This window comes from Malus domestica, chromosome 08 (genome assembly GCF_042453785.1).
Source record: "Malus domestica chromosome 08, GDT2T_hap1".
NCBI classification, from domain to species: Eukaryota; Viridiplantae; Streptophyta; class Magnoliopsida; order Rosales; family Rosaceae; genus Malus; species Malus domestica.
In genome coordinates this window covers 10633837-10778015 of record NC_091668.1, presented here as the reverse complement: position 1 = coordinate 10778015, position 144179 = coordinate 10633837, and the positions used below count along the sequence as shown (strand labels likewise).

At 36.6% G+C, this 144179-nt stretch overlaps 10 protein-coding genes and 2 long non-coding RNA genes across 19 annotated transcripts; 5 read left to right on the top strand and 7 right to left on the bottom strand.

The window, feature by feature from the left end:
* Positions 1–14067: 14067 nt before the first annotated feature.
* Positions 14068–15765, bottom strand: LOC139198324 (uncharacterized). 2 transcript variants are annotated; one of them, XM_070826856.1, is made up of 4 exons: positions 15617–15765; positions 15427–15480; positions 14550–14696; positions 14068–14455 (listed from the first exon to the last, which is right to left on the bottom strand). In XM_070826856.1, the coding sequence occupies exons 1-4, from the start codon at positions 15700–15702 to the stop codon at positions 14446–14448; spliced, it is 297 nt and encodes a 98-aa protein (XP_070682957.1). In that variant the 5' UTR covers positions 15703–15765; the 3' UTR covers positions 14068–14445. The 2 variants fall into 2 exon arrangements, with proteins under 2 accessions (XP_070682957.1, XP_070682956.1); XM_070826855.1 differs by lacking the exons at positions 15427–15480; positions 15617–15765 and adding an exon at positions 14817–14911.
* A 729-nt stretch (positions 15766–16494) lies between these two features.
* LOC103441199 (glycosyltransferase family protein 64 C3-like) lies at positions 16495–18831 on the top strand. Its single transcript, XM_008379902.4, has 2 exons — positions 16495–16658; positions 16868–18831. Exon 2 carries the CDS (start codon positions 16965–16967, stop codon positions 17988–17990), a length of 1026 nt encoding a protein of 341 aa, XP_008378124.3. The 5' UTR covers positions 16495–16658; positions 16868–16964; the 3' UTR covers positions 17991–18831.
* A 6382-nt stretch (positions 18832–25213) lies between these two features.
* Positions 25214–27269, top strand: LOC108173912 (uncharacterized). The gene is made up of 2 exons (XR_001790676.3): positions 25214–26736; positions 26876–27269. It is a non-coding gene; the product is annotated as an uncharacterized lncRNA (long non-coding RNA).
* A 5737-nt stretch (positions 27270–33006) lies between these two features.
* On the bottom strand, positions 33007–33477 carry LOC139198025 (uncharacterized). Its single transcript, XM_070826262.1, has one exon. The coding sequence runs from the start codon at positions 33475–33477 to the stop codon at positions 33007–33009; it is 471 nt and encodes a 156-aa protein (XP_070682363.1).
* A 6628-nt stretch (positions 33478–40105) lies between these two features.
* On the top strand, positions 40106–43316 carry LOC103424166 (basic leucine zipper 9-like). Its single transcript, XM_029106980.2, has 6 exons — positions 40106–40485; positions 41499–41619; positions 41769–41931; positions 42069–42144; positions 42333–42458; positions 42828–43316. The coding sequence occupies exons 1-6, from the start codon at positions 40222–40224 to the stop codon at positions 43116–43118; spliced, it is 1041 nt and encodes a 346-aa protein (XP_028962813.2). The 5' UTR covers positions 40106–40221; the 3' UTR covers positions 43119–43316.
* Positions 43317–46610: 3294 nt separating this feature from the next.
* Positions 46611–47330, bottom strand: LOC103453648 (calmodulin-like protein 3). The gene has a single exon (XM_008393204.4). The coding sequence runs from the start codon at positions 47291–47293 to the stop codon at positions 46733–46735; it is 561 nt and encodes a 186-aa protein (XP_008391426.3). The 5' UTR covers positions 47294–47330; the 3' UTR covers positions 46611–46732.
* Positions 47331–49360: 2030 nt separating this feature from the next.
* On the bottom strand, positions 49361–94346 carry LOC103453649 (uncharacterized). The gene is made up of 20 exons (XM_070826827.1): positions 94343–94346; positions 55975–56053; positions 55392–55508; positions 55072–55299; positions 54896–54982; positions 54667–54756; positions 54453–54579; positions 54200–54300; positions 53771–53939; positions 53517–53638; positions 52873–53001; positions 52634–52732; positions 52449–52506; positions 52294–52369; positions 52087–52216; positions 51505–51662; positions 51107–51179; positions 50830–51024; positions 50586–50679; positions 49361–50414 (listed from the first exon to the last, which is right to left on the bottom strand). Exons 3-20 carry the CDS (start codon positions 55464–55466, stop codon positions 49534–49536), a joined length of 2892 nt encoding a protein of 963 aa, XP_070682928.1. The 5' UTR covers positions 55467–55508; positions 55975–56053; positions 94343–94346; the 3' UTR covers positions 49361–49533.
* LOC139198024 (uncharacterized) lies at positions 87520–88794 on the top strand. Its single transcript, XM_070826260.1, has 2 exons — positions 87520–87982; positions 88322–88794. The coding sequence occupies exons 1-2, from the start codon at positions 87520–87522 to the stop codon at positions 88792–88794; spliced, it is 936 nt and encodes a 311-aa protein (XP_070682361.1).
* Positions 90005–121436, bottom strand: LOC139198314 (cyclic phosphodiesterase-like). 6 transcript variants are annotated; one of them, XM_070826833.1, is made up of 7 exons: positions 119755–121390; positions 119566–119614; positions 119270–119477; positions 119027–119176; positions 118766–118930; positions 118327–118539; positions 116481–118141 (listed from the first exon to the last, which is right to left on the bottom strand). In XM_070826833.1, exons 1-4 carry the CDS (start codon positions 119764–119766, stop codon positions 119161–119163), a joined length of 285 nt encoding a protein of 94 aa, XP_070682934.1. In that variant the 5' UTR covers positions 119767–121390; the 3' UTR covers positions 116481–118141; positions 118327–118539; positions 118766–118930; positions 119027–119160. The 6 variants fall into 6 exon arrangements, with proteins under 6 accessions (XP_070682932.1, XP_070682934.1, XP_070682933.1 ...); XM_070826832.1 differs by lacking the exon at positions 118766–118930 and having other exon boundaries at positions 119755–121436; XM_070826829.1 differs by lacking the exons at positions 119566–119614; positions 119755–121390 and having other exon boundaries at positions 119270–119470.
* LOC103400352 (uncharacterized) lies at positions 90450–92025 on the bottom strand. Its single transcript, XM_070826840.1, has 6 exons — positions 91724–92025; positions 91544–91611; positions 91368–91429; positions 91101–91250; positions 90842–91016; positions 90450–90615 (listed from the first exon to the last, which is right to left on the bottom strand). The coding sequence occupies exons 1-5, from the start codon at positions 91930–91932 to the stop codon at positions 90942–90944; spliced, it is 564 nt and encodes a 187-aa protein (XP_070682941.1). The 5' UTR covers positions 91933–92025; the 3' UTR covers positions 90450–90615; positions 90842–90941.
* LOC103414774 (uncharacterized) lies at positions 93608–96085 on the top strand. The gene is made up of 4 exons (XM_029095199.2): positions 93608–93704; positions 93923–95621; positions 95748–95796; positions 95885–96085. The coding sequence occupies exons 2-4, from the start codon at positions 94035–94037 to the stop codon at positions 96079–96081; spliced, it is 1833 nt and encodes a 610-aa protein (XP_028951032.2). The 5' UTR covers positions 93608–93704; positions 93923–94034; the 3' UTR covers positions 96082–96085.
* Positions 121437–125221: 3785 nt separating the features above from the next.
* Positions 125222–127488, bottom strand: LOC139198448 (uncharacterized). 2 transcript variants are annotated; one of them, XR_011583977.1, is made up of 5 exons: positions 127347–127488; positions 126238–126306; positions 125804–125894; positions 125609–125663; positions 125222–125275 (listed from the first exon to the last, which is right to left on the bottom strand). It is a non-coding gene; the product is annotated as an uncharacterized lncRNA (long non-coding RNA). The 2 variants fall into 2 exon arrangements; XR_011583976.1 differs by lacking the exon at positions 125222–125275 and having other exon boundaries at positions 125543–125663.
* Between the last annotated feature and the right edge of the window lie 16691 nt (positions 127489–144179).

The following is a 144179-nucleotide window of genomic DNA, read 5'->3' as shown; positions in this document are numbered from 1 at the left end:
CTACAAAGCTTCAACACAAAAGGTTCACCTAGAAAAGCTTCACACTATCTTGATCAAGATAGTGTGAAGCAAAATCAATTCATGGTACCCAACAAAAGCTTCAACTCCAAAGCTTAACCTACAAAGCTTCAACTCCGAAGCTTCACCTACAAAAGCTTCACCCACAATAGCTTCACCCACAATAGCTTCACCTACGAAAGCTTCACCTACGAAAACTTCACCCATAAAAGCTTCATCCACAAAAGCTTCACCCACCACAAAAGCTTCACCAACAAAGCTTCAACTCCAAAGCTTCACCTACAAAAGCTTCACCTACAAAGCTTCAACACAAAAGCTTCACCTACAAAAGCTTCACACTATCTTGATCGAGATAGTGTGAAGCAAAATCAATTCATGGTACCCAACAAAGTTTCAACCTTAAAGCTTCAACACCAAAGCTTCACCTATAGAGCTTTAAAATATATATATATATATTTTTTTTTTTTTTTTTTTTCAGAAATTCAAAAATTCAAAAATTCAAAAATTCGAAAATTAAAAAACAAATTTCAAAAAAAAAATGCCTAGACCTCCTCTTCTTTGGGTCTAACAACTTTCATAACAAATATATATGACGAAGGAGTTTTAGGCTACCACATAGAAAGAAAATGCCTCATTTGTCAACTCCCTCGACCGGAGACTTGGGGGACTCCTACCATATGCTACTGCACCTTGATACTCGGAAATCTCACGACCACTCAGTGACTTGAATTTTCAAGTCTCCAAACGAGAAGTTTTCCTCACTCGGGAAATTAAGGGAGCACTACCTCAACCTATATGCTTCACTCACAAAACTTCAACATACAAGCTTCAACAAAAGGAAAAATTCAAAGAACTTAGTGAAGAAGGCCTTGGTGTATTTAACACAATACGTTGAAATGAAGCAAAGCTTGTTTATTGATATCTCCGATAAGTTACAAATATGTACATATACATGAATCAAAATAAACAAACAAGAGGGAGCTTTCACAAAGGTTGCTCAGGAGAAGTCTTAGCAGTCAGCAGAGCCCCAGAAAGAGAAGGCACCAGAGGATGATTATTCGGAGCCTCAGTACTAGGCAGAACCCCAGAAGGAGGAGGCACCGAAGTTTGATCATTTGGAGTTTAATTACGTAATACAGCCCCAAAAGACGAAAGCAATAAATGCCTTTGGAACAAACCCACAAACCTCTGATGATCAAGTAAAATCTGACCATCAGATTCCTGCAGCTGGTCGAGCTTCCTCTTCATGTTTATAGCATAGTCATGTGCAAGCTTGTGCAATTGTTTATTCTTATGCTTGATCCCTCTAATCTCCTGTTTGAGACTTATCACTTCAGCCGCCAATGATTCAACTTGGCGAGTTCGAGCAAATAGGCGTTGGGACATATTAGACACATAACCTGCACACTGAACACTGAGAGCCAGAGAATCCTTAACAGTCAACTCATCAGACCGTTTGGAAAGTAGTCTGTTATCTTTGGGAGTGAGAAAGTTCCTGGCCACCACCGCAGTGGTCATATCATTCTTCATCACAAAGTCCCCAACGATAAGAGGACCAGTAGGGGATAAGAAGGATGGGCGCCATATGTTGTCTTGAGAAGGCATGACTGCCTCTTCACCAAAGTTCAAGTCAAAACGACGGTCGGATGGGCTAGACATTCTCAGAAATGATGAAAGAGAAATGAGGTGGAATAAATCTCTGAAGTAAGGGAAAAATTCCTACAAGCAATAACTCTCTGAATGTACTTCTTACACACAATTGGTGCCCTTATAAAAGAAAGGGCAACAGGGTCATTGGTTCAAAAATCGAAGAGGCACCACTCTCCGGATTCCGAAGAGGCACCACTTTCCACACGCAACATCAGCTTCTCGGGTACCACAGATAACTTTACCAAAGATCTCTGACAAAGTTTAGACACATAAATTTTGAAGGTCCAGCTACCATACTATTACCCACAAAGGTAAAGGAACAGCACCACTGCTTGATAACTAGAAAGTCTCAATGTGTGTCAACCTCCATGCTCCATGGCAAGGCAGATTGACAAAAACGCTCAACCTTTACTCACATTTGAGAAAACACTCCTAACAAGATTGCTTGCTTAAAAATCGAAGAGGCGCCGCTCTCCGAATCTCGATAGCCAGACTCCCAACAGGATTACGTGCTTAAAAACCAAAGAGGCACCGCCCTCCGAATCTCGAGAGCCAGACTCCCAACAGGATTACTTTCTTAAAAATCGAAGAGACACTGCTCTCCGAATCTCAAGAGTCAGACTCCCAACAGGATTACTTTCTCAAAAATCGAAAAGACACTGCTCTCCGAATCTCAAGAGTCAGACTCCCAACATGATTGCTTTCTCAAAAATCGAAGAAGCACCATTCTCTGAATCTCGAGAGCCAGATCCCCGACAAGATTGCTTGTTCGAAAACGGAAGAGGCACCGCTCTCTGAACTTCGAAAGCCAGATTTCCTTGGATAAAGCTTATCTGCAATCTTCACATGCAACATCAACTTTCCAGATACCACAGACCACTTTTTCAAAGTGCTCTGACAAAGTTAAAACACGTGAAGCTTGCAGCTCTCACTACATTGCTATGACCAAGAAGGGTAAAGGACTAGCACTACTACTTGTTGTTAGGGAGACTCCTATATATGTCTACCTCCATCCTCAACAACCAGGCAAACCTATAAATAAAAAAAATGCTCAACTTTTCTTCACATCCGAGAGGGCACTCTCAGCAGAGTCTCTCGAAATACTTAGCTTTTTTTCCTCCCGATAATACCTCTGCAAACAAGCCACACCAGAGCAAGAGTATCTCATATCATCAGGGTTAAAAGCAAGAGTATCCAATATCATGCTTTTTCCTTATCTTTTCCTTTGGCCTTTTTCATTTGTACTAAATCATTCACTTATACTCACTAAAGGAGAGCTTGAACCTATGTACATGTATAAACCCTTCACAATTAATGAGAACTCCTCTACTCCGTGGATGTAGCCAATCTGGGTGAACCACGTACATCTTGCGTTTGCTTCCCTGTCTCTATCCATTTACATACTTATCCACACTAATGACCGGAGCAATCTAGCGAAGGTCACAAATTTAACACTTTCTGTTGTACCAAAGTCCCCTCCGGTTTTGTGCATCAACAAAATTTATTATACAACATATAATGTCTACATATACTAAAAAAATTTGTATTAGAAAACATAAATTGTAAAATAGAATGATATATACATCATTAAATACTAGAACATGTAGGAACATGTAGGAACATGAAGAACATGCATATAATGAGTGTTCATCTAAGTATCTAACAAGTATTTTACAAATTATTGAAAACATAAAAGCAAAATGAATTATCTATTCTCTATCAAGGTGAGAGTCTTAAACCTAGAAATTTCCTTAAATAAAAAATGGTTTTTATCACAAATGATCCCTAAAATTGACTCACCTCATCAAGATGATCTCTGAAATTGAAAATCAATCAATGTAGTCTCTTAAAATAGGTGTCGCAAATCAACATTGTCCTTCCTTCACAATTTCGTAAAAAAATTATGTTATGTGCTGATGTGGCATATAACTAAGTCCCACAATCTAATTAAATATTGTCTATATGGATTTAAAATATTTAAAAATAAAAAACATATGTTTTTTATATAATTAAAAACTTAAAAAAAAAAGGAAAAAGAGAAAAGAAAAATAACTTAAAAACCATGTACTTCATCTACTCAGCTTCTTCCCCTCCCACCGCAACTGAACATACCAATCGCTTTGCAATCCCTCCATCTCCATTTTTCTCAACAACGAGTTTCCATTCACCACCTTCATCGACACCGTCGTCGTAATTTCAGCACCATTGTACAACCAAAATTTTCAATTCTCCAAAAAAGACAAAATTTGACCTCTGAAACCCAAAAAAAATTCAAAGAAACCCCATTTCATAAACCAAAAAAATTCAAAGATTAAAACTATCCAAATATACAAAGGGTAAATTCCCAAATCCAAAGTTGTTATGACAACTCTAGACCAGAGCAGCAAAGCCCCATTACTCAAAATCTTATTGTAATCGCACTCCCAATCACCTTCTGCATATCTGCCCCAATCAGCACCCCCATCACCACCATCACTCACAACACATCCTCACTCTCGGCTACTCCTCCCTACAAAGTTCCGCCTACTCGCCACCCTGAGTCGATCCAATAGCCCCATCGCCGACGCCCAAATCAGTAGCCACAACAACAAGTTCTAGGTCATCACCCACTTCTTTATCATTTTTTTTTCCAAGTTTTTAATTTTACAAAATAAAAATCTTTTTTTCAATATTTTAAATCCACATGGAAAATATTTAATTAAATTGTGGGATCCAGTTATGTGCCACATCAGCACGTAACAGAGTTGTTGACGGAATTGTGACGGAATGACCACATGATTCGTAACATCCATTTTCAGGGACTACATTGATCGATTTTCAATTTCAGGAACCATCTTGATGAGGTGAGTCAATTTCAAGAACCATTGATGATAAAAATCCATAAAAAAAATATAAGAAACTAAAGTTACAAAACCATCCATCTAGCCCGAAGATGTAAGGCCTTAGAACACTGAATTTGTAGTGCTTAACAATATTCTTATAATGCATTTTTAACAAATGGGTCTAAAATTCCTCATCCAAACATAGCTAAATAGAACAAATACAAGTAATTGAACATAATATCAATATAAAGTCCAAGTAGAAATGTACATTTTGATAGATTGGTCATCAATACGAAAAGAGAATGTAACATGTTAAAAACTTTTGAATTAAGTTAAAACTTTCAGGTCCTTAGAGTTTCCAACATATCATAAGCTATACCTAATAAGTGTTGAGAATGAATCCCACATTAATGAGTGAAGGGATTTTGCATGGACATATAAGGATTTGGGTTATTTCATATTGACAATTAGTTTTATAGTAGAATCTCAACTTTCTTCATGGTATTAGAGTATGTTGTCTCACGTTTGAAGTTCAATGCTCACACGTGTTCCACATTACCTCGTTTGTGTTGTTTACGTGTTTGGCTTGAAAATTTGTTACACGTGAGAACACTTGTTGAGAATGAATCACACATTAATAGAAGAATAAACTTTAAATGGGCTCATATAATTAAAGGAAAACTAATGAAAAGAGTTTGAAAATTTTGAGTTTTAACGATACAGACAAAATAAAGGGTAAAATGAATAGTATCAGATTTGACTTTTTAGTGTACAAAAATGGTTTTTCATTAAATGAATACTATTACGGGCTTGTCGTTAAAACTCCCTATAATTAAAAGATCAGATTACTATTTATATTATCAATTGTTTTATGATGATACAATAACTTTCTTCACTAAAAAGTGATGCATCATGCGCGAGAGTCACAGTGCGATGGGAGAAAACAAAGCCTGATTAATTAAAAAAAAAGCATGTATGAAGTGATGCATCATGCACGAGAGAACAACTCATGTGGAAGAAGACAGAGAATCTTCAGCTTGTTTATATGAGAAATCCTTTGGCTACTTAGTTCCTCTTTTAAAATATTTTGTCGCGATTTACAGAAGTTTGTGGATTATAATCGAAATCAGTTATAGTATAAATCATTCTCTAAAGATATTTCTATAAACAATCAATTAAAAATAAAGTTATTTAGTCAATCAAATTCTCGCAAATAGATGGACAATTTGTAATACTTTTATCGAATCCAATCATCCTTTTTTATACAATCCGATCACTAAACAATCTCATATTTTATTGATTTTTGTAGAGATTTGCTAAGTATTCTATAATATAAACAAGGAAAAATTAGTATCCAGTCCCTAGTTCTTACTCTTCATTGACTAAGACCTTATTAGTTCTCAAATTTTGATTCAAGTCTCTAGCATTAATGTGATAATGAATTTACATGTTTATTATATAATTTTTTAATATAAAAATTAGTAATTAATTTAGGGTTTAATACTCACACCTCTAGTAAACTTCTCATTAATTTTCAATTCAAACATTTCCCAAATAATAAAAAATTAAATTAAATTAAGTTTGTACCTATTAGTTTTTTTTTATATATAAAAAGATTCTCAATTTTTTAATCTTAAATGTACCCATTCATATAATTTTTCAATTTTTTTAATCTTAAATGTACCCATTCTTCTCAAATATATCAATTTGTTATATGTAAAATGTACCCTTTTTTTTAATATAAAATCCATTCAATTTTTTTAATCCATGTTTAAACTTATATGGGTACATTCTTTTTCGTCGATTTGAGAATGTATCCATGTTTTGGTACAATAACTTTTTTTGTTAATTTTGGTTAATGTACCCATACATGTATGTACACACACACACACACAATATAATAGAGATTATAATTTATATTTTATTATTTTTAATCCCATAAATTATGGGTTTTATTTAAAATCTCATTAATATAAACAATTACAAATTTCAAATTTTAATTTTTAATTTAAAAAATATAGTAACTTACATTATTACATTAATGTTAGGGATCTCAATCAAAAACTAAAAACTAACAAGGTTTCAATCAAAGAATATTGATAGCTAAGGACCGCATCCAAAGTGTTCCTATAAACAATTGCAAACATAAACACGAAATTTCGTCAATCGGTTATAAAGAATTTTGAGGAGGAACTCCTCGTCTATTGAGAAGCCAAGTTATTGGGCGAGTGATATGACATTTCAAATTAGCTATTGGATTTGCCCCTCTCTCTCTCTATCTCTTTTCCCATTTCTGGCCTCTTAGGCCATTTCCAACCGAAGGGTCTAGAGGGTTAGAGTGCAGAAAATAGCACGAAAACCGTCTCCAACCGAGGGCTAGGCCAAAGGGCTTATGGGCCCACGGAATCTGAAAGGGCCAAAGGGCCAACCGGCTGGCCCAATCCAACCAGCCTCGAGTTAGGTTAAAATTTTTAGCATTTCTGTTGGATATAACCGACAGGCCAAATTTCAAATGCAACAGCTAGCTGACGTCAGTTAGCCCTTTTTTTTTATTTTTTATTTTTTACAGTTTAATTTTTTTTATTATTTACTCAATTTTTTTCCTATAACTTCTATTTTTTTTCTATAACTTCCTATAACTTCTATTTTACAAAATTTGTTTTATATTTTTTCTAAATTATTTTTTTTCCTACAACTTCTATTTTACAAAATTTGTTTTATATTTTTTCTAAATTATTTTTTTTCCTATAACTTCTATTTTACAAAATTTGTTTCATATCTTTTTTAAATTCTATTTTTTTTCCTATAACTTCTATTTTACAAAATTCGTTTCATATATTTTTTAAATTCTATTTTTTTCCTATAACTTCCTATGCCATTATACAACATTAAATTAAATTAAGTAACATGAAACAACATTAAACATAGGCCTGGCAAACGGGTCGTGTCAGTCATGTTCGTGTCGTTTTCATGTAACACCTGTTATCTTAACGGGTTGTGTCGTGTCACACCTGTTATCTTAACAAGTCCTTAACAAGTCGGGTCACTTTACCCAACTGGTAAAGTGACCCGACCCATTATGACCCGTTAAGAAAAATATATTCAAATTAGCCAAAATACTATAATTTCAATTTCATACCATATCCATTTCAAATTCACATATCCATTTCTATTTCAATTTCGCATATATAATTGCACTGGAAAACAGTAAGCAAATTTCCCATATCCATATCAATTGCACTGGCAAATAGTAAGCATCTTCATATATAACATACTGCTACAAAAGGTACACTATATTCAAATTAGCCAAAATACTATAATTTGCAAAAACGTACACTATTCAAATTAGCAAAAAGGTATACTATAATTTGCAGAACTTCACAAAAACAATTACGTTTTTACTCTAAAGTTCAATATTTGGCCAAGGGATTCTTCGCAAGTTTAGACCAACAATTGTCTAGACCAAATACTTGATCCGGTTACGTAGGTAGCTTGCAAGTTGCAATATGTAACCAAACAGTTGTGATTATTATTTATAGCAAATAGATCAGCACAACATTTGCTCTAATGACTATTCAAAATCCCGTCGATTCAAAATCCCTAATTCAGAGTGCCTGTTCAAAAACCTTAATTTCAGAAATTCCTCATTCCAAAAGCCCTAATTTAGAAACCCTAATTTCAGAAATTCGTAATTCCAAAAGCCCTAATTCAGAAACCTTTGAGTTTATTGCAGGAATTTCTTACCTTGTGTGGTGAAGAGGAGTGCGGACTGAGACCGAGAGCTCAATTCAGGAGCTGGATTTGGGTGGTACTGGTATGGACAGTGGGTGAATCGGTGAAGTCGCAATTTAGGTGAAGAGTGAGGACTGACAGAGTGACTGAGTGAGGGTGATAATCTGGGTGAGGTCGAGGACAACGAGGAAGGTGAGCCGGTGAGGTCACTGAGACTGAGGTAAGGGTGAGGCACCGCGTGAGGTCGATCGAGAGAGACAAAGAGAATGATTTGAGTCTCTAAGTTAATGAGAGAGAAGAGAATGATAGCCCACAATGGACGGCTGAGATTAAATCTCAGCCGATCTAATGGTCATTAATTTTTTAAATTTAATTATTATAGTTTTTAGGGGTATAAAATTGTTAAATTAATATATATATATATATATAATTATTATAGTTTATTCATACTTTCATTAAGTATAACATAAGATTTTGTGGTATCCACTAGTGTAAATATTTTAAATTGAAGATCGAATTCATTCATTGTATTCATATAGGGTTAAGGAGTGTAGCAATAAAAAATCATCAAAATCGGAGTTAAAATAACCTTAAAATCATGATTTTTTGTTTTATAACCGTCGAAAAGTTTTATCCCGTTACTTGATCTTGATCTCTGAATGTTTGTTTTTTGCAATTTTTGGCGTATACGATCTCGAAGTATATATAAACATGTTTGATGGTTGGATCATTGAAATTAGTTTCGTAGAATGCGTATCCCATAAAAACAATAGATTCACTAACATTTAAGAGTTTATTCACACTTTCATTAAGTATAACATAAGATTTTGTGGTATCCACTAGTGTAAACATTTTAAATTGAAGATCGAATTCATTCATTGTATTCATATAGGGTCAAGGAGTGTAGCTATAAAAAATCATCAAAATCGGAGTTAAAATAACCGTTAAATCGTGATTTTTCTTTTTATAACCGTCGAAAAGTTTTGTCCTGTTACTTGATCTCTGAATGTTTCTTTTTTGCAATTTTTGGCGTATACAATCTCGAAGTATATACAAACATGTTTGACGGTTGGATCGTTGAAACTAGTTTCGTATAATGCGTATCCCATCAAAACAATAGATTCACTAACACTCAAGAGTTTATTCATACTTTCATTATGTATAACATAAGACTTTGTTGTATCCACTCGTGTAAATATTTTAATTGAAGATTGAATTCATTCATTGAATTCATATAGGGTTAAGGAGTGTAACTGTAAAAAATCATCAAAATCGGAGTTAAAATAACCGTTAAATCGTGATTTTTCTTTTTATAACCGTCGAAAAGTTTTGTCCTGTTACTTGATCTCTGAATGTTTGTTTTTTGCAATTTTTGGCGTATACAATCTCGAAGTATATACAAACATGTTTGACGGTTGTATCGTTGAAACTAGTTTCGTATAATGCGTATCACATCAAAACAATAGATTCACTAACACTAGTGTAAATATTTTAAATTGAAGATCAAATTCATTCATTGTATTCATATAGGGTCAAGGAGTATAGCTGTAAAAACTCATCAAAATCGAAGTTAAAATAACCGTTAAATCGTGATTTTTCATTTTATAACCGTCAAAGAGTTGTGTCATGTTACTTGATCTCTGAATGTTTATTTTTTTGTAATTTTTGGCGTATGCGATCTCGAAGTATATACAAACATGTTTGACGGTTGGATCGTTGAAACTAGTTTCGTAGAATGCGTATCCCATATAAACAATAGATTCACTAACACTTAAGAGTTTATTCATACTTTCATTAAGTATAACATAAGATTTTGTCGTATCCACTAGTGTAAATATTTTAAATTGAAGATCGAATTCATTCATTGTATTCATATAGGGTCAAGGAGTGTAGCTGTAAAAAAATCATCAAAATCGGAGTTAAAATAACCGTTAAATCATGATTTTTCATTTTATAACCATCGAAAAGTTTTGTCACGTTACTTGATCTCTGAATATTTGTTTTTTTGCAATTTTTGTTGTATACAATCTCGAAGTATATACAACATGTTGGACGGTTGGATCGTTGAAACTAGTTTCGTAGAATGTGTGTACCACATCAAAACAATAGATTCACTAACACTTAAGAGTTTATTCATACTTTCATTAAGTATAGCATAAGATTTTGTGGTATTCACTAGTGTAAATATTTTAAATTGAAGATCGAATTCATTTATTGTATTCATATAGGGTCAAGGAGTGTAGCTGTAAAAAAGCATCAAAATCGGAGTTAAAATAACTATTATATCGTGATTTTTTGTTTTATAACCGTCGAAAAGTTTTGTCCCGTTACTTGATCTCTAAATGTTTGTTTTTTGCGATTTTTTGCTGATGCGATCTCAAAGCATATACAAACAAGTTTGACTATTGGATCGTTGAAATTAGTTTTGTATAATTCGTATCTCATCAAGTTCAATGATATATATAGGGCGTGTTTGGCATGCCGGATAACACACCAGATAGTACTATTTAATATTATATGGTGTTTGGTGTCATTCCCTATTTAATAAGCACCGGATTATTTATGCAGTCCGGCCTATTTTATATGACGTACGCCGGATAACTTATACACTCCAAATCGTCGGTATTAATTAGTCGGGTCGCTGAAAACAAAATCAAGCTGGCTCTTTTTCCATCTCTCTTGCTAGTTTTAAATTGTGAAACTCAATGCCCTAAATGTTCTTCAATCCTTTCGAGGAAGTAAATGAACATGATAATTTTTTATGAATTGAGTTTTTAATCCGGTACTGCACCAAACGCCCGATTAAATAATCAGTACGCTCGACTAAATAGTCAGTACTATCCGATGACAAATTATCCTATTCGACTGAAATAGTCAATACAGTCCGAGCTGTCAAACGAGGCCATATATATTTATTATGTAGATATATATATATATATATATATATATATATATATATATATATATATATATATATATATATATATATATATAGATTTTAGGGATATAAAATTGTTAAATTAATATATATATATATATAATTATTATAGTATTTTTTAGGGTTATAAAATTATTAAATTAATATTTTGTTTATTGTGTATTGTGTTACCCACGTGTATACGCGAACCAACCCGTTATCTTAACATGTGCTTATCGAGTTACTTGATAACACCCGATTCGTTATCGTGTCAACTCGAACACCTGTTAATTTCGTGTCATGTCGTGTCGTGTCAAGAATTACCAGGCCTAATTAAACAATATGAAACAACATTAAATAACATTAATCAACATAAAAATTATACAACATAAAACTTAAACGCCCACTCCATGCTATTTTTGGCCCAAAAATGTGCAACAAGATCCTAATGTAGGTACTTGTTTATGGCACTAGAACATATCATTCTATTGCGCCTCATGTAGTCATTTATAGAGATACTACCAGTTCTTGGATTGAAAGGCAAATTAGGCCTATCATATATTTTTGCACGAGCCCTTCTTGACCTATTTGGATCTTCTTGGTCATCATCGAACTCTCCATCAATATACCCATCTCGCTCATCCTCCACTATCATATTGTGTAATATAATGCAAGACATCATGATGGAGTCCAAATTTTCTTGACTCCACCCTCTTGCCGGTTTGCTGATGATCTTCCATCGTATTTGTAGAATATCAAAAGCTCTCTCAACATCTTTCCAGTATGCCTCTTGGTGTAAGGTAAAAAACTTTTCCACATCATTCCTAGGGTTTGGAATTGCTTGGACAAGTGTCACCCACTTTGGGTAGATGTCATCTGCCAAGTAATACCCCATATTATATTAACGATCGTTGATGTAGTAGTCAAGTTAAGGTGTTTTACCTTCTGTCAAGCGATTGAAGAGTGAACGCCCAAGAACTGTAATGTAATTTTGGGATCCAAGGACTCCAAAGAAAGCATGCCAAATCCATGTGTCATATGAGGCAACCGTCTCTAACACAACAATTGGCTTTCTCGACCTTCCGCAGAAGTCTCATTGCCATCCGGTGGAACAGTTCTTCCAATCCCAATGCATGCAGTCTAATGATCCTATCATGCCCAGAAACCCACGATCTTCAGCTTTGCGAATGAGCCGATTAAGATCTTCTTGATTTGGCTCGGGAGGTACTCTTCTTTGTAAGCTTGAACAATTGTGTCATAGAATTGTTCAAGAGTATCAAGGCATGTATACTCAGACATACCATGGGTTTTATCCATCGAATCAGCTAGGGAGCCATAGGCCATCATTCGGAGTGCAATAGTAACTTTATGATGAGGTGAGAAGCCAGGGCGGCCTGCTCTGTCTCATTTTTGTCAAAAGTATGGATTGACTTGCTAGACATCATGAAGTAAATGCTCGAAGACATGACGCCTCATCTGGAAGCGACCCCTGAAATCCTCTTCTATGTACACCGAGTTGGGGTTGAAGTAGTTGTTCATCAGATTGGCATGCGTCATTGCTCTGTTTCGTGGTTTGTAAGAGTGACCAACAACATAGCCACCCCATTGAGGTTGTTCCTCAGTTGGCTGACACACCATGGCTGCTACTCTGTTTTGTTTGTTGCGCCTTGCTTGAACTTCTTCATCAGGCTCCTTATCTTCTCATCTCATTTGCGCCCATTTTTCTTCCAATTTGGAATTGGATGAGGACCTCTAGTTGGAATTCAAAGAAGATCCAAAGTTGGAATTCATTGCAAACTTGAAGTGAAAGAGATTGAATTGAAATAGATTGAATTTAAAGTTGTGTGAATTATAGCCCAATATCCATCCTATTTATAGCCAAAAAAAAAATTCAAATCCAACAGCTAGCTGACATCACTTAGCTGTTGGATTTGAATTTAAGTTGTAGTAAAAAAAAATTAATAATAAATTATGTTTGGCCCTCGGTTGGAGACGATTTTTTGTGATAGGGCTAAAACGAGCCCTATTGCCCTTTGGCCCTCGGTTGAAGATGGAGACAAATATGGTCCTGTACTGTTCTTTAAAATATTAATTTCTTGGAGAGCCAGAAGGTTAAAACGTGTCCTCTGGCCAGCCTTCGATTGAAGATGGCTTTAGTCTTTGAGCACCCCACTTCTCCACTTCTCCTTCTGCAAGTAGTTTTTCATTTTTATTGTTTGGTTTCATTGTCAAGCTTTTAGCTTTGCAATTGAAGCATTTATGTAATGTCTTTTTTTTTAAGTTTGATTTCATCACAATTCTTGATTTTGTTTATATGAGTTTATAGCTTGTTTTGTTAATGTTTTAATATTTATTAACCTTTTTCCTTTTCATTTGGTCTCAGGGAAGAGATCAAGTCAGTCCTCTGCCCCCAGCCTATCGTCACTCTTTCCCCAACGTTGCTTTGCCGCCATGACTTTTATCATTGAAACAGAAGCCTCAACTGAATCGGACGACGAAAGTACAGAGTGTCTATTGGGAATAAATCTCACATTGATGAAACAAGGGACCTTGCATGAACGGCCTTGCCAGCACCAGTCACGTAATGAGCCTATCCTACCAGGGTTCCATTGGAGTCCAGCCAATGGTAACCCCCGACAAGAACATCCAAGGCTCCCATGCAACCATATGGTTGGGGTACCATCTAAGTTGTTCTCGCCTGAACAAGTTGACAACTACAAGTAACTGTTAAAAACAGCTCAAAACAAAAGGATGGGACACACATCAGATCTTTCCCGCCGTATAATGCCTCATGTCTTCCATTACTTCTCAATCCTTATGGCGACAGAGGAGTCCATTGCAGGACGAGGCTAGGTACTAGCTGGGACGATTTTATTTGTAATCATAAAAAACTGTGATCCACACAGGTACGATATATGCAGAACCAACTTGAAAGGAAAACATAATTCACCATTAATTAAACTATGTAGCATCCTGAGAAGTCATTACACAGCAGACTAACAAACACAATTATCATTTTCATTCATGGAATGTATAATTCCTGATATATAGTGGCCCAGACGAGGACGAAAAAGGCTTTCAAGCCGAAACAACAGCGAAACAGCACAACATTACGACCGGCGTGTTTCCACTTTTGAAGAGTTGCGAACTTTTCATCTTCATCTTCATCTTCACCAGCCTCCAAATTCATTCCATGTAGGGCCGCCTTAATCCTTCGGAGCTGTCTTTTTAGCTTCTTCAAATCATACAGGGTCCGATCATATTTCGGTTTGGTGTTATCGTAGGCGAACCCCTTCTTATAAATCATCACCAGAACCTGTACCGATAGCAAAAGATCAATAGTTAGCATGAGCTTAAAGTTCACTATAAACTTGCTAATGAACCCACGCAAAATTAACAGTTGCACCCACATGTAAAAAAGGTTCAAATTCATAGCGGATGCTAGAAGACGGGTGAGATCCAAATCTTGGCTGCCAGTCTCCATTTCCACCTCCCTGATTTTGTTCTTGAAACGCTTCTTTAACTCCCTGAGGATGATGTTCGGATCCATGGTGTTCCTAAAAATACAAAAAAAGATTGAAACGTTTAACCAAAAAATCCATATTGGCATAGAACAGTTAATTAACAACAGTTGCGATGCATGCACCTATAAAAACAACAACAAAGTATTATCCTACCAAGTGGTGTCGGATTGATGCATGCATTGACATTGATGTTTATAGTCCAAAGCAATCACATTCTCAATGCTTTACAAATCGAAAGCTGCGTACATATGATTCACAACAGGGGAAGTTGAAATAATAAGATCAAAGAAGTGCTGTTGAAATTCTTGATTTGATGGGTAGAAATAGAATCCTTGGTTGAAATACAGCAATGGCGATTTCGATTTGGTTTTTTTCTAGAGTTTTAAACTATAGGTATACGAAAAACCCATCAAGTAAAAAAGTCGTACAACATTAAGATGCAACTCTAAAAGATTATGGTCACAAAACTCGAACAAAAGTCATACAAATTTACATAACATAATGCACAGCCAAAAACACTTAAACATCAATAAAATAGACAATTTACAAAATAAAAACGTTAAGCGCCTCACGGCTATGTTATGATAGATTCGAACATTTGCCTCGGATCAACTTCCATATCATAATTGCTCTAGTGAACAACTAAAGAAAATGGATAGATGGGAGATGGAAGAGAAAAAAAAAACAAATCTAAACATCTCTGGGTGCAACTATTCACCCAAAAAAAAAGTTAAAAAAAATTGAAGCTTGGCGGGAGCTTTACCAGTGTCGACTCGCCACCGTGAGCGGCGGAGACCACCTCAGCCGCCAATAACAACTGAAATGGGAAAATCAGTAAAAGAAATCAACTTACAAGTCGAATTATGCCAACAAATTCAAAAAATTCAAAACCCAAAACAAAATTTAGAAGGTAAAAAATCACAGATTTGAATAACCCAAATAAAAATAAATACCTGGAGTGGGTTGGGGAGAAGTGGGTTTGCTCTGCTAGGGCAAATGGGGGATTATCAGTAGTCGCAAATCGCAATGGTCTCTTCATTTCCCGCTGAAATAAGCACACTTCCACCAAAATAGGGCCTCTTTTCCTTATTTCTCCTGTTTTTGTCGCATTCCTCTCTTATGAATTATGATCGGCTCTCTTCTACTTATTACACGCGAACACTCTACTATCCCCCGTATTACACTACAAAATCCCTATTGACAACTGATTTACACAAAATCTTATATTGAGAATTGAAATTACTTATATGACATGAATATACTGCTACAGTAATGTTTTGCATTAAAATAAATATGTGTAAATTTTTATCCATACGTCTTTATTTTATTGGTATGGGATCCCAATGTGACAATGTACCTGTGTCATTTAAGTGGACGTCACTAAGAACTGATTTACACATAAAGTGAGGTGAGTTTTAGTTTTCCTTTATTTTTGATCATCCAATTGAAAAAATTAATCAAAAACGGCAAGCATGATTAAACATTTAGGGCTATCAAAAAATTTTCCCATGGGCCCAACTATAATAATTTCCATTTTAATCGCTTCTCAAACCCTAATTAGTTACTAGCTTAGGATGATTTAATGTTGATTTTCCCAAAACCGGCACTTTTGAGTTACGCGCGCCCTTTTCGAAAGAGGTATACTCAAAACGACAACGTCCAGCTGTAGTTTTAGGAACCGGATCCCCAAAAACTGAGCAGCTTGAGAAATCAATCAGGACCCTTGAAATTTAATCCAACGGTTACAATTAAGGAACTCCTTTTTTTAACCGTTGGATTAAATTTCAACGGTCCAGAATCATTTCTCAGGCTGCTCAGGTTTTTTGGGATCCGAAAAGGATCTGGTTCGTAGTTTTAAACATTATAATTTTTTTTTAATAATAATAAAACTGTGCATTTCAAATCTGACGGAACTGATGCCCAAATCGATATTCCCTTCTCCATCGCAAACCTTGATTCCTCTGCGTCGATTCAATTCTCCACCTTCGATTCCAGGTACCGCCATCTCCAATCTCATATTTTGATTTGTTAGCTTGATTACAATTTGCGAGTATAAATTTAAATTTAATTTTATGTTTTCTTCGATTTGTTTGTTGCTGTTGAGATGAAATTTATTGGAAAGAATAAGAATGCGATTTGTTTCGGTGAATTTTGTTTGTGCGTGTGACTGATAATCTTGTTTTTTTTAATCTTTTCACAAACAGGGAGTTTTTGTATTCGAGAATGTTCCGAAATCGAAAGGGTTAGGGTTTTGTTAATGCATAAGTTCTTATGAGTTAGAAAAACAAGGAGGCACTAGAGATGATGAATTCATGTCCAACTATCTTTGTAATTCTCATGTTTTTAGTCATCTTGAGCTCTGGGGGTGTTCATGTGCTATCTGTTCGTACACTTTCGACTGATCCTTGCAACCCCAAAGCCCAACAGGACCCGCAAAATCTCATTTCTGACCAGCTAACCGTACTCATCAATGGCTACTCCGAGTCTCGCATCCCTCTCCTTCAATCCATCGTCTCCACGTATGCGGCCTCGTCTTTGGTTTCATACATTCTTGTGCTTTGGGGAAACCCTTCCACCCCATCCCAGACCTTGTCCCAACTGGCTCGCAATCTCACAGACTCCTCCTTTGGATTCGGTGGCATCTCTGTAATCCGCCAAGCATCTGACAGCCTCAATAATCGGTTCCTCCCCAGGCCCGAAATTAAGACCCGAGCAGTCTTGGTCTGTGATGATGATGTTGAAGTTGACCCGAAATCCTTCGAATTTGCATTTAAAATGTGGGGATCAAACCCGGATCGGCTGGTTGGGTTCTTTGTCAGGTCACATGACATAGATTTGTCAAGGAAAGAGTGGATCTACACTGTTCATCCAGACAAGTACTCTATCATGCTCACCAAGTTTATGCTTTTGAAAAGCGAGTATTTGTTTCGGTACAGCTGTGCAGGAGGACCGGTGATGGCCAGCATGAGGAAGATCGTGGATAGGATGCAAAACTGCGAGGACATATTGATGAATTTTGTGGCAGCGGATGAGGTTAATGCAGGGCCTATATTGGTCGGAGCCGAAAGGGTTAGGGATTGGGGGGATGCGCGCAATGATCATGATGATGGTGATGCACGACGAGGATTGATTGGGGAGGTTGCACAGGTGGGATTGAGTAGTAGGAAAACAAAGCATAGGAAGAGGAGAGGGGAGTGTATAGGTGAGTTTCATAGGGTGCTGGGGAGAATGCCTTTGAGGTTCAGTTATGGGAAGGTTGTCAACTCCGTTGGCGAACAAGGGCTGTGTCAAAAAGGAGGGAAATTGGTGTTTTGTGATCAATCATAGTTGTTTTTCTGGAAGAACAGAAATTTTCAAATATTAGAAGGATTGAAATCTCATAGTCTTAAGTTTTATGGTGTAGCACCCTGGACCCATTTCAGAATCGGTGGACTTTTGAAAGAAGGCGCTCCAGCTGGTAAAAAGATGCTGCCATAGCACTCTTCAGTCTTGCAGTTTACAATGCTAACAAGGTCAGGTTGTGTTTGTCGAGGAAATTCCTCTACTTATTGCGCTGTTGATGGATAACAAGGCAGGCGTTATCGACAATGCCTTGCCGGTGCTTGCTCGAAGAGTTGGAGGAGATTGAAAAGAGCAGTATTTTAGTGCCTATTCTTTTTCATCTTTTCTCGAAGAGGGCAGGAAAATTCGATCACTCTTCCGTGGAGACTGCAAAGCTTGGCTGCTGATGGATCCTTTGAAACTCGAAGAAAAGCTGATGCACTGCTTAGATTACTCAACCGGTGCTGCTTTCAATGTCAGAATCAGATTGGTTGACAGTGCAAGAATGTTCTTAGTTTGTTTGATTCAGCACAGAAATGAAAGTGGGGTTGATTTATTAGAAAGCAATTCCATAAATGGAAGTTGATATTCTTTTCCGTATGCGGTGGGCTTGGGCCTGGAAGAGTAAAGCTACTTTTGCAACTTCGGTGCTGTTTGATCCAATTGAATGGATTGGGCTGCCTCGTTAAAAAGGATCATCCTAGCCATGTATATGCCAATTGTTTCACCGATTTACGTGACATAAGTAACCAACTAGCTCTTTTGTCTAATCATGTTTTCAGTTTTAATACTGAAATAAGTCTCAAGTTCGGTAACCTGGTTACCGGCTGCCGGCATTTTTGTTTCATCTCGACCTTTAAATTTTCAAAGCTTAATTTTGATTCTCATTTTAATTAACGATCTAACCGCTAAAAATCTCAGAGTATAAGATATCTCGGAGCATACTAAAAAATCCTCAAAATGCAAACCTAATGCATGAATCAAAACTAGGATTGGCTATGAATTGTTGGTAGAACGCAATCAGCAAATCGCACGATTCCAGGAATATGCTTGCCAGGAAGCAACCAAATTCGGAGTCAATCAAACACCTTGCGCCAACTAGCCTTTCTACTTCACGAAACCCTACTGGTTGGGCTTCGGCGGCTCGGCTTCCGGTGGAGCACCCGTTAAGTCATGCATCAACATTTGAAACCCTATATGTTTAAGGAACGAGAAAAAACTGTTGTGTCGTAGGGGTATATCTCTTGTATCTAGTAATACTCAATTAGGTGAGTTGAGTATTGTAGAGATAGTGGGATATTGTTGGCCGCCTGCAATTTATGCATGCATGCTCTTTTCTCTATGAACTTGTTTGACGACTCTTTAAATTTGAGTATGGCAGTTTAACCAGTTAGCTAGCTTGTAAGGGCACTCTCATAAAGGGTAAGGCTTTGTGCATTGGTAGTTGCACTTATGTGAGTTCTAATAGTAACCAAAATATAGTTTTAGCTAGTCAGACTGCAGTACTCAAGTTTCTCTTCCTTCAAACACCTATAGAAATGGATGGTAATGATGGGCTAAGTGCACACTTACTCAGAAAAAAGGAATACATTAAAGGATAATGAAATGGAGCTGTAAATAATTGAAGGGCCATTACTATTAATGTGAAGAAAGTAGAAATCAAGAAACCCTAGGACTCGAACGATTCAAACAAACAAAAAAGGTGCCCTGCCCCTAAGCCCTAAGGGAATCCAATGATAAGAACTCAAAAGAAACCTTGTAGTGTGAGAAAGACATTACTACCACAAGTAGAGTGTAGAAATTAAGTCCATTTTTGGTATAGAAAATTTAGTCCAACATTTCACTGTCATGAAATCGAAAAGGATTAATTGTGGTAGTGGTCTTTGAACTTTACCCTTAGTTTAATTTTAGACCATGAACTCTTATATTTGTTTCTTTTGTTCTCGAACTTAACAATGTGTTGAACCATTGGTCATTTTTATTAATGTTGTCTATTTTTTGGTTGAATTTAGGGATATAATAGGAATTTCATCCCACATCACTAAAATTGAATTAAAAAATGAGAAATGAGAAAGAAAAAAAAAACCTAAATTTTTTTGTGTTAGAATATTGAATACATACGAATTCTTTTTGGTAGTTTAATATGTGATTTCTTAGTTGTTTGAGTTCAGTCACAGTTTGATCTCCTACCAACTTTGAAATCACATTGCCTAATATTTACAAGTTGCTAAATTCTAACAATTTTAATTCTGTAATTTTATAGTTCAAATTTAATTTTGTTATAAGTTTTTTGAACAAACAATATTATCTACATTAAGGGGGTGAGAGAATGGGCTAAGCCTCATAATGGGCCCAATATGTAAACACGAATTTTCTGCAACAAATGAGACAAGAACACGTGTACAAAATAAATGTATTTTATTAATGTAGGTTTAAGGTTACATTAAGGTTACAATCTGTGTGTACAATTTGAATCCTCTGATTCGATCACCAAAATACAAAGTGTGTATGTAGGAGGTTGTTGATCCAAGGGTCGTGATGTCTTGATCTCGAATGAACGGATGCCGCAAGAGTTTGTCTTGTGGCGATGGAAGAATCGGCGCATGTAGTGATGCTTGATGATTCTTAACGACTTTGATGAAGAATGCAGAGAATTTTCTGAGTGTTCTTGAATGTTAGAGTATTTAGAAATTTGGGAGTTTCATAGGCTTGAGAGCTTCAGTGTATGGGTGTGAGAAGCTAGCAATAATGTGGTTCAAATTCGTTGATGAGAATCGAATATAAGACCTCTCACTTACCAGTGAAGTGAAATACCACTAGACTGTAGTATTAAGTAGCTATTGCTAGCTTCTCACACCTAGACATTGAACTATAAATAAAATTCATGGAATATTGCTACAATTAAACCAACGAAAAACTTGTGATGTTTTCCTTTCGGCCACTTGGTCATTTTTATGCAAGAAATTAGACTACTTTTTCATGGTGGTTCAGACGTGGGGGCTTTTCTGATAGTTCCCCTTCGAAAAAAGTTAGGCATTACCTGGTCTTAAATAAGAGTAATAAGGCCATGAAAACGAAAAATCCAAAGCTAATTGCTTTTAAAGGAAAAAAAAAACTCAAAAGAAAGTGAAGGAGAAAACCCTCCTTTTAAGCAAGGCATGCAAAGCATCCATCAGCATCTTTGTTTTTGGAAAGTGCTATCCATAAACTCACTTTTATGTCTTGCACTAAATTTTTTATCATTGATTTTTTTTCAATTCATTTAATCTGATTGTTGAAAATTAAAAAGAGTGTTTGAGAAATAAAAATTAATGTGTGGATATCACTACCCTTATTTTTATGTTGGCGCTTTTCCAAATCAAGCTTCCCTCATTGCTTTGCCGCACTTAAAAAAAAAAACTTAGAGATCCACTCTATTTACCTAAACAAGCCACTAACCCTAGCTATATGCTTTGCCTATCAAGGCATTAATTTAATTTATAGCTTTTGCATATAAGATGGAAGACTACATAGTGTGATCTTTTGTTGGTTTTTGACTGCATTTCATTGGTGACCACCTTAGTTTAAAGCTTATCCAAATTGATTGAAGAACATAGAGAGTCCTTGCTTGATTATACTCTATAATTCAAACTTTAGATCGATGAAATTACAAGGAAACTTTATGAAATATGATAAGGGCATATGCCACTATCATTTCCATATTGGCTCCAACGCCAAGGGCATAAAGAAACACTTGGTCCATCTATAATAATTGTCTTCAATAGACTTGTCTTTAATAAATTAGTCGCTTACACATCCGTAAATAATTGTAGCTTATTTGTAGTGCATTGACAACTTACAATCTTACAGTCGTTACAACTTACAACTACATGAATGACTTATGCTAGTATTGCTTAAAGCAACATCAAACTTCTAATGATATGCACTAGCTAGTGTTGTGATTAAAGAGGATGATGTAAAAGGCTAGGCTGTGTAGACTTAGCAACACCGTTAAAAAAAAAATTAATTATTCATATAGTTCTAGTTCCTCAATACTTGAAAGCATGTCAAATTCCTATGGACGAGGACATATCAAATAAGAAGAGCCAAGTCTCTAGAAGGATATCATCAAATATAGCCTCATAGTGAAAATGGTTGAATAAAAAAAATTAGACCTTCCATTACACATAAGGACCAATAAGTCACTATAACAATTCTATTGGGTAACCTATTTAAATATTTGGCCCCAAATAATCTTGCATCTAATTTCATCTTTGATTTTATAATTGGTCATGTTCAATTAAAAAATAAACTGTATTGTTATTGGTCTTGGGAAGATTAGTATAACCTTACTACTGAAGTGCTCAGTTGCATCAACTATACTATTGATGAAATATCATATTTACATGTCATTTTATACTTATGAATATTAAACGGTTTAATCACATACCACATTTAGTACGTGTGCATTCGAATTGACTAATCGTTTCATGTTTGCGTCGACATGAAGATATTGATAATCTCATTTTTGGATTTAACATGTTATTGCGTTTTGATTTGTTAGTTTAACAAACTTTATAAATCAAGGCCATATCCTAAAACATGATTTCACATAAACAATAACTTTAAGTAATGTAAAAACATAACATAGAAGTTTGAATAAACTACTTTGAGTATTCTAACAACGTAATATATTAAAATTGTAAAACATTTTGAACTAGCTTCAAGGCCAGTCTTGAGTTTTCAATTGCCTGGGGCGAAATTCAAATGATGTCTTTTGTAGATTAATTAATAGACATCTTTTACACACTAATTAATTTTATTAACAATCATAAATATCAGGATTATAAAATAATATATGTGGACTACAGCCGAAGAGAAGGACAACTATGTGATCAAGAGAACACAACTAGTTTTTTTTTTCAATTTGAATATATGTAGGGACAAATAATAATTGGGAAATTCTTATAAAAAATAATTAAGAAATAGTTTGGTGCCCATAGAAAAACAAAAATGCTCATGTGTATTAAATAATTTAAAAAGTAAAGAAATAAGACATTACAAAGGATCGAAACGCAATCTCATAGAAACACTTTAATAAGTAATCAAACTATTTGCTATTTATACGAATATAACGCAAACTCATACTAAATACCTTAATATTTTTGTCCCTCCGATTTTTTTGGGCTCCAGACGGTCGCCCTGCTGACACAATGCTAGCCCTAACTAGCTTTTAATATAAATATTTGAAAAAGTCTCAAGTTCAAATTACACCGTTGAAAAAAATAATCAAACATAACTACTAACTAGGCAATTACCTAATCGATGTTTTCATTAACTTTCATTGAAGCAAATTTTTCGTCTTCTAAACAAAGAACCCAAAACCCTAACAACCACTGTTTTAAAAATATCCGTCTAGACGCTAGGCGGCTGGCCACCGTCCCAATTAATGTTTAGACGTTTGAAAATTAAGAAAGAGCGCCTAGACTTGCTGAGGCATCTGCTTAGACCGCCTAAGCACCCACCTGGCTTGCCTATGCCTAGATTGCGACTCACTTAGACAGAAAATAAATAACTTTTCATTTTCATTTTGTTTTTTTTTTAATAAATTGTAAGAGAATTGTTGAATACTTAAATGAGCACACATTATATGTTTATTCCCCATGTTTTCATTATGTTCCAATACTTCATAATATATATGTCACTCTATTTTGTAGTTTATGATGAAATTATATATATTTTAAGTATAAAAAAAACACTTATTTACACAAAATATAATAAATTTACTTAAATCCGCATAGTCTGCTAGCTAGCGTTTGTCAAAACCCTTCCAGATTCAGGTGGCCACACACAATCAACTTGTTTCGTGTCAGCATCATGATTCATTCCAGATTCTAGGAATCAACGGTCTAGATCTTCATAAAATAAATAAAATATTGCATTACTTGCACAGGAAGATCCCGTCATGTGCAATTACCACAAAACCCACATCTCGCGCCATTTCGTACAATTACTAAGGGTATTCCCGTACAAAAATAGACACTTTACTTTATGTGCTCCTCACTTTTCTTTACGTACTTTCCTGCACCCCACTTTGCTATTTACATCCACTCTCATTATTGAATTATGAGAAAGACGGCCGAGTGTCTACTTCCAACAACATCAATAATGTCTTCAACTTAATAATTATCACATGCATAATCCGTCAAGTATGATGTTTTATCATAAAATACATCGGTATTAGTTAGAGTTGATTTATGATATTTAAACTATTTGTCGATTAGGGTATTTAAACTACTATTTTGTCATTGATACGGTCGATATAAGACATTTTAACATACCATCTCACATGAGACTCAATTAGTGGGTCTCACGTGGAAGATCCACATATCGACAATCACATGGAGTCAAAGAGACTCACCCTACACGCGAGGCCAAGGGACCCACCCATCACATAGTAGTACGGTACAGGCCGGCTCCATAGCTCTGATATCATGTAGAATTATTAAAGAGATGGACCGAAGACCACTTCCAACAACACCGATATTATCCTCAACTTAGTAATTATTATCTGCATAATTCGTCAGAGTTAAGGTTTTATCATAAAAGACCTTCAAATTAGTTGGAGTAGGATTATGGTATTTAAACATTCTTTTGTCATCGATATGGTTGATACGAGACATTTCAACACGCACTGCTTCTATTCCTCACACTTCCCTCTCCCTCTCTCTCTGCTAATCCCACCAGAGGTAACATGGAGATCCCAAATGGAGCAAAAGCCGTCTTGCCACGCAGAGGTTTACTCGCAGACGGTGTCGTCCCCTTTCCAATTACAGCGGAGCCCGTCGGAGTTTTCTCTTGGTGAGGCCTTGGAGTACTTACTGGAGAAGTCCATGAGGTCAGAAGGCCGCCGATACTCAAGGGTACCAGGATGGAAAAGTCGGCGAGTTTCGGGCGAAGTACCGGAATTTCGCCAGTACGGATGTATTTTTCGGCGCCGTTTGCGCCAGTGACCTCAGCTCCGCTTTCAAAAATCGGGCTAGTCACACACACACACACAAAATCTCTCTCTCTCTCTCTCTCTCTCTCTCACTTTACGCAGCTTTCCGGACACCTTGGTCCAGTGCCACGTCGATGCAATTTGACATGTTAATTTTTTTTAGTAAATCATTATTTTTAGGAGTAATTAGGTTTTCATCCTTATTTTTACTATTCTATTGATTAAAACCTTATTACTTTTCAATTTTTGATCAAGGTCCTTTGTATTAATAATATCATTAATTATTTCAATAATAAAATATTTTTTATTTATAAATATATTCATTTAATATTAAAAATGTTACAATTAGTATATTTATATTTATGGCTAAATTTTTTATCATATATTTTTATTTTTAGTTTGTACCCATTTTTAATTTGCAACCCTTTTTTAATTTGTACCAATTTTCCTTTCAATTTTAATTTGTACCCATATATTAATTTCTTTTTGTGCCCATATTTTTTAAAGTTTTATTTGTATTGTACCCATATTTTTTTATTTATTTGTACCCATTTTTATTTTTGCTAAATGTACCCATTTTGAAGAATGTACCCATGTTTTGATACAATAATTTTTTGGTTATTTTTTATGAATGTACCCATGTTTACACACACACACACACACAATAGTATATTTATATTTTAATATTTTTAATCCCACAAATTATGTTTTTATTTAAAATCTCATTAATATAAACAACTATAAATTTTAATTTTTAATTTAAAAAATATAGTAACGTACATAGAAATAAATTATCAATTAATTTTAGGGACTTGGATCAAAAATTGAAAACCAACAAAGTTTCAGTCAAAGATTGTTCATAACTAGGGACCGCATCCAAAGTCTCCCTTATTTTTATATTAGGAGAAGAAGAAATTAGGTTAAACTACATAATGGACAATCTAATTTGGTATCGAATTCGTTATGCACGAGATTCGAACCTAAGACTTTTTACTTCTAAAGAAAGAGAAATATCACTAAACCATAGTACTTAATAGCGACCTAATATGTGTGGTCTTAATATTTTGACCAAAACGTCGTCCGTTTGGGATGAAAATGAAGCTTAATACATTAATCATTTTAAGAAGGTGATGGTAGATTGATAAATTAATTAATTTTTCTTGGGCAATTAATTCATACTTAATTCAAAACATGTATGGCATTGGCAAGCCAGTAAAATCATCCTAGAGATGTTTTCTTTTTTGAACAATGTATGAATTTATTTGAAGTCCGTATCAGTTCTAGTGTATTTAGACGTTCAAAACTGACACGTGTAAGGATAATTTCTTACTTTATATTATTAGTATATTGTTAGAATTTATAGACGACATCAACGTATATAAAAAAAAAGTTAGGTGGATATGTGTTGTCCATAATCAACGTAGATAAAAAAAGTTAGGTGGATGTGTCTTATCTTATTTGCCTTATACTATTTTGTAATCTTAAATAGTTATCCATAATTAAGTTAGTGTTTTAGTGGCTGGCTTTTTGAGACTACCAAAACCTCATAGCAGCCATTACAATACAAGTATAAATGAAGTATATCAAATTTTGAGTTCTAGCTGCAATCACATGATTCACAAAGTGTATGTATATATATTCCATATATGCAGGATATAATGAATGGTTTTTCAAGCATTGGTGAACTGACAGAAACCCTAGTCTGCACTCAAAATCTCACTCCAAAAAACTCCTGCATCTCAGCAACCATGGATTCCCAGTCATCGATTTGTGGTATGGTTTCAGAAAACACGTCAAGCTTACACCTTTACACTTGCTTGTCTTTGTTTTCATAGCTTTTTCTGCGTGTTGTGTTTGTGTTTCTGGCGCCATTTGTTGTGTGATTTAGTGGTTTTGATAAATGGTTTTTCAGTTGGCAATCCAATATCGGCTGCTAAACCAATTGGCAGAGATAACCAAGCAAGAGGAGCCTACAGTGGTTCCGGAGAACAATCGGATGAGGATGGTTTCGAGATAGAAGTTGGTCCGTGTGGAGACAGTACAGACTCCCTCTATATAAAACGCTTTAGAAGGTATCCCATATAGGAAATGATTCAGGCCATGGTGCATCAACATGGGAAACCCAGCATGTTTAAGGAACGAGAAAAAACTGTTGTGTCGTAGGGGTATATCTCTTGTATCTAGTACGCTGAATTAGGTGAGTGAGTTGAGTCGAGTGTTGTAGACACAGTGGGATATTGTTGGGCATTTTCTCAAGTAAAGTAATCAAGGGTCCTCATGTCCTCAAATGTTACATGTTTCTCATGGCCGCTTGCAATTTATGCATGCATGCTCTGGTCTCTATGATCTCGATTGACGACTTTTCAAAATTGAATATGGCAGTTTAATCAGCTAGCCAGTAAGGGCACTCTCACAAAGATTGAGGTTGTGTGCAGTAGGAGTTGCACTTACGTGAGTTATGATGGTACTTAAAATATAGCTTCAGCTTGTCAGGCTACCGTACTCAAAATTTTCTTCTTCATTCAAACACCTATAGAAATAGATGGTAAGGATAGGTTAAGCGCTCACTTGTTCAGAAAAAAGAATACATTAAAAGATAATGAAATGGAGTTGTAAATAATTGAAGGGCCATTTATTATTAATGTGAAGAAAGTAGAAACCAAGAAACCCTACGACTCGAACGATTCAAACTAACAAAACAGGTGCCCCCCCCCCCCCCCCCCCCAAAGCCCCAAGGGAATCCAATGATAAGAACTCAAAAGAAACATTGTAGTGTAAGAAAGACATCACAACCAGAAGTAGAATGTAGAGAAGTCCATTTTTTGACACACCCCGACCTAGATCGAGGCATGTTGGCCATCACATGAGGGTGACGTAGCCATGTGCACAATGCAGAAGCAATAAAGATATAAAGAAATGTGAATAAATAAAAACCAAACTAACTAGAGCACTAGATAAGATAAGATGCAAGTGCGATATTAAGTGTGAGTTCACAATCAAAGCATAAGTAGCCTAAGTGCAGTCCAGCAGGACGAATACTAATTATACAACACCAAAGGTAATCCTACATGAGTGATAATCTGTCAGAGCTGCCGTGAATTCCTCGTAAGCCACCAACAAGCACTCCTAACTAGAACCTGGAGGGGCGCAAAGCAGAAAGTGTGAGTGGGCAAAAACAAAGCTTTTCAAAACCATTTCATTTATCAAAAGTTCTAACCCCTCGCCGTAAAACTTATATAATTTCCCAGAAAATAGAATATATATATATATATATACACACATATCTCAAAACCATGCTCAGAAAACGATATTCATAAGTATGTCATGCCAAATATCTCAAAATAACATAATAAGTAACTCAGGTGAAATAACATATCAGCCGGATCCACCTAAAGTGGGCTATACGGCTGAATCTATAACTCAACAAGTACGCCTGCACACGAGTCGGAACCACCTAAAATGGTTTGTATGACATGATTCGGTGTAAATAAATACGCTATAGTACTACGATCACGTGAAGACCGTGCGAATAATCGCGGGTCACCTACAAGTCGAAACCACCTATAGTTGTCTGTACGACAGGACTGTGCACCTAACTTGGATCCAAGGTGAGCGTGCGGTGCAGGAGGTGAACATCACGGGCAGGAGCACTAACACCGGGGTCCAGGTTTATGAACTCTCAACACATCTCACATAATCATCAATTCACATATAAACAGTCTACAACTTACCTGGTACTTACCTGAGCGTCCACAACATCAAATCACATTTATGCATGCTATACTAATTCATAATCTAAGCATAAATCAATAGGCATGGCATTTCAAAACATAATTTCATTTAAACACATTTTCTGGGAAAAATACCAAGTATATAAATATATACTGAAAACCAAAAGCTCACTCACTGATATGTGGAAGGGTCGTAAACCCTGAGCCTTTCTTGACTGCGCTCATCCTCAGGATAGGTCTCACCTATACGCGAAACAACTATATAAATGTTATTTTAAAGCACATACACAAAACTAGGTAATAACTTCTCATACATAGCTCAATTGGGGTATTTGAATATACCACAATGACCTACTCCACCTCAGGAACAACCCCATATTTTTGGAAAAATTTTCCAAGCACCCACGCGCCGGCCAAGGCACTGCCAGACGCTCGGCACACATGTAGGCACGTGTTTGGCACACTGACGGATTCCCTAATGGCATTAGGGAATATTTCGTTAAAAATCAGCATATACCATTAAAGATACCTGACGCCGTTAGCATATTCCGTCAACTTTGATGGAATATTCTCATCCTTCCTTGGTTCGCCGGAGTCCGACACCGGTGCCGCTGTTATCGCCGGAAACTGGAAAAATCTTTAAACTTCAATATCTCATCCAATACTCAACCAAATTCAATGAAATTTGTACCAAACTGAAGCTTACAACGAGTAGAACACATTCTCACCACTTTGGGGACCTAAATTCAATGGAAACTCACCGGAAAAAACTCGAGGAAACCGACCAAACCCTGCACCTATATAAACCCTAGTGTTCTTACGTCAAAACCACTCCAAAATTGATCCAACGTGCTAGAAAAGTAAGAATAATACCTTCTTAGGTGTCAAAACAACTTAAAACCTTCGCGATCACATTGGAGGAAAAATTACCCCTCGCCAGAGTTCGGATATCTCGATTTCTACAGGTCCCTTCCTCAAACAAAAGGTACGACTCTGCTCCTAAGCTTGCAAGGAGTTAAAAAACGTCATCATCTAGCTCGATCCATTAGTGATTAAGCTAGTTGGGAGGTTGACCATATGTATTGTACGAACAATGGAAGGAAATCGAGAGGGAGAGAGGGAGAGAAAGTCAACGAGATATGTTGGTGTGTGTGGTCCAAATTTGTCACCCCACAAACCACAAAACACTAAAACAAATTTTAAGTTTCCTATTGGGTCCCAAAAACTTAGGAAATGGATTTAATTGGTCCAAATACTAAGCTCATTCCACGCAACACAACTTAACATTTAAGGGTAATTTCGTCAATTCACACCATCGTTAAAATATATTTCGGGATTGGCTGTCACAACCTACCTCTCTTAAAAAAATTTCATCCCTGAAATTCAATACAATAATGTACAACCACTAATAACCATAAAATAAGTGTGGATACATTTCTTTCATACGCTCCTTAGTCTCCTAGGTGGCTTCCTCCACAAAACTTTCACCAAGCGCACGATCTTATTCCTCAAAGCTTTATCTTTCCAATCCAAAATTGTCACTGGTTCCTCATCATAAGTCAAATTCGGATTAATTTCCAATGGTTGAGGAGGTATCACATGTGATGGATGAGAAACATAATGACGAAGCATGGAAACATGAAAAACATCGTGCACTTTAGACAACTCTAGAGGCAACTCAAGCCTGTAAGCAACTTCATTTAATACGGTCCGATGTACCTAGGACTTAGCTTACCTTTCTTCCCGAACTGTACCACACCTCTCAATGGTGATAGCTTCAAAAACACCCAATCACCAACTTTATACACTCGGTCTGTGGCATGCTTGTCTGCTAAACTTTTCTGTCGATCCTGAGCCGCTTTCAAGTTAGACTTAATTACCTGAATATTCTGAGTAGTTTCATCTACAATCTCAGGGCGCACCAAAACTCTTTCACTAAGTTTTGACCAACATAAGGGTGTACGACAAGATTTGCCATAAAGTGCCTCAAAATGTGACATACCGATGCTCGAATGGTAGCTATTATTATATGCAAAATCCATATAATCTAACCGCTGATGCCAGGTGTCGCCAAACTGTAAGACAGAAGATCTTAGCATATATTCCAGTGTTTGAATAGTCCTCTCAGATTGTCCGTCTGTCTAGGGATGATATGCCGTACTATAAAGTAATCTCGAACTAAGAGCCTCCTGAAATGCCACCCAGAATTTAGAAGTAAACCTAGGATCCCGGTCCGAGATAATACTAATTGGAATCCCATGGTATTTCACAATCTTTGATATGAACAATTCAGCTAATCGGCTTAAAGAATATTTCTCCCTCACTGGAATAAAATGCGCTGACTTAGTAAGCCGATCAACTATCACCCAAATTCCATCATAACCATTTCATGTATGAGGAAGCTTGTACACAAAGTCCATGGTAATGTTTTCCCATTTCCACTGTGGAACGAGAAGTGGCTGCATTAATCTAAGTGGCTTTTTCCTTTCAGCTTTGACCTGCTGACAAATAGCACACCTACTTACATACTCAACAATTTCTCTTTTCATACCCGGCCAATAATAAAATGGTCGAATGGTATGATACATTTTAGTACCTCCAGGATGCATTGCATAAGCCGAACAGTGCGCTTCATCCAAAATTTCTTTCTTTAATTCCACATTATTCGGCACGTACATTCTGTTCTCCTGCATAAGCATGTCGTCAATCTCCCGAATTCTGAGATCTTTCTTTTTCCCATCATTCCTTGCCTAAATTAATTCCTGGGTTTCTTCATTATTCATCTGAGCTTCTAGCACTCGATCAATTAATATTGGCTTGACTTGAAAATTAGCAATTAAGGCTTCCTCTCGATTTTCCACTCCTAACTTTACTCCAGTGGACCTTAAATCCGCAAGAAGAGGAACATGACAAGCGTACAAAGCATTAACTCTCCCTTAAGGCTTCCTACTAATTGCATCCGCCACTACATTCGCACGACCAGGGTGATACTCAATCCTACAATCATAATCACTGAGCAATTCAATCCACCTTCGTTGTCGAATATTAAGATCCCTTTGAGTAAAAAGATACTGAAGACTTTTATAATCCTTAAAGTTCTTACATTTTTTGCCATAAAGATAATGTCTCCAAATCTTCAAGCAAAGACGATAGCTGCTAGCTCAAGATCATGAGTAGGATAATTCATCTCATGAGGTTTCAACTGTCTCGACGCATAAGCAATCACCCTACTATGTTGCATCAACACACATCTCAGACCATTCAAGGAAGCATCACTGTAGATCTTAACATTACCACTATCATCTAGAAGCGCCAAAACAGGTGCATAAGTGAGACAATATTTCAACTGTTGAAAACTTTGCTCACAATTATCATCCCACTCAAACCTAACATCTTTTCTAGTTAACCTCGTCAGCGATAATGCAATAACTGAAAAATCTTTAACAAACCGTCGATAATAACCTGCTAAACCAAGAAAACTTCTCACCTTAGTGACGGTTCGTGGTTGCTCCCAATTCTCAACAGCTGCCACTTTTCTGAGAATCCACCTGAATACCTTGAGCATATATGACATGTCCCAAAAATGCCACTTGATCCAGCCAAAATTGGCATTTGCTAAATTTAGCGTACAACTGATGTTCCCTTAATTTCTTCAACACCAAAGTAAGATGTCGAACATGCTCTGATTTGGACTTAGAGTATACCAGAATATTGTCAATGAAAACAATAACAAACCTGTCTAGATATTGCTGGAATACTCGATTTATCAAATTCATAAAAGCTACAGGTGCATTAGTTAACCCAAATGGCATCACAAGAAACTCATAATGACCATATCGAGTCCTAAAAGCTGTCTTAGGAACATTTTCACTTTTAATCTTCAATTGATAGTAACCAGACCTCAAATCAATCTTAGAAAACACACAGGCACCTTGAAGTTGATCAAATAAATCGTTTATACGTAGCAATGGATAACGGTTTTTAATCGTTACCCGATTCAATTGCCTATAATCAATACATAGCCTCAAAGTCCCGGAGCTCCCCAGGGTGAAGTACTAAGCTGAATAAAACCCTTATCAACTAATTCCTGCAATTGAATCTTCAATTCCCTCAATTCAGCAGGAGCCATTCAATAAGGAGTTAAAGATATAGGATTTGTACCTGGAAGCAAATCAATAATGAACTCCACGTCTCGGTTTTGCGGCAATCCAGGTAAATCATCAGGGAACACATTAGGAAAATTCCTGACCACTCGAACATCCTCCACACTACTAGGAACATTATCATTCAACACTACATGAGCCAAATATCCCTAACAACCTTTCTCTAACAACTTCTTAGCTCTTATGGTCGAAATAACACCATGCCTCACCCCACTACGCTCGCCAACAAAAGTAACCTCAGGTACTCCAGGACGATGAAAAGTAACTGTTTTCCCGTAGCAATCTATATTGGCACGATTGTAATGCAACCAATCTGTGCCCAAAATCACATCAAAATCCACAATATCTAATGGGATGAGATTAGCTGGCATAACTACATCCTCCACTAACACGGGACATCCTGGAAATACACAACTAACATAACATCTCTCCCCTCTAGGCATCGCAAACTCTAAATCATACCCAAAAGGTGTAGGATGAGGTTGCGTCAACTGAGCAAACATATGAGAAATAACAGAATGCGTAGCACCACAATCAATTAATACTATAGCAAAATGACCAAGAATATTCAACGTACCCATGATCAAATCAGGATTATTCTGAGCATCCTGCAATGTCATTTGATGAATAAGTCTCTCAGCCTGCTGTCGACCTCAACGACCTCTGCTAGCTTGATTACTTCACCCCTGCATACCTTGCCCCTAACTCGGCTGACCAGGCTACCTCGAAGATCCCGCACTACTGGAAGCAACCTCTACGTTCTGGGACTATCCTCCAGGATACCATTGAGATCCACCAACTGAATAGGGAGGATATGATGTATAACCTCCAGCATACTGAGGATACCCACTCTGCTGATATCGGGTCATGTGGGTGCTGATACTACCCTGCAGAATAAGGAACTACATCCCCTGGTAATGATAAGCACATCCACGACCCGTCTGGCCATAGTTACTAGATCCTTGAACTTGCTGAATCGGCACTGGTGGTGGTAAAGAAGGTTGTTGGGGCCTCTGCTGATTCTGGGGACAATGCATAGCCCTATGCCCCATTTGACCACAAGTATAGCATCCGCTACTGCCTCGCCTACACTCTCCAAAGTGCCGATTATTACACCTACAACATAAAAGGTGCACATGTGCCACCAGAATCTCTCTGCCTCTGAAAACGAGGACCCCCAGAAAATCTACCACCTCTCTTCTGACCAGTGGAGCTCATACCTCCACTAGAAGAACTGGAACTAGTTCCACATCTTTTAAAACTCTGAGTCTTGTGAGGTCCCAAAGATGATTGACCTTTCCCTTTATCATTTTTCTTCTGATTTGCATCATTTTCTTCCTCCTCACTATCACTAGGCATATTTTCTGAATCTTCAATTCACAGCAGAACCTCATAAAACTCTTGGTAAGTAGCACAGGAAATTGTGGTCGCAATCGAACGCCACTTCTTTTTAGTACCCAATCTAAAGCGATGAAACATCTCAACCGGATTAGCAGCAACCTCCGGGTGATAGCGAGATAAGTTAGTAAACCTCATGTAGTACTCATTAGCCGGCATCTTCCCTTGCTTCAAATTTGTAAACTCTTGTTTCTTGCGATCTATATACTTTGCAGGAATGAATCTATTCTGAAATAACTGCTTAAAATTTTCCCAATCAGCAGCTTCCTTTGGTGACAACTGATAAGACTCTTGTCTCCACCAGGATGCAGGCTACTTACCTAAAAACTAGGTAGTCGTCTCAATCTACCTATCCTCTGGAAGATTCCCCTGCCTATGCATCAAATGGAAATTCTTCTCAAGATGATTAAGCCATTTCTCTGCTTCTTCAGACCCTTCATTACCCATGAAATGATTCAACTTCAAATTATATACAGTGTCTAGAGGAGTCCTTTGGGGAGGACGAAGCGAAGACTGAATAGCATTAGCTATAGCTTAACCTAACTGAGCAATATCAGGGAAACTAGGCTCAACTGAAGGATGTGGCTCTCTACGAGGCGGCATAATTCTGATAGAAGAAACCAAAATAATTATAATATTCACAAAATATGCAGGACTGCCAAACCTAAGCTCTGATACCAAAATGATACACCTTGACCTAGATCGAGGCATGCTGGCCGTCACGTGAGGGTGACATAGTCATGTGCACAGTGCGGAAGCAATAAAGATATAAAGAAATGCGAATAAATAAAAACCAAACTAACTAGAGCACTAGATAAGATAAAATGCAAGTGCGATATTAAGTGTGAGTTCACAATCAGAGCATAAGTAGCCTAAGTGCAATCCAGTAGGACGAATACTAATTATACAACACCAAGGTAATCCTACATGAGTGATAATCTGTCAGAGATGCTGTGAATTCCTCGTAAGCCACCAATAAGCACTCCTAACTAGAACCTGGAGGGGCGCAAAACAGAAAGTGTGAGTGGGCAAAAACAAAGCTTTTCAAAACCATTTCATTTATTAAAAGTTCTAACCCTTCGCCGTAAAACCTGTATAATTTCCCAGCAAATAGAATATATATATATACACATATCTCAAAACCATTCTCAGAAAACGATATTCATAAGTAGGCCATGCCAAATATCTCAAAATAACAGAATAAGTAACTCAAGTGAAATAACATATCAGCCGGATCTACCTAAAGTGGCATGTATGGCTGAATTTATAACTCAACAAGTACGTTTGCACATGAGTCGGAACCACCTAAAGTGTTCTGTACGACAGGACTGGGTGTAAATAAATACGCTCTAATGCTACAATCACGTAAAGACTGTGCGAATAATCGCGGGTCATCTATGAGTCGGAACCACCTATAGTGGTCTGTACGACATGATTGTGCACCTAACTTGGATCCAAGGTGAGTGTGCGGTGCGGGAGGTGAACATCACGTGAAGGTCTGTGCCCTGGCCACGGGCGGGAACACTAACACCGGGGTGCAGGTTTATGAACTCTCAACACATTTCACATAATCATCAATTCACATATAAACAGTCTACAACTTACCTGGTACTTACATGAGTGTCCACAGCGTCAAATCACATTTATGCATGCTATACTAATTCATAATCTAAGTATAAATCAATAGGCATAGCATTTCAAAACATAATTTCATTTAAACACATTTTCTAGGAAAAATACCAAGTATATAAGTATATACTGAAAACCAAAAGCCCACTCACTGATATGTGGAAGGGTTGTAACCCCCGAGCCTTGCTTGACTGCGCTCATCCTCAAGATAGGTCTCACCTATATGCGAAACAACTATATAAACGTTATTTTAAAGAGCATACACAAAACAATGTAATAACTTCTCATACATAGCTCAATTGAGGTATTTGAATATTCCACCATGACCTACTCCACCTCAGGAACAACCTCATATTTTTAGAAAAAATTTCCAAGCACCCACGCGCCCTCACGCATAGGCACGTGCTTGGCACACTGACGAATTCCCTAACGGCATTAAGGAATATTCTGTTAAAAATCGGCATATACCGTTAAAGATACCTGACGCCGTTAGCATATTCCGTCAACTTTGACGGAATATTCTCCTCCTTCTTCCTTGGCTCGCCGGAGTCCGTCGTCGGTGCGGCTATTATCGCTGGAAACTGGAAAAATCTTTAAACTTCAATATCTCATCCAATACTTAACCAAATTCGATGAAATTTGTACCAAACTAAAGCTTACAACGAGTAGAACACATTCTTACCACTTTGGGGGACCTAAATTCAACAAAAACTCGCCGGAAAAACTCGAGGAAACCGGCAAAACCTTGCAACTATATAAACCCGAGTGTTCTTACGTCAAAACCACTCCAAAATTGATCCAACGTGCTAGAAAAGCAAGAATAATACCTTCTTAGGTCTCAAAACAACTTAAAACCTTCGCAATCACGTCGGAGGAAAAATCACCCCTCGCCGGAGTTCGGATATATCGATTTCTACAGGTCCCTTCCTCAAACAAAAGGTATGACTCTGCTCCTAAGCTTGCAAGGAGTTCAAAAACGTCCTCATCTAGCTCGATCTATTAGTGATTAAGCTAGTTGGGAGGTTGACCGTACGTATTGTACGGACAATGGAAGGAAATCGAGAAGGGGAGAGAAAGAGAGAGTCAACGGGATTGGTTGGTGTGTGTGGTCCAGATTTGTCACCCCACAAACCACAAAACACTAAAACAAATTTTAAGTTTCCTATTGGGTCCCAAAAACTCAGGAAATGGATTTAATTGGTCCAAATACTAAGCTCATTCCACGCAACACAACTCAACATTTAAGGGTAGTTTAGTCAATTCACACCATCGATAAAATATATTTCGGGAGGGGCTGTCACATTTTTGGTATAGAAAATTTAGTCTAATATTTCACTTTCATTAAAGAAATTAATTGTAGCAATGGTCTCTGAATTTTACCCTTAGTTTAATTTTAGTCCCTAAATTCTCATATTAATTTCTTTAGTCCTTGAACTTAACAATGTGACAATTTGTCATTTTCACTAACGTCATCTATCTTTTGGTTAAATTTACGAGTATATTAGTAACTTCATCCCACATCACAAAAAATAAATTAAAAAATGAGAAATGAGAAAGGAAAAAGAAAAAAAAAAACCTAAATGAACCAGATTTTTTTCCATAGTCTAATTTGTGATTTTTTTTAATTGTTTAAGTTCAGCCACAGTTCGATCTCCTACCAACTTCGAAATCACATTGTCTAATATTTACAAGTTGCTAAAATCTAACCATTTTAATTCTTTATTTTATAGTTCTAATGTCATTTTGTTTTAACTTTTAGATATTAATGTATAAATTTTCATTTTTTAGCCTTCTTTTTTTTTTGTGAAGTTTTAAGTTGAAGTTCCTTTTATATCCCTAGATTTAATGGGAAAAAAAGAGCATTCGTGAAAATCACCAAAGGTACAAAACATTGTTAAATTCGAAAAACTAGAGAAACTAACATAAAAATTCAAAAACTAAGTTAAACTGGAGATAAAATTCACAGACTATTGCTACAATTAAACCATTCGAAAACTTGTGATGTTTTTCTTTTTGGCCACTTGGTCATTTTCATATTTGCAAGAATTTAGACTACTTTTTCGTGGTGATTCTGACGTGGGGGCTTTTCTGATTCGCCTTGAAAAAAAGTTAGGTATTACCTGGTCTTAAATAAGAGTAAATAAAGCCATGAAAAAGCAAAATCCAAAGCTAATTTCTTTAAAAAAAAGGAAAACTCAAAAGAAAGTGGAGGAGAAAACCCTCCTTTTAAGCAAGGCATTTAAGCAAGGCATGCAAAGCATCCATGTCTTTAGAAAGTGATATTCACACACTTACTTTTACGTTGTACACATACTTAATAATTTTTTGGCATTGATCTTTTTCAATTTATTCATTACGACGGTTGAAAATTGAGAGAAACTTGTGAGAAATAAAAGAGGTTTGTGGATATTACTACACTTATTCTTTAGGTCGGTGCTTGCCCAAATCAAGCTTCCCTCATTGCTTTTCCACACTTAAAAAAAGTCCTTAGAGATCCACTCTATTTACCTAAACAAACCATTCAACCCTAGCTGTATGCTTTGCCTTCAAGGCATTAATTTAATTTAATTTATATGTTTTGCACATAAAGATGGAAGATTACATAGTGTGATCTTTTGTTGGTTTTTTGACTGCATTACACTTAGCCCATCTATAAGAATATCTTTAACACACTTGTCTTTAATATATTAGTCACTTACACATCCGTAAAAAATTGTGGCCCATTCATAATGCATTGATGACTTACAGCCGTTACAAACATATGAATGACCGATGCTAGTATCGTTTAAAGCAATATCATACTACTAATGATATGCACTAGCTAGTGTTGTGATTAAAGAGTATGATGTAAGGTCCGGTTTGGTGGGCCAGATGAGATATGTTGTGATCAATTAAAATGGACTTGAGTTTCGTCTATTGTTTGGTGTGTCAAAATGTGAGATAGACATGACTGAACATGATGAGTTATAAATCCAAAATAAAGTGGGTTATATAACCTATCCTTGTATTTGAGTTACAAGTTTTGTTTTACAAGCGTCTGCCAATCTAATCCTATCTCTAAGGCTCAATCTCATTCAGCTCACCTAAGGAACTCTAAAAGGCTAGGTTGTGTGGACTTCGCATCACCATTTAAAAAAATTATTATTATTATTCATAGTTCTAGCTCCTCACTACTTGAAAGCATGTCAAATTACTATTGACAAGGACCTATCAAATAAGAAGAGCCAAGTCTATAGAAGGACATCATCAAATATAGCCTTATAGTGAAAATGGTTGAATAAATTAATTAGACCTTCCATTACACATATAAGGACCAATAATTCACTATAACAATTCTATTAGGTAACCTATATAAATATGTGGCCCCAAATAATCTTGCATCTAATTTCATCTTTGATTTTACATGCCATTTTGTACTTATGAGTATTAAACAGTTTAATCATGTCACACATTAAGTACGTATGCGTTCGGATTGACTGATCGTTTCGTGTTCGTGTCAAAACGAACATATTGATAATCTCATTTTAGAATTTAACATGTCATTCTGTTTTGATATGCTATTTTGACAAACTTTATTTATCAAGGCCATACCCTAAAACATAGTTTGACATAAACAATAACTTTAAGTAATCTGAAAACATAACATAGAAACGTAAATAAACAATAAATTTGAGCAATTTGACAGCATAATATATGAAAATTGTAAAACATTTTGAACTAGCTCTTAGTATAAATATTTTGAGAAGTCTTAAGCTCAAATTACACTATTGAATAAAAGAAAAGAATCAGACATAACTACTAAGTAAGCAATTGCCTTTGCCTAATCGATGTTTTCGTAAGCTTCATTCTAACAAATTTTTCGTCTTCTAACCAAAGAACCCAAAACCCTAACAATTAACAATTTAACCCATTAACATTATTGTTTGTCAAAAAAAAAAAAAGAAAAAAAACTGAAAACCCTTCCAGATTCAGGTGGCCACCAAACAACCAACTTGTTTCGTGTCAGCATGATGATTCTTTTCAGATTCTAGAAATCAACGGTCCAGATCTTCATAAAATAAATAAAGTATTGCATTACTTGCACACGAAGATCCCGTCATGTGCAATTACCACAAAACCTACATCTCGCGCCATTTCCCACAATTCCCAAGGTCATTTCCGTAATCTAACCTACCACTAAACTTTAACTTCATCTGCCGCCCACTTTTTCCTTACGTACTTTCCCGCATCCCATTTTTGCTATTTATACCCACTCCCTTCGCTCTTATTCCCTCCCCCTTCTCTCTCCCCCCTCTCTCTCTCCGCTAATCTCACCGGAGGTAGCACGGAGATCCCAAATGGAGCAAAATCCGGCTTGCGATGTGTCGGTGCACTCCCAAACGGCGTCGTCTCCCTTCGAATTGAAGCGGGAGTTTTCTCTTGGCGAGGCCTTGGAGTACTTAATGGACAAGTCCATGATCGGTCAGGAGGGCGCTGATACTCAAGGGCACCAGAATGAAAAAATGGACGAATATTGGGCGAAGTACCGGAATTTCGCCAGTGCAGATGTATTTCCCGGCGATGTTTGCGCCGGCGACCTCAGCTTCGCTTTCAAAAATGAGGTTAGTCACGCTCGCTCTTTCTCACCTTCCGGGACTTTCGGACGCCGTAGTCCAGTGCCACGTCATCCAATGCAATTTGACATGTAAATTTTTTTGGAACAAATTTGACATGTTTATATATGTGGTTTTAATATTTTGACTCAAACGTCGTCGTAGTGGGGTCGAAAATGAAAGCATAATTATTTTGTTTAATTATTTCAAGAAAAAGGTGATGGTAGATTTGGTTAATTAATTAATTTTTCTTGGGTAATTAATCATACTTCAACTGGTAATTAATCATGCTTGAGGGGTTCCAGTTTAACAAGTCATTGGTGATGGGGAGGCTTATGTCAATTGTTTGTGAAACACCTAGAATTCTAAATCCTAGAGATGTTTTATTTTTGGAAAAAAAAAATTATGGATTTACTTTCAGCACATAACAAAATATTTTCTATGGATAAGTTGATATTGTAATGCTATTTAGACGCTCAAAACTGATACACATATGAATGCACTATCTAATACAAGTTGGGTGTGAAAAAAATTACCGATCTTATATTTGGACAATCGAGTTAGGTTAAGGTATGGAATAGTTAGTTGTCCATTCGCGTGAATAATTTCTGATTATATTATTAATACTCTATTTTGTAATCTTATTTAGTTTTCCATAATTAAGTTGGTTTCTTTGTGAGTGACTTTTTGAGACTCTACCTAAAGCTCATAGCAGCCATTACAAGACAAGCATAAAATGAAGTATCAAATTTTGATTTCTAGCGGCAGTCACTTGATTCACAAAGTGTATACATATGTATTGAATGAACGGTAGAGATTTAATCAGTTGGAATGAATGGTCCGGGTCGGGTACCCCTTTTATCTAATTTTTAGAACTGGCCCGCCCCGTTATTTACAAGGAACCGGCCCTGCCCGTCCCGTTTTGTATTTATAATTTTTGGACCCGTCCCAACCACAGGATCCGCCCCGACCCGCGGATCCATGACCCATTTGCCCACCCCTGATGTATTCCATATATGCAGGATATAATGGATGGGTTTTCAAGCTTTGGTGAACTGACAGAGACCCTACTCTGCACTCAAAATCTCACTCCAAAAAACTCCTGCATCTCGGCAACCATGGATTCCCAGTCATCGATTTGTGGTATGGTTTCAGAAAAACACGTCAAGCTTACACCTTTACGCTTGCTTGTCTTTGTTTTCATCACTTTTTTTATTCGTGCTATGTTTGTGTTTCGGGTGCCATTTGTTGCTTGTTGTGTGATTTAGTGGTTTTGATATATGGTTTATCAGTTGGCTGTCCAACATCGGCTGCTAAACCGATTGGCAGAGATAACCAAGCAAGAGGAGCCTACAGTGGCTCATCCGGAGAACAATCCGATGAGGATGATTTTGAGATGGAATTTGGTCCATGTGGAGACAGCACAGACCCCCTCGATATAAAACGCATTAGAAGGTATTCCATATGGGAAACGATTCACGCCCCTTTTCTCCTCATGCATACTTTTGCTTATTGGCTTTTAGATTGAATATATCAAAAGGAAAATCGAGGGACAAAAAAACGAGGCTAAATTGCATATTATCGATATGCAGGATGGTCTCAAACAGGGAGTCTGCTAGGCGATCAAGAAGAAGAAAGCAAGCACATCTGGCGGAGCTCGAGTTGCAGGTATCAAATATTTTTGGTGGAGTCTTGACCAGAACAATGTTTAGTGTGCAGTGACTAGTGATTAATTGTTTTCCGCGTCAAGTTTGTGATAATCCATTGAGTAACTTGAACTTGTCAAGTTTGTAATTATCCACTGAGTAATTTGAACAAAGTCTGATGCATAAGCTCTCTTCATGATTTTATTTCAGGCTGAACAACTGAGACGAGAAAATTCAACCCTATGTACGCAGCTTACGGATGCTTCTCAACAGTTCCGTGACGCTGATACAAATAATAGAGTATTGAAATCGGACGTGGAAGCCTTGAAAGCCAAGGTATAAAATAACATCGGAGAGTGTTTAAACGTGAAACTATCAAAATGTTAGGCAAAGCAATCGTGACGGTGAACAAGATGATAAAAAGAAAACAGAAAAGAAGCAAACTTATAGGGGTTTAAAGAGGGTGAATGGACTCTGGAACAGAGCCCCTAATTTGCCTTGTGCTTGCAAGTGAGTGTAGTAGTACATATATAGCCAAACCATGAAAATTTACTGACACGGCTATCAGCGATTAACGAATTCTATATCAAATTATAATACACAGAAAAAAAAGTACTAATCATGGGTATGTATGCGTATTTAAAGACAACGTAACAGTTGTAAAACGTTAAGGGATGTCACTAAGGAATGATGATTTAATTTTAGGTGAAGCTAGCTGAAGATCTGGTTGCTCGGGTCTCGATAACCTCTAGTTTGAATCAAATTCTTCAAGGTCATCTAGGCACGCCGCAACCACTCAACCCTCACAATGTGCGCGGGGTAGCAGCACACGTCTCACCAACCATTACGGTTCACGGACAGGATGCTCCGTATGCTGGAATTGCAGTCTCTGGACAGAACGCAGGCCTTGGACTCGGAAATGCTGGTATGGCTAATAGCAATCTGAGTAACCTGAGGATGAGCGATACTGTTAGCTGTGTCTCGGATATGTGGTGATAAAGTAAAACGATTGTAACGCCCGTAGCCCTGTCAATTGGATGGAATATGTCTTATAATATGCTTTAGGCAGATCTCTAAGTAGTTCTAAGTGTCTCCTTTTCTTTCACTTTTCTTCTTTCATTTTTATGGTTTCCTAGCTTGTTCTCATGTAAAGTGTTGCATTTTAGTGAAGAAATTGGAATGTTTTAATTGTAACACGCAAATCTAACCATCCATTACATTGACGAACCTCATACACCAGTACATTATAGAATTTTCAATTATTTTCGATTTTGACGCACAAACTCCATAAGTCCACAGATTCTATCTTTCTTTTTGTTTCTGTATAATAATTGAGGTTGCAAAGAGGGAAGATCATGGTGCCAACTGTGTTATATAATTAAGGAAAATGCTTTTCCTTTTACTTGAGGAAGTGCCCACATGAAAAGCACAGAAACCGCGTTTTGTAGTTGAAACGTTTGGATCCATCCACATATGCTTGTCACCTCCTTAGTTAGCAAAGCACGCACATCCAGAGTTGCACGCTGCACTCAACTTAATGTCAAAGATTTTATATTCAAGCCCTGCTATGCTACAGGCATTCGTCTACGAGTCTGCAGGTGGTGATTTTTGACCGTGGATCACCAAATAATCCATATTTGATCAATAGTTAGAAATCGCATTTGATCTCATATTTGATCAACGGTCAAAAATCTCACGAATGATCAACCTCATTTATATTATTCAGGCATTTGATCTCACATTTAATAAATGGTAAAAATCGCGCAAATGATCAACCTCGTTTATACTATTCGGGCATTTGATCCGACATTTAATTAATGGTAAAAAATCGCCTCCATGATCAACCTCATTTTTATTATTTAGGCATGATCCCACATCTAGTGGCGCTGACTTAAGTTAATTAGTCCAACTGATGAAGTTTGATGTCATTTACAAAAATGTCAGACAATTCACTCTCTTTTTTTGGGTGTGCCTGCACTAAGAGCAACGATTTATGGATAATTTAGTATTTTTATTTTCGATTATATAGTGTTCTATCATCACTGCTAATAACACTCAATCTTATCGTAATCATAATTTGTTTGTGTAAAATTAATTGTTCACGCAAAATTGTGTAAGGGCACTTGTAGATTCAGTGCTTCGATTCTCAACATTCCCTCTATATAAACCTCATGCCTTTGTTAGACAAAAGAAAGAAAAAAAAAATGATTTCTTTATTTGAGGTTGAATGATTGAGATCACATTTGGTGGATTGGTTCACAAGACTGGCTAGTGATTTATCAAGAGAAAGCTTTGATTTGTTACTTGTGATTATTTGGAGCATTTGGAAGGAACATAACTCGTTTTTATGGCAGGGAAAGGCGCTTCAACCGTTGGAGTTGGTTTCCAAAGCACAAAGTTGGTTACAGGAATTCCAGCGATGGCATGGGAAGAATCAAACACGTAGCAGCAACAAACCAAAGAAATGGAAGAAACCGGAATTGGGCTGGGTAAAATGTAACTTTGATGCGACCTGGGATGAATAACACAAGGTAGGTGGTGTTGGGGTGGTGATTCGAAATGAGAAGGGGGAGTTTATAGCAGCAAAGGGACATAACACACTGCCATTTGTTCCCCGCAGCTGGCTGAGATGATGGCAGCAAGGGACCCGGCTATGTTTGTCAAGGAGTGGCAATTCCCAGCTTTGGTTCTTGAAGGTGATGCTTTGTTTGTGATGGTAGGACTAAAAAAATGAAGGAAGTGATGTCACCTCACATCTAGAAACATTCTAAATGACATGCGGTCAATTGTTCATTCATTGCCAAAGTGGAAGGGAGACGAACAAGGTGGCACACAGGCTAGCGCGTATGAGCTTGAGTTATGGTAATATTGTGACTGGGTTTGAGGAACCCCCTGATGTAATTTTTGATCTTCTCTTTGTGAGGATAGTAATTCCTAATTAAAAAATTATGTTGGTGCTGGACACTCTTTTTCCCTTCGACCGAGTTGAAAACCCCGGCAAAGTTTTTATCGAGGCCCTTTGTTAGCACCCTATCCTCATTGATGTATGTATCCATTTCTTATTAATGAATATCGTATCTTTTAAAAAAAAAAATAAAGAAAAATTAGGCTCCCATCCCTTATTTTCATATTACATTTATTGAAACCATATTGTTTTTCTATTTTAGATCAAGGTCCTTTGACTTATTCCATGTCATCATTTTAGTGTTTAAAATATTACATGTCATCATAAATGAAATCTCATTTCTTTCTACATTTAAGGAAAAATAAATTATATGAGTAAGTTTAAAACAAGGAAAATCCATTTGAACTCCTCCATTCTTCTTCTTCCCTTGTGCACATCCGGAATCTACAACACCCCAAACCCAATTTTCTCCATTTTCTCCATTCCTGAATTGATCCAATGCATATATGTTGAATAAACCTATTGTGATTAAAATACAAATTAGCATCAATGATTTTATTGGCTTGTGAGATTTGTGTGGCATAGGCAAGGCAATGCAGGCATCACTTTCTTAAGGAATTTGGTTGATTCAAACATGTAGAGACTGTAAAGTGAGCGGGCTATGTTAAAACTGTACCATTCTGAAGTTGTCTTCTTTTGTTCTTTTATTTTTTCTTCCTTTTATTATTATATATTAGTCTTGATTATTCAATGTCTGGTTGGCTACACTTATATCCATGGGTACATTTTTAATCTACATGTTTTGTTTTAATATATCTATTGCTATAATATGTTTTGGTTGTTTCAAATTCGTTTTACATAAATATGTGGGTACAAAATTTTTGGAGAATATTATGTAAAATGGTTTTTAAGGTTGCTGCATTTTATGTACCCACATGTGCATGTCTATAAAACAATGTGGTATGATGTACATTCTTTTCCTTGAGTTTTCAAATGTACCCATGAGTTTTCTTGTAAATTCGGTATGTACCCATATGCTATTAATGTATGGGTACATACATTATTTTTGGTCTAAGTTCGTGGGGACATTGCTTTTGTATGTATGAATTCATGGGGTACATTATTTCCCTTAATACTAATCAATATAATTCACAAAAAATACGTGCAGTGTGCATGAATTTTTATTGTAGAAATAGTTTTTTTTTAAGTCTCATAATTCTTGAGATTTGTACATATATGATCCCACAAATTTTTGAATTTTTAAAATTTTAAATCTCTTTTAGACTTGATCGATAGATTGAATCTCATAATACTAGGATTTTGAATTACATAAATTCTTGGATTTTAATCCCTTAAATGTTGGACTGCAATCAATATTTTAAATTACAGTTTTTTATTTAAGATATCAAAAAGATGACATGAAAATATAGTAATACTAAAATGCTGAGATGTACAAAGTCAAAGGACTTTAATAAAAAATTAAAAAAACAATAAGATTTCAATCTAACAATTAAGTTAACTAGGAAGCGAAACCAAAATGACCCTTAAAATAAAGGAAAAGAAGAAACAACAAAAATTGCACATTGCTGAGGAAAAAAGGTTATGAATCCATTGAATTTACAATTAGGACAACATTTGTTTGAAGAAAATAAAAGAATAATAATTAAGCATCTTGATCTTAATCAAAAAGCTAATTACAATTCAATTACCCCATCATTAACTCAAACTCTCCAAAATCAACCTTACCATCCAAATTCAAATCCACAACCTTGACCATCTTCTCAACCTGATCCATCTCCCACCCACTACCCAACCCCAAGCACTCTAAAACCCTTTTCAACTCCACAGCCTCTATGAACCCGTTGCCATCCTCGTCGAAAATCTTGAATGCTTCACGCAGGAGCTCGCTGCGCTCGGACTCGTTATCCTCCAATCCACCAAGGACTTCCTCCACTGGCACTTCATGATCATCCCCAGGCAAATCGAAGCCCGTCTGGTCTTCCTCATTACGTATTAGTCCAAGATTTTCAACGACGCGCCGCACTTTTTCCTTCTTGATTCTTCCATTTGTTTCCATCCCAAACACGGTGATCAGTGCCCTTGCCATGGACTCATCAACTTTGGTTGCAATGCTTTGTGGTTTGCAATTGGAGTACTGATCACACTGATCAATGTGAGCTCCTTTGCTTGCTGAACTGGATGGGACTCCTCCAATGGCTTGAACCAGGTCACCAAGTAACCTAGAGCAAACTCCTGTAATTCCCATAATGCCACTGCACAGAAACCCTAATGAAGTGTGCAAATATGGAGAAATATGAAATGTGTGTGATTTCCTTCAAAAGTGTCCACAGTTTTTATAGTGTTTGCCATGGCGAAATGCCCGAGTTTTTTTTGGTAAATTACACGAGTACCATTGCAACAATACTTAATCATGATAATTGTGACAATTATTGTTTGATAAATCTTTAAGATTCCTAAGAAGCTGGCAAATGGTATAGAATATGAACTTTTATGTGGAACTGGTGCAATACACAAGGGATGCTGTCATACTTGTTTTAGGGTTGGTCGGTTTAAATAAATCTGGATCAAAATAAATTAGTTGTATTTTAATCGACACTTGAGATTAATGTTTGTACTATACTTGACTAAGCCCGAAACTACTGAGCACCGGTCAATGTTATACCGTCAAGGACCCAGAAGAGTTTCCCTCCAACTAGGAGGCCAATCACAGTGCGACACGTGTCGACATCAGAAGCCAATCACAACACGACACGTGTCAATGTCAGAACAAAGCTAGAAACTCCTCTATAAAAGGAGATCATTCTCCCACAATATTGCCTAATGTCATTTATACTAAATCATTCACTAGTACTCATTAAAGGAGAGCTTGAACCTATGTACTTGTGTAAACCCTTCACAATTAATGAAAACTCATCTACTCCGTGGATGTAGCCAATTTGGGTGAACCACGTATATCTTGTGTTTGCTTATCTGTTTCTATCCATTTACATACTTATCCACACTAGTGACCGGAGCAATCTAGCGAAGGTCACAAACTTGACATTTTCTGTTATACCAAAGTCCTCACTAATTTTGTACATCAACAAATGTTGTTATAACAATTAGCTTGTCATTTGCTATGAAAAATCAAGCAAATATGTCAAATAATTTTTGATACATTTATTTGGAACTTTAATCTAAATGGTCGATTAGAAATCTAAAGTTTGGTTCAACATGTCGAATCAACAATTTTTTTTTTTCTTTCAATATAGTGAAATAAGTGAAAAGCCACTGTGATAGATGATGGTTAGTATATAGCATAGTCCAGTGGTTTTGATCTAATGACTTGTTTTAGCAGTGATATTGAACTCTTGTTGTGAGTGTCAGATCGATCACACAACCATTTCGTTTCCTTGTATATGGTATTGCATCTACTTCCAATTTGAAGCCAAAAAAAAAACAAAAAAACAAAAACAACGATATATGGCACTTGGTGGAAGCATGGAGCCATGAAGCACACTGATAAAATGTTTCTTTATAAACGAAGAAGCTCAAAGAAATCATATTTGTTATTGCAGATATGATTTTCCTTTTTCTTCCACCTATTGTAGAGTGCACATGAAGGAACAGAAATGCCAGAAACCGCGTTTTGTAGTTATTTAATCGTACTTGCAACATTAATTTGTTCACTTATTTCCTAATTAAATTAAACAATGTTCTCGGTCTAATGCATGCACTGCTCACCATCTCACGTGGGATCTGCAACACACTATTTTAAACTTCTAATCTTTCATGTGGATGCAAATTCTTTCAAGAATAATATTTACAAAATGAGAAAAAAATATTTTGGATCGTCCAGCTTTTAAATCGTTTTATACGAGAGATTCTGAAGTGTAACAGATTGTATATATTTATATGTTTATTTCTCATATTATATCTCCAACTTTTTAAGTTTTTATGGACAAAAAAGTTCTTTAATGTGATAAGAGAAATGCATTAAATTATATATGTCGGAATTTTTTTTTATGTTGGGTTGCTTTTAAATGGTAGTTTATACAATTGTATGTCCATCTCTGTAATCATATAGTCAACTTCATGTCGGAATTTTTTTTTATGTTGGGTTGCTTTTAAATGGTAGTTTATACAATTGTATGTCCATCTCTGTAATCATATAGTCAACTTTCAAACTCTCACGAGATACACACATTTGTATAAAACTAGTCATATGACAGATTTTCTCGTTGTGATGGAATTTCAGAGTCCAGTTTATTAAGTAATTTTTCAAATGCTAAAATACTGGACAAGAAAATTGACAGAAAATGAACCATCTCAATTGTGTTCAAAGTTTCACTTTTAAATAATTGTTGTATAAAATTGAAATCAACATAACTGCTTACACTCATTCATCTGGGGTAAAAACCAGAAGAATATAATCGAATCAAAATGTGTAATACAAGGTTGTAATGATGATGAAGGGTAAAAAGGCTTAATTACCATTTACCAGCCTCAATTGATAAGAGGTTTTCCATCACTAGGTCCTGTTTCGGCGTATCTCAGATAATCCTCTGGCACCGGGATATTTAACTCCGAACAAACTAACTGGATTATCTTTGCGGTCTCTAAACCAATCGACATTTTATTCAATGTTACAGCAATGGAGAACCGATTCTTTATGTCACAGAAACCAGTTGAGCCACCCATGCCCGAGTGGCCAAAGCCGATAAGGGACCTGTCCTTTGAATAATACCTCTTAAATCCCAGTCCGAAACTCCCATCTGGTTTAGCCAAGTTTGAATACTCGCCGATGCCCATGAAGGCATCATGAATTCTGGGGTTGTTAAATATCTTAACGACGTCCTTTTGAGGATTAGGATTCACAATGATCTCATCCAACACAGTGTCACTTCCGTTGCAAGTGTTACTGTCGCCGCTCGTGTTTCTTCTATGACTACCAATGTCCTGGTCCTTGCTATCTTGCGGGGTCTTCTCATACTTATTAGTTCTCTTGTTCCTAAAAGCAGCAGCTATCTTCTTGCTTCTGTTACCCTTCTGTTTTTTCAGTGACGGTTGATCAGCAAATTTGGGAATGTGAGGGTGGCTACCAAGAGCTGGCTTTGAGGAAGAGGAATGAGGCGGCGGAACAACACCACCATCAACTAAGGTTGCATAGTAACGTGCAAGTGCACGTGCTGAGAAATGTCCATTAGCTGCAGGTATCATGGCACGGCGAATATTTAGCATGTTAAATAGAGCGGGCAATGCAGTTGCAACTTGCATAATTTTGTCTGGCTGGAAAGTGGAGGGCAGATCAGTACGACCGCTAATCCCTGAAAGCTTCTTCAGGTCTTCTGTATTGGGTGTAAGGGTTGCAAGTCGAGATTCCACACCTAGTATAGGAGGAAAAAGGCATGGTAATTATGAAATCCCAGATTCACGATTACCAGAATACATTCTGATATATAGCCGAAGCAATACTTTCACATTAACAGAAAACAACAGAAAGTAAAATAGACATGTATTGCTCGCGTTTAATGAAGCAAAAAACATAGTAAACTTGCCTGGAGGTATTCCAATATAAAACTCCCCTTCAATTTGGAGGGGGTGAACAAATGCTTCTTCAAGAATTTCCTTGAATTTCCTCTTCGATGCATGCTGTTCCACCCGAATAGATAATTAGAAAAATGATCAAAGCAAGTTTTGAACATTAGATTCTCGGTCACACAAACAGTGATTCCACCACATATTTAAAAGCACTGAAAATAATAGGTGCCAATAACTGTTCTGAATAGTAGGCAATTGTACCTCGATAATCCCACCGCATATCCAACCAAAAGATAGATAGTGATACAGCTGCTCCTGGCCAGGTTCAGTCTCAGGTTCTGAAAGGGCAACACGGTTTAAACACTCCTCCCAGTCGGCCATAAGCAAAGGGTTCTCTGTGCCAAGCTCTCCCAAAGCATTGTGCAGTCCAGAGGTATGGTTTAGGACGTGATGGACCTAAAATTAAAATAAAAAAACAAACAAAACTTATAGCTTTATTGGATTAAGAATATCAGGAATTGAATCACAAAGTTTATACCTTTATCTGATGTTTTCTAAATGATCCAAATTCTGGCCATATATTTGCCACATCTTCCTCAAGGCTCAATTTTCTGAAAAGGCAAAATAGTTAAAACAATTTACCCGTATTTACCAACAATGCAGAAATTAACATACATGATTGTTATTTTATCAAACTACTACTGAAGCCATGCAGGTAATCTAAAATATCAATCATTTGTCGTTATGGATCACATGATCGAAGTTTCCATACTATGATAGAATCCCTTGTTGTGCAGAAAGGAATGGGCATCCCAGACAACCTCGGACAATTAGATATAAACTACATGCTACGAGAGCTTATTTTGAATCAGGTATAATGCCTCAGCCGCAGATTTAATACAGCAAAAAGAAACATGGAAACATACTAATACGCACCCAGTGTCAACCAGCCAATGTAACATTCCAGCTGTTAAACCCTTTGTAGCAGAAAAAACTGGGAAAAGGCTGTCGGGTTGAACTGGACGAGGATCATATCTACCAAGCACTCCAGCAGCAGTGTCAATAATTACTTCCCCATCTTTGTAGGCACATACCTTCATCCAAAATCATGAAAGCTTGATTAAACTATAATTTGAAAGAACAACAGAAAAAAAAAAAAACTAAAAACAAACAAGCAACACTTTGGAAGTAAAAAATAAGTAACAATATGAAGAACCTTGTGTACCTCTTCATTTAATACAAAAAAACAGAGGTTTAAATAAATAGAAAATTTCAAGGGCATCTACAAGCTCAAATCCTTCTAACATAAAACTAGCTCTTCGAACTATTAACTTAAAACTTTAACAAGAAAAGATCAGCATTCAAAGAACACGCAACATCATTGTAACGAAACTGAGACTTGCACTGGAATATAAGAGAGCACAAAAATATCCTACAATGTCAAGCTTTATGTATGTGAATGGAAAAGGACTAATCAAATTTTCATGGCATCATTTCAACAGATAAATTGGTGCACACCTGGATTCCAAGTATTTTATTTTCATTCCCCAGCTCAACTAGGAATTGCCTCAGCTTGGCCTCCACATTAGAGTGGGCAGGTGTGTCATAGACCCACTGATCATTTTCCATTGGTCCCCTATTAATGTTTCTGAAAATTTGGGTCGATCAGAAAAGAACCAGATATGACAACAGACCAATGCAAAACAATATTCAAGATACACTTACCCTTGTAAAACGGATTCAGCAAATGGTCTCATGATCTCTTGATATACAATCCGGACATTCATTGTGGAAGAAAGCCCTACAACCAAGTCAAATGTAAAATTAAAAAGGTATAGTTATTTAACACCAAACAGCAGAGAAAATTTTCGTATACTGACCTCTGAGAAGATTGAGGACTCGTGCAAAAATTACAATATCACCAGGAAATGCATCAACCTGTTAAAGGGATTCTTACTAAATTTAGCACAGATGAAATAATCAATAAACATAGCAGAGAAGCACGACGGTAGGAGGACATTATGCATGAAACACGACGGTAGGAGGACATTATGCATGAACTTACAGGATTAAAGCGTTTAGCCTCCTTCTGGTTAAGTTGCATCTTGTCCTGTATAACCTTCATGTTTTTTGCTCTTTGATCCACCATAGATTTCATTGTTTCCTATGGAAAATAATAAGCTAACTAATTAAACTGAACAGGGTAGGAAGACAAACTGAATAGAATAGGATTATGACATTGGAAAAATAGAAACAATCTAACAAGTCCAAAGTGATTAAAGACAAACATTATTGCATACTTACACTAGACTCTTTGGCAGGCGTTGTACTTCGGAAGAATACAGTTGTTATCTCCATTGCCTGCTCTGGAATATCTAGGCGCAACTTAAGTCCCATTTCTGCAAAGGCAGACAATAGAGCAACATGGTCCCCCTGTGACAAGCATTGCAAAGTAAAAAATTAATATTTAAAAAGTACTGTTTAGCAATATTCCTAAAAAAGAAAAAGGGAAAATGGATAACTAAAGTATACGCAGAGAGGAGCTATAATCTACAAACAGTACTATTCATCAATGAGTAATTTAAGGTGAATGCAGATTGATCCCTATTTACATTTACAGTGCACTTAACTTAGTCTTACAAACAGTGTTACCGTCATCACTTAAAAAAGCATTGCTATTACTCATTATAGTGCTCTTATATGTTTGACAAAGATGATCCTCAGCATCTAAAAGGAAAGGCAAGAAAGTAAAAATTTTCATTGTGTTCTAGTCGTTGTTACATTCCATGGAGAAGAATTCATAAGGGCTCTGAGACCTCAAAATATTACAAGGTCAATCTTTTCAATCAATGAGCCTACTCACCTAAAATTCTTAACATCAAGTAACCACATGATATCAAATAACAGTTCGTTTTAAAGAAGAAAAATTGATAACAGTTTGCACAAACCTCGGTAGATGCCAAGAACATCTTTGCTAGTGCTTTTTTAAATGAGCTTGATAATTTCTTTGTAAGCCCAAAGTCAAGCAAAATAGGACGATATGGAGGTTCCTTGCTCACAAGAAAGTTCCCTGCAAAAAAGACTCCAGGATCAGTAAACCATGTAATATCTCACAAACTTGTTGACTTGTGAACTGACTTGTTCTAATAAAAAAAATTAAGTAAAAAATAATAAATAACGGAAGGGGTGAGAAGAGGGATACCAGGATGAGGATCTCCATTAAAAAACCCGTCAACATACATTTGATGGGCATAAGCACGTGTGATTTCTTCAACAACTTTTTGTTTGTCAACACCAAATTCTTCCAGCGCTTCTATGTCATTTATCCGAATACCATCCATAAACTCTGAAATGAGGACTTTCTCTGTTGACTGTAAACAAAAGCAGCAGGATGGTAAATAACAAATACGTATGAAATAGGAAAGACAGCACCTATAGTTGAAAGAAATGAATTCGATCAACCACCAGTACAGATCAGCAATAAAGGAGGCACTCCCTACTCTATTCCACCATATATCATCTTCAGATTTTTTTTTTTTTTTTTTTTATGAACAATTGCTCACACTGTTCTCAGTTAAATGAAACTGTGCTTGCAGAATCATATATATTAGGAGAATGGAACAGATAGTACCTGAATAACCTCTGGAATCAAAACATCCACTCGATCGGCGCGTGTGTTATCATCACATTTTGTATTGCAGCCAAGATTTTTAGCCACTGTTCTGGTGTTCTCTACAGAAACAGAGAGTACATAAACAAAATCAATAAAGTAGACAAATTAAACAAGCCTGTAATACAAATAGTCGTCAAGGTTGCCAAACTAAAACATACAAGATCTCAGCAGTAAGAGAAAATTCAGGAGTAAGAATGACAGTTAATTGTACCAGCTTCATGATTGAAGTCAAGTTCTTTGGGAGATTCTTTGCACCATTCATCTATCATAGGATTAAAATTGTACTGAGGTTCTGCCCATGCTATCCAGTCAACAATTGACTTTGCATTCTTCAAGTCCTGCAAACAAAAGCATGTCCGACAATAATTTAGTGACCCCTTCTTAATTTTATTTAACCTGAATCTTCAAAGCCAAGCATGACAAACCTCCAATATAATTGTCTTGATGCCCTCATGTTGAACTTTAACAACTACTTCCCGCCCATTGAGCAGGGTGGCACGGTGGACTTGTGCTATCTACATAAATTAGAATGGGAAACCAATCAGATAAACATTTTTAAAATTAAAAAATCAGAGTATAATTAACAATGAATCTGAGCTAAGTGGTTATATTTGTTCACTCTACTTCCAAGACCCAAGAGTCTGAAAATCTTACTGATGCTGTTGCCAAAGGAACATTTACAAAATCTAAGAACAACTCGTTCATTGATTTCCCCAACTCTTTCTGTATAGTTCGACAAACCTGTGTAAATGAAATTGTCAGTTAGCAATTGACGCAGCAGATGATAATTGTATATTGATATTATAACTTTCAAAACCTATAGAGACAACCTCTTCTAAAGGACGAGGAGGAAGAGAGTCCTGCAATTGCTTGAGAAGGCGTATGTATGCCTCAGGAAGTACATCTGCCCGTGTAGACAGATACTGCCCAAGTTTCACCCACAAACCTTCCAACTCCACCATCAAACTGAGAACACGTTTAGCATTTCGCTTATGCGCATTTTCCCATAAAGCATCTGTTTTAGTTTTGTTAGCCCATTTCTCTCTTTGCTGCAAAGCCTTCAATGATTTCAAAAATAAAAAAAAAAGTTTAAACGGTATTTTATACAAAATAGGCAACCTATAAGTGAAAGGAAATGAATGAAAATTACCTTGTAATCTAGGTATATCAGAAAAGCAACTGTGCATACTTTCATGCGTCTTTTGTAGATGTTTCCCCATCCCATCGGTGTAAATGGACTCAAGTAGTTTAATTTACAAATCTTTGCCTGAGGGAAGAGAAGGAAAAATATTTTAAAACCAAAATTAGAGAACCCTAGATATAACTAAATAAGGAAAATTTGAACAGTTCATGCAAAACCACAAATTTGAAACTAAGTGAGCTCAAACTCCAAGCACCTCTCAAGCAATCATTGTATAAATTTGTACACAAAAACCATTCTGAGATCTTTCAAATTTGTAATTCCTGTTTTACACTTGTTGCTAATAAAACCATGAAATGAAAGCCCTTCTACGTTAAAGGTATACAGCTTCATATTAAAAGAATATGCCAAATAAATATTGGAGCAAAAGCGACAGGTATGTCAGCAATCAAAATTGACATAAAATTCATCATCCAAAACTTAATCAGCAAACTACACCACAATTAATCAGCAAATTCCAATCAATAATTTTAAGAAAAAACCGAAGTTAACAAAAATAATTAGATAAATTAATCAGAGAAATGCAACCCACCTGAAGTCCCAGAAAGCTCCGGAAGCGAAAGCAGAGGGAGAAGAAAAGCTCAGAACAATTTGGAACTGAAAATTGCTGAGGAGACGAAGAGACTCATAGGTAACTTCGTCGAAACGACGAGATTGGGCGTCGTTTTAATGACACGCGACTTTCCTTTTTTGTTTTGGCGTAGGCCTTCCCCAACTTCAACTACACGACCAACATGATTCCCCACCGCCTGTGACTTTTAGATCGCGAGCTCGTCCAATTGGCAAAAAGAACACGTGGGAAAATAAAAATAAGGGATTACGCTTCGCGAGGTGATTGGTTAGGCAAGTGCGCGTGTGGGTGAGGTTAGTGTGGTCGAATTCTAATTAACGGTTAGTCGCGCGAAATAAAGGAATGTGGGTGGCCGTTGGATTGAGTGTGAGGGAGATTCGTAGCCGTGGAATTTCTGGAAAGGCGTGGCGCATAGCTAACCGCCTTTGTATTTTGTAATCTGAACTATCTGTGGTCGGTCCACAACAAAAATGGGGTTATAGCCGGCTGGGGCGGTGTTGAATTCTTTTCATTTTCCGGTTCATAGTGGTTGAATTTTCCATTGGTTGGTCCTCTACTCAAAATGGGAATGTTGACGAGACTCTTAAAATGAGTTTTTTTTTTTTTAAGGAAAACTAACGAAAAGTTCAAAAAAAACTTTCCTTTTAATGAAAAGCTCTTTTTAAAGGTATAGTGAATAGTGACAGTTAAAGGTAAAAATGTGGTTTTTCATTAAAAGTGAACATTACCATGAGTGTTTTGTTAAAACTTCATTTTTTTTATAGAGTCTTCAACATCTCTTTTTTTTTTTGCTCAATATTTTAAGTTATTATTTTTAACATAAGTATCACACCCACTTGTATAGTGATATGTGAGTTTTGTTTGGCAGCACAAACTGTATTGACTATTTCAGTCGAATAGGATAAATAGTTGTCAGATATTACTGACTAAATTAGTCGGGCGTTTGATATTGTATCGGATTAATTTGTACATCAATAATACATTGGAGTGTAATTTTTTTTTTAAATTCACAGAATAATTGTTGAATATATATATATATATATATATATATATATATATATAAACTTCATTACACATACAAAATTTAAAAAATAAAAATTAAAGAGGAAGGAGAAAAAACCTAAGTCTTTCTACCCAGGTCTCTACCCATTCTTCACCATTTTCCCCCACTCATCAAATCCCACCCTGCATACGAACCCACTCATCGATTCACCAACCAAAAGCTGCAAGCTTTTTACTTGGGACGAAAACCAGATAATCACACCCTCCATTTCTTCATCTGTTTGGTCGAATTGAAAAGTCAGCGTTTTGCAGCTCAAGTTCTGAGAATTCTGTAGAAAGAAAAAGTTGGGTTGCTGGGAGCGGCGAAGGAGATGTGGGGATTCGGGGGTCGGTGTTATTAGGGAATAATGAGCGGCAGAGCAATGGGGTTGAAGAGATAATGGTGTTGTTTGCGTGGAGGTCGAGCCAGGAGAGTGTTGCGAGAGAAGGAGAGGGAGGAAGTGAGCGAGAGAAAGAGGGACGGAGTTAGCGAGGCTGCGAGAGACTTTCTACCCGACTAATTATACAAAGGTTTCGGTTGGGATAACTAAACGGGTGAGAGGTGTATAAAATGAGGCCTGGATTATATAATATGGTGCTTATTTAATACGAAGCTCATCAAACATTCGTTTCGTATTATTAATATTATCCGGTGGTCTTATACGGAGTGCCAAAGGAGACCGTGATGTATAACCTGTTACATCCTAATCTCGACTCCGCCGTAGCACAATATTATCCGCTTTGGGCTTACCATTCCCTCACGATTTTGTTTCTGGGAACTCATAAGCAACTTCTCAGTGGGTCACCTATCCTAGGATTGCTCTAGCCCAAACTCCCTTAACTTCGGAGTTCCGATGGAATCTGAAGACAGTGAGGTCCCAAAATGCCTCGTGCTATAAGGAGGGGAGTATGTACATATAAGGCATATCACCCCTATTCGTTGGTCGATGTGGGATCTCACAATCCACCCCACTTAAGGGGAACCCGGTGTCCTCGCCGACACATCCATACCGAACGGTATAATGGCTCTGATACCATTATGTCACATCCCAATCTCAGCTTCGCCGTAGCACGATATTGTCAGCTTTGGGCTTACCATTCCCTCACGGTTTTGTTTCTGGGAACTCACGAGCAACTTCCCAATGGGTCATCCATCATAGGAATGCTCTAGCCCAAATTTACTTAACTTTGGAGTTCCGATGGAATCCGAAGCCAGTGAGTTCCCAAAAGATCTCGTGCTATAGGGAGGGGGAGTATGTACATATAAGGCATATCACCCCATATCTGTTGGTCAATGTGGGATCTCACAATAATTATGTCACATCCGAGTCTCGGCTTCGCCGTAGCATGATATTGTCCTCTTTGGGCCCCGACCACGCTCTCACGGTTTTGTTTTTGGGAACTCACACGAGAACTTCCCAGTGGGTCATTCATCCTAGGAATGTTCTCGCCCAAACTCGCTTAACTTTAGAGTTCCGATGGAACCCGAAGCCAGTGAGTTCCCAAAAGGTCTCGTGCTATATGGAGGTGGGCATGTACATATAAGGCACATCACCCCCTTTCCATTGGTCGAAGTGGGATGTTACAATCCACCTCCTTTAGGGGTCCGACGTCCTCGTCGGCACACTCGCAGCATACGGCAGAGTGGCTCTGATACCATTCTGTCACATCCCAATCTCGGCTTTGCCGTAGCACGATATTGTTCGTTTTGGGCCCCGACCACACCCTCACATTTTTGTTTCTAGGAACTCACATGAGAACTTACCAGTGGGTCACCCATCTTAGAAATGCTCTCGCCCGAACTCGCTTAACTTTGGAGTTCCTATGAAACTCGAAGCCAGTGAGTTCCCAAAAGACCTCATGCTATATGGAGGTGTGTTGGTTAAACTTCTGATGCTGTAAACTTAAACTTGCTGCTAAAGAGATGGCTAAGAAGCTTTGAATTCTATTAACCAACTTGAATGAGAAAATTACAATTTAAATAAGAAAACAAGTATACTGTCGCAAGCAACATAATGTCCACTTTGCAGATTTTGTGGAACTACATACCACGACTCCTACAACTTAGGGATTCTCCTGTAGGCTAGGTAAAACAAGTCTCCTAACTACATGCAACCACTTTATTGAAAAATAAATAACCTAAAGATAAATCTTAACACCCTCCCTTAAATTGATTTCTACAGAAAAACAGTTTATGATTGATCTTCATCTTCACTTCACTCTTGTGCGAGTCCCTCCCTTGAACAAACTTCAAGCATACTTCTGAGCTTCTCGAACGCTGGTTGTTTGAGAGGTTTTGTCATGAGATCAGCAACTTGATCTTCACTCTTACAAAACTGCAACTCAATCACACCATCTTTGCATAGATCACGCAATAAATGGTATCTAACATCAATATGTTTGCTTCTTCCATGCATAACTGGATTCCTAGAAAGCTTGATTACTGAAACATTATCACAATAAATTGTTGTTGAATCTTATTGCTGGTTACCAAGAACTTCTAGCATTATTCTTAACCAAATGGCTTGGCAGGAACATGAAGCAGCTGCCTCGAACTCAGCTTTAGTAGTGGATAATGTCACAATTTGCTGCTTCTTTGAGGACCATGAAATTGCACTTGAACTCATTAAAAACACATTTCTAGAAGTGCTTTTACGATCATCAATATCACCTGCGTAATCACTGTCAGTAAAACCAAGGAAACTTGACTTTCTTCATTTCTTATAAGAAAATCCCAAAATCTGTTGTGCCTTTCAAATAATGAAAGATTCTCTTGGCTACCCTGAGATGCATCTCAATGGGATTCTCCATATACCGACTTATCACGCTTACAGAATGCATGATATCAGGCCTTGTAGAAGTTAGATACATCAAACTTCCAATTATTTGTTTGAAATAAATGTTGTCAGCCATTTCCCTATCAGGATCTTTACTCAACTTTAATCCTACCTCTGCTGGAGTTCCAACTGGATTGCAGTTCAACATCTGAAACCTTTCCAATATTTCAAGGATATATTTCTTTTGACAAAGAAAAATACCAGTTGCCGATTGTACTACTTCTATGCCAAGAAAGTAGTGCATCAGTCCTAAGTCACTCATATCAAATTCTTTGATCATAGACTTCTTAAAATCATCATACATATCAACACCACTTCTAGAATAAATTAGATCATCAACATAAAGGCATATAATGAGCATCTTACGTTCATCACAAACCTTAACGTTCAAAGTATGCTCATATGGACACTTTTGGAAGCCTTGTTTGATAAAGTATGCTATGCGGCTGTCCCAAGCTCGTGGTGCTTGTTTCAGCCCATAGAGTGCCTTCTTCAACCTCAAAACCTTCTTCTCTTCACCTTGCTGCACATAGCCTGGAGGTTGATCGACAAACACTTGTTCTTGCAATTCACCATGTAAAAAGGCAGATTTCACATCTAATTGAAAAATAGGCCAGGAGTTTTGAGCAGCTAGAGAGATTACCAAACGAATTGTGTCTTGCCTTGCAACTGGGGCAAAAACTTCTTTGTAATCGACACTATATTCTTGCTTGTATCCCTTTGCTACCAAACAGGCATTGTGCTTGTCTACCTCGCCTTTCTTATTCAGTTTGGTTTTGAAAACCCACTTCAAAACAATGGTCTTCTGACCTTTAGGCAAATCAGTAAGCTCCCATGTATCATTTTTCTCAATGGACTTAATTTCAGCATCCATTGCGTTTTGCCATTTTAAGTCCTCAACTGCTTCCTCAAAAGTAAGAGGGGTAGAATCTGCAAACAAAGCAAAGTGTGCAGTAGTATCATCATCAGAGAGTTCATCTCCACTTTCATGATCAATCATCCAAGATGGTCTCTTCCTTGGACGTTGAATTTGAGGTGGTTGATCATCTGCAGGTTGAGCATTTTCTGGTGGGATTTTGTCAGGCTCAGGAGACTGCTAAATCCTATCTTCTGTTGCATCAAAGTTACCTGGAATTTGTTGCTACTACTTGCCTATTCTAGACCAAACCCAAGTCTTTTCTTCGTCAAAAAACACATCTTTGATGGTAATCACTTTCTCAGTTGTTGGGTTGTACAATTTATAGGCTTTGGAGTGTTCACTAACTCCAAGAAAGATACACTTTGCACCCTTGTCGTCGAGCTTCTTCCTCTTTTCGTATGGAATGTGTGCATATGCTATGCACCCAAACACTTTAAAGTTATCCACTGAGGGTTTCCATCCACTCCAAGCTTCCTCGGGTATCATGTTTTTTACAGAAAAGGTAGGGCACTTGTTCAAAACATGAATGGACCACAAAACTGTTTCAGGCAAAAAACTTTTAAGAACTCCTCCCTTTACTAGCAAGCTTCTGACCATGTTGAGAATTGTTCGGTTTTTTCCTCTCGGATACACCATTTTGCTGAGGTGTATATGAGGCAGTGAGTTGCCTTCGAATCCCTTGCTCATCACAAAAGACTTCAAACTCTTTTGAGCAATATTCACCACCACGATCAGTTCGCAAGGTTTTGATCCTTCTTCCACTTTTGTTCTCAACTAGTGCATTGAAGCTTTTAAACGCATTAAAAGCCTCTGATTTTTCCTGCAAAAAATACACCCAAGCCTTTCTACTGAAGTCATCAATAAAAGAAATAAAATATTTCTTTTTACCATTCGATATTGGAGTGATTGGACCACAAATGTCTGAATGCACTAGCTCCAATAGGTTTTGTGCTCTCCATGTCTTTCCTTTTGAAAATTGATCACGATGTTGCTTGCTAACAACACATTCTTCGCAAACTTCAGATGGAGGTATGATCATGGGAAGGCCAGTCACCATTTGCTTCTGATGCAGTGTCCTCAAGTCATTGAAATTCAAATGGCCATATCGAAGGTGCCACAACCACGATTAATCATCTTCCTTAGCCAGCAAACAAGTTTGGACAATTTTGATCTTTAGCGGAAACAATCTGTTTTGGCTCATTTGAACAATAGCAATGGCACCCTTTACTGGATCATATATCTCACATGCATCTTTCTGAAGAGTGATTATATAACCCTTCTCTTGTAACTATCCAACACTCAACAAATTTGTTTTCAAACTAGGCACATAAAACATATTCGAAATTGTTTCAATAAAATCATTCTTAGTCCTAATTTGAATATCACCTTTTCCCATCACATTAACACTTGACCAATCCCCAAAGCTCACGGTAGGTCGAAAGGTTTCATCCAGAAATAAGAAAGATGACTTACAACCACTCATATGATTGCTGCAACCTGTGTCAACATACCATACTTTGAAATCAATTTCCTCCCTGACGTGGAAAGCCATCAACAGTGTCATATCATCCTTCTTTTGAGCAAAGTTGGACTTCTCTCCCTTCTCTTTCTCTTTTGGCAGCTTCGTGTAGCATTCATTGCGTAAGGCCCAAGATTTCCACACCTATAACACTCGATGTTGGACTTGTCAACTTGGCCTTTGCCTCTATTTTTAGGGTGTTCATCATGTCTCTTGGAACTTTGGTGTTGTCTGTCTCCATCTCGGTTGCCTCGACCACCTCGACCTCATCCTTTACCTTTACCTCGGCCTCTTCCTCTTGAGCTTGAGGATTCAGAAAAAGTAGAAACTTTCAGAGCTTATTCTTCTAAGTGGGCACGTTCTGTGGTCCCACGGTTCAGCTGCTGCTCATGGACCAACAAGGAGCTTTGAAGCTCATCAATCGACATCTCTGCAGTGTCATTTGACTGCTCAATAGAGCAAACGATGTAGTTGAACTTTGGAGCTATAGATCTCAGGATCTTCTCTACAATGGAGCCATCATCAAGCATGTCACCATGGATTTGCATTTTGTTAGCAATCCCTATGGTCCTTGCAAAATACTCGGTGACAGACTCTCCATTCTTCATTTGGAGAGTCTTAAAGTCTCGTCTTAGGGCCTGAAGATGTGCATGCTTCACTCTTGCTGACCCTTGGTACTTTCTCTTCATAGAATCCCAAATGTGCTTGGAAGTATCCTTCTGGAGAATAGTCTCCAAAATAGCACGATCAATTGATTGTAATAGGTAATTCTTGACCTTTAAATCCTTCAACTTCAGTTCTTCAAGCTTATGTTGCTGCGCAACCGTAATCGTACTTTCTTCGGGTACAGTATATCCCGTTTCCACAAGATCCCAGTACTCTTTGGACCTTAGGAAATTCTCCATCAGCATGCTTCAATGATCGTAGTGACCATTAAAGCGAGGAATGGCTGGTTGAACGAAATTCTCTGCTGGCTTGTTAGATGCCATGGATGCTTGCTACTACAAGGATGAAAAACTGCTGCTTCTATGAGAGATTCTTGACACAGGCCCAGTGGGGGCTCTGGCACCAAATGTTGGTTAAACTTCTGATGCTGTAAATTTAAACTTGCTGCTAAAGAGATGGCTAAGAAGCTTTGAATTCCATTAACCAACTTGAATTAGAAAATTACAACTTAAATAAGAAAACAAGTCTACTGCTGCAAGCAACATAACGTCCACTTTGCAGATTTTGTGGAACTACATACCACGACTCCTACAACTTAGGGATTCTCATGTAGACTAGGTAAAACAAGTCTCCTAACTACATGCAACCACTTTATTGAAAAATAAATAACCTAAAGATAAATCTTAATAAGGTGGACATGTACATATAAGGAACATCACCCCCTCTCCGTTGGTCGATGTGGGATGTTACATAACCCATGTTCCTGGCAAACTGAAAAATCTCTAGTCATTTTGAATTTTTTTCACGTATAATTAAATTGAGCATTAATGTAAGTAAGATATTTAGTAGTAGTTATCTTCACTTGTAAATCGAAAATCTTAAGTTTGATTTTTATAAATAACATGTTCGTAACCACATTCCTTTATATATTAAAGTTAAGTATCAATATGTCCTCAATGTGTAGATATGTCGCCTACAAATGTGGCACATCATAGTAGTTTAACGTGGTGTTGAGCAAAAGAGACCAAGATTTTGATGCGGTAAAAAACACATGGATCAAGAATTGTCCACCTTCAAAACACAGGAACAACATTAAGAATTTGAGCAAAAACAATACACCTTTATATATAGTCAATGACAAATGTGTTTAGAAAAGAAAAGTTGATGGACCATATTTGACTAATTACAAAGCGTTCTTAAGAAAAGTAAGCGTGTGTTTTTTCTAGGCACCAAGTTGGAATTGAACATGTCCTCGATCACAGGAACTACAAAGAAATTTCCGCTAAGCATACTTAAGGGAGAAGAGAATATCGTTCAATTTTGTTCGTCTCTTGTAAGATTATTGCCAAACTAATGCAGTGATAACTTATTGTAGAAGATAAAAGTATTCTTAACATACTAAATAACGCTAATACACACCAAAATACCCAAACATAAAAATAAACCAAATTACTAATTAATGTCAGATTTTCTAACCATTGGAGATGCTGTAATGGTTTTGGCTTAAAATTTCATCCCGAAATTATTAAAGAATGATTTTAACCTACTTTTTTTAGTAACTTTTTAAAAAAAATTATGTAAATTAGGATAATTTATTTTTATGAATATTTTAACCTAAATATATTTAAATTAGGATAAATAATGAAAAATCAGTAAACTACCTCATTTTTACACATATGCACAACAGAAAGAACATGGGACACCGCACAACCCACCCCATTCTTAATTAAACACAAATACATAGATGGGTAGAAAGGAAAAAAATGAAGAATTGTTTGACAAAATGAATTTTGTGTGGATGTTTAAATAAATATAGAGGTATTTATAGAGGTTTTGAGTGAACTTCAATTTAAATAAAAATTTTAATTGTTTTAGCCGTTGAATTTAATTTTGGGTTGTTAGATCTTCTTTTTATGGTTAAGTTTACTCATATTCGATCCCAACGGTTAGATTTAATATATTTATAAATTTGATTTTTTAAAAAAAAATCGAATCTAAATTATTGGTTCAATCAACTGTTCAACAACATGGGCTGTCCAATAAAAAAATAGTCGTGGGTCATTGCCCAACTGTCCAACAACATCAACAACTAGGTCCCAACAATTAACCTTAATGCATTTTGTGGCCTAAATTTAGCCCAAAAATAAGTTTTAACCCAAAATCTTTTTTTTAGCCCAATAATTCGAAAAGTACGGGCGAGTTTAAAACTTAAAATTTGAATTTTAACCCAATCATTTGAGTTGATCTTAGACTCGAGTGCACACCCATATTCCCACAATAATTGCATTCCTTTATATTAACATGTCCTTCCGATTCCACACCATACATACCAAAGTGGGCATCTCAAAGCCCAAATAACATATAAATTGAGCTGAGTTTTTCTTGCTAAACATGTATATGCTAGAGAGTTGTAAAGAACATGTATATAATACTGATTGAGACAATTACTTGAATTTTCGGAGGTCATTTGCTGAACAACTACTTGATATTTAGACCTCAAGAGTTGAACGCATAAGGACAAGTTCAGTCAACCAAGACCGCACTCAACTCGATCATTTTGTCCATGAATTTTCGTCATCCAATTACAAACACATATTTATACACCCAAATTCTAACTTAGATCTCACTTTTTGTTTCAAAGATTTTAAAGAACGTTGAGGCATGTGGGTTGTATGAGGGTGTTTGTTGTAGGGGTATTTGTCGGAAGGATTAGATCAGAAATAGCCTTTTCAACTTCTGTTCCAAAATTTTGGAATCGGGTTGGATTGGATCATAATTTTCAAATTTGGAATTTTCAGAACCGGAGTAATTTCAGTAATCTTGAAACTTAATTTAGAAATTCATATAATTTATAAGTTTTTTTAATACTTTCTAACTTTTTCAGTCATGCAATTTATTGTTCTTTATATGTATAAATTCAATTAATTTTGTGTTATACTAGTATGCTTGTCCTTTTCAATATATATAAGTATACATTTAATATAAAAACAATGAACACTACGTATCCAAAACTAACAATAAAGACAAAAGATATGATTTGAGTAAATAACTATAAAAAGTCGGAATGTCTCGAAAGTCCTTTTATCAGAATAAGTTCAAAACACTTAAGAGTTGAATAGCAATGGGTTTCAATAAGAGTATTTGTGGAAAGTGCTGGGTGCACTTATAGAATTTTATAAGTTTTACTAAAGGTGGTTGGGTGAAAAGATTGGATAGGGTGAACTTAACTAAAAGTTGGGTACCGATAAAAAGGCACTGTAAAATAAAGTTAGATTAATTGTCGATTTGGTCTGGAACAAGTACCCGAGTGAAAAAATTAAGTTTCTAAACTATATTTTGTTTGGGAGACTAAGCTAGCTAGTCTTAAAAGGTGACAATTAAAAATTTATTTTAAATTAAGCCATGGAATTTCATGAAGGGCTCTAGAACAACATGCATGCAAAGATTCAACAAGATCAACATACATGCAAATAGATAAAAGCGGAAGCATGAATATCGAACTTCCTAGATCCCCTTCCATGAATCATGGCTTAGTAGAAATATATACATGCATGCTTCAAACAAACACATAAAGAAGGTTTCGAAGCTTCCCTTTGTTTCTTTCTAAGCCCTCGTTGTTTGTCCAAGCTCCTTCCTACAAAGTCCACGCCACAAGCCTCCTTCTCCAAGCTCCAATCTTCTTGCTCTTGATCTTCCTTGCATGTGTACTTCTCCAAGGTTCCAAGTTACGAACCCTCTTAACTTTCGACACCTACAGAAGACTAAGATGGTAGTGGATGATAGAAAAGAGAGATGATAGTATACTCTCTTGTTCTCTTGGGAAGGTAGAATGGTGCACATGCGTTGATACTAAAAATGAGAGTTTTTCTTATTTTGGGTTAATTCTTATTTTGGGTTAACAAATGGCAAGTTTTGAGTGGGTTGTAGTGCTGTTCAACGTGGTCCAATAGTAATTCAAGTCCACACAAAAGTTTTCTCGTATACCAAATCATTATTGAGACAATGGATTAGTAAAGCAGCTAACAATGTGCAATGATAGAGCTTCAAAAGATTAGGCAAACCAAGTAGGCAAAATTATATTTTATTATTTTTTTCGTCTATAACATCCACTTTCACCTTTAAGTTTTGTCATCTTGTTCCACATAAAATAGTACGATAAAAATAGATATGGGGCTCCATTTGCCACTCATAGTCTTGTAGGCAACATTACCTACTTAAAAGAGTAGGCAAAATTTGCAAACCCAAACACCCATACCATTGAAGCTAATTTTTGCCTATGGCTATGTAGCTAATCAAAATGAATTTTCCTACTCAATTGTCTACACCATTGGAGATGCTTTTATATGACAGCCGATTTGCCCACGGATTGCCAAGAAATGCCAAAAAATCAAAGAGTCATGATTAGATTAATTATAGTAATTGAGTTTGAGAGCATCATAATGTCATCATACCAACCATTTAATTTACTAGCACAAAAATTCATAAGCAATGATAAGGGCAATGAAACAAGTTAAAAAAAAGGTAGGGTTGCCTTCTTTATGGTACTGTTTGGTATGCAGATGGGACGGGACGGAACAGGACGGGACGAGACGGGACGGAACAGATGATGTAAATATTGAAAAAGATAAGGAGAAATTTTGTCATAAAATGTTATAAATTTGTGTACCACGGATGTGGAACGGGTCGTTCCAGGGCGAAGAGGTGGAACGAAAAATCAGCCAAATTTCGTCTCATGGGACAACCCGTTCCACAGTTTTTAGGCGCACCAAACGTGGGACAGAGCGGCTCGTCCCGTTCCGTCCCGTCCCGTCCCATCCCACGTACCAAACGGTACCTATATATACAGAATCATCTGCTACAAATAACACCATATCATTAGATTCATTACACCCAAAGTGATGCGCTTACAAGACTTGTAAACATAACAACTACAGGGACTTGATCTTCCTCCGACTACGAGAACCAGTCATCTTTATCCAGCAGCACCTCAGTCCCAACAAACTTACCACTAGTTACTCACCAAGAAAAAGTCCTGACCAATTCACTATTTTGGCATGGACTCGCATTCTTCAGTCCAGTGGCTATGGTAATCCTCACAACAATCACAGTACTTCAAAATAGCATGTCCTTCAGGGTGCGTTTGGTACGTGGGACGGGACGGGACGAAACGGGACGAGGCGTTCCGTCCCGCGTTTGGTGCGCCAAAAATGGGTGGAACGGGCTGTTCCACGGGACAGATTTTGGGTGTTTTTGCGTCCCACCTCCCCCCTGGAACGGGTTTGTTCCACGTCTGTGGAACACAATGTTTTACCATTTTAAGACAAATATACCCCATGTCTTTTTCAAAAATTACACCTTCGTTCCGTCCCGTCCCGTCCCGTTCCGTCCCGTCTGCGTACCAAACGCACCCTCATAGTCCACGTTAAGCTCCCCTTTGTGCTCAGAAACTTGCTCACCATATTCTGTGCAAATATATTATAGTGTTCGCCCACACGAGCGCCCTTTGGGACCAAAACAAAGCATGGGTAATCGTTACTCTTGTGGTCCTCAACTACCTCACATTAAACTTCACAGTAATTACGCTTTTTTTGGAGTTGGAGTCGAGCGATTGGGTCTCCAATCGCCTTTCGTACACCTTCCTCTTCATCTGTTTGTTTAAAGTTTCATTGTTAGAATACAAAATAAGAAAATATTAATAACAATAGTACCATATCATCTCAAGGCCTTTAAGAATTTTTCTTGCTACAAAAACATGAATACATGTATAAACTAAATTGAGTTATAAATATGAATATATGTCGATAAGTTTTCCAGTCCCTTCTAAAACCTTAGTTAGTTTTGATTGTGCGCCTCAAGGCCTACACCAAAGGCCCCACAAAGGCACCTTTCAAACTAACTACTAACTTACCTTGCAGCACACCAAGCAGCAAGAGCCTGCCCGACAACAAACAAAATGCCACACCCCTGGGGAGATGTGCGAGGGAAATCTTGCCCGAACATAGTTTTGGCACGCCCGGTGGGACCACAATAATCTTGTATGCCAAGAAGAAGGAAAGAACAAACTTTCAAGTGGAAAACAGAGTTTGGGCAACCTCATTGTCCGATAGAAGTAAACATGACAGGCCACCTAGAAGATTTCCCCTCCCTATGAGGTTCTGCGATCCTAGAAAGCACAACTTCTTCTAAGAAGTCGGGTGGAAAAGTTACTAATGAAGATCTACAAGCTACTATGGTACAAGTGTTGAGAAGTATGGAGAATATCACTCTGGAGACCAGAGGAGATGTGAGCAGATTTTGTTCCTTAACAGGAATTCTGCAGAGAAGGCTGAAGTTAGAGTACTCCACACCAAGAGATGGTTATGCTAGAGAGGTGATCAGAGAAGAAAACCCTGAGAAAGAACTAGTGATTCCCCTATTTCCTTTACTTGAAGAAAAGAATGATAAGGGGAAGAAGAATGAGGAACCTAGAACCAGTTGACCAGAGGAAGAATGGATCCTGGAAACAAGTTTGCCCAATCCCTTACTACTCTCACTAGATGGTAGGAGTCAAATCGGCCTAGAAGGAATAAAGTTTGGAATGACTCAGCAAGTTAGGGAGTCCAGTGGAAAATGTTTGCACATAACTGCGAGCCAACGTCCCCTTAGGCCATCACCGTTGGCTAATAAGGGAGGGGAAGTTAGGTAAAGGCAGCCAGAGCCACAGAGGGAAGCTTTCTCAGGCAATGAACGTAGCCCAAAGTGGGGACCTTCGTATACCCTGCATAACAATGTAGCTAACCAACAGGTCAGAAATGAGTTAGTAGAACTGAGAAGGATGGTGGTCCAAAATGCTCAACCTCATGCTTGCCCACTGTTCAGAATAACATATCAAAAAACCTACCCTGAGTATATTAATGAGCATAACCCTTTTTCCCCTCAACTTCAAGATACCCGCATTCCCAACCTTCAGTGGGGAAAACTGTAATGTGTCTTCTAAAGACCACATTTTCAAGTTTTCCAACTACTGTGTAGCATTTGAAGACAATCCCAACTACAAGTTGAGGTTGTTTGGAAATTCGTTGGTTAGCTTAGCATCTCAGTGGTACTCTCTATTACCCCCTAATTTTATTGCCAATTGGGGGCAAATGAAGATGGCTTTCCACAATAAGTTTTATAGGGTGGAGCCCGAGATGACCATCAATGACTTAGTGGAGGTGAAACAGTATGAGCATGAGTCTACTAAGGACTTCATGATGAGGTTTAGTAGGACAAGGATGAGATGTCAGTTCCCTATCAATCATGGCCAGTTCTTAGCCATCGCTCAGAAGGCTCTAAGGCTACATTTGAGGAAAAAGTTTTATGATGTATATTTTAATTAACTTCAAGAGTTGGTGATTGCTGTTACCAAGTTTGAAAAGTTGTTGACCGAGGAACAACAACTGAAGCACTCATCCAAAGTGCCTCTTTTCTACAAGAACAAAGCCTCAATACACTAATTAGAGTTTGAAAGTTTAGAACCAGGAGAGAATGACAGCAGTGTAAGAAAAGGAATTGAATTATGCTCAGCCGAGATGACTACTCCTTTCAAACCTTTGATGGTGAAAGGGTTGGTCCAGCCTGTCTTAGACCAGAAGGTTGTTTTAAATGATGAGGGTTTTGTGCCTATGAAGCCCCCAAAGTACTAGACTTATTCTTTTAATTTGACCAAGGCAACTGACATCTATGAAAAGTTAGTGATGACTAGGGTGATTGTGCTCTACACCAGAAGAGTTAAGAGGAAAAAAGTATTGCAAACTTCACTTTACCTTTAACCATTCCATAGCCAATTGTGTGCAGTTCAGGGATTGGATCCACGATCTCATAGTCAAGAGGAATCTGTTGTTAGAAAAACCCCAAGCTAACATGATGATTGACATAGACCCCTTCCCAGAAGCCTCCATTAACATGATCAACCTTAACTGGGTTGAGAAAGGAAAGGGAAAAACTACTTGGGAAGAGAAGGGTGAGAGAAGGCAAGTTGTTAGACCTTCTGAAGGTGTTAGAAGATTGCCCAATAGATCACAAAAGGCTGTAATTAATGGAGTGGTCTTATGCAGTAAATGTCAATGTGAATGTGAATTAGCAGTGCCAGCATTAGGTGCCATTATTGATCAAAAGTTAGTTAGAAGAAGAGAGATAAAAGAACAAGATACCCGCATAGGTGTTATTTGGGCAGCCAAGAATGAAACCAAGATGCCAAAGTGCGTAGAAGTGAAACATCCCCAGCCAAGTTATCATGGTAGTGCAAGGTAATAATGGAGAGAGAGAATACCATAAAACCAGTTCCCCTAGTTACCAAGAAAGATTCAGCCCGACTTGGCTGAAAGTGGTACATAGTTGGGAAAGATGGAAGACCTGTTTGAAACATGGGGGCATATATGATCAGCAGAGTCTAAATACAACATAAGGCTCACATGAACTCAATGAAAATCCCCACCATTTCAAAAGCTTATAGGAATGTTAAGTTTGAGGATGCCACAAAAGGTGGAAGAAGATAACTCCAATGGAGGAGCAAAAAAAAAGATAAAAAGAGCCAATAGTAAAATAAAGGGTCAAGGAGATCATGTACCTCAGAATCTCCATCCAAGAAAGTACAGAGTCTTGAGAAGAGCTCAAAAGAGTGTAGTGATGATGCCTACACCAGGCTGGAGACCAGAACCTCTCTGTTTTGGGACCATTTCCCCTGAGAGGGGGATACCCCACCTATACTGGAAGATGCACCATGTGAAACCCCAAGGCAGTTGCTTAACTTTGACATAGTAGTAGAGGATGAGGTGCCCGAATTGATGCTAACCAAGGATGCTCAGGGTTAGATGGACGAGTTTGTGTATCAAATTGGAGGAAAGAAATAAGAGGTACCTGAACCCAGCAACTTCCATGTAAACATGACTTACGTTTTATCAGCCATGTTTTGCACCGAACCAGATCAACCAGCCATAATGAAGGGTGATTACTTGGCACTAGAACCAATGATGGCACTTGTTAACATTGAAAAAGCTGGAAAAGAAGGATCAAGCGTGGCAGACTTGCCCGAACCTGCACGAAAGGAGCCCGAGAGGGTATATTCTGACCAAATGGTGTTCAGCAATCCAAGTTTGGCCCTAGCTAACCATCTCAATCCCATATACGTGACAACTTATCTAGAAGGAGTACCTTTCACGATGGTGTTCATAGATGGTGGAGCAGCGGTCAATGTGCTTCCACTCAAGCAAATGAAGAGACTGTAAAATAGAGGAAGATCTTATTCCTATTAATCTAACAATTTCTAGTTTCTTTGGAGCCATCATCAGAACCTATGGGATATTGCCCTTGGAGGTTGATTTGGGGTCTAAGAAAATTTTGCTGGCATTTTTGTGGTGGATAGCAGCTCTACTTATGGAGCATTGCTAGGGAGAGATTGGATTCAACAAAGTCTGTCTGTGCTATCTACTTTACATTAACAAGTTGCTGTCAACCACAAATCCAGAGCCGATCAACTAGGGTTTTGGGAGATTGTAGAGGTTAAGTCACGGCCATTTTTCCCCACAGCCAATGTTGCAAAGGCAAACTTCTACAACCCCAGTATTGGAATCTTGCAGTGTTTAAGAGCTTATGAGAACGGCCGCCTTACCAAGGTGACGACCCAAAAGCTCTAAGAACAATGATTGTCTTTCACTAAGGAGGAATGAGACAGGCCTCACATTGTTCCAGTCCACCAACACCAATGATGTCATAATATAAGAGAAATGACCAAGTGACTACAATCAAGTCCTTAATTAAGAGACTACTGGTGTATGGAAGAGAGAGAAAAGAAGTGAGAGAGAGCTCAATCAAGGATGAAATAGAGTGGGAGAAAGAGGCTTTAAGCACCAAGAACATATAGGAAGAAGAGTTTTTGGGAGAAGAAATAGAGGCAGCCATACATATGGCTGAGTGTATATATGACTTGGACTGGCCAGATAAAGTGCCCGAGGGTCTAAAGTCAGTTGAATTTTTGCGTACAGAGCCTGATAAGCCAACACCAGAAGTAAAAGACCCGTTGGAAACCATTAATTTGGGAACTGAAGAGGATCAAGGCCAATACAACTAAGTGGCTTGTTGGAAACTGGAGATCGTGTAAAGATAGTAGACTGCATGAATTCAAAAATTGCTTTGCATGGCATTACATAGAAATGCCTGGATTGGACCCCAATTTAGTATAGCACATAATGCCTATCAAGGAATGGTACAAACCTGTGAAGCAAGCTCCAAGGAGAATGTCGAAGGAGATAGAAGAAAAGGTCAAAGAAGAGATCGAGAGGCTAGTGAAGGCAGGATTTATATGGCCTGCAAAGTATGTTAAATGGTTGGCCAACATTATACCTATATTAAAAGTTGTAACTAATGTCATCGGATGTTGTATCGACTATAGAAACATTAATGAAGCCACGCCTAAAGATGAATACCTCATGCATATGGCTGACCTATCCATAGATGCAGTTGCAAAGCACACAGTTCTATCGTTCATGGATGGGAATGCTGGTTATAATCAAATAAAAATGGCTAAAAAAGATATACATAAGACAACTTTTAGGTGCTCAAGACATATATGAGCATATGAATATGTAGTCATGCCATTCGGGCTAAAAAAATGATGATGCTACCTATCAAAGAGTAATGAATGCCATTTTTCATAATTTAATCGTGCATAGTATGGAGGTATACATTGATGACATTGTGGTGAAGTAAAAAATTGAAGAGCAACACTTAGAAGACCTCAGACAAGCTTTAGTAAGAATGAGGACCCATAAGTTGAAAATGAATCCTAAGAAATGTGCTTTTGGAGTCAAATCAGGCAACTTTTTGGGATTCCTTGTTATTCAAAGAGGTGTGGAGATAGACAAGAACAAGGCTCAGGCTATAATGGAGTCACCTTCCCCTACCAACAAAGTGTAATTACAAAGACTATTGGGGAAAATCAACATGTTAAGAAGATTTATTGTTAATCTGGCGGGCAAAATCTAATCATTGACTCCTTTACTAAGGCCAATAAGAGTTTGAATGGAGCCCACAACACCAAGAGGCTTTTGACAAAGTAAAAACTTGCCTAGCCTATCCACCAGTGCTCATGCCCCTTCAGATGGGGAAACCTTTGAAACTCTATATTTTTACCTCTGAAAAGTCAATAGGAAGCCTGCTAGCTCAGAACAATGAAAGGGAGAAGGAGCAAGCAATATATTACCTCAGTAGGATCCTTACTAAGGTAGAAACAAGATATACCCTAATTGAGAAGCTATGTTTGGCTATATACTTCATTGTCTGCAAGTTAAGGCATTACATGTTGCCTTGCCACATTCATATCATTATCAAAAGACCGATGTGATCAAGTATATGCTGTCAAAACCAATGCTAACTGAAAGAATTGGGAAATGAATTCTAGCACTTTCAGAGTTCAGTTTTCAATATGTGCCTCAGAGAGCAATAAAGAGGCAAGCATTGCAGACTTCTTGATCGAGCACCAAGAATCACAGGGTGAATTTGTCAACATCCCAGGAACTTTGGAAGTGGCTAGTCTTTGGATCCCACCTAAGTAAAGATCACTCGGGCAAGAAAGAATTGATTCAGCAAGAGGTAACGACAATAACCAGCCAATGGATCACTCATTGGAGGTTGTATTTTGATGGGTCGTGTACTCAACATGTTGCTGGAGCCGGGATTGTCATTATTGATCCAAAAGAAGTTCAACATTACTATTCATTCCCGCTAGATTATCAAGATACTACCAACAATTAGGGAGAGTATGAGACACTGATAATTGGCTTGGAAATCCTGATAGAGTTAGGGGCAACTGAAGTCAAGGTGCTTGGTGATTCAGAGTTAGTGATTAATCAGTTAAATGGAGATTACAAGTGCAAACAAATCATAATGGCAAGTTATTATTTGGCAACCACTCAATTGTTAAGTTATTGAGGTACTGAAATATCAGCCAATCATATTCCCAGGGAAGCAAATTTAATTGCTAATGAGATGGCACAGTTGACTTTCGGAGCATAAGTTCAAAATAGACGGTTTGAGGTGGATTAGGGGTACAGAGAAGAAGTTTCCCTTCTATCTTTAAGAGAGGATTCAGCCTAGATATAATGACTAAATAAGCTGAGATAGAAGACTGGAGAACACCCATCATCCAGTACTTGAAAGACCCTTATTTGAGAGAGGTTGTTGCCCGAGCATATAACGAGAGAGTGAAGTTGAAAACCTTCAAGGAATGAGAGTTGGTCTGGAAAGCAGTTTTACCCTTCGGAGCTCAAGTTAGAGGATTTGGGAAATGGAGTCCCACTTAAGAAGGCCCTTTTATCATTAATAAAGTGATAGGAAGATGGGGATACTGCTTAGTAGATTTGGAAGGAAACTTGCAAAGGCATCCAGTTAATGCCAAGTTTTTAAAGAAATATCACCTAACTCTGTGGGATGTTAGAGACTGCTACATTGATGAAGTTTAAGTATTGGCAGAGATGTTAGATCCTTTTTATTTAAAATAGTTAGATAAAGATGGACAAGTCAAATGAGGCAAATGAGATCTTTCATTCATAATGGAAAAGTTACAAAAATTCTAGCCTAACAAGTTCACATCCCTAGCTAATGTAGCTATCCTAGAATGATAGGTTTACATAATGGTAAAAATTCGGCCAGGTTCTTCAAGGGCAATGTTGCTGCTGGCAAGTTGGGCCGCAAAATCCTCCACCTCTTGATTAACCCTCTTCACTTCTTCAATCTTCCGGTAGAGTTTGCTTGAGAGGGTCATTTGCTCGGCCTTTAATGCTGAGTGTTGCTCTTCCAACTTCTGGATCTCGGAGGCCACTACCATGATTCTATCTTCCATGGCCGAGCCCTCCTCCACCAATTGTTGCAGAGAAATGAAGTTCTGGAGTGCTAATCTTTGCAGCACTTGATTTTGTTGGATTACCTCTCTGCCCGAATGTGCTGGTTCTTCAATGCCCTTAGGTTCTTGAAGAATGAGAGGAACGACTCGTATCGAACCTTCAACATATACTGAGCTTGATACAACTCAGTAAGTGTTTTCTCGGCTTCTTAGAGAGCCTTGAGGCTAAAGAAGGCGATAAAGTCCTTTTGCATCCACTATTTGAAGACCTGGCGTTGATCTTGAAGATTTTGGGGCTCAAAGGGGCACCTTGGGGACCTCAGCTTGGTCCTAATTTGCTTGAACTCTCTGACTAGTTCTTGTAAGAAACTCGTAGCTGGAATGGAGGCAAGGGGTAGAGGAATCACTCCAGCACACCTGGAGGTAACGACAGCGGAGACAGCTTCAGTTGAGATGATGATCTCTGTAACTCCAGAGGCATTGGGAGGCCGAGTAAGTACCACTTTACGAGCTGCAGGCCCAGGAGACTTGCTCAAGTCCTCGCCAAAACCTGTTACAAGCTAAGGGAAAAACGAGTAAAAAAATTGAGATGTACTTAAGTTAAAAAAGAAGCAGAAGTGAGAAGACTTTTATACTTGAGCTGGCCCTTGAGTTTTAGGTTGTGGGGGCTCTGTTGTGGTAGCTCTTTGGGAGAAGTAGGCGGACTGGCCTGAGAAGCAGCTTGAGAAACCCTCAGGCTAGACACTTCTGAGACCACAGGGACTATAGGCTCCCCAAAGGCTTGTGGTGGTTTCTTGGTGGCCTCATCCACTGGAGAAGACTGAGAAAGGATAAAGCAAAGTATAAGTCAAGGAAGGAAATTTGAAGAAAATTTAGAAAAGCTTGAGAAAGAAGAAAACTTACTGAAGTATTGTCATCCTCCACGAAGAGCAGCAATTCCCCAGTTGTTGGACTAAACTGAAAAGTGGGAGTCACCACCATAGCTGGGGGAAGAGGAGTAGAAGAGGCATAGGCTGAGGTTTGACCGACTTGTGGTGTAGGTGCCCCAACCTTTGCCTAGAAAATAATAAAAGTGGTGGTTAGTTTTAGACTTATAAAACCAACAAACTGGACCAGGATTGGGAAAAGAAGTATACCTTTGAGAGCTTGGCCCGATAAGGGGCAAAAATGCACCAATCGGGCTAGAGGAGAAGAAGCATCGGGCTGGGAGATCCCTTCACCTAGGGTGTCCTATTTTAAGCAAGCAAGCAAAGGATTAACACAATGGTCAAAGAAAGTGAACTTCAAAAGTAACTTAGTGCTTAAGGAATGAAAACTGTACCTTCAACTCCTCGAGGATTGTGTCGAGGACCTCATTGTCTTCATGTCATACCTATGCGCCTGACTGCGATCCTTGGGAAGTAGAAGCAAGAGATGGGGAATGTTAGTTCAAACTTGTGGAAAGTCGAAGCTGAGAAAGGAAGACTAAGGCTAAAACCACTTACTGGAGGATTTTTGCTTCTTCCTGCCCGCTTCATCTAGATGGGCAGAGGAAGATTTGGAGGCCTAAGAGATATGTGACCTGGTCATTTTCTTAATGAGGGTTGCCCTCGGGCTAGTCAAATCAAGTCGAGGCTGATGCCTCTCCTCGGGCATAGACTCTGAAGTCTCCACCATAGTAGCCCTTGCTTGCCGAGGTGCCCCCGTCTCCACCTTAGGCTTAGCCTTGACCTCGGAGTCGCTGAAGAGCTCAGAGATGTCTCCAGCATCCCCAGCAACTTGGTTGGATCCTGCCTTTTGCCTTGCTACCTTAGCAGCGGCCTCCTGAAGAACCAGAGCATCTACAGCTTCTTCTAGCCTAACATCCACTTCTTCAGTGTTGCCTTGGGTTGCAAGACCAAAATGAGACTAAGTAAATGACAGGCTACAAAAGTATCATAAAAGAAAGCAAAATAGAAGTAATATGATGTACCTATAAGAAGAAGCTGGTTCTTCTAGTTGATTGCCTCATTCCAATTCTCGAACTCCTCATTCTTGGGCAGAAAGTTAAAGAAGACTTGCTCGAAGAGACGATCATATGCCTCTTTGATGTCTCCATCGTACTTTTTCGACTACTTGACTTCCCACCAAGTGGCAAATGATGGAGTGCATTCGAAATTAAAGGCCACGGGCTTATGTGTTATTCTGCTCATCACTTCTAAGCTGCGCTGAGCTGCCTGAAAGGTCACGTCGGAGGGAGAACGGAGACGGAAGGAGGTTCCACATTGCATGGAGTCAAAGTAGGGCATTGGGATGACTTGCCTAAATCCCAGATGTCTACCATATAAATTGGGGCGGTAGACCTCTAGCCTGCGCTCATAACCGGTTTGATCACTGCGTACTCCCCAAGCTAGGTCCCGTTATTGGATACAACTCACGAATTTCTCCTTGCATTGGCCACTGACATCCTCTCCAAAGGCATCTTAAAAGATATGGTCCGAAAACCAGGGATACCTCCTGAGCACAGAGACACCCCACTCCAAGTCTACCCGAGTTCAACAGACTCTGAAGAAGTAAAAGCGTGCAAGGGTTGAATGATTAGTAAGGGAAGCCATCTGCCAAGATGCAGACTAGAGCCACTCATTCGGGGAACTCCAAGTTGGGTGCCTAAAACTCAAGGAAGTATCACTAGAGCCATAGCTGGACCATCCAGGTTGGCCCCGTTGAGGTTGGTCTCGAAGGGCTCGCCCCTGGTCATCTCGTATAGAAGATGGTAGTGGTGTGAGAGAAGAAAGGTCCCGTGGCGACATCATCGAAGGAGTGCAGTGCCTCCACCAAGGAAATCCACTCCAATTTTACTCCTTTAAACTTATTTGGGAACACATGTTTGTTCAACTAGTATTTGAGGAAGTACATGTGTTCCTGAGCCCTATCTGCAGTGGAGGAAGGTGGGCTGAAAGTTTTCTTTGCAAATGGGATAAGCCCACATAGGACGTCCCATAACTCTTAAAGGTCGAAGAGTTATACTCTAGACGAGTGATGGACTCAGATACGCCCGAGTTTTCAGCAGTCGGGCAAAAGGGCAAAGACCAATTGTGGGTGATGTCCACGCACCTGCCTAAGGATTTTAGCCCAAAGACTTGAGCCATGTCAATGACTGTGAGAGACATGAGACCTATTCTGAAATCAAATGTATTGGTCTCATTGTTCCAGAAGATAAAAGTTATGGTCAGGAGCTCGGGCTTGGCGATAACAGTGACCTTAGAGAGCATAATAAGCTCGTAGATCCCATTAGCCATCTATTTTTGTTTCCAGATGGGCTCGAGCTCATCCATCCACTACGACCAAGCTTCATCCCTTATCAATGGGAAGCCCCTTCAAAAATTGGACCATTTGGAGGCCGAGATGCCAGCCTCGGTGAAGTAGGGGCTAGGAGTGAACCAATTCACAGCAGGAATGTTATTCTCCACTACGACAGGGACTCGGGTAGTCCATGCTGGCCCCAAGGAATGGACACCTTATTCTTCGAAGAATATGGAGAGATTCAGGTTAGCCCAAAGATGATGAAAGTCGTTGAGTCGGCGGTGCAGGTTGACAATCCCCTCACCAGACTCGCATGCAGGGCGAAGTTTGGGTGCCATTGATTGATTAGCTTTGAAGAAAAAATGGAAGCAGATTGAGGGCAAAAAGCAAGAAAATAGCTGCGAAAGCAAGAGAATTCTAGAAGCTCTGGGAATTCTGGAAACTTAGAGAATAAGGATTGCTAGAAGTGTTGGCCGAGAAATTTAAATGGAGGTTATATAATGGGTAGTTAGTTAACGTTCGAGATCGTGGGTTAGTGCAAAGATTTATTTGAAAATGGCTGTTTAAATGGTGCAAGTTCCGAGTTAAAGCATGCGGCTAGTGTTTAATCATTATTAATGTCTCGATTAGCAGACTTAACAATGATTAAATGGGGCACTGTTTAGGTTATTATTTAACATTTGGCTATATGATAAGGAGGCCCAAGGATGCCAAAGCAAATAGGGACTTACCCGAAGCCCAACCAATAGCCTTAAAGCAAATTGAATCCATTTCAGCTAAGGCATAGGCCATATGCCTATGATTGAAGTGACATGTGATAGAGACCAACTCACTATCAACCAAAAACACTTTCCAGTGGCATGACAAGTAAATAAATGATGACTCACTGCCCCCTGAGAGCCATCGCCCAAGAGCGAAGCCAAAACAGTCGGGCCAAATTGCCTATAAAAGGAGAAAGAGACACTAGAGGCAAGGACACTCAACCAACTAATCAAAAGACATACAAACTCTGCTCTTAAGCCAGTTCGTACCCAGAAAGCTTAAACTTGTCCAGATTCAGTCCTTTTAGCTATAGTTCCCTTAGAAAAGCCATATTTTGTCTAGTGTAAAAGCTATGCTACCTTCCCTTAGTATTGTAGTATCAATTCCCTCGCGTAAAACCTATTTACCTTCCATCCTTTTTAGCATACAACCTCTGTACACTCAACCAACCAATCAAAAGACATGCAAACTCTGTTCTCAAGCCAGTTCGTGCCCAGAAAGCTGAAACTTGTCCAGATTCAATTCTTTTAGCTATAGTTCCCTTAGAAAAGCCATCTTTTGTCTAGTGTAAAAGCTCTGCTACCTTCCCTTAGTGTTGTAGTATCGATTCCCTCACGTAAAACGTATTGACCTTCCATCATTTTTAGCATACAACCTCTATAAACTCAAAGAGAAGTGGTTGCAAGAAGTTCAACCTTGCCTGACAAAGTGAAATCTTGCCCGAGTCTCTTTGTTTATACTTTTATTTAGTACATCTGTTGCTTAATGTACTTTTCAGCATGTATTCAAGATGTTTCCAACTGTTTTCTACTTAAGAGACCCATTTGAATTCGAATCTGGTTAAGTTAATGAACATGTTTTCATTCAAAATAAACTACGATCGAGGAAGTGGTTGGAAGGGCCTTGAACTCCCTTCGTTTTTGGACGTATAAGATTATGAACTAAAAGTCCTTGTTTACAAGGCAAGAAAAAGAACTTAATGCAGACTTAACTCATCTGTGACAATCCTTTGATAACAAGAAGTAGCTTGGGGCGCAAGTAATCAACTTAAATCACACTTATTCAACAATCTGTTATACTAAGATAACAGTTGAGCGCTCAAATCCTTGTTAGTTTTGATTGTGAGCCTCAAGACCTACACCAAAGGTCCACAAAGGCACCTTTCAAACTAACTACTAACTTATCTTGCAGCACACCAAGCAGCAAAAGCCTGCCCGACAACAAATAAAGTACCATAGTCTTGGGGAGCTATGCGAGGGAAATCTTGCCGGAACACTGAGACCTGCCATTCATGTAGGCAAAGAAAATAGAACAAAGGAGATTAGGTTTTTGAAAAGGGTAGTTGTCCCAAATTGGAGATCCTCCCATCTTTCCCAGTTGACATTAAAACCAACCTTGTCTTTTGGTTGTTCGAAAAGGGTAGTTTTGGCTTAAGAGTTGGTTCCAACTCCAAATTGCTATTCGATTGGGTCCTAAACCAAGCCAGATTACCAAGAAACAACAAGTTCCTTTTGGTCAGGTTTGCTGCATAGGTTCAATTTGAGCCGTGAACGAATTTGCAGAGCTCTGGCAACAAATAGTACACATATGTGCTGTTTTTGCATAAAACCACAAACTCAATTCAACCGCATTGAACCATTTTAGAACTTTACTTTTAGGGTTTTGAGAAAACAATTTAGCACATTTTGCATATAACCTAAATGGGGATGCTACTATATCCATTTCAGACACAATCTTTACAAAGAATAACATCTATTGGATAGAAAAATTCAATGTACGCTGCGTTTGATTGCTGTGAAAGCGAGGAAAATACCAATTAACGCATTTTGTTGCTAAAGGAAGATCAGGAGGGACTTGTGGTTGAAACTGGACAACAGAGGTGTGGTGTTGTGATGTAAAGGCTATTTTAGGAATAGTAGTGAGTGGGGAAATAAAATTTGAGTGTTACTAAAATCACCTCATTGTCTTATTTTCCCACCCACGTTTTAATCAAAATGTTAATCACATAATTATCCTTTCAGCAAAAGACTTTTAAATCCTCATTTATAAATTTGTTATAACTTTAATTAAATAAACTAAAAGAGAATAAAGAAAACCTAAAACTAACAAAAGTAAAAATAAATCCACCATCCTCCCAAATCATCCACGTTGGACCGACGACCATCAAATCCCCAATAATCCATTACCCTCCCCAGCAACAAACATCACCCCACTCTCCCTTTCAATTATGGTACTACCACCTCCATCCTCTCCTCCTTTTCCTCATAAATGAACAACGATGACAACCCAGATTTAAAAATCAAAGAATACCCAATTCCAGTTGGAATAAATCGATTTGAAGCAATTTGCCTCTGTATTGGAAAACTCCCCCTATGCTTCTCTCTTCCTTTCCCTTTGGTTTCTCTCTCTTTCCAAAGGAGATGCCACCAAGTAGTTGTCAAAGGTTTTGGTTTTTGATGGGGGTGGGAGGAGGTTCTGGTGTGGCTAGGGTAGTGGCAATTAAGGAAGCATGGAGTTTTTATTTTTTATTTATTTTATTTTTTAACATATTAATATTATTGTATAAAAAAATTAGACATTAGAGGTTATTTTAGGAATAATGGTGGGTGGAGAAATAATATTTTAATTTTTTATTTTTATGGTGGGTGAAATTATAATGTAGGTGTAGAAATAGGACAATGGGGTGAGTCTATCACTCTAAAATTTTAATTTCATAAGTTTTTATAGCGGGTGAAATTATAATGTGGATGGAGAAATATGACAATGAGATGGGTCTAAAAGCGGGCTATTTTGTTTCAACCAAATGACGTATGATATCCTTTATCTTGAACCAAATGACATACTTTATCTTCAAGGAGGTACTTTAATATAGACAAATTAATTTTCCTATATCTATATGTGAAATATAGGTAAATTAAATCTTGAGCCAAATGACATCTTTTATCTTTATGGAGGTACTTCAATCTAAATAAATAATTTGCTTATATATATATTTTTATATATTTTTTATATATGTAAATTATATCTTGAATCAAATTACATTGTTTATGTTGTAGGTAAATTATTTTGCATGTATTATTACATAGATTAGACACATTTTATTGGTATTATAAATGTGTGGTAAAATAATTTACCTATATTTATATATAAAATATAGATAAACTATTTTGACAAAATAACATTCTTATATTTTGTAGGTAACTAAAGCTCACATATTTGAAATGGAAAAAACTAAACCAAAAAATACCTAATTTTATGCAAATTTGAAAAGCAGCTAAGGATTTAAAAAGGAAAAAACTAAATGAATTAAAACCTAGGATCATATCATTTTGTTCTTTTAACGATCCATATAATCTAAGCTTATTTTTAGTTATGTTGTCTGGAACTCAATTGTAAGCTCATTTTGCTCCTTGTAACTTAAAAGTCGCTATTTTACTCCTGAAACACACATTTCGTTCCATTTTGCCCCTAAAACTTGATTTTAATCCTATTTTGCTCCGTAAAACTTGAAAGTCGTCTTTATAAAACTCAAAATTCACTCCACATCGTCTTAGATATGTTAATTTCTTATGTGGGTTTGATTTGGGTGTGCCAGGCCAATCAATTTATTATTATTTTTTCATCTCTTCAATATCTTTTAAACTTAATATTCTTTTATTGTTGAATGTACAAATTTATTGCTCATGTGTCATAGTCCTATTGGGTGTTTGGTCCCACATATGTTTTAGGAGTTGACCTAGAATTTTTTGGGAGAAAAGAGAGTCCACAAGTCAAAGTGGAACAAATTTTGAATTTCAAGAAGTAAAATTGTGACTTTTGAGTTACAGGGAGCAAAGTGAGATCAAAATAGAGTTTTAGTGAGCGTAGCTAAAAATAAGTTTATAATCTACACTAAGGGGGTGATGGAATGCACTATGCCTCACAATGGCTAGGAAAAATGTGATTCAAATTCCCCTTTGACGAGAATTGAACGTAAGACCTCTCACTTACAAGTGAAGAGGAATATCATTACACCGTAGTACTAAGAGAAATCGTTTTGTAATTAATAGGCAATGAATCATGACATTAATCTTGTTTTTGTTTAGGGAAATGTGATGTTTATTGATAAAGAAGATAAGCATACAAGAGGATAGCCCAGATTAAAATAGGGTGGCTCTTGGAAAAAAAAAAATTGCAGGGGATTTCAACCCGAAATTAAGGAAAAAAAGTAGCCATGAAAACAATTGCAAAAGTGAAATCAAATTAAGTCGGCACTATCCTGGAGAATTACACAATAGCAATTATGTCCAGTCTGATATAGGATTAGGGGTATCTTAGGCATCCAAAATACAAAATTGTGTGAAGTTAAACTTAATTAAGGAAATTATTGAGTTGGAGCCTAGTTATTGGGTTTCTATTAGAAAAATATACTATGGTGGGTTTTAGTTTAAAAAAAAAATTGAATTCCAAGGGGTAGAGTCATATTTTCATATTTTATTAATACCCTTTTACCTTCTAGCAAGCCATGTCAGTTAGTTACCGTTAAAGAGTATGTATTTGTAGACATAGAAATTTCGATGAAATAAATATTCACCAACACATTAAAGTTTCGACATGCTAGGGCATACATGGCATTCACCGTGTGTCTCACAAATCGTAACATGGATGTGACTCATCAAAGTGGGACGAGTCATCAAGAAGGACACATGTTAACACTTAGCAGAAAAGAATTATTTGATTTAACTTAATTAAATCAAATGTTGATTGATTGCGTCAACATCACCGACAACAATTGGAGTCACTCGGGTCAGATTTCGTGTCTTGTAAAACAAGTATGGCCATATCAGCGAAGTCGCTTGGACGTCACCTATTGTCCCAGATCAAGGTAATGGTGGCTTTGCTCTTCACGGAGTTATTGAGTTATGACCAGACTTTTGAGGTAAAGTTATTCGATCAACCTTTCTTCAACCTTAGAATAGATACAGTTTGGTCTTCTATCTTTGTATATGATCCAATTCCATACGATGTAGCAGAGACATTTTGAACTCAATGGTGCAATCTCGAACGTCGTGCTAAATTTTTTTGTAATGATGATGAATATTGTTTGCTTCCTAATTGCGGAATATAGTTTAATTCGTCAATCTTTTCAAAGTAAAGAATGCTGAGGCAAAACACGGGTAAGCTTGTGGGCCCGGGGTATAGTTCAAAAGCCATCTTTGGTGACGTTGTTTGGGAAAAACGTCACCTCCCAAATTTAGTATTAAATATTAAGCTAATGGAAAACCTTTTGCCCTAGACTCACGGTAATGCATTGACCAGATTAAGGTTGAGGAAGTGTTGGATCATACCCGGAATGACCTCCAGATTTAAATGTTAGTCTGACATGTTTGAGTTGTCTTTGTTTTTTTATTTCATTTGTTCTTTCACCTTGCCCCCATTCCAAGTCAAAGGATTTCAATAGTGCAATGTGTAACCAAGAAAGGGCTTCCTTCTCAGTTTGAATTGTGTGTCCATCCCTAGTGATTCTTAAATGAAAGTTCGTTAGGGATTTGGTTGGCTGCATGTGGGTCAGAAACATTTTTTAAATCATTTTGACAAACCTTATGTGTCAGACTCGTGGACTTTGAATGTCATTTTCGGTTTCTTCGAATGTGTCACACACAGTGGTGAAGCCACGTGAGGGTGAGGAGTGACGGCCGCCACTCCCCTCGTCGGAAAACAAGATTGGAGCACTGGTTTTGCCCCTCTCCTGCCAGAAAACTCACTAGTTCTGCTGCTGTTGCTCCGGTGATTTGTCTGGTTCTGCTAGCTGACTTCATTTTTTTTTTTTAAAACAACCAGGCCAAAACGACGTCGTTTTGGTCCTGGTAAAAATAAATAAATAAATAAATGAAACGGCGCCGTTTTGATAAGTTGGAAGAAAAAAAAAATCATATAAGGGGACCGCGTGTCCCTCATTCATTCAATCTCTCAATTTCCTCTCCCCGTGTCGTTTTCTCCTTTTCATCCTCCAATCAGAGCAGCGTGCAGCCGCTGCTCCTCATTTCGAAGTAGAAAACGGAACGATTAATTGGTTAAGGAACCAGTCAGCACAGCACAACAACACAGCAAAGTGTAGCCACTACAGTCTACAGGGCAGCCCTTCAAACCCACTATTTAGGTAAATTTTTTAATTCCTAAATTTATAATCCCTAACCTTAATTAATTATTTAAAACGAATTTTGTTTAATTGGTATAAAATCATATAGTAAAGCACTCAATGCACTAATATAGTTATTGGTTATTGTTTATTGATATGAAATTATGAAATTATTTTTTAGGGTAAAAATTAAAATTTGAATTCTCAATTATTGATTAATTAATTGAATTATTACATAATGTATTATGTATACAATTAGTCATATGATTAGTTGAATTAAATTTTTATTTATCGAATAATTTGTATGCTTATTGGTATTGATTAATTGAATTGTTGGTTGGATTAGTTATTATGCATACTATAGTATAGTCTACTCTAGGATTAAGAGTCTAAGAATTTTTTTTTTCTTTCCATTTTACAGTTACGTAATGGAATGATACTATAAGAAACAATGCTTAAATCCTCCTTCAAAAATTTCAGGTAGTCCTTCTCCTTCAAAGATTCCGAGTAGTCATCCTCCTCCTTCAAATATTCCAAGAAGTCCTTATTCGAATATTCCTAGTAGGTCACAACAAAGTGAGGCCATTGAATTGGATGAAATATTGGCTAATCTTCCTGCAGACCCTGGACATAGACGTCGAATGCTTGATTATCCACCTAATTATCATGAAGCAATTCGTAGACACTATCTCCAAAATGATCCTTGTCAACCTAGAGACCACATCATGCCAAGAAAAGTTAGTGACAAAAGATGTTTTATTATCGGTTGGTTTGATAAGTTTAAGTGGTTGAAGTATAGTATATCAAAAAATGCTGCATTTTGTTGTTATTGCTATCTTTTCAAATATGATTTCGATCAAATGGGTAGCACTGGAAGTGTTGTCTTCACTGAGAAAGGGTTTACAAATTGGAAGAAAGGACCCCAAAATCTTCGAGTTCATGAGGAAGATGTTGGAAGTCTTCATAATAAAGTTGTACAACAAGCTAGAGATTTGATGGCACAAAACAACACATTGAAACATTTGTGAGTAAGCAAACCGATGAAGCTTGCATTAATTATCGTACTTTATTGAATGCCTCACTTGAGTGTACAAGATGGTTGTTGGGACAAGGTTTGCCTTTTCGTGGCCACGATGAATCGTTCAAATCAAACAATAGCGATAATTATTTGGAGCTTCTGCAATTTCTTTCCAAGCATAATGAGCAAGTTAGGAAAGTTGTGTTTGAGATGCTCCTCCAAGAATCTTAAGTATACTTTTTCCGATATTAAAAAAGATCTTGTCCGTGCTTGTGCTATTGAAACTATAGATGCAATCACTAAAGATATGGAAGGTGCATTTTTTTTCTCTTTTGGTTGATGGATCACGTGATTCTTCAACTAAAGAGCAAATGGTGGCGGTATTGCGTTATGTGAACAAAAAAGGAGAAGCAATTGAAATTTTTTTGAGTGTGCAACATGTCACCTCTACAACTAGTAACTCGCTTGAATAGGCTATTGAGAGATTTTTTGCTACAACAAATTTGATTATGTCCACGTTACGGGGACAAGGCTATGATGGAGCTAGTAATATGAAAGGTGAGCTAAATGGCCTTAGAACAAAGATTTTGAACAAGTGTCCTCAAGCATTTTATGTTCATTGTTTTGCACACCAACTTCAACTAGCTCTTGTAGCCGTTGCAAAGGGAATTGAGGGTGTTGCCATTTTCTTCAACAATGCTAGTATCTTGGTCAATACTATTGGATCATCGTGTAAGCGTCGTGATGCATTTAGAGAGAAACAACTAGAACAAATTAAGAAAGCTCTTGATATTGGTGATCTTGAAATGGGTAAAGGGTTAAATCAAGAGAGTAGTCTCATGCGTCCTTGTGATACATGTTGGAACTCACATTATGGTACTATAGTGAGTATTATTGTCATGTTTGAAGCTGTGGTGGAGGTGCTTGAATGGATTAAAAATGATATCAACCAAGACAATTTCGGAGAAGCAAGTAAGTTATTCCATGACATACAAACTTTTGATTTTGTGTTTCACCTTTTTTTGATGAGACTCATATTGGGAATTACAAATGAGTTATCACAAGCATTACAAAAGAAAGATCAAGATATTGTGAATGCGATGGCGTTAGTGGAAGTATGCAAGCAAAGACTACAATCCTTGAGAGATGATGATTTTGGGGTCTTGCTTGATGATGTACAAAAGTTTTGTGAAGAACATGATATTGTCATTCCTAACATGGAGGATTTGCATTTCATACCCAGAAAATCAAGGCGTAAAGCTCCAAGACTCACAAACTTCCATTACTATCATGTGGGTCTCTATTTTTAAGTCCTTGATATGCAATTAAAGGAATTGAATGATTGCTTTGATGAGGTAAACACCGAATTGCTTTTTTGTATGGCATGTTTGAGTCCGGTGAATAATTTTGCATCTTTCGACAAAGCAAAAATTGTTCGTCTAGCCCAATTTTATCCTCAAGATTTTGATGGTATGGACTTCATAAATCTTCCCATTCAACTTGACAATTACATTCATGATATGAAGATGCATAGTGAGTTTTCATCATTGAAAGGAATTGGTGATCTTGCGAAGGAGTTGGTGAAGACCAGAAGGTGTGCAAACTATATGTTAGTGTATAACCTTCTTACATTGGCTTTGGTGTTACCGGTTGCAATCGCTTCGGTGGAGAGAGCTTTTTCTGCTATGAAGATTGTGAAAACACCATTGCGTAACAAAATGGAAGATCAATGGTTGAGTGATAGCATGCTTGTTTACATAGAGAGATGTAATTGCTTTTATTGATAATGAGTCTATTATGCGATGTTTTCAAGATATAAAACCTCGTCGGCAATAATTTGGTTGTTGCTATTATTTTGAACCTTGCAATCTTTTAACTTTGCCCCTCCCCCCCGTCAATTCTTGGTTTCGCCACTGGTCACACTTATTGCATGTGGTGATGACCAGTTGTTGTTTGGATGGGATATTTTGCATGCGTGCAATATCCCTTATGTGCACCCCGCTGTGTTATGGTCTTGGTAGTTACTATATTTTACTTGGTCATCAGGCATTGTTGGTTTATAGTAATGTTCGGGTAATCACTTACCACTCCACTCTCTCTTATTTACCCACCATCACTTCTCTCTTCATTTCTCACCGAATCTCTCTCTTTCACACACACTCCACTCTCTCTTGTATTATGTGTATATAATGCTAGCAGAAAAAGTGACAGTGGAGTTTGTCCAGAGAAATATATTGGTGCTAATACTGGATGATATTCATGTGGAGGTTGAGATAGGAGGACCTCGTTTTTGTTAGATTTTAGATGCTGTTATCTTGTAAAATGTTAGACAACTTCATTCACTTAATATTATCTAGTTAAATTCATTCTATTTTCTCTTCAGATATTGTTTCTAATCTTAATACCTCACCCAATTCGTGAACTTGAGTTAATGTTTTTTTTTTCTTCCAAATTTCTTCTCAACTGATGCAGTTTAAGGTTTATTAATTATAGATCGATATAATTAGTTTGTGAGTGGGCAGGAACCGTATGTAATTCATGTGAAAAAAAATTTCAATTCTTTTTAAATAAATTTGGTATAGGGCACGTTTACACAAAAGTGCCCAATCAATTGAGAATGGTTGTCAGACCTGTCAGAATGAAGGCATAAATAAGGCTCTATTTTGTTTTACCTTGATAACACAAACAACTATATTGTGCCCTTTGACCAAAGGACACACTCATAAAGGGCACGCATAGAATTATTGTTGTTGCATTGTTGCTATTTGTCCATGAGCACATATGTTGGTGCTCTTTGACCTAAAAGGACACAAATAATTTATTGTGCGTGCCCATATTTTTTTTTAGTGTCAAGTGCTATGCATATATATGCAACCGGAGAACTTGTCTAACGACCGATTTCAGCAATCTTGGTCCAAGATTTTAGAGATTTGTCATCGTAGTCAATTTCATACAATGCAAAGTGAGCTACGGGGAAGGTCAATCTAGTAATGTTTTCGTCGAGAATATTAACAATTTCTCCAGCTTTTTCCTTTCTTCTTCCGTCAACTTCCCGTGGAGGAGACTCAAATATGGCATAGAACCTGCATCAAATATTGCAGACACACAGATTACGTACGTACATTCCCGTCAACGCGAGAAGAAATTAAGTTACTGTAAACAACAACTTACTATTGTAGAAACCGAAATGGTAGCTCCAACGTTGGGCATTTTCAAATAACTAAGAAAAGAAGGTTTAATGATAAGTGAGTCTATTCAAGCTCAAGAAACCAAAACGAGAAAGATGAAAAGGAAACAAAACATCAAGAAAATGAATATGTATTAACAAGGGATTAATTAAATCATTAAGAAATCATTAAGAAAAACACATCATCTATTCTTTGGAATTAGACTTGTGAAGCAATTTGAACTTGTGAGTCATGATCTGAAAATGTCTGCTCGGGAATTTTTAGCATCTGATTAATTAACTGCCTGTTCTTCAAGGCATGAGATCCCAGTAAGCGGATAAACAATCCCCATGCTTGAATAGTTTGAACCTTCATGCCATTGGTTAGCATGTGGTGCATCCCAGTAAGCAACCTTGGCTTCAAATCTTGGACAACTGCCTGTTTATGGAAGCAAATGAAGAAAAAGGAAATGTACATGTCAATATAAATCACAGAATAACCAGCAAGACAAGATCATGGAAAGCCACCTCATGGTTCTATGTGAGACCCGTGGAGCCAATGGAAGGGATGCTATATAATCTTCTGGTTAATTTTTCCATGACACGGCATAAGCTACCCATACTAGAAGTCATACTTCAGGAAAATGACATGAGCAAGTGAGTACCTTGGAAAGATTTAGCGGAGGGGGTAATATTGTAGACCTAGTGTTCAATAAACACCTCTCTGACATATCCCTCTCCCTCTTATCAGAGCTAAGGAGTCTTCTATATACCGGAGGAGCCCATATATGCGACATCTCTCATATTCTCACTTAACAAAGTTGCTAACTTCATAACAGCCTGTCACAATAACATAAGGCATATTCAGAAGAATTAGTATGAAAACAACGCTATTTAAAACGCATGATACTTGCGATGTATTACCTGAATAGCCTCAAAAGTAGTCGACAAAGAACCGATAGGATTGTCAATGGCATGAACAATCGCAAGCAAAAGAGAATGGAAATGGGCAGCTAAAAGTGGTGTACCCAATTGTTGGATAGATATGCACCACACCCCTAAATTGCAAACAGACTGCAGTTATGAAATCAGCAGGTTAATATTCAGACACAAAGGCGAAAAAACAAAAACTAAAAACACAAAAAGATTATCGCTTTTAGTAATAAATTCCCGTTAATATAAAGAAATAACCTTCATTTTCGTGGTTGTAATGAGCTTTGCCAGTGAATCTAAAACAAATTTGACATCATCCGCTGCGAAACAAAGAAATTGGTGACAGAAATTTGGTTATCAGTTTAAGCTCAGCTGCCTAAAAAATTCAAAATTTTAATTTCAAACGAATCAGATTTTTGAGTGGCTACATGTACCTGCGATTTCGGAGACGATGGACGGATGATATATCATAAAGCCCAAGCATTTCAATGCCTGAGTTGCACTGCAATTTTTTTAAATAAAAAAAAATAATTCCAAGACGTATTCAGTTACACCATACCATTAAAATAAATGAAAACCCCAGAAAAATGACATTTCGAATCGTAAGAACTCACATTTCTTCGTCATTGTTCCGAACATCGGCGACGGTTGGACGGATGAGGCTCCGGCTGCTCCGCGCAAGCATTTGAATTGAATCGTGGCAGTCGGAAGATAGCTGCTGGAGGTGTAAGAGGGTGGAGTAGGCGAATGACTTGTTTGCTTTGGTGGCGGCTGAAGATATCAGGGATTTGATTTCTTCGAGCTGGTCTGAAAATCCGGACATCGTTGCGGTGGGGGAAAGGAAACAGCAGTGCCCAGACTACCAGTAGCATGTGAGGTGAAACCCTAATGTCGCACTGGATTTTTGGAATTGGGAGTCTTTTCGCGCCATAGCGCGGAAAAGGGTGACGGGCTTATCAACTTGGGGCCTGTTGGGCTTTTGGCCTAAATAAATGGAAAGAAATATTTCAAGTGTTTTCAGAACTCAAAATATTTCTTTAAAAACGTTTTTAATTGCTAGTACTTGTTAAACGAGTCCTAAGTCCCACTAGGTCTGGCAAACGGGTTGTGTCTGTCGTGTTCGTATCATTCTCGTATAACACATGTTATTTTAATGGATCCTTAGGGTAAAGTGACCCGACCAGTTATGACTCGTTAAGAAAAATATATTTTTTTTCTTAAATTTGCACATACCACACATTGCCACATAAATATTACTTCAAAACATTAAAACACATTTGTCATTTAAGTACCACATCTACACTAAAAAATAAGAGCCTAATAAACAAATATCCATACACTACTAGTCTATTACAAAATATTAAATGTGCAAGGATATGCAAAAAGAAAGAGTTTTTGTTTTCAAGGTTGTGAAGCATTTCTCAAAAGTTTAAACCTTACCAATATAACTCAAAGCTTGCATGTTATTCCTTTTACAAAATCCTCAATTTTCATCGATCATCATGACATAAGATTTTGTGGCATCCACTTGTGTAAATATTTTAAATTGACGATCAAATTAGTTCATTGTATTCATATAGGATCAAGGAGTGTAGCTTTTAAAAATCATCAAAATCGGAGTTAAAATAACCGTTAAATCATGATTTTTAGTTTATAACCGTCGAAAAGTTTTGTCTCATTACTTGATCTCTGAATGATTTTTAGTTTATATATATAATTATTATAGTTTTTAGGGGTATAAAATTGTTAAATTAATATATATATATATATAATTATTATAGTATTTTTTTAGGGTTATAAAATTATAAAATTAATATTTTACTTATCGTGTTACTCACGTGTATACCCGAACCAACTCGTTATCTTAACAGGTGTTTATCGGGTTACCCAATAATGACCCGATTTGTTATCGTGTTAACCTGAACACCTGTTAATTTCGTGTTGTGTCGTGTCGGGTTATCAAATCGTATCAGGAATTGTCAGGCCTAATATATACCTTTCACCAAATGCAAAAAAAGAAATAGAGATACAATGTATTCATATCGCAATACACTAAAATGGACATGATACATATCTATTCCATAAAGAAGGCAAATATTCCACATTTTTCGAATAACGTATATTCACAATATAACTTGGGCTAAAATGAAGTCTTGTCCAATTCACATTCGCCATGTGGACATGACATGACAAAATCAAATGAACTTGGGCTAAAATCAAATAACAGGACGACCACAAACAAATAATGAATGATACCGAGCCAGCCCAACTATAAAGTTGTGGGGTCGAATAACACAAGTCTCACATTTGGTCATATCCATCCAACCTAAGACGATGTTCCATCACGATTGGAGGTTGTGGGTTTGAACAATGCAACTCTCACACTTGGTCTATAATTTTACAAAATTAAGGCGTTTTTTAAGATGCAAACTTTGCGTGCGACCTTGCATTAGAAATGCCTATAAAATTGAAGTTGAACTTGAAACAAATCCCTCCCAGTTGCATTGCACCATTCACAGTCATAAAGCAGAACAGAACGCCGGCCGGCACGGCCTCCATCGAATCCTTCTCCTGCGGGGGTCTCTTTCATATCTGGTAATTTCTGCAACAATTAATTAAATTTTTAATTACTAATCTAAATCAGTTTCTACGATGATTATATATATGTATACACGCACAACCCCATGTATAATTGAACCTTGCTTCCAAAAATTAATCAAAGTTTTGATCTAAAATCTTAATCGGTTTCCTGTATATGATTTTTTTTCTTCTTAGAAATCTTAATTAAAAAGTTTTATATTTTGTCGTTTAAGGGAGAGCGCGAGTGGTGTTGCAGCAGCAAAATGAAATGGGACAAGATATGTTGGTGAAAATCCTGCTAACTCTGCCTCCCAAAACTTTGATGCGATTCAAATGTGTCTCTAAATGGTGGTTTGCTCTCATCAACAATCCGGGTTCGTGTCAAAGCACCTCTCCAACTCCGCAAACAACAATCTCACCACTCTCCACGTCTTTTTGGAGCGATTGGTAGTGCAGCGGCAGCATGAGGAGGAGGAGGAGGAGGAGAACCCCAAGTGTAACAGCACCACTAAGAAGGAGGAGACTGAAGAAGTATTATCAATTCTTGAGTTTTGCAAAGACGATGATAATACTGATGACGAGCATAGCAATAGCTGCTCTCTTGTTGGTGTCCAAGACATCATTATTCCTCAATCTTTCATTCAAAAGATCGGAGTCCCAGAACAACCATTTGGTATCCAAGGCCACTGCAATGGCATTGTTTTACTATCTAGTGAGAGTGGCCGAGTTTTATGCAATCCCGGAATTGGGGAATTCAATCTTATTCCCGATGAGCCATGCCTTCCAATGTGGCGCTTGGACCAGCCGGATGATCACGATGGGCAAGAAAATATGGAAACTGGTTTTCATACTGGATTTGGCTATGATCCCGTGTCTAATGAGTACAAAGTTGTGACCTTTACTACTTATTTTCAAGAGGTAGATGAAGACTGCCGGAGATTTCTTAGTCGGCACAAAGCAGTAGTATACACCATGGGTTGTGATTTTTGGGAAGAGCTCAACACAGATTCTTTAGAAACCGAAACTACTTTGTTTTGGCCTCAGTATTTCCAGATGTCCTTCAAGGGAATGTGTTATTGGCTGGGAATTGAGCAAGATAAGGAATTATTTCCATTTGACGCAGTTGAGCATCGATTCCATGCGAATGGGACATTGATCATTTCGTTCGATACAAGTCGTGAGGTATTTCACGGTATACCCTTACCATCTGAGCTCCAACAGTTTGTCCGGTCGGATCACCTTTATTTGAAGCTTACTGTTTGGAATGAATCAGTTGCTTTTTTTGCCCTTAGTGTGAACGATCGTCGATATCCTGAACCTTATGAAATATGGGTGATGGATGATGACTTTAAGGGTGCTTGGACAAAACACTTTACTATTGAGGGCACAGATGATCAGATACGTAGGTCTAGACCTGTGGCGTTGTGGGGCGATGAGTGTCTTATGGTTGACAGTGATGGGCACGTAGTTTTCTTTAATCATTGTACCAAAAAGCTTAAGCATATTCCCATTGAAACAGGAGATAAAGATAATATTGTTGTTTGTGTGAATAGCATAGTTTCGGTCATGGGACGTAGCCACAAGCTTAAGAGCATAGAGAATACTTGCTCAGATAAAGATGAAGATGCGATGATGGTGGTAGACGGGAAGAAGGAAAGCTGCCGGAGGTTGTACTCATATTCGGTTTGGGCCATTCCACCGGCTGATGTTTCCCATAGAATCAAGAAGGTGATGGAGGCCCTCCAGGCAGAGTTTGGTGGGCCGGAGATCGAACCTCACATCCCCATCTTGGGATCCATCCAGATGATGAATCGTGAGGATGCCCTTAACAAGTTTAGATTTGCCCCTATGGATGACATCTTTGCTAAAGTTGATCGAGTGGTTACTAAGAATTACTATCACCAGTGTGTTTCACTATTGATGGATATAAAGGTATATATTTTCTTGATCCCTTGTTAATACATATTCATTTTTTGTTTTGTTTTGTTTCCTTTTCATCTTTCTCGCTTTGGTTTCTTGAGCTTGATTAGACTCACTTGTCATTACACCTTTTCTTAGTTATTTGAAAATGCCGAACAATGGAGCTACCATTTCGGCTTCTACAACAGTAAGTTGTTGTTTACAGTAACTTAATTTCTTCTCGTGTTGACGGGAATGTACATATGTAATCTACGTGTCTGCAATATTTGATGCAGGTTCTATGCCATATTTGAGTCTCCTCTATGGGAAGTTGACGGAAGAAGAAAGGAAAAAAGCTGTAGAATTTGTTAATATTCTCGACGAGAGCATTACTAGCTTAACCTTCCCCATAACTCACGTTGCATTGTATGAAATTGACAACGATGACAGATCTCTAAAAACTTGGACCAAGATTGCTGAAATCGGTTGTTAGACAAGTTCTCTGGTTGCATATATATGCATAGCACATTAGCACTTGGCACTACAAAAAATATGGGCACTACGCACTAAATTATTTGTGCCCTTTGAGGCCAAAGAGCTCCAACATATGTGCTCATAGACAAACAACAACAGTTCAGCAACAATAATTCTACGCGTGCCCTTTATGAGTGTGTCCTTTGGTCGAAGGGCACAATATAGTTGTTTGTGTTATTAAGGCAAAGCACAATAGAGCCTTATTTGTGCCTTCATTCTGATAGGTATGACTGCCGTTCTCAACTGATTGGGCACTTCTGTGTAATCGTACCCTATACCAAATTTATTTAAAAAGAAATGAAATTTTTTTTCACATGAATTACATCCGGGTTCCTACCCACTCACATACTAATTATATCGATCTATAATTAAATAAACCTTAAACTGCATCAGTTGAGAAGAAAATTGAAAAAAAGAAAGAAAAAACCTTAACTCAAATTCACGAATTGGGTGAGGTATTAAGATTAGAAACAATATCTGAAGAGAAAATAGAATGAGTTTAACTAGGTAATATTAAGCGAATGAAGTTGTCTAACATTTTAAAAGATAACAGCATCTAAAATCTACCAAAATTAAGGTCCTCCTATCTCAACCTCCACATGAATATCATCCAATATTAGCGCCAATATATTTCTCTGGACAACCTCCACTGCCATTTTTCTCTACTAGCGTTATGCACATTATTGGAAGAAGTATGTCAACTAGGGTTAGGTTGTATATCCACTGTACAAGTTGTTAACCTAGTCTTAGGGTGACGTTTTGATGTACCCGTGTAGAATGGTTGTTTTCTGCCATCTTCTGCATTGGTAACACCAATAGTTAGTCTCTTGTTGTCATTCCCCTTAATTCAAGGGATGTGTATCTTGTTGATTTTTACTTTGTTTCTTAGCTTTAGGCGTAAATCAAGGAGGGATAGGAGGTCTTGTTCCTGCTTTTCACATATATATATATATATATATTGGCTAGGTCTCTTGTACTTCTCTTTACGATGAATCTTACAAAATACAATATGGTATCAAACCAATGACCCTAATCGGCCTGTCTCTGTATATATTTTCTTCAAAGTTTTGTGAGCTTCTTCTTGTTCTTCAAACATGGCTTAAGAAAGCTCAATGAATTTAGAAGGAGATAGCTCCCATGCTGCTTCATCATCACCTCATTCAGATGTTGATATCAACCTAAATCAACGCCTTAGTTCTGTCTTACTAAATGAGTTTAACTACCTTCCATGGGAGAGAGCAGTTACTCTTGTTCTGGGAAGATGATCAAAGCTTGGTTATGTCAATGGTGTATCCCAATGCCCGAGATTACCTCACCAGATTATGATGCTTGGCTATGCAAAGACCAATTGGTCATGTCGTGGTTACTCAACTCTATGGATCGTAAAATTGCAGAAATTTTCAGCTATGCTGAATCCTCCATGACTCTTTGGAAAAATCTCAAAGAAATGTATAGAAATCAAAATAATACGACTCATGTATTTCAGTTGAAGAAGGATATTGTTGACTTGCAACTGGAAGGAAAGCCATTTGTGCAACACCTTGGAAAGTTGACCACTATGAGGAACAAGTTGAATGTGTATCAGCCACACACCATCGATGCTGATGTGTTAACTAAGAGAGCTGAGGAAGACAAAATATTTCAACTTCTAGCAAGCCTGTGTCCTGAATTCGAAGATCTTCGAAGCCATATTCTCATGAATCCCGACCTACCTTTTTTCTCAAGTTTGTGTGCCATGATTCAAAGAGAATAAGTTTGCAGAAAGGTCATGACCTTGGAAGTAAAGACAAATATACCAGAAGTTGGGCCTATTTTTATAACCACAAACTTGGTGAGGAAAGAGGCTACAAAGGAAGGAAATATGGCTTAAAATGTAGCCATTGTGAAACTGGTGGCCAATCAAAAGACCGATGCTTGATTCTTTATCCAAAGCTAAAGCCAAAGTTTCCTAGGGACAACAAAGGATTCTCTAAGGGCTCATACAACCCTTCTTACAAGGCAAATCATGTTGCCACAACTTCTTCCGAGGGAGCACTGAAGTTCACCACTAATCTGGCCGCACTAATCAACAAATTTGTTGTGTTCCTTCACAAGAAACAAGGTCATGGAGATATTGAAGGACCAACAAACCAGTGTGACAACAACCAAACTACCCTATTAGGACAGTTTGCTGGCTTCCTGGCTGAAAATGAAGGTGTTGTACAACGAGACATCCCAAGTATCTTACACTCATTCTCAACTACTCTCAAAGTTGGTAATGTGCATGATTATTGGATTATAGATTAATGGAGCCATTGATCATATGACTAACAAGTCTATAAACTTGCATAATTTTGAAAAACTTTCAACTCCATCTCAAGTGTTAGTTGCCAATGGCAAATGTGCTATGGTTGTAGGAAAAGGGAAAACACATTTGATCTCAAGTGATGTCGAGTTTGAGGCTCTTTATGTTCCATCATTCCCCTTTCAACTTTTATCTATTGGCAAGATCACAAACTCATTAAATTGTCTTGCTATTTTCTCTCCAAAAAATGTTATTTTTTAGGATCTAGTCACCAAGAAGACAATTGTTGAAGGATTTTTCTTAAATGGTCTCTACTACCTTTCCAAGCATATTCAAGTTCCCAAGGTTTTTCAAGCCACTTCAAGCTTAGCTCAACAACAACAACAACAACTTTGGCACTAACGACTAGCATATCCTTCTGAAAATGTCTTATCACCTTGTTCTCAAACATGTGCAAAATTACAAGTCCTTGTGACGTCTATCACTTCTCTAAGTTTACTAGATTACCATTTACTTCCTCTTTATCTAAGGCTAGTAATCCTTTTGAAATCGTACATTTTGATGTTTGGGGACCAATTCTAGAGTCTTTTGATGGATACAAATATTTTGTAACTTTTGTGGATGATTTCACAAGGATCACTCGGTTGTACCTTTTGAAATTTAAAGTGAAGTGATGAATGTTTTTCAAGATTTTCATATACTTGTGACCACACAATTTGCCTCAAACATTCATGTTTTACGATCAAATAATGGCCCATAACATGTCACAATATATGAGCATGCATGGTATATTACACCAAACAAGTTGTGTTAGACTACCCCAACAAAATGGGGTAGCCGATAGGAAGAATAGAGATCTACTTGAGAAGACTAGAGCTCTTATGTTTCACATGAATGTGACAAAGAAATTCTGGTCCTAAGCAGTCCTCATTCCGGCATATCTCATTAATAGATTGCCTAGTAAAGTGTTGAATTTTAAATCACCTTATGAGGTCTTGAAAGACAAAAAGATCAATTTATCTCATTTGAAAGTTTTTGGGTGTACATGCTTTGTTCATATTCAAGCAAAAAATCGTGACAAGCTAAACCCAAGGGTTGCGAAATGTGTCTTTCTAGGTTACTCATCCACCCAAAAAGGTTACAAGTGTTACAATCCAACAACTAGAAAATGGTTGTTTCAAAGGATGTTAAATTTGACGAACATGTTCCTTACTTCTCACGACCATTGGATTACTCTAGACTGGGGGAGCATTTGCTGGATTTATTCCCAATTCCATATCCAAATGGAGAAGAAACAACATGCATTCCTAATGATCATGTACCAGATGTTGCCAATCGTTACTTGGTGCCACATGAAGAGGAAACTCCTTCTCCATTAGAGACTCAACTTGCACTCTTCAGTGCTCCTTCCAACCATGATATTATTCAGTTGGCTGCAGCTCAATCATCTCCAGTTCATTGCAATCCTGCTTGTGAGAGGAAACTTCCATCCAAGTTACATGATTATGTGACCTACACTGCCAGGTACCCTTGACTAATGTTATTGATTATAGCAAAGTCTCACTATCTTTTGCTGCATACCTAAGTGCCATTAATGAAGCTCGTGAACCACAAAGTTTTCAAGAAACCAATCTTCATAGTGAATGGATAACTACCATGGCAAAAGAGCTTCAAGCCCTTCATGAAAATCACACATAGACCATAATAAAACTTCCAAAGGAAAAAAAAGGCAGTAGTGAGCCGTTGGGTGTACAAAACTAAGTTTCATTTAGATGGCATGATTGAAAGGCACAAGGCTCGCTTGGTTGCTCGAGGATTTACACAAACGTTGATTACAAGGAGACTTTTGCTCCCCGTGGCAAAAATGAACAATGTTAGGGTGTTGTTGTCAATTGCAATCAACAATGCATGGCCTTTCTTTCAAATGGATGTTAAAAATGCTTTTTTGCATGGTGAACTTGAAGAAGAAGTTTACATGAAGCTTCTCCTAGGTCATCCTCAATCAAATAACCCATAAATGGTGTGCAAACTTTATAAATCCATCTATGGTCTCAAGAAAAGTCCACGTGCATGGTATGCCAAGCTTAGTCATGTTCTCGAAAGGGTTGGTTTTTGTCGAAGCATTGAGGATTCTTCCCTATTTGTTCGCTCTAGCTCAGTAGGTAAACTCATTATGCTCATTTATGTTGACGATCTAATTATGACATGTGATAATATGTCAGAGATCAATGCTCTTAAATAATATCTCAACAACAAGTTTCAATCAAAGAACTTGGCACTCTCAAATACTTTCTGGGAATAGAGATAGCACACTCTCACAAGGGCTTTTTCCTCAACCAACGCAAGTATGTTATTGATATTTTTCACTAAGCAAATATGACAGATTGCAAGCTTGCTTGCACAACCTTGGATAGCAACTTGAAGCTGAAAACTGACAGTGATCCCATTCCAAATTTAAGCTACTATCAAATAATGGTTGGCAAACCCATTTATCTGACTATCACACGTCTTGATATATCATATGCCGTAAGTCTTGTTAGCCAGTTTATGCACTATCCAACCATAGATCATTTGAAGATTGTTCATCGTGTGCTTTGTTACCTCAAGGGTTCCATTGGTAGAGGAATTATTATGCGCAACAATGGTCACACTCACATCTCAGGCTATATTTATGCGGATTGGGCGGGAAATTCTTTTGATCGCAAGTTTAGCACTGGCTTCTGTACATTTGTGGGAGGCAACTTAGTTAACTAGAAAAGCAAGAAACAAGGTGTTGTTGCTCGCTCTAGCACAAAGGTAAAGTATCGTGCTATGGCATCGACCGTTTGTGAACTTATTTGGCTTAAACGCCTTCTACTGGACTTAGGTTTTTCTCATAAGCAACCTGTCATTGCACTGTGATAATCAGGTTGCAAGGTACATTGCATCGAATCCTGTATTCCATGAACGAACCAAACACATCGAGGTTGATTGTCACTACGTTTGAAATTAAGTTCAGTCCTAGGTGATCAATACTCACTACACATGTAGTCATGATCAACTAGAGGATATTTTCACAAAAGGATTGACGTCCACTGTTTTTCAACGTTTTTTGTTCTTGGATTAGTTAACCCCTTTGATCCAGCTTGAGAGAGAGTATTGGAAGAAGTATGTCAACTAGGGTTAGGTTGTATATCCACTATACAAGTTCTTAACCTAGTCTTAGGTTGATGTTTTGATGTACCATGTAGAGTGGCTGTTTTCTGCCATCTTGTGCATTGGTATCACCAATAGTTAGTCTCTTGTTGTCATTCCACTTAATTCAAATGATGTGTATCTTTTTTATTTTTACTTTGTTTGTTAGCTTTAGGTGTAAATCAATGAGGGATAGGAGGTCTTATTCCTACTCTTCACACATATATATTGGTTAAGTCTCTTGTACTTCTCTTTATGATGAATATACAACTTATAAAATACAATACACATAATACAAGAGAGAGTGGAGAGAGAGAGAGAGAGAGAGAGAGAAATGAAGAGAGAAGTGATGGTGGGTAAATAAGAAACAGTGGAGTGGTAAGTGATTACCCGAACATTACTATAAACCAATAGTGCCTGATGACCAAGTAAAATATAGGCCAAATCAGATAAATGATCCATATGCTCATAAGGTATTCGGAAGATAGCCCTTGTGTTAAAAAAAATTCGGATTTAAACCCCTGTGGTGTACTCTATTAGCAAATTTAGTCCAAAAGTGATTTTTTCGTTAACTATCTGTTAATACATGGGTAAAATTATACTTTGACATGTGCACCTTCTTCTTCCTGCATCTCCCCTACGCAACCTCCAAACTCACCTTGCGCAAGAGAAAAAGGAGATACCATTTTCAGCTTTCCACAGAGCTACCACCGCAACCATGGCAGCCACCGTGTCTCCATGGGCCAATGAAAAACTGTAATAGTTGATTTTTCTCATTTCCGTTAAGATTTTCTCAAGAACCAAACAGACGCTTACTCTCTCTCTCTCTCTCTCTTCTTTATCCTTCAATTTTACGTTTCTAAGATTTTATTGCAATGTTTAACAAATTCGAATTAAAATTTCAAAATTTGTCATTGCCAGCGTCGGCAGTTTATCACCAGCGGAGATGAATCCTTAACGGCGAGGGCCCAGGCGCCGGGTTTGGCCCACGGAGACACGGTGAACGCCATGGTTGTGGTGGTACCTCTGTGGAAAACTGAAAATGGTCTCACCTTTTTCTCTTGAGTGAAGTGAGTTTGGGGGTTGCGTAGGGGAGATGCACGAAGAAGAAGGTGCACACATCAAAGTGCAATTTTACCCATGTATTAACAGATAGTTAACGGAAAAATCATTTTTGACTAAATTTGCTAACGGAGTACACCACAAGGGTTTAAATCCGAGTTTTTTTAGCACAGGGGCTATCTTCCGAATACCTTATGACCACATGGATCATTTATCCGATTTGGCCTAAATTATAATAACTACCAAGACCATAACGCAGCAGGGTGCACACAAGGGATATCGCACGCATGCAAAATATCCCATCCAAACAACAACCGGTCATCACCACATGCAATATGTGTGACACATTCGGAGAAACTGAAAATGACATTCAAATGCGAAATTGTGTAAACGGATGAAAATGTGACAAACAAGAAGAAAAATATGACTTGCACTAACTCCGACTCCATTTCTAATTCTACCTGATGTTCTGAAGACGAAGTTGCATGTATTTATAGTACCTATGGGGTGGAGGTTGACGTGGAGGTTGTGGAGGGGTTAAAATGAAAGGATCGAAACAGATTCGAAATTGTGAAAAACTTAATTAACATTCCTACTCCCACTATAAATGAAAATCAATACAAGTCTGCAATTCAGAATATAACTTGTTACATATCACTGTCAAGTTTTCAATTTATAGGCAAAAGAAACTGCATGCATGTGTATTGTGTAGACAATGGCTTTAAATTGAAACCTTTTTATGCTTATGGTTTTGGGTCTTTTATCTAACTATCTATTGAGGGGAAGCGACACACGTGATCAAGCAAATGCTAGTCAATGGTTTTAGGCCTTTTATCCAACTTTCTATTGAGGGGAAACAACACATGTGATTAAAGCAATTGATATTAATGATTTAAACCCTAGGGTCAAGGCTAATCTTCTAGTAGTATACTTTAAATGATATCTTTAATATTAATGGTATAGGGTCGATGTAAACGTGTAATAAGACAAATCTTAAATTCTTAATAGAAAGCAGAATTGGCAGATAAGATGCATATATACCTTCCACCAAACGTACAATAAGAAATAGAGATACAATGTATTCATATCTCAATATACTAAAGTGGACACGATTCATATCTATTCCATAAAGAATGTAAATATTCCACCTTTTTTCGAATAACGTATCTTCACAGTATGACTCAAGCTAAAATGAAATCCTGCCTAATCCATATTCGCCATGTGAACATGATGTGACAAAATAAAATGAACTTGGGCTAAAATCAAATAACATGAGGCCCACAAACAAATAATGAATGATATCGAGCCGGCCCAACTATAAGGTTGTGGGGTCAAATAACACAAGTCTCACACTTGGTCGTATCCATCCAACCTAAGATGACATTCCATCACGATTGAATGGATACGCTATTATAGTATGTGATCATATGAACCAGATGTGTAACACTTGTGAATAATAGGATAATACTTAAAGCAACTGATATCAATGATTTAAATCCTAGGGCCTAGGCTAATCTTATGATAGTATATACTTTAAATAATATCCTTGATATTAATGGTATAGGGTGGGTGTAATCGTGTAATAAGACAATCTTAAATTCTTAATGGAAAGCGGGGCTGACAGAGAAGATGCATATAACATATGAGGCCCGCAAACAAATAATGAATGATATCGAGTCGACCCAAATTTGAGGTTGTGAGAAGATGCATGTAACATCAGCATTTATATAATTGAACCTTGCTTCTGAAAATTAATCAAAGTTTTGGTCTAAAATCTCAGTCAGTTTCCTGTATACGATTTTTTTCTTCTTAGAAATCTTAATTAAAAAGTTGGGAAAACTAACCAAAAGGGCTTGAAAAGTTTAACTTTTAACCAAAAACCACATTGAAAGTTTATTTAATGGTTAGTACAAAGCCCATTTTTATATCAGCCCAAATACAATAGCCCAGACTAAATAACATGGTGATTTGTCAATTTTACCCCTAACGGATGTGGTTAACCTAATTTAACTATTTTGTTAGATTAGTCAGTTTGGGGTTAGCTGAACCTATAAACTAATTGAATTTTAATTTTTGCAGACTAGTTTTAGAGAGATTTTCAAATTTTTATGAATCTGGTTGAGTGGTTTGAGTAATGCTTGCCGACGAATGTTGAGAGCGCATTTTGAAATCGTGATCGCCGTTGTTCTTCGTCCCTATTAGGGGGATTTTTCAGGAATAAACCTTTGTTTCAGAACAGATTCGCAGTGGTTGCATATTTTGAACTCTATCAAATTGTTGTCATCGGTGTTGTTTGTTGTGCTAGAATATTTTAACTGGAGTGATCGTCTTTCATATTTGGTTAGATTTTCGTTTGGAGGTAATCGACATTGTTTTTTTCAGTTTTGTATTTGATTTTGAATTCGATTTTTTTTTTAATTCGAATTCGATTTTGAATTCGTTTTTGCATGTAATATGCTTCGCTTTTTATTTGACTTCATATATTGTTGTTGATTTGTTTTCAAATTAGCAGATTGATTCTGGTTTGTGAAAGTTTCAGTTAGGAGTTTCTTATTTCGAAGAATCTCATGTAAGTTTTGATTTGTTTGTTTGTTTTTTTAATTGGAATTCGATTTTGAATTCGTTTTTGCATGTAATATGCTTAGCTTTTTATTTGACTTATATATTGTTGTTGATTTGTTTTTAGATTAGCAGATTGATTCCGGTTTGTGAAATTTTCAGTTAGGAGTTTCTTATTTCGAAGAATCTCAGGTAAGTTTTGATTTTTTTTTTTGTTTAGTTTATATTGTATGTTGTTCATCTTGATTTTGTTTTCCTTTTTCAGAAATTTATTATGAATTAATTCGTGTTCATCACATTTGATGTTGTTAACATTTTTCAGAAATAGTGTTCTTTTTTTATGAAACAGTGGATATTTCAGTTTATTTTTTGTTTTTGTGATTGTTGTGTTTTATAACTAGTGTAATTTTTGTTCACTTTATATGTATATTGTTTAACTAATAGGTGTTCATCACATTTGATGTTTATAACATTTTTTCAGAAATAAAGTTCTTTTTGTTTATGAAACAGTGGATATTTCAGTTTACTTTTTTGTTTTGTGATTATTGGGTTTTATAAATAGTGTAATTTTTGTTCACTTTATATGTATATTGTTTAACTAATAGGTGTTCATCACATTTTATGTTTTTAACATTTATCAAAAATAGTGTTCTTTTTTTTTACGAAACAGTGGATATTTCAGTTTACTTTTTGTTTTTTTTTTTTTTTGTGATTGTTGTGTTTTATAAATAGTGTTATTTTTGTTCACTTTATATGCATATTGTTTAACTATTAGGTACTGATTTGTTTTACAAAGATCGGAATTTAGATTTGCAACAGATTAATAAACATTTGTTGTTTATTAATAAACAGTTATGGAGAATGGTAAATTAGCTCGGTTTACATATGGTGATTTATGCGTTGTTAGTTCTATTTCATCAACTTCTACCTTCAATTAGATTTGCATTGATCTTCGTTCTAGGTTTAAGGGTTTGAGAGTTGGTTGTTTTGAGTTGCAATATGGTTTGAATGAAAATCCTAATTGTGTGTTAGATTGTGATGCCGATGTTCTGAACATGCTGATGGTTCTTGATGTTGTTGGGAAATCGATTGTAGAAATATTGGTTATAGACAAATCTGATTGTTCCATAGTTCAGTTACCTACGGAAAACACAGCTTCCTCTTGCCGTACATTAGACTCTAGATTGTTTCTAGTGAAAATGATCATTTAGGAAAGTGTGGTTCTTACAGTGTGCACAATTATATGTCATGTGAATTGGAAAATTACATAGAATTTGAGGGGCAAGTCTTCAGGGGAGGTTGTGTTGATTTCCGAGATAAGTTGAAGAAGTTTTCTGTTGAATGTGGATTTGATTTGAAGCATTTGAAGAATGATAAGAATCACATTAGTGCGGAGTGTTCTAGGAAGGAATCTGATGGTTGTCTTTAGCGTGTGTATGCATTCAACTGTGATATTAATGACTTTTTTGTTATTTGGAAGTTGCATAATCTGCATACATGCAAGGGTATGATTCGAAAGAAGAAAAACAAAGTTGTTCGACGACAGTTTATTGCTTCTCTCATTAAGGATAAGGTTCAGTCAAATCCTCTTATTAAACCGAAAGAGATCATTTCAAACTTAAAACAGTTTTAAGGATTAGATATTGATTATTCTACTGCATATTTTGGCAAACAGAGGGTAGTTTTTGAGTTAAATGGTGATGATGTTGATGCTTACAAGTTCGTGCCTTGGTATGTTGAATCTGCTCGTTCAAGCAATCCTGGATCTGTTTTTGGAGCTTGAAGTTGTACCGGAGAGCAATAGATTTTTTCGTTTGTTTATTGCTTATGATGCATGGATAAAAGGTTTCATGTTTTGTCGTCTGATGTTATTCATTGATGGTACTTTTATCAAGAGCAAATACAAGGGAACACTTCTGTCTTGCTGTGCAAAAAATGGCAACGATGATGAGTTAATAATTTCAGACTTTTATATTGGATATTATTTGTTTCTATTTTCTTACTGTGCAAAAGAAACATATCCAGAACTAGTTGAAGAACAGTTTAAGAAATAGTTCAATCAGTCTCATAAATAAGTGATACTTGATTGTATCTGTTTTTTTTTTTGTGCATTGGTCTTTGATTTTATATTCAAATAAAGAAAAAAGGTTGCAGAAGTAGTTCAAACAGAGTATGCTAAATAGTTCAATTACAGTTTCAAAAGTAGTTGACATTTGACAGTGCATTTTTACTTATGTTGTGCAGAGATTTTTGAAATTACTTATGCTTTTGTTGATTCAGAAACGATAGCAAATTGGAGATGGTTCTTGGCAATATTATCTGGTGTATTGCGGCCTCAAGGGAGGGTGATCACATTTATGTCGGATAGACATGATGTTATTTTGAAGAGCATTCGAGAATTCTTTCCCGAGTGTCCACATTTATTTTGTATTGTTCATTTGAAACAGAATATGAGTACTTTATTTCCAAAGGCTGCTGGTGAAGGACTAAAGAAGAAAATGATGAATCTGTTGGCAAATTGTGCGTACGCATGTACTCCATCTGATTTTGATGATTGCATGGCAGAATTCAAGGATAATGGGCAAGGGCATGAGAAGAATTTTTTGTGTGATTTGCCAAAAGAGAACTATGCTATTGCCCATTTTCCTGGTAAGAGATGGGGATCGATAAGTAATGCACTTTCAGAATCTTTTAACGCCATGGTGTCGAATAGTCGTTGTATGCTACTTATGGATCTTCTTGAAGACATTAGAGTTCGGTTGATAAGTAGTATGGCTGAGAAAAGAATATTTGGTTAGAATATTCATACGATTTTGTGTCCAAAGAAAGAAAATGAGATGAAGTTGATTTTGAAGGATGGCATGCATTGGAGGATTAGTCGTTCTGATGCGGATGTTTTTGAAGTTAGGATGGAGTGGAATCAGTTTGTTGTTTGTCTAGATGATAGGACATGTTCTTGTGTGCAATGGCAGCATAATTGTTTCTCATGTTCTCATGCTTTGCAGGTGTTGCAACATGATAATCGTGATGTTTTTTATTACGTTGATGATTACTGGAAAGCAAGCTTTTATCGGAAAACATATCAATTTGTCATGCATCCATTTTCAGATTTGGAAAAGCCGAATATTGATACTATCATAAATGGTGTGAGGCCTCCAATTACAAAGATTTCGTCTAGAAGACCAAAGAAAACTAGGATCAAATCTGCTGGGGAAATCAATGGGAGTAAGAAGACTGTCACTTGTAGTAGGTGTGGTTGTTCGGGACGTAACAAAGTTTCATGTAAAGTTGTTATACAAGAGGGTTGTTTTTTTTTTTTTTTTTTTTTTTGAGAGATGAGAGTTTTTGGTGATATGTAACAGTTTTCATTTTGGATATTTTGTTTATTTTGTTTCAATTGGTGTTTGGGAGTATGTAATTGTTGATTTGGAATTATGTTCGAGTAATAAATATGAATTCAATGTTTTAGTATTTCCAGTTTTACGAAACAGGATGTTGAGTTTGATAAATAGTGAATACATATCTAAGTTTATGGCTTTGTGGTTTAAATATCTGTTTTGTAGGTTGTATGTAAGTTTGTGTGTTGCATTTAAAGTTTTAAAGTGAATGCAAGGCCTTTTGTAGGAGGCAAGTATGTTGGTTTTCATTCTTGATCTAGTTAATATTCCATTTTAGGTAAGAGAAAATGAAAAAAAAACCACACTACTTATCAAAGTGAACTAGAAAACCACACTTTGTTACCAAAGCAAACTGAACTATATATCAAAATGAATTATTTATGACAGTGAACTAGAAAACCACTTTTTTACCAAAGCAAATTGAACTAGAAAACTACACTTTTTTAACAAAGCAAATTGAACTATTTATCAAAATAGATTAAAATTTAGATTAAGTCATGAAACATATATATATATTTATATATTTATATATTTATATATTTATATATTTATATATATTTATATATAGAGTTGTGTCAAATATGTTTGACAATGACATTTGTAAATCATAGCAAAAGTAAGCTTGAACATGTAAGTATTGCTTCGTACATGATATGTTTTGTATTTCTCCAAGCATTTTCCTTTGTTCTGTCCTCTTTGTTGTTTTGGATATCATTTTGACATTGGCTTTGGTTGAGTTTGACATTTGTACAGTTATTCTAACTGAAACCATTTGTCAATATAGTTTTTATTGAAATGCAACTTGATTGTAAACAAATAAAAATCAGTATGAGTACACAATTATATCTGAAACATGCCAAGGTAAATTACTATTTATGGAAATAGAAAACATTTTTATAACTACATAAATCTTTATAAGATTCATATAACTAAATAAATTAGAAATAAAAAAGTACACTAGGAGGTGTATTATGTGTAAGATTTGGAAAAATTGCAATTCTATTTATAAATGAAGCAATTGTAAACTGTTTCGTAAACACTGTTTATTAAACTTTAAAAAACACAAACTATTTACTAAATGTACAAATTATTAACAGACAATCACACTAGTTCGTGTAATAGCGTAATATATGTTTATACTTGTTCGTGAATGCATCCCAGATTTTACTATTTCCGTACATTTCAATTATATTTACAAATGAAGCAAATTGTAAACTATTTCGTAAACAGTGTTTATTAAACTTAAAAATCGTGAACTATTTTACTCAAATGTAAAAATTACAAACAGAGAATCACACTAGTTCGTGTAATAGCATAATGTATGTTTATATATTGAACGATTAGCTAGTAAATTGTCTTTTTTTGGGTGGATCTGTGATGGATTCGTACTAAGAGTAAATAACAAAATAAATTTAAGCAAATAGTATAATCTGGGTTTTGTTTAAGTTGATGCATGTTATTCTATATGCTTGATTCCAGTAGATGTTAGTTATATAAACAATGAACCATATGATTTTGTGAAATATGTTGAGAAAAATTGTAAGATTGTTACCTTTTGTTTATTTTCTGGGTATTTATGCGACCAAGTTGCTCAGCGAAGTTGAAATTTGCGTGAATTCGTCCGTAAAAGAATTGGAATGATGTACGAAATCGGCAAATAAGGATTGAGGATTTGAGCTGGGGGCTGGGTTTCTGGTTTTTTTTTATAGTGCATGCAATTTCTTCATCGTGAATGGCTTATCTGTGCGTGAAAATGAGAGTTGGTGTTAGGGAGAGAAAGTGAAGTTAGTGCAAGACTGAAATGATGATTTCTGTTGGGCGTTAATTATGCGTGAAGGATGAGAAATTTGGGTGCTGATTTGGAACTAAAAAAAAAAAAAAAAAAAAAAGCTATTATTTTTCATTTTTAGATATAGTGTGTACATGTATTTCAGAAACAGTTTAAGTTATCTAGTTTTTTGTTTTGCATAAATTTATCTAATTTGGTAACTATATTCTTTGGATAATAAAAGGGAACTTTAACAAAAAGGAAGTGTCAAAATGTAAGCATGTGAAATTTTTTAATATAGTTCTCAATTTTATAAGTTATAACTCAAAGAATCAAGTATGTGAAGTTGATTGGCTTCATACTAAACTTTACTTCTTTTTCATTTTTACATGGTTTCTTTAGATGAGTAATGGTGTTAGGCCCCCTAGGGCAAAAAAATTATAAAACGTACGCAAGTATGGGATGGGCACCAGCATAGAAGCCCACCTGAGCTCGGCGTTTTGTATGTAGATGTACATTGATATAAAATGTAATTTGTAAAACTCATGCTAATGTAATAAAATTAGTAGTATGACATTATTTTCTGGATTTTGTATTATTACATTATCGATAGATCACTATTTATTGAAATGCACTTTTCTTTTAGACTGCAAACATGAACTCTTCAAGAAATTTAGAAACTATTGCTGGATTTGACACTATTTCTGTTTTATATAAATGACACTATTGTTGGATTTGTTGTATTAGAGATTATGCAGGTTTCATTGTTGGTACAAATGCAAAGTTGAATTATTATTGAACTTCAAATTTGAACTATTTCTGTATGATTATGAAGCCACCACTTCTGAAACTTTAAACTGTAAAGATCACTATGTTATGAAACTGTAAAGTGCAAAAATATATTGTTTATTGAAATACTTTTATTATTTGTACTAACCTCAATTTCTTGAACTCGAATGTCTCTTATTGCTTTGTGAATTTTCGTTATGTCACATCTTCCAATAGCAGGAATCATGTTTTCTCGCCCACTTATTAGCTCCACCAGATTGGTGTGAAGAAAAATCCAATACTGCATGAAATAAGAACTGAATTACTTTCTTGTGTAATTTATAAGACAGAATTCATGTTTGTATAATCTTGATCAGATCCATATCAGACTTCTTTTTTCTTTCCGTTGCAACGATTTCATCATCCATGTAGAACTTGATCAGACTCCAAAATGGTGTCTTGGCCAAATAATTGCAGACATCATAGCATTGTTGAAGCATTGGTTTGTACAATTGCGTTGAATTTGCAAACCCGAAAACATTGCATCTGTATTGCACATAAGAAGTTGCAGGTCTTTTATTGTCTTTCTTATGTAGACTCTTTACAGCGAAAGTCTTCATTCTTGGTTTCTTTGCTCCGTCCATTTGTAAGAATAAACTTAGTTTAATTATTACAACTATTTTTTGTACCTATATCAAAATATACTACAATTTTTTTATTATGAAAGTGAACTATGAAAACACACTAATTCTGAATTCACATCAAAATAGGTTACATTGTTCATCAAATAGAACGAAAATAAAATTATGTTGTTCCTTAAATTAGAACAAAGCTACACCAGAGTACTTTGTGATACTGAACTAATAAATTTAAACTATTTAATGATCCATATTTGTATAGACCACACTATTTATCAAAGTGAACTAGAAAACCACACTTTTTTATGAAAGCAAACTGAACTATTTATCAAACTGAAGTAGAAAACCACACTTTTTTACCAAAGCAAACTGAACTAGAAAACCATGCTTTTTTACCAAAGCAAACTGAACTATTTAGCAAACTGAACCATTTAGCAAACTGAACTATTTATCAAACTGAAGTAGAAAACCACATTTTTTTACCAAAACAAACTGAACTATTTATCAAAGTGAACTACAAAACCACACTTTTTTACCAAAGCAAACTGAACTATTTAGCAAACTGAACCATTTAGCAAACTGAACAAGAAAACCACAATTTTTTTACTAGAAAACTAAACTATTTATTGATCTATATCTGAATAGATCACAACTGGAAAACCACACTGATTCCGGATCCACAACAACTTGGCCACACTATTTATCAATCAAAATAACTCAAAGTACTTATGAAACGTAAACTTAAAATACTGAAAGTATTGATAGATTTACATCAGAGTAGGGCATGCTATTTAAGAAAATGAACTAAAACACCATATTGATTCTTTATCGATACTGTTTATCAAACAAAAACAAAAAAACTACACTATTTATCAAACTATATTGTTTGTTGAATGTACAAATTATTAACAGAGAATCACACTAGTTCGTGTAATAGCGTAATATATGTTTATACTCGTTCTTGAATGCATCCCAGATTTTACTATTTCCTTACATTTCAATTCTATTTACAAATGAAGCAAATTGTAAACTATTTCGTAAACTCTATTTATTAAACTTAAAAATCGTGAACTATTTTGTAAACACTATCTATTAAACTAAAACACCACCAGAATAGGATGTTGATTATATTTAAGTTATTTAAGCAAAGAAACCAACATATGAAGGCAAGAAAATACTATTTAAAGGTTATAAGAAAACGAGCAGTTATCAAAGTGAAGTAAAAATATACCATTTTGCAGAAACATTGCTCATTCAATGAATTCGAAGCACACAAACTTACATATTACCGTAAAATCATCGAAAATATCAGAAATTTTGTGGTACGTACCTCTGTTTCTTCTCTGTTGCTTTTATTTCCCTTTTTTTTTTTTTGTGTTTTCGTCTGGATGCAAATGGAGTAAAATAATGAACTTGTGAGGAACAACCCTCCTAACACGCAAAGGTATAAGGATCAAATGGTCGCAAACATTACTACTTTGGTGAAGCTGAGGAGGAAGAAACTTCCTTGGAATTTCAAAATTTGACAAAAGAAACCAGAGCAAAAGTGAAGAGACATTTTAAAAAGAAAAAAAAATATATAGTATGGAAAAAAATAGAAGTTGGAGAGAAATGTGGGAGATAGATGTGGGAACATGATTTTCTGGGACCTGGACAAGTGGCACCTCATGAATGCCCATGGCACTTGACAATCAGGTGAATAAGGTAAGAGGCTTGATGTGGAACGCAACATGTTACTCTTATAGGCATCAAAGTCATGTCGGACATCCGAACTACCATAGTCAGGTCGGACTACCAGACTTTTGGACTACTTGAGTTAGGTTGGACTATCGAACTTTTGGACTACCTTAGTCAGGTTGAACTACCAGGCTAGCCTTAATTCGTCAAATCAGACAAGTCGGACAAACTCAAAGTACCAAGTGATGTTAGACAACCACGGCCAGACATAAGCCTATTAAAGATATTGCGTGTCCCAAGTAAGGAAACCATAATTCAATCAATTAGAATATCTTGGGGATTGGGCAACGAATCATGATCCTAGAAGGATTTGGCATCTTATCCTAGATTCCCTCCTAGATAATCTCCTAATTTAATTGGAATCACTTTCCCTACAAGGACTCTCAAGATCTTTATAAATACCCTACCCAATTGTAGGGGTGAATTTGTTTGTGGCACTCTTTGTTTGGATATCGTTAATTTATGTCTCTACAAGTGACACTGTAAACATGAAAATCCTATAGCAAAGGAAATAATTTGTATTAACATAAGGTTTGGGTTGTAATTTCTTTACGATTTGAATCCTCTGATTCGATCTCTTAACTTGTAAGGTGTGTATGTGGGGGTTCTTATTCCAAAGGTCGCGATGACTTGATCTTGAATGAACGATTGCCTTAAGGATTTGGCTTGTAGCGAGGGAAGACCAAGACATGTGGTGCTTGATGATTCTTCAAAAGTTTTAGCAAAGAACGTAGAGAGTTTCTAAATTCTTCTAAGTATTTGAGAATTTGAGAATTTGGATGCTTGAGAGCTTTAGAGTTTCAAAACTTCAATATCTGGGCATGAAAATGATTTCTAGACGATTTTCTTTGTTTCTTTGTCTTGGAGCCTCGTATTTATAGATTTTCCAAGCCTTGCCTATGAATGGATTTGGCATTGATTATGGGCTTGATTAATTGACGAAAGAATCAGGACTCGATTGTGGGCCGGTTCGTGTGGTACGTACCGCTGTTTCTTCTTTGTTGCTTTTATTTCCCAATTTTTTTGTGTGTTTTCGTCTGGATGCAAATCAGAACTCTGAACTGGAAACATAATTCAGTTTTTAGAATCTCAAACATGCAAATGTACATATTTAGTAAATTAAAGTAAGAAATCATCAAGAATATCAAAAATTATAAGTTCATACCTATGTTTGTCTGATTTCGACTCTTCAAACATACAGTTTGAATGTTTTCAGTTTTTCGTCTTCAAATGGAGTTTTTGGGTTAAGAAATTCCGGATTTGATATGTAGATTATCGTTTGAAAATTTGAATCAAACTTGAAAATGCTTTGAGATCTTGACGTTTCGAGCAATGGAGGTTTCGATTTTTTGGTACGATGTGAAGGGGTTGGTGAACATTAATGGCGTTGGGAGGGATGATGAATTTTAGTAACTGCAGCTTTGGCTAACGGGCCTGGGTTAGGCTCCGTTAGGGGCAATTTTGGAATATTAATTGTTATGCGGTTTGGGCTTTTTGGTGAGCCCGTGTGCTTTAGTTTTTGTAGGGCCTAGGATAAAAGTGTTGTGTCCTTATGATTAAAATTGAAGCCCTTTTTATTAAATAATAGTTTATGATGGTTTTTCATTAAATAAAAGTTAATACAAGCCATTTTTCATTAAAGCTCCCTAAAAAGTTATCATAATTTGTTGTTTATCGTTAGAGGTGGAGCGCGAGTAGTGTTGCAGCATCAAAATGAAAATGGGACAAGATATGTTGGTGAAAATCCTACTAACTCTGCCTCCCAAAACTCTGATGCGATTCAAATGTGTCTTTAAATGGTGGTATGCTCTCATCAACAATCCAGGTTTCGTGTCAAAGCACCTCTCCAACTCCGCAAACAACAATCTCGCTACTCTCCACGTCCCTTTTGGAGCGATTAGTAGTGCAGCGGCAGCATGAGGGGGAGGAGGAGGAGAAGGACCCCAAGTGTAACAACACCCCTAAGGAGGAGACTGAAATAGTATTATCATTTCTTAAGTTTTGCAGAGGATGATAATATTGATGACGAGCATAGCAGTATCTGCTCTCTTGTTGGTGCCCAGGACATCATTATTCCTCAATCTTTGATTCAAAAGATAGGAGTCCCGGAACAACAATTTAGTATCAAGGGCCACTGCAAGGGCATCGTTTTACTAAATAGTGAGAATAGCCTAGTTTTATGCAATCCCAGAATTGAGGAATTCAATCGTATTCCCGATGTGCCATGCCTTCCAATGTGGCCCTTGGACCAGCAGGATGATTACGATGGGCAAGAGCATATTGAAACTGGTTTTCATACTGGATTTGGCTATGATCCCAAATCTAATGAGTACAAAGTTGTGACCTTTACTACTTATTTTCAAGAGACAGATGAAAACTATTCTGTGCTAAATGGGCCATGGTTTGAAACGGTTGTGATTAGAATTTTGTGATGATCTTGTTTTTAGCTGTGTTTCATGTTTTGTTTGATTTAGAAAAGGGGTGTGTTAATTTATGTCATTTGGCATTCTTTAATTCATTCGATTCGACAGCCACAAATTAAGAAATTGTGTATGAAGTAAAATGGGGTGTGCCTTTGTTAATGGTGGGAGTTAAGTTTTCAAAACAACGAAAGTGATTAGGATTGTATAAAGATTTGGAAAGCTGTTTTTGGACGCACCGATGTATGCTTTACTGAAATAATGATATTAACATGCTATTTTTAGAATTATAATTACACTTGTCAAGTGGGTACCATGTTCAATTTGGAACTGGATCCTCTCCTGAGCTGAGGATGAGGATTCTCATGGGCAGCCCATCCAGACCGTTCAAACTTGATCCAACGACTGTAATTATTATAACTTTTAGAGGTATCTCTTGTTTAGAGTTATTGCTCAGGAGGATCCCCATCCTGAGCCTAGAAAAGGATCCAGTTCCGTTCAATTTCACCCATAAGGAAACCAAAATTTAATATTAGTGTGGGCTCTAGTCTACAAAGTAATCTTGTACCATAATTAATATAATACAGAAAAGACAAGTAATTCTGAAGAGCAGAATTTTTCCAAAATACATATCAATACATTGCCATATGAGGAAATGCGATGAAGAGCCAGATCCTTGAATTTTAAGACATACTCATCAGCACACACAAGCATGCTAGCACACTTTTCAAGGCACATATCCAATATTGAAAAGAGATCCTCAAAGAAACTACCGCCAATGAAACACCCAGAGATTGAGGTGCAGAGAAAACAGTAGAGGGACTTCCAGAGTGTAGGTGATGTGAAGCATGAGATTCTTTTGAGGGGCTTCCAAGCTCTGCAGACATAAAGTATTTCGGAGTACAGAAGCATACAACTAGGGGATAGGACAACAGATCGCACATGGCAAAACAACATTTGCTGTCAGACTCCATTTTCAATGACGAAAAATCCTTCATATCATCAATGTAGAACTTCAAACCTTCCGCCACTGCAATCCACATCCTTAAGTAGCTAGGACCACTGTGCTTGTACAATAATCCAGTAGTGACAACTAGGCTTTCCAGGGGATCAAACATTGATAACAGATATTTGAAATAATTCTGCATTCTCTCAAGATTGATGTCTGTTTTGGGTTCGGTCATTGTTGACCGAACCACTAAGCAGAAGTAAAGTACACTTAAATAAACCATTGGTGAAACCATATCCATGTAAGCGTTAGTGACACCAGATTTTGCACATCCAATGTCAACTAATATTTGCAGGTTATCAATACACTTGATGTCAAATGGCACCCTGTAAAGAGGGGATCCCACTATAGTATGTTCAATCTCCTCACAGACAGCCTCCACCAACTGAAGTGACATGTGATGTAAGTCATTTCTGTCACTACAATCTGAACTAACTTTTTCACAAGTATTTTTTACGAACTTCAATATTGCATTCAAACAAAACATAATATCATCATAACTGATAGACGACCATTTCAACTCCAACTTAACTCCTTTCAAAACAGATCTAAATAACCTTAAGGAGGCATCCACAGCTGAAATCCTGTTATCGTGGGAGACAGTTTCCCTTGACGCTTGACAGATAAGAATGTAGATCATCTTTAAATGGAAGTCTAAAAGACTCAGATCCCATGGAAACCATTTGATGGGATACTGCTTCCAAGAGAAACTTCCAGATACAAAGGGAGCAATCCTAGAGGTTTTGCCCAATAACTGATGGTTCACTTGATTAAGCGAGTCATAATCTATATCTTTACATTTTGCCAATATGAAAACATTAAGCAAATCTATGCACAGATTCCTGGCCCAGGTGCTCTTACTATCAGGATCAACTTGAAAAATTGCCCCAACAAAAGGCTCTAGTACCATTCTGATGATAGATGAATCACTGAGAGAGGTATCAAGTTTATGCAATAAATAACACCACGTGTTCAAGCAAGCTAAGTGAACAGATAAATCACATTTAGTTGACATGATGCCTATCAGTGGTGTCATAATCAGCTTTGTGCTTTTTAAGTATCCATTTTTTTTTAATTTCACTACCGTTTCCTTTGCATGTTCCTATTTGTTCCATACCATTGTCCTTTTTTGTCGCATTTGTCTCAAAGGGTAATATCATGGTAGGGTGAACAAGGGCATCAATAAGACCTTCCCAGGCAACCTGCAAAATTGGAGTACATAACAATCTTAGCTTAAGACATGGAATCTGAAAGTCTGGATATTCTGAGACTAGATTAAGTTTTAACGCTGACAAGGATTAGGGACTTGGATCTAGCTTCGAAGGAGCATAACATAAATGAAATCATTAAGAAAAACACATCATCTATTCTTTGGAATTAGACTTACTTGTGAAGCAATTTGAACTTGTGAGTCGTGATCTGAAAATGTCTGCTCGGGAATTTTTAGCATCTGATTAATTAACTGCCTGTTCTTCAAGGCATGAGATCCCAGCAAGCGGATAAACCATCCCCATGCTTAAATAGTTTGAACCTTCATGCCATTGGTTAGCATGTGGTGCATCCCAGTAAGCAACCTTGGCTTCAAATCTTTGACAACTGCCTGTTTATGGAAGAAAATGAAGAGAAAGGAAATGTACATGTCAATATAAATTACAGAATAACCAGCAAGACAAGATCATGGAAAGCCACCTAATGGTTCTATGTGAGACCCGTGAAGCCAATGGAAGGGATGCTATATAATCTTATGGTTAATTTTTCCATGACACGGCGTAAGCTACCCATACTAGAAGTCATACTACAAGAAAATGACATGAGCAAGTGAGTACCTTGGAAAGATTTAGCGGAGGGGGTAATATTGTACACCTAGTGTTCAATAAACACCTCTCTGACATATCTCTCTCTCTCTTATCAGAGCTAAGGATTCTTCTATACACTGGAGGAGCCCATATATGCGACATCTCTCTCATATTCTCACTTAACAAAGTTGCTAACTTCATAACAGCCAGTCACAATAACATAAGGCATATTCAGAAGAATTAGTATGAAAACAACGCTATTTAAAACGCATGATACTTGCGATGTATTACCTGAATAGCCTCAAAAGTAGTCGACAAAGAACCGATAGGATTGTCAATGGCATGAACAATCGCAAGCAAAAGAGAATGGAAATGGGCAGCTAAAAGTCGTGTACTCAATTGTTGGATAGATATGCACCACACCCCTAAATTGCAAACAGACTGCAGTTATGAAATCAGCAGGTTAATATTCGGACACACACACGAAAAAACAAAAACTAAAAACACAAATAGATTATCGCTTGTAGTAATAACCGGAGAACTTGTCTAATGACCGATTCAGCAATCTTGGTCCAAGATTTCAGAGATCTGTCATTGTAGTCTATTTCATACAATGCAAAGTGAGTTATGGGGAAGGTCAAGCTAGTAATGCTCTCGTCGAGAATATTAACAATTTCTCCAGCTTTTTTCCTTTCTTCTTCCGTCAACTTCCCGTAGAGGAGACTCAAATATGGCATAGAACCTGCATCAAATATTGCAGACACGCAGATTACATACATACATTCCCGTCAACACTTTAAGAAATTAAGTTACTGTAAACAGCAACTTACTGTTGTAGAAACCGAAATGGTAGCTCCAACTTTGGGCATTTTCAAATAACTAAGAAAAGAAGGTGTAATGATAAGTGAGTCTATTCAAGCTCAAACCAAAACGAGAAAGATGAAAAGGAAACAAAACAGAACAAAACAAAACATCAAGAAAATGAATATGTATTAACAAGGGATCGAGAAAATATATACCTCTCGATCCATCAATAATGAAACACACTAGTGATAGTAATTCTTAGTAACCACCCGATCAACTTTAGCAACGATGTCATCCATAGGAGCAAATCTAAACTTGTTAAGGGCATCCTCACGACTCATCATCTGGATGGATCCCAAGATGGGGATGTGAGGTTCGATCTCTGGCCCACCAAACTCTGCCTGGAGGCCCTCCATCACCTTCTTGATTCTATGGGAAACATCAGCCAGTAGAATGGCCCAAACTGAATATGAGTACAACCTCTGGCAGCTTTCCCTCTTCCCGTCTACCATCACCATCACATCTTCATCTTTATCTGAGCAAGTATTCTCTATGCTCTTAAGCTTGTGGCTGCGTCCCATGACTGAAACTATGCTATTCACGTAAACAAAAATATTCTCATCATCTTCTGTTTCAATGGGAATATGTTTAAGCTTTTTGGTACAAAGATTAAAGAAAACTACGTGTCCATCACTGTCAACCATAAGACACTCATCACCCCACAACGCCACAGGTCTAGACCTACGTATCTGATCATCCGTGCCCTCAATAGTCAAGTGTTTTGTCCAAGCACCCTTAAAGTCATCATCCATCACCCACATTTCATAAGGTTCAGGATATCGACGATCATCCACACTAATGGCAAAAAAAGCAACTGATTCATTCCAAACAGTAAGCTTCAAATCGAGGTGATCCGACCGGACAAACTGTTGGAGCTCAGATGGTAAGGGTATACCGTGAAATACCTCACGACTTGTATCAAAGGAAATGATCAATGTCCCATTCGCATGGAATCGATGCTCAACTGCGTCAAATGGAAATAATTCCTTATCTTGCTCAATTCCCAGCCAATAACACATTCCCTTGAAGGACATCTGGAAATACTTAGGCCAAAACAAAATAGTTTCGGTTTCTAAAGAATCTGTGCCGAAAATCACAACCCATGGTGTATACTACTGCTCTGTGCCGACGAAGAAAAGTCCGGCAGTCTTCATCTACCTCTTGAAAATAAGTAGTAAAGGTCACAACTTTGTACTCATTAGACATGGGATCATAGCCAAATCCAGTATGAAAACCAGTTTCCATATGTTCTTGCCCATCATAATCATCCGGCTGGTCCAAGGGCCACATTGGAAGGCATGGCTCATCGGGAATACGATTGAATTCCCCAATTCCGGGATTGCATAAACTAGGCTACTCTCACTAGATAGTAAAACGATGCCATTGCAGTGGCCTTGGATACCAAATTGTTGTTCCGGCACTCCGATATTTTGAATCAAAGATTGAGGAATAATGATGTCCTGGACACCAACAAGAAAGCAGCTATTGCTATGCTCGTCATCAGTATTATCATCTTCTTTGCAAAACTCAAGAAATGATAATACTTCTTCAGTCTCCTCCTTCTTAGTGGTGCTGTTACACTTGGGGTCCTCCTCCTCCTCCTCATGCTGCCGCTGCACTACTAATCGCGCCAAAAAGACGTGGAGAGTGGTGAGATTGTTGTTTGCGGAGTTGGAGAGGTACTTTAACACGAAACCGGATTGTTGATGAGAGCAGACCACCATTTAGAGACACATTTGAATCGCATCAGAGTTTTGGGAGGCAGAGTTAGTAGGATTTTCACCAACATATCTTGTCCCATTTTCATTTTGCTGCTGCAACACTACTCGCGCTCTCCCTCTAAAACAACAAATTATGAAAACTTTTTAATTAAGATTTCTAAGAAGAAAAAATCACAAACAGTAAACTGATTCAGATTTTAGATCAAATCTTTGATTAATTCTCGGACGCAATGTCCAATTACATACATCCTGATCTGCGTGTGTGCATATCATCACCATAGAAACTGATTAGGATTAGTACGTAAGGATTTTAATTAATTGTTGCAGATATTACCAGAGACGAAAGAGACCCCCGCCGGAGAAGGAGTCGATGGAGACGAAAGAGACCCCCGACGAAAGAGATCCCCTCGAAGCAATTGATGGTGAGGTCCAAATCCTTGAGGTTTTTGAGACGACCCAGCGAGTCGGGAATCTCGCCAACTAAGTTTCACTCGGTGAGCCAGAGCACCTCAAGGTTCGTCAAATTGCCGAGCTCCGCCGGGATCCGACCCTGGTGAAACGGCTTGTAGGAAAGGTTGAGCATTTTTAGGGTGGAAATGCTGCCGAGAAACGGGGGGATGGTGCTTTCGATGAGATTGTAGACGAGAGAGAGGACCTCGAGTTTCTGGAAGCAGCCGAAGGAGTCGGGAATTGATCCGGAGAAATTGTTTCCGGTGAGGTCGAGGTATTTGAGGTTAGGGAGGGTGGCGGGGAGGGCGCTGGTGAGAAGGTTCTGGGAGAGGTCAAGGTGCTCGAGATTTTGACAAGGGAAAAGTGAGGGAGGGAGGGTGGGGAGGGAAGTGGTTGCGGGTGATCGGGGTGGGAGGGTGGGCATTTGGGGAAGACAATCTGGGTTTTGCTTTTTTATTATTATTATTTTTATTTTTTTAATAACTTTTCTTTAAATAATTATTTTTTTGAATTTTTAATTTCTATGTGGACCTTTTAATCACACGTGGTGTCCAGTCATTGTCCACATAGGCGCCACAACATCAATTAACGGCAAAGTTAACAGTTTGACTAACGGATGTATGAGACTGTTCCTAAATTAACACTTTGGGTGTGACTCTGGAATGAAAAAAAATTCATGTACCAAATGTTGAAAACCACGAAACTTGAGGGTATTAAATTGATATTTACCCCTATATTTTGTTCTACACTAGCAATTGAACCTCTATTTTAGACTTTAACTAGATAATAAGTCCGCGCGTTGCGGCGGGAACCAACTGTCATGAATGAACAGAGGGATACATGAGTGAATGACGTCGATAAGATAAGCAGCTTGGCTTTTTATATACATTCAACTTAGTATGGGTTATTCAGGTACACCAAGAATCGCCACTATTTGAAATGAATTAGGTGGATTAGAAACACAATAATCTCACGCAACTAAGATCATCTAATACTTTCAACACTATTTGCAGCTCAACTACAATACCTATTATTGATTAAGAATTAATTCCTAACCCATTACTCAAAAAACCTAAATTTCATAAGAAAATGAAGAAAAAAAAATGAGCAAAATTTTTGGTAAAACTCAATAATTGTTTCTAAATATACCTTCTCAGAATTTCAGCACTGCTTTGATGATCTATAAAGAAGGCAGCTTTGGAGAGTTTGGAATCGAAGTAAGGCATCAATTTTGGTCGCGGCGAACTCGTCCCGGAACTTCAGAAACCCAAATAAAAAATATGATGATTAAGTAGAGCAGCAAATGATTACACATACGTATAATAATATATATAGAGATAAACACACAAACACAAAATAATGTTTCAATTTGTATCTTATCAAAAGCTTAAACCTCCAACTAATCATTCTCTCCCAGAGGTCATCAGAAATGTGATTCTTCTGAGAATCGACGTTTAAGGAGAGGATTTGTTCGTCCCCGGGAAACCACAAATACAATCAAATAAGCTGCCAAAAGAACATTAATAAATGAAAAATACAAAACAAAGAAATAATGAGAAACCAAAATATGCATCTCAAAATCTAATCACTTTTTAGCCTGCTGGCCATTTTAAGTTCTTGAATTTAGACAGTTAAACCATGACTCAGCACATGACTGAAGTGAGAGCGTGAAAGATAAGTGGGGCAAGCTAAAAGTCATCATCAAGTCATGCATTAACTTTCAAACTGTTCCAAAATAGCTAACATCTTTAACAAATGAATAACTTAAATGCTTAAGTTAGCCATAGGAAGCCTGCAGAACAAAGTTAAACATGAAGAATGAATAAAATGACATACAGATTTAAACAGCATACCAAAAAAGGCGTGCAATGCTGAATTCTTCTTGACTTGCCTATTTAGTGAGTTATTGGACCTATTTAGAGAGTTACTGGACTGAAATGAAGCCAACTCTGCAACAGAGAAACAAATGGAAAAGTCAAAATCCAGAAATCCAACTTTAACTCAATCAAATATAATAACCAATGAAAGTTGCAAGCTCCAAATACTCAGCAACGTAGACAAATAAATTTGTCTTTCAAAGACTTAATTGGTCCTCTATTTTATTAATTATCGTTTGGGAAAGGAAATTTGAGACAACACCTTATCAAAGAGATCCATATATGCATTTAAATCATGGTACAATGGGCGGCATTCGCTGCTGCAGTGATCTAATGCTTTGGCAATGTTCAGAGCAACTGTTAGTCGTATAGCCCACTCAATGGTCTGATTCTCCCCTGTCAAGGAAGTGTGAGGTGAATTTATACCTGAAGCGCTTTGAAAAGATATAGGCAATAAATTTCAGAGGTCACTTGTTAGGAATATGAGAATGGGAAAAGCAAAATAGCAGTCACTATTTGAAATGAAAATAGCACACGTGTAGATAATAAATCAGCTTTGTGAAAGTGGTTTGAGATCAGAATATTATGCTCAAGCAGATCAAATGCATTCTTCAAAGCGATGAATGACAAAAAAAATCAATATCTTAGGTAAAAGAAGAGAAAATTATATATTTGCAGGACTGGCCTCATCCAAAAGTCTAGCCAAAACAACATCTTAAAAGTAGTAGTCGAAAGTAAGATTGAAACTGAAGAAGTAGGAAAAACAAAATGGTTAAACAGAAAACATGCAACTTTGAAATATCCAACTTTATATGTCAGGTTTATCTTTGACAACACCATAGCATCTTTAATCAGTATGGCCTGTGCAAAATGAAATCGTCAATCCTGATTCACAGAGAAGAAAAGATCAACTCCCATATAAATTAAGATGCTATCCAACATCCCTAGTCCTTGTTAGCCCCCAATCCCAATCGAAAATCCCAACAGCACAAACATTATTAGTCCTAACAATGTATAAATCTATATGCACACATATATTCACACAAAAATATATTTACGCACATATATTTATATACATGGACAACATTGAGTTCAATCCAAATCTATAGTCCAAACAATGTACTAAACACGTAATAAACATAAATCCAATGTACCTCCAACAGAGACTTGAACCATCTTCCGAGAGTCACCATAGCTTTCCTTTGCCCTTTTTCTCTTTCTAATCTCGTAGATTTTATCTGGAAACATAAATAAACTACAAAATCACAACTCACTTATACTGGATCAATGTTTTGCTCTGAAATCTCTATTTTAGACTTAGTATCGAGAAACGAAAAGTCTTATATAGGAAAAAAAATTCAATTTTAAAAAAGAAATGTACTTTTTAGTTCAATTTCCACAGCCATAGTAATTTATGTGGACTAAAATTAAGATTAACCAATACATCCAATCAACTGCAACTAAGCAACTTATAGTAATTTAATCTGTGTTTGTGGGGGGGGGGGGGGAAGAGAGAGAGAGAGAGAGAGAGTAATCTATTGTATAGCCAACCTTCTTTGAATTCACTTCTAGGCCCTCTTGTGGCTTATTACCAAAACTCTCCACTGCATTTGCAATAATGCCCTCTGCTTCTCCTCGTGCGATAATTATCATTTCATATGTAACATAAGATGAACCAACATTTGAAAAGTATAAGTAGATGGACCAACACAGATAGAAAACACCTAAATTAACAGCAATATGAAAGCTTAACGAAAAAAAAAACTGGATAAAAAATAGCTAAATTTATAGAGATATGCGAAAATAGGGTGCAAACATAATGTGCCTCTTTTTTAATGTGGGTCAGTGAGGGTAAGAGAGTGTGCCCTCGGTGTTCTCACTCTCAGAGCAACCTTGCTTGACAGAGTAATGACCTTACTACCAGAATGGAAAGAAGCTGGTAAAACAGCATTGGTACTTACATTGGATATATGCAACCTACTCTGGGAGCCATGTATCCAAAGTGGTAGATCTCACCTACAAAAGCATCCAAATCATCATAATAATGCAGGGAAAAATAGAACCGAAACTCATTAGCATAACGCATAAAATATGGAATTGAGTACCATACAAATAAAAAAACGAATTTGAAGTTTTTGCATAACCGAAAATTATACCTTTGATATATGTACCCCAAGACTACTGTGGATCCCTGAACATTGCATGCATATGAAGATACCAAGATTCACGCTAGCCAATCGTGGAGCTCTGCACCAAAAAATGGAAACACTACAACAAATTAGAAAAAAAATGTTTGACATATCTGTTTGAGGTTACCCAGACAACATGCAGTATGAAAATATATAGGATGTTTAAATTGAAAATATATGTACTATTGCTGCAATGACATATCTGCAAATCAAAGTAATATTACAATATATATATATTTCACCCATCTACATAAAAATAAAACTCTGTAAAAAGTTTTAATTTATAAAAAAAAAAATCAAAGCTAAAATTATATTTAAGACCTAATATCAATTGGCAACTGTTAATTGACTACTCTCTTTGATGACATGCTTCAACTGAAACAAAGGTTCTGGGTAATTACATATTTTATATGCATGCCTCTGTTTCTCCAAAGATCAATGACGAAATGCTTTCATCATCCTTTGTAGATCTGTAACAGAAACAAACAATGAGAAACATGTCATTCAAGTCTTGATTGTTACCAAGACTCTTAATGAGGATGGAATTAGAAGTATGTCATTGCATTTCTCGATTGTCATTCCAATATGGATGTTAATTGGACTCTATTAATATTGAAACTATCAGATGAGAAATTAAACAGAAGAAAAATCTAAAGTTTCTTAACTGAACATGCTCATGAAGGGGTAATAGGTTGCTAATACAAAGAAAAATAGACAAATTTTTCTACACATCACCATAAAACGATCACAAAGTACTTTTTTTCTTGGCAACTTCGTGGAACAGAAAGAAGCAAGATACATAAGGGGCAAAACAATCTTCTTACTCGTACATCAAAGCAAAAGAACAACCATTACATTAGTATGCCATTATCATCTGGGGAACAAATCCAATTGGCAGCTTTTACATACCTACAATTATAAGCAAAGTTTGGAATTCACAAATAATACTGGGCAAATACTAAGGCTGCCATTTGAAAAAGCTAAACAACAACAAACTTTGACAAATTAACTACAACTAAATTCATATGACATTCGATATATGAAGACATTCTGAGAAATCAAAGGCTCTGAAATCAATACCATATTTCATGTGCCTTTTACTAATAGTGAACCCAGCAGCAGAACCAGGATAAAATTTTGATTTAGAACCTTGCTATCTTTGTCCTTGTAAATATAATATTTTGGCATCAGCAATATATCACAAAAAAAAAAAAAAAAAAAAACCACAAATATATCTGAACTCAAAGAAAATATAGAATGAACATATAAAAGGCAAATTATGAACGTTTAGGAGCTAATTTCATTAGCAATTAAAGCAACCAAGCTCTCTCAACATCACGATTCAGAACCCCCCAGGAACCCAAAAATTTAATGAAAATTTTTCTAATCATTCAATTGGATTAGACAAAATCATAAATTTTTTTCTAAAGCCCAATTATATTAAATCACAAATTTGAAGCAGATTTTGACATGCAATAAGTCAATAAGATAGGAATCGCTTCAGACTAACCTCGATGGTAGGGCCTCCGGAATCGGCCGATCCGAACCAAGCTCCTAGGTTATAGGGAGATGCCGTTGATGTGAAATTCAACACGCAAACCTTTGACGCAGCTGTGGCGCCTGGTGGTGGCGGGGGTTCCACACTGGGAGAGACTCCATAAGAGGAATCTAGTTTTCTGGTTTAGAGAAAAGGGAATGAAGGAAAATAGTGGAGAAGAGGGAAAACGCTGTTGAAATCTTGCAGGAACAACCCTAAACCCTAAGGTAGAGCTTTCGAAACCAACCCCTTTCTCTCCCTCCAATCGTACACCCCCTGTGACTCTGTTTGCCTGCAAGCCGCATGCCTTCCTCTCACCAAATCTCTATCTCTCTCCCTCCCTGTCTCTATTCTCTCTTTGCTCACTCGCTCTCTCTCCCGACGGCATGCTCTCATCGAGTCCCACTGCAGCTCACAAAGAAAGGAAATGAAAGTCTCTAACCCAGCCAACCCGTTCGAAACCCTACAGACCCATCTCACCCCTGCCTTCCCACGATCATCAACACGCGGCGTGAAAATGAGCGGCAGAGAGACTCAGTGGCAGCCTCGTAAATCAAGTGAAATTCAGGTACAATGAACAGTCAAGAACAGTGCCAATTGCAATGCTTTCTTTAGACTAAAGTAATTTGGTGAAAGGTATGCATGCATCTTATCTATCTAATGAAGGAGATATGAGCAGGTCAAGTTGGCGGGTCGACGATCCGATCGCCCTAAAAACGGGTCAGCAGGTCCCTTCCCGTTATGGAAAGCCTCTGGAGTCTTTCAGAAGATGCACCTCCATTTATAGAACTGTGGTCAAATTACTAAAGTGCCCATCAACTTGAAATGACCAAAATACCCCTAACTTTGTTTTTTCTCAAAAACGGAGAATTTAACGTACTATCTCCAATTCAATCTCTGAAATACTTCAAAAAATGAAATAAAACTAAATTTTGGGATGGAATATCACAAAAGGTCTACCAATTTACTTTCCATATTATAGACATATTTGAATCGCATCAGAGTTTTGGGAGGCAGAGATAGTAGAGTTTTGACCAACATATCTTGTCCCATTTTGCTGCAACACCACTCACGCTCTCCCTCTAACGATTTTTTTTTTTTGGACAAGAGGTAGCATTTCATTAAGGGCAGAGCCCAGAAGCCAAACAGCAATACAAGGAAGAAAGACAAAACCAAGCAGAATAAAAGTAAAGAAATACAGAACAAAGAAGGCTATCCTTCCCAAACCCAGCTTCCAAAGTTTTATGGGGGGCAAAGAAGATCATCTTTGGATAAAATGTGAACCAGAGAGGATGAGGGCCTTATGACCCAAACATCAGAGCGCATCCTTCTTTTACATTGCGAAGCAACCCAATCGACTGCACACAATTCGCTTGACGAGGAACCACCGCTAGTTGATCGAATGAAAACGATTGGAGAGATTCCAAATTTGGATTAGCAAGGGAAAAATGGTCCAGTTTCCGTTCTTGAAGTCACCCTTGAAAATTGTTGTGGATCGCTGGCGGTGGATTATACATGAAACTGATTAAGCCTTTTAATTGAGATTTCTAAGAAGAAAAAAATCATATACAGGAAATTGATTAAGCTTTAAGATCAAAACTTTGATTAATTTTCGGAAGAAAGGTTAAATTATACATGGGGATGTGCGTGTGTGTGTGTATATATCATCATCATCATAGAAACTGATTTAGATTAGTAAGTACAGATTTAATTAATTGTTGCAGAAATTACCAGAGATGAAAGAGACCCCCGCAGGAGGAGGAGTCGATGGAGGTCGTGCCGACTGGCATTCTGTTCTGCTTTATGACTGTGAATGGTGCAATGCAACTGGGAGGGATTTGTTTCAAGTTCAACTCTTTAATTTATGGGAGTTTCTAAAGCAAGGTCGCACGCAAAGTCTGCATCTCAGAAAACATCTTAATTTATAAAATGATAGACCAAGTGTGAGAGTTGCATTGTTTGAACCTACAACCTCCAACCGTGATGGAACATCGTCTTAGGTTGGATGGATATGACCAAGTGTGAGATGTGTTATTCGACCCCACAACCTTACTGTTGGGCCGGCTCAATATCCTTCATTATTTATTTGTGAGTCTCATGTTATTTGATTTTAGCCCAAGTTCATTTTATTTTGTCACATCATGTGCACATGACGAATGTGGATTAGACAGGACTTCATTTTAGCCCGAGTTATATTGTGAAGATACACTATTCGAAAAAGGTGGAATATTTACATTCTTTATGGAATAGATATGAATCATGTCCATTTTAGCGTATCGAGATATGCATACATTGTATCTCTATTTCTTTTTCTACATTTGGTGGAAGGTATATATGCATCTTATCAGCCAACTTTGTTTTTTATTAATAATTTAAGATTGTCTTATTACACGATTACACCCATCCTATACCAGTAATATTAATGATATTATTTAAAGTATACTATTGTAAGACTAGCCTAGGCCCTAAGATATGGGAGAGGATCCTCTTCGGAGCCGGTTCCACCGGATCCTCCACATTCCTCTTATTTCCTTGCACTTTGCGGCCCCCGGAGTCGGCGTCGTGCTCCCCCAGAGTGGGAGTCGGTTGAGGTTCAGAGTTGGTCGAAGTCGGCATCGTGGCCTCCCTGGAGCTAGTTATCGGCAACGTCGTAGTAGTTGTCACCGACTGTGTGGTTTTGAAGTTTTCCGATAACTAGCTCTAGAGAGGCCACGACACCGACTCCGGGGGCTGAAAACCTGTAGAGAAAGAAGAGGAAAGAGAAGAATCCGGAGGCTCTGGTGGAACCGGCTCGAGAGAGGATCCTCTTCCCTAAGGTATAAATCATCACTTGCTTTAATCACATATGTTGTTTACCCTCAATAGAAAGTTAGATAAAAGACCCAAAACCATTGACTAACATTTGCATTATTCACATGTGTTGTTTCCCCTCAATAGAAAGTTAGATAAAAGATCCAAAACCATAAGCATTTGTTTAATATTTTATTTCTTCAATTTTAAACCCGTTGAGTACGTCGCTACCCCGAATTTACTTTCCATTGATGAGTAAGCTAATTTTTAGGTTAGAGTAATTCTTTTTTTTTTACATCTATTTTTACCATTTGTGAGCGACGCATGGAAACCACGCAATATATATTTTTTTTTCATATTTCATTTGTCATTATTGTATATATTATTTTGGTTTTGTATTGTTTGGTTTGAATTTTGAGTTTATTATTTTTGTTATTGTACCATATATGGAGGAATCATATGTATTGAAATTTGGCATGGTGAGAACCTTAACTACTGTTAGAAATATTTGCGATACGTATGCTACTTCTCCTACAACAAACCACAAAACTAATAATAGTATATCATAATTTTATCACCACAATTTATTAAATAAAATAAACCAAATAAGATAAAATATTTATATTTTGTAGGTAGAGAACACTCTTCGTCGATCCTCGATTTGAATAAGATTTTAGGTTGAGGTATGCAGTCACTTTCCTTAAAAATAGATTTCGTCCCTCTAAGACAATGTCTTGGTGTAATGGGTTATGGTGCCCTACCCCCAGGATACAACAACCTATGATCCTTCATTAGGCATATGAGAGGTGAAATTATAATAGCATTTGAGAGAATGCAGGAAATCAAAAGAGGAGAGGAAGGTGAGATTCAACTAGGTGAGGTTTGTAGGAAAGAAAATATTTGAAGTTCAATAGCAAAGGAGTAGTCTAGGTAAAGATCAACCATAATACTCACGGCTTGAAGAGTTGTTTTTATATAGAACATGAGAAAAGTAAACATGATTAAGCATGGTCTAGAAACGTTAGAATATATAATTGCCCAATTTTTCTTCAAAAAATATAATTGCCCAATTAATGGGTTAATCAAGATGGCATATTCAAAGAGAAAATGTAATTTATAGCCCCAATATTATAACCGCTTTAATGCTTCAGTTTTTGGTTTGCAAAAAAAAACTGAAATTGAGATTAGAAAAAATCATTAAGAATGATATTAACATGATCAATGAGAAGTTGTATTTTGAAGGCTAAATTGGATTGTTCATCCCTGTGGTCATAAGACACTTGCATGATGACCACCGTGGTGAAAAAACTAGGAATTAAATCCCTATGGTCTAGAATGTTAGCTAATTTAGTCCAAAAGTAAGATTTCTGTTAAATGATTGTTAAAAGTTGGGGTAAAACTGTATTTTCAGTTCCAATTGACATTGAATTGGCACTTTTTTTTATTTAAAAAATTAAGCATTATTTTTTTTTGTTAATTGTTATAAAAAAATTATTTATTTTAAATGTCAATTGGAACTGAAAATATAGTTTTACCTATACTTTTAACAGTCATTTAACAGAAATTTTACTTTTGGACTAAATTTGCTAACATTCTTGACCACAGGGGTTTAATTCCTAGTTTTTTCACCACGGGGGTCATCATGCAAGTTTCCTATGACCACACGGATGAATAATCCAATTTGGCCTATTTTGAAATACCCAATCAAAAATACCAACAATTCCCCACATATTTCAAAATACAAATTGAATCACAAAAAGAATTTGAGTAAAACAAGTTTAAAGAGGACAAGGAAATACAAAAGGCAAATGAGAATCCAACGCATCAACACTGGTGGTTTTTGGACTACGAACCAACCTTAGGATGAGTTAGCAGTAACTCACAGAAATTTGGTAAAAATTGAATTTTCAATGAATCAATATTTCTTTGCCTGAATCATAGGACTAACCATCCACATTGAATCCTCGGATCGAGCATGTTCTAGTGGGTTGGCGCGAATAGGCCATGCGCCCACCTGGAAATTCATGAGTGGCGGCCCCACTCCCACACTCAAATAGGTGAATCCATCAAGTGTGCACTGCAGTCAAGCACACCACCCATATGTAGGCTATGGTATTCATTAAGAACATAAGTTCAACCTTAGACGTTGCAGTAGTTGCATTATCTATACCATAGAGATAGACTCTCAACAATAATAACATTAGATATAAATTGATAATGCACGCCCAATCAACTAGTGTGACTTGTTCTTACCCATATGAACCTACTTCATAACATCTCCATTCACATAAGTTGGGTTACCATCACTCTTGATCGATGTTATAGGCATACGTCTCATCCCCTTGATGTCATAATCATCACTAGCATTTAGCTTAGTGGATTTGTCAGATGATTAGCTAAATCCAATTCTGACGTCAAAACAGTTATATCAAGTACATATGCATAAGTCATTTAGCTTAATGCCCTCATAGCTATGATATCACACACAATAAACCAACTAGTCTCTTCCCAAATAGTGGGATATATCAAACCAAACAAAGTGGTATCTTCCACAAATAGTCGGATAGCTCAATAATAGATATAGAAAGAACTCGTCTCTTGTCGTTCACATTGTCTTCTTTATAAGATTACCAGCCGGTGTTTCATAGTGAACCTGCTCAAATTTATTATCTGCAAACTCTTGTACAATTGATCAAATAAATGAAGCTCTATTCATAATTTGCATATCAAGGATACGCACACTCATTCCATAATTCACATGAGTGTTAGAATCCCTTATTTTTCACTTTAAATGTGTATTGTTGGCACCAGATCATGACTGCAAACTAAAATACTTTAAGTATCTGCTCGGTTCTTAGTATAATTCTTCGTGTGTATATATATATATATATATCAATATACAAAATGTATATTGGACAGTTTTTAAGCCACTTAGCCTCTACTCTTCAACATGCATGTCAAGTTAGACTATCTCCGATACATCACATTAAAATGTCATGGCAAATAAAGAGTTGCAATTAATATGCATTGCCATATGTAAAAAGTATAATGTAAAACTCACCAGACGTCAATTTCTAAGTAATAGTACTTCAAATATGTTTAGTATTCAAAATATGCCTCGGCTATGATCTTGTATAACTTTTCTCTCAAGACATATGCGTCCTTCTCAATGAATTCATCGTTCATGGTGGACCGTCACACTACTACAAAACTACCCATTACTGGCACAAATAAAAACGACAAGAAAAGGTTATTATTGAGGGATTTTAAGCAAAATCCGACAGAAAATAGTTGCAGTGGCGGATATAATAAGCGACAGCATTGCTCGCGTCAGGAAATAAATTTTCCGATAGAAAATACTATAAAACCGACAGAACTACTGTCGGTTTTATCCGACAGAAATTCCGTCGGTTATAACCGACAGGATATATATTTATTTATTATAATTTTTGTCGCATAAAACCGACAGAAAATACTAAAACCGCCAGGAATTCTGTCGGTTATATCCGACAGAGAATTTATTATAAAAATATATAAAATCATTCTTGTCGGATGAAACCGATAGAAAGTATATTAATAAAAAAAAATCTGCGTTCACCATCCAAAACCTCGCCGGAGCTCGAGCTCGAACTCGAAAACATCAGATCCCTCAACAACTTGAACAAACAACCAAAAACCCAAGAAAACACACACAAAAGCTGAGAGAGAGTAGCAGATTTGATGGAGCTCGAGCTCGAACTCGAAAATAATATGTCGAGGCCTTTTGCTATCTACCACTGGTTGAGCAAGATTGGATGGAGCCGAAGCTACAAAAGGTTTTATATCCCAAGGAGAACTGCAACATGCTCGAGCTCGAACTCGAAAATAATATGTCGAGGCCTTTGAACTGCAACATGCTCATCCTATTGAACCTGCAAGAAATACAACTAAAGATAAGTAGATGAACAGGAAGAAATAAAACAGCATTTGATCTGTAACTTGTTAGCATCTTAACCTTCAACGATCACCATTTAGATTCAGTCCAATGAGGACATAAATACCCAACCTCAACTATTGTGCCTGTGAACCTGAGCAATATGAGAGACAAAGAGAGAGAGAGAGATAGCTAAAGCTAGGGTTCGAACTGGAAGTAAATGAGGAGAGGAGAGAAGAGAAGGAGAAGGAAATGAGGAGAGGAGAAAATAGGGAAGGGAGAAGCACCGACGGCAGGGAGAGATGGAGGGGGGTTATAATATGGAAATGTTTCATTACTGTCGGTTAAAACCGACAGAACGTTTTTTTAATAAAAACCGACAAAACTTTTTTTAATAAAAACCGACAGAAACTTTCATTAATGTCGGTTATAACCGACAGAAACAAAATGGCGGCAAAAATTTTAAACTTTCCCCCAAATTTTAAAATTTTAAACTTTCCCCCAAATTTAAAATTCCCCCCCCCCCCCAAATTTTGTTACAATTTTAAAAAATAAAATAATAATTGTTTGGTTTAATAAATAAATAAATAATATGTATTTAAATAGAATATGTTTTTAAAAATTAAATAAATAATTCTTTGGTTTAATAGATAATTTTTACATTTTGGTTTAATAGATAATAATCCATGTAAAATATGTGATAAATAAACAAAAAGAGAATTGTACAATGAAAATGTCTTCACACGAACTAAATATTATCTAATAAATACTTGAAAAACATAAATAAAAATTTAGCACAAATTACTTTTCCCACTTCAATTTAGCACAAATTTAGCACAAAATTTTGGCAAATTTATGCATTCTACGAAATTAGTTTCCATGATCTAACCGTCAAACTTGTTTGTAGATACTACAAGATCGCATATGTAAAAAATCGTAAAAAAAAAAACATTCAAAGATTATGTAACGGAACAAAAGTTTTCGACGGTTATAAACGAAAATTCACAATTTAACGGTTATTTTAGCTTCGATTTTAATGATTTTTTACAACTACAATTTTTGACCCTATAAGAATGTAATGAATGAATTTGATCTTCAATTTAAAATATTTACACTAGTGGATACCACAAAATCTTATTTTATTCTTAATGGAAGTATAACATTAACTCTAAGTGTTTGTTTAATCTATTGTTTTGATGTGATACGCATTCTAAGAAGCTTTTTTCAACGATCCAACCGTCAAACTTATTTGTACACACTCCGAGATTGCATATGTAAAAAATCGTAAAAAACAAACATTCAGAGATTACGTAACGGAACAAAAGTTTTCGACGGTTATAAACAAAAAATCACAATTTAACGGTTATTTTAGCTCCGATTTTGATGATTTTTTACAGCTACACTCCTCGACCCTATAAGAATGTAATGAATAAATTTGATCTTTAATTTAAAATATTTACACTAGTGGATACCACAAAATCTTATTTTATTCTTAATGGAAGTATAACATTAACTCTAAGTGTTTGTTTAATCTACTGTTTTGATGTGATACGCATTCTAAGAAGCTTTTTTCAACGATCCAACCGTCAAACTTATTTGTACATACTCCGAGATTGCATACGTAAAAAATCCTAAAAAACAAACATTCAGAGATTACGTAACGGAACAAAAGTTTTCGACGGTTATAAACAAAAAATCACAATTTAACGGTTATTTTAGCTCCGATTTTGATGATTTTTTACAGCTACACTCCTCGACCCTATAAGAATGTAATGAATAAATTTGATCTTTAATTTAAAATATTTACACTAGTGGATACCACAAAATCTTATTTTATTCTTAATGGAAGTATAACATTAACTCTAAGTGTTTGTTTAATCTACTGTTTTGATGTGATACGCATTCTAAGAAGCTTTTTTCAACGATCCAACCGTCAAACTTATTTGTATACACTCCGAGATTGCATACGTAAAAAATCGTGAAAAACAAACATTCAGAGATTACGTAACGGAACAAAAAATTTCGACGGTTATAAACAAAAAATCACAATTTAACGGTTATTTTAGCTTCGATTTTGATGATTTTTTACAGCTACACTCCAGAACCCTATAAGAATGTAATGAATAAATTTGATCTTCAATTTAAAATATCTACACTAGTAGATACCACAAAATCTTATTTTATACTTAATAGAAGTATAATATTAACTAGTGTTTGTTTAATCTACAGTTTTGATGCAATATGCATTCTATGAAACTTTTTTCAACGATCCAACCGTCAAACTTATTTTTACACACTCCGAGATTGCATACGTAAAAAGTTGTAAAAAACAAACATTCAGAGATTAGGTAACGAAACAAAAAATTTGGTTATAAACAAAAAATCACAATTTAACGATTATTTTAGCTTCGATTTTGATGATTTTTTACAACTACACTCCTCGATCTTCAATTTAAAATATTTGCACTAGTGGATAATTTTTTATACTTAATGGAACTATAACATTAACTCTTAAGTGTTTGTTAAATCTATCAATTTGATAGGATATGCATTCTACGAAACTAGTTTCAACGATTCAACCGTCAAATATGTTTGTATATACTCCGAGATAGCATGTGTAAAAAATCACAAAAAAAAAAAAAACATTCAGAGATTAGGTAATGGGACCGTGAGTGAAAAAAAAAATATTCACACCATTTGTTTATTTATTTTTAATCAATGTAACATTTTAAAATAATAAAATAGTCAATTTCTGTCGGTTATAACCGGCAGAATACTAAAATAATAACCGCCATAATCTAAAATAATAAAATAGTCAATTTATGTCGGTTATAACCGCCACAATTAACTTAGAAACCGTCATAATAATTTAACAATATAAAAAAAAAAGAGAATTCAAAAATACTGAGGGTTATAATAATTTTATGGCGGTTAAATCCGCCAGGAAAAATCCGTCAGGAATTTATGTCGGATATATCCGACAGAAAGTAACTTTAATCCGACAGTAAATAAATTATGTGTCGGAAATATTTTATCCGTCAGAATGACTTATTAACCGCCAGGATCGTCCGACACCTAAAGCTAATATTGTAGTAGTGTCATTTTAATTTTCTATGTTCACTTCCATGGTATCATTCCACCACCTAGAGAAGAAACACGTAATCACAATTAACCATACATTATATTATCTTTTGAAGTAATATTTCTAACAATTTGTAACTTCACACATACCCCCACATACTCATGGTATTGGAATCTCTTTAAAACATAATGTCATGATATAACAATAATTTCTCAAATTAACTTGCATATTAAATGCTCAAGATTAATTCTTATTTAACACAAAATTCATGAGCGCATTAACTCTCTATTATAAATATCAACATTAATCGGCATAAAACTCCATAGACAAAAACATAATAATAATAACTCAATCAATGAGAAATAAAAGGAAACCCGCATTAAAGCTATTTAACCAGAATATTAATATGTGGAATCATTACTTGAATGCTCTTTAAAACTCAATCATAAAATTCCATGATTTTGTTTTTCTCCATGCACTAAGTCTAAGTCGAAACCAAAGAAGAAAGTTGGGGTTCCATCATAAAATTAATTAGCTATATGGGGAGTAGCCCAACCTTTTATAAGCCCATGCAATGTCCCTCATCCCATCAATGTGGCACTCATTCTCAACACACCCCCCTCACATGTGGCGAATTTACGAGCCTAGCAAGTAGACAACACAATGGGGTTGACGAGTGGACAACACAATGAGGTTGACGTGAAGCACATGTCGCCGTTTGGTTTCACACATGGGACAACCTTGCCCTGATATCATGAAGAAATTTGGGGTTCCACCATAAAACCAATTGACAATATGGGGAGTAGCCCAACGTCTTATAAGTCCATGCAAAGTCCCTCCTCCCATCAATGTGAGACTCATTCTCAACAAGCAAATGACATATCTCCTTACCAAATTAATTTTATTCATTTTTATACTAAAATATTGTCATACATGAGCTCATTTAACATTCTCATAAGGAGAGATGCAAGCACTTAGAATTATGCATCTGATTAAGGACAACATGTATTTCTGATATTGTGTTTACATGCACAAGGAAAGTTAGAGCAAAATTTCATTTTGTTATTTTATCAAATGACAACTACTTAGAAATTAACTAAGCAGAAATTACATGCCCTATTAATAAAGTTCATATGCTGAGTAAATTAGATAAGTGAAAGCCATAAAAATTATGAGAGTACTCAATAATCAAATGACATAATTTTCTTTTACCAAAACAGCTAAAGAGTACTTCCCTGTATGTCTCACAATTCCAATTCACATTTCTTATCATCTCATCTTCATACTTCCTTGTCATATATCCATAATTCCTTGTCATCATCTGCAAATAGACCTCTGTACACGAGATTTTTCTAAACCCCACAATTTGAATGCTATTCTGAAGTTCATTTGGAAAAAATTCATCTTGGAAAAAATTCATCAGTGATGACGTCTACTAGATTAAGGATAAATTCATATAACTAATAATTTAGTTGAAAGCAATATAACTCCACCAAAATATTTATAGCAAAAATGTCATTGCCATGAACAGATTGTGATCATGTTGGAATTTGCACAATATCAGATATAGCTAAAAATTAATAAATAATACACAAGTTAATGTAACTTAATGAATAAAAGAAAGCCTCACAATTTAAAATGTCATTAATTTTAAGAACTATACTTGGCTACTCAAAGATACGTAGGAATTCCTACTCAAAACTCTTAGTATTTTAATCATAGAGTTTTGTGCATATGATCAGAACCATTCATACTATGAATCACACTATAAAGATCATTTCTGCAAAAAATAAATTAAAACTAAGGTTGTTTAGTCAATCTATTGTGCCAAATACATAGACGGTTCGTAATACTTTTACTAATTCCGTTCTTTGTTTTTAAACAGTTTGATGACTAAACGACTTTAGTTTTAATTGATTTTTTTTGCAGATGCGATCTTCATAGGGTGATTTATAATCTGAAAGGTTCTGACTATAAACACGAAATTCTATAAATTGACAACGAACAATTTTGAAAATTTTTTAGTAGGAGTTCCTACTCATCTTTGAGTAGCCAAGTATTGTTCTAATTTTAATATGAATATTCCTCACAAGGGACTCTCCTATAACTCCCACAATTTGAATGATCTCCTATAATTCACTCGACCAAACTCTTAGTGATGCATGAAAAAGATGTGAAGTAAAACTCAAATTATATGATACTCGTAATCACATGGCACAATGCATCTAATTTAATTCCTCCAAACGAAATGAGATGGAGTGACCCCCCCAGTTTAAAGATGCTATAAAAATTTATATGCCAAAAGCGTTTCTTATTTCACCTCTCTGCAAAAAAAAGTCCAACTAAATTATATTGGGATAGTGAAGCAACGCAATATAACAGCAACCAAAAGGATTAATATAAAGACCAGTGGGTGATAAAACATAGGTTAATAAAAATGATAGGGAACGACTGTTTTATCTCTTAGCCTCAAAACCAGTAAATAAGAGAGAAGGAAATCACATCAGTTATACATTTGCTAAACGATAGGCTTTAGCTATCAATATAATTCGAAGAGAATTAAGGTACAAAATGGATCTTACTTATCAAGGCTTTTTTCTAGCTATCGACTCATTAATAGAAGTAAAACAAAGTCAATGATATAAATATATAATTATATTATATATTATATAATGTGATCAATTTAATCATAGTCATCAAGCAATCAGAGCCAATCAACAAATTGGACCGACTTTTGTAGTGTCTTCCTACAATGAAGTAACGTTACTTCTCCTCCAACCAAGGACGAAGCTAGAAATTTGCATGGATGGGGGCATCTTTAAACAACAAAATCACAAATTAAAAGGCTTAAGAATATACTAAACAAAACACTTATATATTAGTCCATAAGATTTTTCATACAACATATCACAATATCTATCGATGCGTGTTTATGTTTTGAAAGCGTTGCATAACAACCTCATTACCAATACCATCAAACATCTCTCTCTACAAAAATAACCATGTTATCATTTATTCATTAGTCTCTCATACAATTTCACTATCGATCTTCATAACTTTTATGGGCGAAAATGCTCTTTCAACAACAAAAATAGCACATGAAAGAGTTAATACTAATGCCACAAACAACTGAAAGAGTACATTTTTTTTTCACACAAAAATGAGTGGGGGCATCCGCCCCCTCTGAGCCTAAGGCGGCTCCGTCCGTGCCTACAACAAATCACAAAATTAATAGTAGTATATCACAATTTTATCACCACAATTTATTAAATAAAATAAACCAAGTAAGATAATACTTATCTTTTGTAGGTAACGCTCTTCGTCGTCGATCCTTGATTTGAATAAGCTTTTAGGTTGAGGCGTGTTGTCATTACTCTTAAGGGTAGATTTTGCCCCTCTAAGATAATGTTTTGGTGTAACAGGTTATGGTGCCCTACCCTCCAAGTTACAACAACCTATAATCCTTCCTTTGGCATATAAGAGGTTAAATTATAATAGCATTTGAGGAGAATACAAGAAATCAAAAGAGGAGAGGAAGGTGGGATTCCTTTCAACTAGGTGAGGTTTGTAGGAAAGAAAATATTTGAAGTTCAATACCAAAAATATATTGCACTAAAAACAAAAAAAAAAAAAAAAAAAAAAAAAGAAGCAAAGGAGTAGTCTAGGTAAAGATCAGCCATAATCCTCACGGCTTGAAGAGTTGGTTTTACATAGAACATGAGAAAAGTAAACATGATTAAGCATGGTCTGAAAATGTTAGACTATATAATTGCCCAATTAATGGGTTAATCAAGATGACATATTTAAAGAGAAAATCTAATTTATAGCCCCAATATTATAACCCGCTTTAATGCATTAGTTTTTGGTTTGCAAACAAAACTGAAATTGAGATTAGAAGAAATCATTAAGAATAACATGATCAATGAGGGGTTGTATATTGAAATACCCAATCAAAAATGCCAACAACTGCATGTAGTATATAATCTTTTTACTTCTACATGTCTTAGAACTTGTTATGGTGATAACTCATAATCGTGTTTATATATCTTTGCGTTAGGTATATAATTGTCTTGGTATCTTTATTGAAGATAGATCGAAAGCTATCTATCTTTTAGGCAATTAGATGAAGATGTTAAGTAAATATTTTTCATAGATATAGACTCTCCAATTCAACCAAAACAAAATGTTTTAAACATCAATATCATAGGTAAATCATTTGTATATAATTAGGAATTCTTCAATTTAATTCCATATTTACCATAAAGGGAAAAATAGTCATAATACTAAGTGGGTTTCTTATTGATTGATATTCATGACATTCAGGTCGAATGAAGGTTCCTCACGTAAGCAGCCTTGGCTTGATTGGAAATTAACTTATTATTTAGACGGAGGAAGGTGGCATGTGTAATGGTCGTGATGGAGTACTTGAAAATTTATATATGTGATTTGTTGGTGACTTCTTGAAATGGAAACAAAACAATAATCTGTGTTGGTTTCAAATTTCTCACAGCATGTCTACAGTTTATTTTGCCTATAAATTGAAAACTTGATAGTGATATGTAACAAGTTATATACTGAATTGCAGACTTGTACTGATTTTCATTATAGTGGGAGTAGCTAGGAATGTTAATTAAGATTTTCACAATTTCGCATCTGTTTCGATCGTTTCATTTTAACCCCTCCACCACCTCCACCCCCACCCCATAGGTACTATAACGAGATAACAAGATAACAAGCGAACTTTTGGAGACACGATTAGAAGAGAGGAATACCTTAACGAGATAACAAGCGAACTTTTGTTTGTGATAAAGAAGAAGAAGAAGATATCAACTAGTTTGTTCAGCACTTAAAAACAAGATAAATCCACTAGTCAAGTTTATGAATTTGAACGTCTGTCTTGAAGTAGTATTAATTAACCCTTTCCTTGAATTTGATGTTGTACATTCTTGAATCATCCTTCAGACTCTCTCTCTCTCTCTCTCTCTCCCTCCCTCTCTCTCTCTCTCTCTCTCTCTCTGTGTAGTTATAATGGTTAAAGTAGATGTACAATCTCGACTATGCGGATGCATGACTGCATGGGAGACCGGCCAGTGACTAATGTTGAATATTTAAAAAAAAAAAAAATATATATATATAAAAATATATAATAATAATATATAATAATATATAATTATATTATATATATATATATATATATATATATATATGAGGATGTTTGACGGGAAGTTGGGTCATTGACCCAACAATTATATCTTTTCGAAAAGCATTGCAGCTTTTTGCTAATAGAGATACCCAATGGTTGCTGAATGTTTTACAATATATGTGACCTTTGGGTAATTGGTGTTTTGTATCAAATATGTTCATTGGACATACCGTTGTAATGTGTTGTATCCCATGGTGAAAAGACATACTCAAATCAAAGGATGTGTCTAACGGATGCAATACTCTCTATATATATGGGTAACATTAGTAGAAGAGAATTCATTAATTTCAGAAATTTGTTATCTACACAATTTCTTTGCTCTCTCTTGTCTCTCCATCACATTCATACAATTTCTTTCTAGTTATTTCTAAGGGAATATAATTCGATTTTGCTAATCGAATATTCCATACTTTGTTGTATCCTAGAAGTGACTTGCCAAGAACCCTTTAGCAAACTCATTCGAGTGGGGGCAAATAACACTTTAAGGAAACGATTCAAGTCGTACCTCAAAGTCATCATTCCAATTATTCTCTATATTTCTATATTTACTCTAACAATCTTAAAGTGTTATTTGCCCCCACTCGATTGAGTTTGCTCAAGGGTTCTTGGCAAGTCACTTCTAGGATACAACAAAGTATGAAATATTCGATTAGCAAAATCGAATTATATTCCCTTAGAAATAACTAGAAAGAAATTGTATGAATGTGATGGAGAGACAAGAGAGAGCAAAGAAATTGTGTAGATAACAAATTTCTGAAATTAATGAATTCTCTTCTACTAATGTTATCCATATATATAGAGAGAATTGCACCCATTAGACACATCCTTTGATTTGAGTATGTCTTTCATCATGGGATACAACACATTACAACAGTATGTCCAATGGACATATTTGATACAAAACACCAATTACCCATAGGTCACATATGTTGTAAAACATTCAGCAACCATTGGGTATCTCTATTAGCAAAAAGCTGCAATGCTTTTCGAAAAGATATAATTGTTGGGTCAATGACCCAACTTCCCATCAAACATCCTCATATATATTTTTAAAAATATTCAACAATCCTTCCCTATTTAAAAAAATATATATAGAAAATGATATTACAACTCTCTCTTTATAATTATCACAAGCATACCAATATAATCATGCATACAATAAAGGTGTCTTTCGAATTAAACCTTTAATTAGTGTAAGTGATTCAAAGTTATAATGAATGTGATGGTGACCTAAGTTTAAACCACCTATTCTTATGTTAAAACCGGAATCACTACACACATGATTATGTCTTATTTCCTTAAAGAAATTTTTGAACTAATTAAGCACTATTATGGCCTTGTGCTTCATCCTGGTTTCATAAACATTTACAAGAGAAAACCCAACTCTTGGTAGAAGCGGCACCACTTCTTATGTTCATATAGGTGAGGTTCCTTCCCATGTCTCTGTTACTATAGACATAACTACAAATAACCTCATTAAGAGATAAAACTCATCCTCCTAAACATAGCAGTCTTGCACTGATCATCCTGGAATGAGCTATATATTAATTTTCAGTGCTTTCACAACGACTTAACAATAACTTGTTATTACCCATTAAACTTTTAAACTAGTGATGTTCTAGACAAAGTCAGGTTACTATTATTAGTGGCTAATTTCAGTAAAGGGTTTTAGCCCCATTCCACTAGATGTACTAACTACCAAAGCTCTTGAAAGTGCTTTCGTTAACGGATCCGCCAAGTTATTACTTGATTTAACATAAATAATATTAATAACTCCATCAGTTATTAATTATTTGATATATTCATGTCTCAAGCTAA

Coding starts and splice junctions, on each gene's coding strand:
- LOC139198324 (XM_070826855.1), bottom strand. CDS start 14,849: ATGTCAATGCATGCATCAATCCGACACCACTTG. Junction 14,697..14,816: donor CATCAATCCGACACCACTTG/GTAGGATAATAC, acceptor TTGTATTTTTAG/GAACACCATGGATCCGAACA. Junction 14,456..14,549: donor AATTTGAACCTTTTTTACAT/GTGGGTGCAACT, acceptor CTATCGGTACAG/GTTCTGGTGATGATTTATAA.
- LOC103453649 (XM_070826827.1), bottom strand. CDS start 55,466: ATGGGATGGGGAAACATCTACAAAAGACGCATGAAAGTATGCACAGTT. Junction 53,940..54,199: donor TGATTCCAGAGGTTATTCAG/GTACTATCTGTT, acceptor TTTTGTTTACAG/TCAACAGAGAAAGTCCTCAT. Junction 51,025..51,106: donor TTAGAAAACATCAGATAAAG/GTATAAACTTTG, acceptor TTTTAATTTTAG/GTCCATCACGTCCTAAACCA.
- LOC139198024 (XM_070826260.1), top strand. CDS start 87,520: ATGTCCACGTTACGGGGACAAGGCTATGATGGAGCTAGTAATATGAAA. Junction 87,983..88,321: donor AGACAATTTCGGAGAAGCAA/GTAAGTTATTCC, acceptor TCTATTTTTAAG/TCCTTGATATGCAATTAAAG.
- LOC103441199 (XM_008379902.4), top strand. CDS start 16,965: ATGATGAATTCATGTCCAACTATCTTTGTAATTCTCATGTTTTTAGTC.
- LOC103414774 (XM_029095199.2), top strand. CDS start 94,035: ATGGTGGTTTGCTCTCATCAACAATCCGGGTTCGTGTCAAAGCACCTC. Junction 95,622..95,747: donor CACTATTGATGGATATAAAG/GTATATATTTTC, acceptor ACCTTTTCTTAG/TTATTTGAAAATGCCGAACA. Junction 95,797..95,884: donor CCATTTCGGCTTCTACAACA/GTAAGTTGTTGT, acceptor TATTTGATGCAG/GTTCTATGCCATATTTGAGT.
- LOC103453648 (XM_008393204.4), bottom strand. CDS start 47,293: ATGGGAATTACAGGAGTTTGCTCTAGGTTACTTGGTGACCTGGTTCAA.
- LOC103400352 (XM_070826840.1), bottom strand. CDS start 91,932: ATGTCCGGATTTTCAGACCAGCTCGAAGAAATCAAATCCCTGATATCT. Junction 91,251..91,367: donor TTACAACCACGAAAATGAAG/GTTATTTCTTTA, acceptor TCATAACTGCAG/TCTGTTTGCAATTTAGGGGT. Junction 91,017..91,100: donor CTACTTTTGAGGCTATTCAG/GTAATACATCGC, acceptor TTATTGTGACAG/GCTGTTATGAAGTTAGCAAC.
- LOC103424166 (XM_029106980.2), top strand. CDS start 40,222: ATGGAGCAAAATCCGGCTTGCGATGTGTCGGTGCACTCCCAAACGGCG. Junction 42,145..42,332: donor TGGCGGAGCTCGAGTTGCAG/GTATCAAATATT, acceptor ATTTTATTTCAG/GCTGAACAACTGAGACGAGA. Junction 42,459..42,827: donor TGGAAGCCTTGAAAGCCAAG/GTATAAAATAAC, acceptor ATTTAATTTTAG/GTGAAGCTAGCTGAAGATCT.
- LOC139198025 (XM_070826262.1), bottom strand. CDS start 33,477: ATGACATTGCAGGATGCTCAGAATAATCCTGATTTGATCATGGGTACG.
- LOC139198314 (XM_070826828.1), bottom strand. CDS start 117,975: ATGACACCACTGATAGGCATCATGTCAACTAAATGTGATTTATCTGTT.